Source organism: Centroberyx gerrardi, chromosome 10 (assembly GCF_048128805.1).
Source record: "Centroberyx gerrardi isolate f3 chromosome 10, fCenGer3.hap1.cur.20231027, whole genome shotgun sequence".
NCBI classification, from domain to species: Eukaryota; Metazoa; Chordata; class Actinopteri; order Beryciformes; family Berycidae; genus Centroberyx; species Centroberyx gerrardi.
The window spans coordinates 11,786,681-11,900,048 of NC_136006.1; the positions used below are offsets into that span (position 1 = coordinate 11,786,681).

At 40.6% G+C, this 113,368-nt stretch overlaps 1 protein-coding gene across 1 annotated transcript; it reads right to left on the reverse strand.

Annotated features, from left to right (window-relative positions):
* Window positions 1-33,923: 33,923 nt before the first annotated feature.
* pth2ra (parathyroid hormone 2 receptor a) lies at window positions 33,924-96,590 on the reverse strand. Its single transcript, XM_078285920.1, has 13 exons — window positions 96,579-96,590; window positions 95,566-95,671; window positions 93,828-93,938; window positions 92,499-92,620; window positions 85,408-85,505; window positions 81,572-81,755; window positions 67,329-67,482; window positions 60,453-60,513; window positions 51,552-51,618; window positions 46,241-46,335; window positions 43,032-43,170; window positions 36,093-36,134; window positions 33,924-34,325 (listed from the first exon to the last, which is right to left on the reverse strand). Exons 1-13 carry the CDS (start codon window positions 96,588-96,590, stop codon window positions 33,924-33,926), a joined length of 1,593 nt encoding a protein of 530 aa, XP_078142046.1.
* Window positions 96,591-113,368: the final 16,778 nt, after the last annotated feature.

Sequence of the window (113,368 nt, forward strand, 5' to 3'; positions counted from 1 at the left end):
ATATTTGCTGAAATTAGGGAAGTGCATGCATGTGTTTTTTGTTAGACCATACATATAAGATATGACTGAGTTTATTTCATTATATGCTAAACTTTATCATATCTAGGTTTTCTGAGAATTTTACAATTTCATGCACTTGGTCAATCAAAGAGTACTATGGCATTATGGCTCTTACCCTTACTTATATACACTCACCAGCCACTTCATTAGGTACATCTGTTCAACTGCTTGTTAACACAAATATCTAATCAGCCAATCACGTGGCAGCAACTCAGTTCATTTAGGCATGTAGACATGGTCAAGACGATCTGCTGAAGTTCAAACCAAGCATCAGAATGGGGAAGAAAGGTGATTTAAGTGACTTTGAACGTGGCATGGTTGTTGGTGCCAGACGGGCTGGTTTGAGTAATTCAGAAACTGCTGATCTACTGGGAGTTTCACACACAACCATCTCTAGGGTTTACAGAGAATGGTCCGAAAAAGAGAAAATATCCAGTGAGCGGCAGTTCTCTGGGCGAAAATGCCTTGTTGATGGCAGAGGTCAGAGGAGAATGGCCAGACTGGTTCGAGCTGATAGAAAGGCAACAGTAACTCAGATAACCTCTTTACAACTGTGGTGAGCAGAAAAGCATCTCAGAATGCAACACGTCGAACCTTGAGGCGGATGTCACTTTGGTAGCCGGTTGACACTGAGCTGAAAGTTGATACCTACCCAGTATTGGTAAGGTGTACCTAATGAAGTGGCCGGTGAGTGTATATAATAATGGTAATTTAAGAATCAAAGCTTATTAATATATTCACAAAGCACTGCTGCCACTCTGACCTCCCAGCAGGAAGCAAGCAAAAACTATATTTCCCTATTGGGAGAAATTATCGTAATTATATTATCTGTCTACTTTTGCACTCACTGAAAGTTGCTCTCTGATAAGAGTCAGCTGAGTACCTAAAAATATAGGTGTAAGTGACAGCTACAATTATATGCAATGATGTTGTGCTTTGTCTAGAATCCTATCTATTTTGAAAGCCATTTCAAAATAGTATCTCTCTATTTTTTTATAACCACAGTTGTCTGGTGAGAATCCACAGTGGAGAAGTGGCTTGTTTGTGTGTGTCTGAAAGATAGAAAGGTAAAATGACCATGAGAGAGCAAACTCTTAATGTGGGTGCATTGTGCATTAGATTTCTGTGTTCAATGCCTTCAGCCTACTCTGCTGTTACCAAATATTGTTGTATTGCAAACCAGTGATTAATTAATTCTTTCAGCATTTATTTTGATGGCAGGAGGTCGATTAATCAAGTTCAGTCAGGAACACTCTTGTCATGAAGATAAACCATAATTGCATAAATGGTTATACAGTTGTATTTGGCTCTCTAGGAGGCTCGCTGAATGAATCCAAGCAGCATGTTAAAAGATTCAGTGGGGAGGACAATCAAACCTCCCAGGGTAACACAACAGAGATATGCAATATGCATAATGCACGAGGCAAGAGATGTCATCGCAAGTGTATTGATTAATAAGAAACCAGGACAGGAGGAGGCTGGGTGGTGAAGGGAGAAAGCAGCAGAGTTTCACAGGTAGGAACTGCAGGGAAGATGAGGAGTTGGCAGCTTGAACAGACCGCCTTGTTTCAAGTGTCAAACATGATTGGTGTTTGTTTGGATCAGCTGTGTCAGATGTGACCTGCATAAAATAAAATATATTTCATTTTATAACATCAAAAGGCACAAGAGGGAATGGTTTGCTCGTTGTTTGTACTTAAGGAAGCTGAAATCCCCAAGAGAATATTCCAAGGCACACTTTGTTGCAAAAGTTAAAAAGTTTCATCAAGGCACACAGAAACAAACAGAAATTCTGGCTTAGAAACTAGCACTAGCCACCAGGTGATGACAAAATTGGCAACAGGTGTAGCATAATTAATAGCAGGAAGTGGGTGTGCATATATACTAACAGTACCAATCATCTGTTAAAATACACAGGAAAAAACTGCAGCTATGACTCACATAAAGCATCCAACCCCAGATGTTCAAAGCATCTGGAAATTACTCCAAAAAAAAACTAAATATAAAACTAAAATATATAACTTTACGTAGAGAAATTATAAATTGCCAAGAAATATTTCAATATAACAACAAAAAAAAAAATCAGGATACTACAGAGGCTGGTCACCTGTAGAGAGAGGGGGATACTTGATTTTGAATAACTTCAAAAACTTTATTTTTTTCCTCATTTCTTGGCATTGCTTTACTGTTTCTTGGAAAAGCTTTATTGTGGAGAGTCATATTGTGTTTTGGGGACTTCAATAGTATGAAAAAGCTCTACGACCAGCAGTCTGTTCACTGAATAGTCACTGATGGATCAAATGTCTTTGATTTCAGATGCATGTTCAAAAGAAATGGGAACTCATTTGACACGTGTACTGTATGGACTGAAATCTGTCCAAATATATTTTAAGTTCATAAAAAAAATGTAACATTTCATTCTTTTACATGAATGCAAGTCTGCAAGGATGATTAGATGTAACTTTGAGGATCCCTGGGGGAAAATCTGGTCATTGCAGCAGCAAATAAAGATCACTTGTCAATCATGAACATTACTCAGAAATAATTGAAATGCTTTTTGTAGAGTGATATGTATAGTATACTGTCACCTCCCTGACCAAGGTCCTTCTTGCCCGGTATTCAAGTGAGACGACCAGGTCCAGGAACAGTCTGGCTAGTTCCATATTTCTTTCCTATGGTGGAGATGGATTTCCTGCTTTGCTCTTGTGAACTCTCAACACTTCAGAAATGGTTTTAATACCCTTCCCCAGATCTATGCCCACTCTGTTTCTGAAGCCTACAGACAGTTCATTGAACTTCATGGTAAAGTTTCGGCTCTGTCATGCACTGTCATCTGCGGGACCTTGTACAAATATGTGTGTTTCGTTCTAAATAATGTCCAATTATTTGGATTTGAAAGGACATTTTAAGGAATTTGGATGCATCTTTCATTTTTAATTAATTTGTAAACATTTGTGAATGAAGAAAGTCACTTTTCCATTATGGGTTATTGTGTGTACATCAGTGACAAAAAAATCCTAATTTCATTTTTTTTTAATTCAGGCTGTAACACCAAAAAAATGCAAAAAAAGGTCAAGGGGGTTGAATATTTTCTGAAGGCACAGCATAATAGCTAGTGAGGATAGTGAAATTTGTTGTTTGCATTACAACACAGTCTTGGCCTGGTGGTTAGACAGACCATCAAAGACCGGAGGGTCTCAAGTTCAATCAGATGCCCTTGAGCAAGATACTGAACTCCTATCTGATCCAGGAGCAACTCTCCTGGCTGCGCCTGTTCCCTCTGTCTGTGAACTTATCTGGTGTTTCCAGCTGAAGTGTACTGATGGTGATCACAGGGATTAAAGTTCTCCGTCGCGCCGACGGATTTCCGTCAATTGGATTCCAGAGAGGCCATGTATGAGATCAGTGTAGATCCGAAGGGGGAAAAAAAGCGAGGGGAGGGGGGTGTTACGGGACTTAGGAATCGTGCTACCAGGTGATAGGTAGCTGATTTGTATAGGCATACAATCTACTTGGATGTCGGTAATTATACGTATATAGCCTATAGCCTATATTTCTCGTTAGGCCATAATATTCTCGAATGCCTAATCCGTCTTTTGACTAGAATGCTGATAACGTAGGCTTGGCTCCCCATGTCCATTTCAGATAGGCTATGGCTGTAGGCTATAATGTTATGATGTTCTTTTAATAATGTTATTTTATTTACATTAGCCTACTTATGAATTTTGCCATACGACTGTCTATTATCAGTTCCTTATGTTGTAATGGAGACGGATCGGGTAATGGAGCCCTATAGGCTAGCCTACTGACGCTGCTGGAGGGCCTTCTCTTAGGCTACTAATTAAAGCCACAAACTGAAAATCATACACTTCCTTTCTTGACAATATAACAATGATATGTATAATAACAAAACAATCGGAGACGATAATATAGCCCCACGGTGTATTGAAGTAGGCTAATCAATTAATCACGTCTCGGCGGACGCGCACACATTCAGTTTTAGTCTACACACAAGCCGATGTTAGATTAACACCAAAATATACATTTATAAACGTGACAAAATACCCCCAAACCCCCAAATTACGAGAGTCTTAATGTCCAGCAAGCAATAGAAATAGTTCAAATACGAATAAAGTTAATCAAGATTGCAATCAAAGTCAAGGTTTGTGACGAAGAAGGAGCGAGAAGCCGCGGTTCAAAAAGGAGCAACCTGCAATCTCACCACTCCGACGAACGAGAAGAAAGCAATCCTTTTGCAACCACCCACATCTTCCGACTGAGAATAATCCACAAGGAAAGTTTATTCCAGCAGCTAAGAATCGTGACAGTTTGCAGTTAGTTGAGCCCGAACGCCGTGTTCACCTGCATGCGCACACTAATTTCCCCTCATCCCTATAGCACTTTGCCTGTGAGGACGTCCTATCTGTCTTCATTATACAATATAATTAACTGATAGCACACACAATACATAGCATAATTCAAGAGTAATTGAAAGAGAATAACACGTTATTATTAAAAGAAAATAACATGCAGATACTTTTAATGGGTGTGTTAAGGGTGTGTTCAAGGAGAGCCAGGACCCAGATGCAGAATCGAACAAAAACAGTTTATTTTCAAAAGTTAACAGAAAATCACCTTGACGGGAAAAACGAGACCATGAACAGGCAAAATAACTTAAAGTGTCCAGGAGGGAAAAAACTCACTAGAAAACTGGGACTAGAGTATCTACAAGAGATACGCTGAGGAAACACTACGACAGGAGATCTTCACGAGAGCGAGGAGGCATGAGACACGAGCATGTGCGGGAATCATCTGGCACTGGGGAGAATTTGGAGCAGGCTTAAGAAGCCGGGCTGATTGCGGGATGAGAGACAGGTGTGCCTTGTGAGCCTCACTCCCGTGGAGATCGGCCCCGCCCCCCTGCATGTACCTGCTGAGGGAGAGGGAGAAAGGAAAAGGATTAGGTGGGCGGGCAAAACACAAAGAGCCAGATCATGACAGGGTGGCCATTATAGTGGGTTTATATAGTGGGTTATATAGTGGTATAGTTTTTTTTTGTCTTTTTCTGTTAAGTGATAAGAGGCTCACTTAAAACAAAAACATTGTTTTGTTTGGTGTTATAATAAGATAAATAAAAACATGCACTGAAAAGTTATGTAGATGGTTGATTATTTGTATGACTAAAAACTGAGTCAAGCCTTGCAAAAAGTATCAGTTTTATTTCATAGATTGAAAACAGCATTGAAATTACGTAAAAGCAAACTGGCAATAGAAAAGCTGTTCAAAAGCATCTTCTTCCCTTAAAACGCTATTGGTCTCGAGTATTTAAATAAAGTGTAGGTTAAAGCCTTTTTACAACTTGATGGCTGCATTAGAGAACAGCAGCAATGGTTATGCGTTGGGTGGTGCTGAAATCTCATAATTTGACTTGTTTAGCAGGTGTCGAGGGCTAAGGGTGTGTACACACTGTCTGCCTTTTCCTCAGCTGCCTCCACCTTTTTTTACATGAAAACCTATGGGAAGCGACCGCATGGCGGAAAAAAAAGCGGCCGCTCTAAAAAGGCAGCGCGGCACCCGCCTTTTCTAAAAACAAAAAAGCCGGACAGTGTGTACACGCCCTAATGTGGGGGCCTCCTCTGTAACTTGTTTTACAAATTGTAGATGGGGAATATGACTTGGCCTGAAAAAAAAATTTCAGTCAAGATTTTTTTTTGCTTTAATCCCTGTGATCATACCTAGTAGTTATATTTTATACAAATACTACAAATACAATGGATCAGGTGCATAAAGATGATAACATCCTTTATTGATGTAAATTGGTCTTCCCAGCCTGTCATACATGCATATCCAGCTTTATCTCCCAGACTGTCTAAGCAGGCAGGATCTGATGCTGATGATTTCATGTGTAAGGCTTTATGGTAGACTGGAGACTGATTTACACAAAAACAGGTATTTTGATTTGTGACACTCTGTGACTCAAATCTGAGGATTTGTCCATGTTAAGCCAGCAACAAAAAGATGAAATATGGGATTAGATCTGTTTTCTCCACAGCTCAGTCACTCTGTCAGGGTGAAAACAGACTCTGTTTCAGATTCAGTATGCCTCACCAGGGGTTTTAAACAAATCTGTTTTCACAGTCTCCACAGTGTCAGGGTCTTCAAGAGCAAGTCAGGTCAGTCAGAAAGAGGCAGGGCAGTATGAAACTTCATCACTGTCGGAAAAATCAGTTTGTACAAATCTAGTCTGTTCTTTATGCAGTATCTAATTAATTAAAGGAAATAAAACTTGTTTTATAGTGAAAACTAAACTTAAACTATAAATCTTCACATGTAAATGAGTTGATAACACTATGGGTACTTCTGGTTCATCTAGTTTGCATGGACTGCTGAATGATGTATGCCAATATATATAGCCTTTTTATGTTAGTAAGACAACACATACTCTGGCATTTTATAGTACAGTGCATTGTTGTATAAGCAATGCTTGTGTGTGTGTGTGTGTGTGTGTGTGTGTGTGTGTGTGTGTGTGTGTGTGTGTGTATACTAGGGATAGAGACATGAAAAAATGTTTTTTCATGGAACATGAAAAATGGTGGAACTTGAAGGCTACATCTGTATGAATATGCTTCATGAATATGACTACAGTAGGAAATGGCACTCAGTTCGCAAACTCCTCACAGCATCCAATGGACAGTCAATACACTGATATATTGCCTAGTTAATTCTTCAGGTTTACTTGTTCCCCCCCAAAACCCAAGTAGTTTAGCAGTAGAGCGCACACCCATAAAAAGGTGCAAACCAACGGTCCAAAGTCAGAGTAAGTAATCATGAAGGTTGCACACTTCTCTCCATACAAAAATATTTATTTTAGATCACCAACATGTTTCGGCATTAACCCAATCACCCCTACTGGGTTGGGTCCGGTATCTTTGACCTCAGAATATATTGAGCCTGCAGGACAGCATACAGCTTTGACCACAAGTGCATAAAACTGTCTTTGTATGATCTAGTGCAGGATGAGATCCTCTAAAAAGAGAATGGTGTATTGCTGAGAGTCATGTGCCACAATGGCAACTTTGTTTTAAACAGAAAAAAAATCCACCCTTAACAGAATTCAAAAATGTTTAAACAATTCCTATAGTAGATCCTAATGAGTAAAACATACATCAAAATGGTACGTAAGCAGCGTGTTTGTGTAAAAATAAAGATCATTTCCCCAGAAGTTTTCTGGTTGAGTCCCTGACACTGAAAGCAGGGTGAGCCAGCAAATGGAGGTTGGCTGATGTTAGATCTGCGGTAATCTTCTGATCTTCTTTTTCTAATCTTTATCTTCACCCATGCCTGTACGGCCAGTAACATGGATGCTGACAGATAGACTCAGATCAACACCTCAGATCAGCTCGGCTGTCAGCCAGAGCGGCAAGAAGGGTGTGAAGAAAAACATCCAACTTTTTATCTGATTGATACCTCAAAGATTCACATAGCTTGTGAATTTCCCCTGGCTGATTTGTATGAATTCTATGTTCCCCATAGAGTGAACTCTAGTTTTCAAACTTGCTCTCTTTCACACTCACTCACACACACACACACACACACGCACCATGCATTCCCTTTCTTTCTCTCACCCTGTGTTTATGACTCACATACAGTTTGAAAACTAAACACAGGGTGAGAGAAAGAAAGGGAATGCATGAAGTGTGTGTGTGTGTGTGTGTGTGAGTGAAAGAGAGCAAGAGGCAGAGACACAGACACATGGTATATAATTATGTTCAGTTGCCCAATTTCCATGCAATGATGGCCAATGGTTACACAAAATCATAGAGGATTATGAGACAGAGGGAGGCAGAGAGACAGAAAAGAGGAGAGATTATGAAATACAGAGGGATGAACACAGAGAGGGAGTAAGATGGAGAAAGACATTGCAACAGACAGACACACAGACAGGGGAGCAAGAATCCCACTCCATCCTTCAAGTCCCCAAGCTGCTTCTGAAGAGGATGTGAAACCCCAGTGGGTGTCGTTTGATGTGTCACCACAGTGACTGACACTAAGTCTAAGATTATGATCCACCTACAGTTTGCTTTCTTTGGTCTTAACCACAGTGGGAAAGTTTATTTATTTATTTATTTGTATTTGGTTTGAACGGAGCCCGCCTGGTGACATCTCATGTTAATAAAATAATGCATGGCCATGACTAGTAACCTTAGTAACAGACAACAGTGCATGTAAGAGCAGAAACTTTACGATGAAGTTCAAGGAACTGTCTGTAGACTTCAGATGCACAGCGCTGTCTCAGTCCCAATTATCTTGTTCCCACGCCTTACTAAGTCGTGGCCACACATTATTTTATTAACATGAGATGTCACCAGTGTCACCAGATGGGCTCCGTACGTCTGTTTAGGTTCACACTGCCCAATTACAAGTGACTCACAAGTAGCTTGTTCATTGGGCAGAGAGCAAGGTTAGAGATTTTGGCGATGTCAAAATGAATCCACCCCCTGTATCTTAAGCTAAGCTTGATGGATTGTCTATCAAGTTGCACTCTTTGCTGTAACTGACCATCTCTCTCAAGAAATAGCTGAATATGAACGTCAGTCCAGACTACGGTTCCACCTTGGTTCATTTTGTTATGCTAGGCTTTCCAAGCATGAGTAACTGCTGGCTACCAGACGTCAATGTCTGTCTTCTTACACCCATAAACTAACTGACTGTGTTTTGGAGTCGTTGCCTGTAGCTCACTCCTAATGAACTGCATTGCAGGTCACTTGGAAGAGGACAGAGACTCGCATTTTCAGGCAGTGTCTGACTGTCCGTACAGTTATTTGGTGTCACCAGAGTTCGAATGGCATTGTTCTCACCTGGCCAAAAGACCCGAACTAAAGGAGTAAACACTGCTAGAATAAACCGTTCTCATCCCTAGTCTCAGTTACAGTTAGTTGGCGTTGAAATCATGGATGATAGTTTCAGGGGGAATTTTCCTGTTTGCTGGTCTTTTCATCCCCATCTGTTGTTACAATAAAAACTTTGCCACCTTAGCAGGCTAACCACAGCCAGTTGCATTGCATTTGCCCATCGTTCAATTCTGGCTGCAGCATGCTCCAGTGACATGGACTTAAGCGACGTACTGATCCTGATCCTCACCACTTCAATTTTGCCTCTGTGATACTGGGTTAACAATGTTCTGCAAGATCCGCATATGGCAAAAAAAAAACAACTTTGTTGCTCTTAGGTCCAGTGAGCTCCGCTAGGGCCAACGTTTAGGAATGCTTAAATTTAGGGGCAACAATTATAAAATTGTTGCTTTTGCATTCCTTCAACACTCGCCTCTCACGTCCACATGTTCCACCGCCAAAACAGTCCCTTGAAACAACCCACTTGAATGAGTGACAGGACAACAATGTATGGGCAGCAACGGTTCCATTAAATGGAACTTTGGAAAAGGGGAAGAGTGATATGATGCAGGTCAGGAGACCAAGGCTGACCCGGTGGATATTAGGCTCGATGAGGCCGGTCGGCGTGGGAGTATCCATCCCCTGGGAGATCTGCATCGACCCTGAGAGCAGAGATAGGAGGGGAAGCAGAGGAGGAGAGGTGCAAAGCAATTGCTGTCGAATGAGGCATGTTGGTTAGGAGGGCTTTTTGGGTATGTGATCAAGCTAATTGAGCACAGGTGAGCTGGCAAGTGAGAGAGAGAGAGGCTCATTCTCATGTTGTCGTCTCCTGAACTTCAGCTAATAAATTATCTCCATTTAAAAGGGCATTGCTACAGCATCTTGGCCTTTTTCCCCCTAATCCCACAACAATAATGGGTTCTACCAAACCTTTCTCCTGCACTGGCACAGCACTATGGAGAAAGGTCTGGCCAAGCGAGACTACTCTAACTCTCTCTTATGTTGACAATCCAACAAATAATTCATTTCATCCCAACATAGGATCCTGTAGAGGAGGGGGAGAGGGTCTTCTACCATGACAGCGCTGTGTGTTTAACAGACAGAGCGTCACAGCAGCGTGATGCCGATGGCAGCGAGACACGCTCCCTCTGGTGCGGCTCGTCTGTCAGGCTTCAACGATAAGAATGTTTTCCACTCCCAGTAGGTCAGAGCTTTGGCCCAGCAGGCAAAAATGAAAACCACTTTTTTTTCCAAAATGAATCAAGTCTGCAAGGAAGTGTTGGTGCTGTGTTCTGTAAGTTGTGATAGATGACCACAGGGGATGGACAGGGTGGGGGGACAGAGGAAGGGCAGTGTGTTTTGATGTTTGTTTGTTTGTTTGATTTTCTTTATTAGGCTGTTGCTTTTCTTTTTGCTGTACTTTTTATATATATATATATATATATATATATAAAAGCAAAGCAAGCTGTTTGAATCAGTATGAATGTGAATTACGACGTGTATTGATGTCACAGTGAAAAAAAAAATCGGCTCAGTATCTCGTTATAACGAGATTTTTTTCTCTTAAAGAGAAAATGACATACCAACATATCCCGTTATAACAAGAAACTTTTCTCGTTATAACGAGATACCAAGAAACTTTCAAATGCTGTTATGAGAAAAAGATCTATATCCTAATGAGAAAACAGCCTATGGATATCGGAGAAATTTAGAATGGCTCGTTTACACGATTTAATCAAGTTGACTCGTTGAATCAAGTTTCTCATTATAACACGATATGGTATGTCATTATAACAAGAAACGTTTCTCGTTATAATACTGAGCCTATATTTTTTTCCCACTGTGACATCAAAACGCTGCCATACTGAATAAAGAGATTTAGAAGAAAAAAAGAGTCAAAATCAGTCCTTTAACATGTATAACATTGACATTTCAGTATATGCAGCAGCGAAATGACAACAAAAAAGTAGGTGATTGTGATTACATTTGAATTTTTTTTTAATTCTGTAAAATTCCAAAGTATAAATTTGCTCTTGATACAATTATTGCATTCACAGATGAGGCTCACAACTAACTGAACTATCTGTAAATGTAGCCAGCGATGGAATGGAAAAGAGAAAACATACCAGGGGGGAAGTGAGGCAGGTAAATCTCCATTCATCCGTCTTTTCAATACATTAATCAGACCTAATGAGGGCTTCTCAGCTACTTCTTTGGGTGCTGCCGGTTCTTATCTTGGGCTTTGAGTGTGTGCTTCAGTAATTGTCAGTGCCTTGAAAATGAGACAGCTCGATACGCTTCTAACAGAAAATGCCAAACAAAAGAACAGCATTGATTCATCATTTTCAGCCCAAGGAAACTGTTGTTTCCACAACAAAAGAAACAGACTTTTTTTTCCACTTTGTAATGTGAAGGAGCCACTGCCATGTCCGCTGCTCACAAATCTCTGAGTAGTGATCTGATCCACTCTGATCAATCCGGTCAGAAAAAGCACAACAGAGAGACGAGTGGACCACATCAGAGAGGCAAAAAAAACAAAACAGGCAAACAGGAGAAACAGTAATAGAAAGGTAGGGCACTGGCCCAATTAGGCCACTAACTAACCAATGAACTGGCCCAAGTACACATCTTTTTGGCCGTCTTTGTTGAACCCTGATTGTTTTCCTTCCTTTTCCTCCTGGGAGAGCAGAGCATGTTCATTGATGTTCTTTCACCTGCTACATCCTGACACCCTTTACACCTGGCATTACCTGAGATGCGTTTGGATGGATGGGTTGGAGCGCAGCTACCCACACACTGAGTCTATTTTCTCCATGCATGGATTTCACATAAATACACTGTGGAAATACACTGAAGACAATCATATTTGCATAATTGCATTTTTGTTTTAGCTCATGTGGCTTTAAATAACAAACCTCCCAAAGAGTTTTCAAATATTATGCTTATTTAAAATTTTGCCCAATTAAGGTACAAAACGCACTCTCTCTGGCTCAAACCGCTTCTTCTTCCAGCTGCAAATTAGTAGAATATGGTTGATAGTTATTAATAGAACATTAATGTAAGAAATTTGTATGTGTATGTTTTAATTAGCAGTTTCAACTTTGTTTCACTCTGCATCCCACATTGTGCCTTATGAGCATAATAATTACCACCTATATATATATATATATATATCAAGGCAACATGTGGTGCCATATATATATATATATATATATATATATATATATCAAGGCAACCTGTGGTGCCATATATATATATATATATATATATATAAGGCACCACAGGTTGCCTTGACGGTTTCTGACTAGGCTGACTAGACGATCATAGATAACTTGAACCAAGTCATGTGGCACAGATGCTCAAAACTAACCAAACTTTATTAAATGATAAGAGGATTGGGTCAACACACCGTGGGTGCTTTCCATTTGGCTCCATCCTCGCAGCCTCAACTCCTCACTGACTCGGCATCCAAAAATGAGCCGCCGTCATTAAGGATGTTCCAAATGGTTAAAAGATAATTCACATGCCTATAGGCTAAGCCCAGCTCCATACTGTCATGTGTAGAAAAAATCCACAGCTGTGAGTAGCCTTGATGTGTCTCTCATTCTTTATTAATCTTCATTATATGAATTGTGTGTGTGGGTTGCCATGGAATTTCACATTATGTTCTTACAGCTGCATCTATGGTCATTTAGGGGTATAAAAAGAATAAAACTTTGGTTCATTGCTTGTTAGATGTAAAATAACCTACATGATCATTGCCTAACCCAAGTCGCAAAAAGGTTAAAAGTTCAAAAGTAGACAAGGCTCATTAGGGGCTGATATAGTTTAGATGAATTACACATTAATCTTATTTTTGTGAAACGTTTCTATGTGGCTAAAACATGAGCCTAGAATAATTTAGACAGCTGTTATCCGTGGAGGGGAAGGGGATCGAGTGCAGGAGGAGCTTCAACGCCACGCTTCAAAGATCACTTCAGGACACGGTTCACTCGCTTCCTCTCCTCCTCGCACCTTCTCCTCATTTCCCCTGTGACCTTTCCTTGAGGAGTCGCAAGGCGAGGAGAAATCTTGGAATGAACCCGTTCACTCACACCTACATGTTGTCAAAGAGATTTTACGTTGCGGTGCGTATTGCCTGTTTAAGGGTGTAATGGTGTGGAGTGGCGAGAGTAAATGCAGTTCGTCGCTTCACTCTTGGTGTGGAGACAAGGAAGGTTATAGAGATGGGCTTGCCATTTCAAAGTTGCCCGTTCTCATCTCCACTCAAGCTGGGCAACTCTGGTTTTGAGTAAAAAGAAATTGTGTACCTTCAAATTACCTATATAAGAGTGATGGAGCTAATTATTGGCCAATGCTACCAAACGTATTGAACAGTTTCTATGTGTAACTGTGTTTTCCAGTGCAACACAGGGGTTTCAGGCCATTTCCATAAATAAGAATGCGCTCTGAGTCACTTAGTATAAAAGATGAAAAAACCCCAACTATATTTTAGTGACTGCAAAGCTCTCATCTGACCTTATGGTAACAAAGCTGAGAAAAAATTCATGTCAAGGCTCAGCACAACTTGTAGAATTCATCAATAGTGAATGGAACAGCATTGGACAAACAGTTTGAGAGGTGAAAAGAAGAGGTGGGATGGAATTGACTGGGCGTATTGAAAGAGAGGTTGACTGGCCTGTGAGCACAGTCGCTGGGTCACAGCTGTATTGACGCAGTATTGAACAGTGATGTCAGAGGGAAGAGGGGAAGACGCTGGCACACAGACGGACGTTCAGCTGATCTTTCCCCTTTTCTCAGTTGAAATGGACTCACTCCTCAAATCGCTTAATCTTATAAATAATAAGAAAAGTAAGATACTTCTGAAGATGAATGATGTGCTTTCCTCCTGCGTGTGTATGTATTTTTAAAATTTGGATTATATTTGTATTATTATTATTATTATAAGTTTTTTTGTTGTTGTTTACTTTTGATTTACAGTTGTAATTCAAATATAATGCTAATATAATGCTGCCTTGATTGCAAACTGAAAAATTTGTTTGCTATATAATCTGTCTATTTTTATTTTGTGTGTGTGTGTGTCAAAAACTTAACATTATACATGATGCACATTATACATTTTATAACCCTAATTATAAAATACACAGTTATGATAAAAGATAAACCCGCTTCAGAAGTGTGTATTCTCAGGAAAGAGCAAAATTACTGACTGTCATTTCAAATGATTCCAATAACTCTTTCTGTTAGCTATTATTTATTAAATTAAACCTGTATAAATCCACCATCTGTCACACCCACACAGCATCAGCAGTCCTGATCATCAGTGATTATGGTTCCCACCTGTTTCAGGCCATGTCCACACTTTTCGTGTCGTTTGCGTTTCCGTCCACACTAGCGTTTCTAAAAGCATTTTCTAAAAGTTTCCCATCCACACTAATATGCAAAAAATATAGGAAAACTGTGAAATCTACCCTATTGGGCATGCGCAAGCCTCCAACCCCTGGCAACAAGATGTCCAAATCACGACGAGACGGACAAAAGCAAGCCAGACTTCTTTGTCTGGATTTGAAAGGCTGGCTGCTTTTGAAAGTAACTAATGACTACAAGACCGCCAAAGCCACGGAGAATATAGACTGGGAGTCTTTTGGGAGTGTGACTACCGCCTGAGATCAAATGACAATCTCACGTCAGCGTTTTTGAAAGGCTTCGTTTTCGCCGTCCACACTACAACACGAAGCCGGCGTTTTCAGATCTATCCACGTTGGAGAGCTCCGTTTTCGGTGGTCAAAAACACCGCCTTAGTGTGGATGGAAGGCCAAAACGGAGAAATAAAGATGCGTTTTCAAATTTACCCAGCTTAGTGTGGACAAGGCATCAGGCTGGTCCTGATCATTACTGGTTATAGAGAGCCTAAGTCCCTCCCCTTCCGCTGTCCCCCATGGGACCTTATTTCGGAAAAAATATGTACGGTAGTCAACGGCGAGAGACAAATAATTGTTTGATCCCGTTTGAATTGTGCCATGAATTACACATATGATGTTTTGTCAATTTAAAAGATAATTTTGCAAGTCAAGAAAGTCGCAGTTTGTTGTAAAACAGTACAGTAACGTTTAGTTTTGTGTGAAACCGCTCAGTGAACTACATCTCTCGTCTCGCACAATATACGTCACCAACACCAACATGGAACGAAACATAGGAAACACACACAGGCATCGCGTTAACGTTAGCCCCCACTGTACTAAAACTATCCTAAACCAGTTTAAATCCATTCTTACTGTCTACCTTCCAGGTTGTGTATAATACTCCTGCTATCTGAGAGGGACTTAGCTTCAGCGGCTCTGGGTAGCTTGTGGAGAGAGGAAGTTACGTCACTTGCGCGACTTTTGGGTGTGTAGTCTTTCTAATTACGTATTTTTACAGTCTTATACTTCAACAGTTTTACGACAAACTGCGACTTTCTTGACTTGCAAAATTATCATTTAAATTGACAAAACATCATATGTGTAATTCATGGCACAATTCAAATGGGATCAAACAATTATTTGTCTCTCGCCGTTGACTACCGTACATATTTTTTCCGAAATAAGGTCCCATGGTGGTCCACCGGAAGGGGAGGGACTTAGGCTCTCTATTGCCTGCAGCTGGAGATGCGCCTATACAATTGTCTCTGCTCTTCATTGCAGTTGCTGAGTCTTGAGCAGTTCTTCACTCAGAAGTCTCACTGTCTAATCATCAAGCTGTGGTTCTGTGTTTTTCTAACTTGTTACTCTAGTTTGTTGGTTTTTGCCTCTTCAAGCTGTGTGAGATGCTGGTTTAGTTGTAGAAGCCTTGTTGGCTCTTTTTCCCCTGTTTATCTTTGCTTGGACAATAAAAGACCAAAGGGGTCGATCACACCGAGAAGCATCGCTACTTCAAAAACGCCTAGGCAGACCCTGTCGGGCAAAACGATCAAATGTAATAAATACAAAAAAAATAGATTCAAGCAGATGATGAGCTCTTGCTGTTTCTCTACTTTTGGATGAGGAGGAAATAATTACTACCAAAAATGTTTTGGATTCATGACATTGAAGAAACGCAAACAGTATGGTGAATACACCATCTCTTCCACGAATTGTGTCTGGATGACAAGCATTGCAAAGCAGGAGACCAATTGTAATGGGGTGACTTTGAGTCATATTCACTGTAGTTAAAGACCATTAATATCATCTTTTCATTCTGCTGTACCAACTGATATGTTTCTTCTCACTGATCACTACCACCAGTAAAAGCCTATACTCCTCAAGCCACCCATTTAGTCACAAAAATAATAGGTTTCCCCACTCCAAATGTACAAGACCTCCATAAAACCACAGTCACAAGAAAAGCCACCACCATCATCTCTGACCTGTCCCACCCCTTCCAATCAAAACAAGTTTTGTCCCATATGCCATCACCATGCTGGACTCATATTGTTTGACTATGTGCATTCTGTCTGTCATGGTGTGTTGGTCTGTGTCAAGTCATGTATCTGAGAAATAACTTGTCTTGTCTGGATGTATCTGTGTCTGACAGGCTGTAGAAATGAATTTTCTTCTTGAGGAGAAATAAAGCTCTAATCTGATCTAGAGGCCAAGGAGGCCATTTACAACACAACTCTATATATTTTATTAATTTAGTTTTTATTAGATCTGACTCAGCATGATTTAAAGTGATGTTGAACTTTGTGCAGCTTGCTGGCCATGATATAATCCCCAGAATCGGCGACTGTCTGTCATTGGTTGCTCCGGTGCTCCGTGAGAGGCGACTGAAAATGCAACCAGGCAAGCAAGACGCAAGTAGCTTTCAGAATCTGAATCAATCTGTATGATGGAAAATTATGCAAAAATAGGGTCCAGGTTGAAAATGGCAGGAGCCACACAGCTTTTGCATACTGAATGAGTTGGGCAGAGGCGCACAGCAGGCCATCTTGATTGGAACAGGACGAAAAATGATTTTGAGCTATCTGGTGCAAGAAAAAAAAAAAAACAGGCAAGTTAGAAGATATGCTTCAGTGAGCCCCATGCTGCGGTCACAGATTACACACACACACACACACGCATGCACGCATGCATGCACGCACAAAACACTCATAGGGCGCTGTTTCTAAAAATGCTTGATTTTCGGTTTAGAAATTGCAGGGTAATTTGTGCTGCTTTCTGTGTATGTTTGCAGGAAAAATGTAACTTTGTTTTGAAGATTGTAACGATTCTCCCAATGATCTGCTGTGTTTAGAGTGGCCTGTTGAATATTTTTCTTTCTTTTATTGTATTTTATGTTTTTTTTTAAGCAGCAGGATTTCCTTATGAAAGCAGGGTATTCAGAAACGAGAATCGCAGCATCATTGAACCCATCCTGCTGTACGGACTCACTGCTCACTACTGGCAGTAAAAGCCTATACTCCTCAAAACCCACCATTTACACATACGCACAAATGGTAAGTACATTTAAATTATGTGTGACCAAGTTTGGCAGTTTTGTGTAGGAGATTAATAAAATTTACTTGAAATATGATACAAAACAAACATGGTTTTGAACTACCAGGGAATACTTTAACTATTGGAAGGTGGAAAGCGACTTTTTGCTTTTTTTGCTGCAGATTGTTTGCATTCACTGTTTGCTTCTTCAACACTTCAACACGTCGTTTCAAGGTAGACAGCTCATTAGGATGACTGGCAAGTGATGAGGTGGGAACTTGATCAACTGACGGGAAGGCGAGACTAACAATCCGCTTCGCCTCCAATCAAAAAGTTGCATATTTTAGCATTAATTTGATCAAAACAACAAAATTGACTGGACTTCTTAACTGTGTGAAACAACAGCCTGTTATTCAGAAAGACCTCTGATGCGTTTATTGGCCAATCAGAATGAAGAATTCGACAAAGACGTATAATAAACCCCTTTACAGTCCATCATGTTCTTTTCTTGATTTTCAAGTGTTTTGAAATGCTCCAGGCTTGTAAATCCATATGATTCAGCCAGCAGTGTGCAGATTGATGATGAGGATGAAGGAAACACAGAAACGGCTATGAAACAGGTCTAACCAATGCTGAACTGTGCCACATTTACACCTGACCATCTGAACCACTTTGCTGTTTATTTGCATAGGCTACAACTCCTGAAACAAAGTGAAAAATTATTGAGGAATAGTATCCAGCGAACCAAACCAACAAGGACGTCTGTCTTTGTATTGAGTATCTTCGAGCTTCTACAAACGACAACAAAGGCTTTTGTAATTGACACTGAACTGAAATTAAAATGCCTTTATTATATCATGGCTAGAGCAAGATTAAAAAAAATAAAAACCAATGTGTTTCAGCTCAGTGAGCCTTCTCACTTATATGGTCAAACGGTGTGTGTACTCATGATGTTTGGCCTTCATAACATCAAAAACACAATAAATATAAAGAAACAAAAAGGAAGAAAGAGAAAAAAGAGAAAAACAGGTAACCAATAAAGAAAATAAGTTAAAACCAATAAGCACATGTTGTATCCTCCTTTTTGTATTTTTTGATTATCATTGATTATGACTTGGAGACAGAATATAAAAAGGGGAAAAAAAACATTAATGCTGAGCTCATGCATGCACACACACGCACATTTGTTTATTTGCCTGCACCGTTTCCCCCCTCTGCTGCCAACTGTTGCTTTTTGATCTGCTTCCAGTACTTTCACAGCAGAAACTCCACATCATCTAATTGCCCCGTCCCACATACACATATGTACACTTTCTCTCTCCCTCTGTCTCTTCATGTCGGTCTCTCCGGCCCCCCATCTCCATCCTTTCAATGATGAGCGGGATGTTTTCTTGCAGCTCTCCTGCTGTTTCTCCCTCCCCATCCCATCTCCATCTCAATCTTTCAGGCTTGTTTATCTGTTTCCCACGTACCTCTCAGAATTGATCTACATATCGTTTTACACAGTCTATATTAACCTCACAGGCTCCAATTAAGAAGCTGTCGTTGCCAGGAAGCATGTGGGACTCAAACCTAAAGTGACATTTTTATATAATGATCTTGACATTTAACATTGTTGTTTCTCAAAAGCCTTAACCAGTGATGTAGGTATCAAGGTAAAAGGACTGATCTTCTAAGCGTGGGCTCTGTTCCTTTTAACTGATAAAACCAACAGGATATACTTAGGATGCGGTTCCAGACTCCTGAATCACATCCCGCTGGTAGTGTTGTTATAGATATTAAACCCTCAGCTGCAAGGGATATAGAGAGCTCCTGCAGTTTTTGAACCAGGCTATATTGCCCCATCATACTCGATGCTGTGGAACACCATTGTACATTAGTGACACTCTGTGAGAGAAATTTGCCACTGAGATGAAAGGCAACAGCGTGTCACTTACAACTGATGTGTGGACATCTTCCACCATGGAGATCTACAGTATATCATGCTACCTGGAAATATACAGACACGTGGGAACTCAAAGATGCAACAAGTAGGATTTTTTATTCTTTATTTTTTTTTGCATGAACTATGTTTTGGGACAATGGAAGCCCTTCACAGTAGGGTTTGTGTAGCAGCCTCAAGATTGAGTCCAAATGTGACCCATGCCAAACCTTGGAAATCTGCACAAGCACCATTCTCAGTTGCCTACATGACGCATACCAGATTTCAAAATCGATGGCCAAACAAACACATCCTAATACACGAGACCACAGTGGTTTGTTGGGTTTGGTCTGAATTTGCCCTGCAGGTACTCTAGGCAGCGGTGGCATGCATCACATGGACACAGAGAATGACGCTTTCAAATTAGGACAATGGTGGACTTGGACATGAAGTGGTCTGTTTTCTGAAATGTTCTACTGTATTATCGATTTTAACAAGAAAATCTTGTTTTGAGTGATGTGTCTTTTTTCACATACTGAACACAAATATAAACACATATAAGCACTTCTCCTTTGCCAAGATAATCCATCCACCTGATAGGTGTGGCATATCAAGATGCTGATTAAACAGCATGATTATTGCACAGGTGTGCCTTGGGCTGGTCACAATAAAAGGCCACTCTAAAATGTGCAGGTGTATCTTGAAAAAAGACATTTATTAGGCACTGAACTATGGATCTCACATGACTAGGGCTACAGATTTGCATTTTTTGAAAACCAGTCAGTATCTGGTGTGACCAACATTTGCCTCATGCAGTGCGACACATCTCCTTCACATAGAGTCATAGAGTTGATCAGGTTGTTGATTGTGGGCTGTGGAGTGTCGGTCCACTCCTCTTCAATGGCTGTGAGAAGTTGCTGGATATTGGCAGGAATTGGAACACGCTGTCGTACACGCCGATCCAGAGCATCCCAAACATGCTCAATGGGTGACATGTCTGGTGAGTATGCAGGCCGTGCAAGAACTGGGATGTTTTCAGCTTCCAGGAATGTGTACAGATCCTTGCAACACGGGGCCGTGCATTATCATGCTGCAACATGAGGTGATGGCGGTGGATGAATGGAACGACAATGGGCCTCAGGATCTCGTCACGGTATCTCTGTGCATTCAAATTGCCATCAATAAAATGCACCTGTGTTCGTTGTCCATAGCTTATGCCTGCCCATACCATAACCCCACCGCCACCATGGGGCACTCTGTTCACAACGTTGACATCAGCAAACCGCTCGCCCACACGACGCCATACACGCTGTCTGCCATCTGCCCGGTGCAGTGAAAACCGGGATTCATCTGTGAAGAGAACACTTCTCCAAAGTGCCAGACGCCATCGAAGGTGAGCATTTGCCCACTCAAGTCGGTTACGACGACGAACTGCAGTCAGGTCAAGACCCTGGTGAGGACGACGAGCACGCAGATGAGCTTCCCTGAGACGGTTTCTGACAGTTTGTGCAGAAATTCTTTGGTTTTGCAAACCAACTGTTGCATCGCCTGTCCGGGTGGCTGGTCTCAGACGATCTCGCAGGTAAAGAAGCCGGATGTGGAGGTCCTGGGCTGGCGTGGTTAAACGTGGTCTGCGGTTGTGAGGCCGGTTGGATGTACTGCCAAATTCTCTGAAACAACATTGAAGACGGCTTATGGTAGTGAAAGAGTTGCGTTTATATTTTTGTTCAGTATATATCTTTTTTTTATATGCTCCCTGGACACTCAGTGGCCTTGTCTTGTAAACCAGGAGTGCAAGGCATGGACCAAAAATAATGATTTATAGAGCAAGTAAATGTTTCTACCTGGGCTGTTAAGATTAAGGTCAGCCTGTAATAGTGGCTTGAAAACCGCAACCTTGAATGAATCAGGAGCAATGCCTGAGAACTATTCACTACGCTTTTGAAATAGTGTTTAAAGCCAATGAAATGAAAGGTGAACCTCCAGCACTTGATGTTCAGGCATCAGCCAGGTTCAAGGAACAGGATTTATCACCATCTGTATCTACCACTGTCCTCACACCAACCGTCCACTTCTCAGTTTGTTTGTAAGAAAACACAAACATGTATTGACTCACACTACATAAGGCTCCCTTGTGAGAAGTGGAGCCGTTGTAAACATCTCTAGTAATCAATACTTTCCATGTCTTTTAAATGCAAAGCCAATAGAACTACGCATAGTAGTAACAGGCAAATTAAACCAATGTCAAGTGAGAGGGAGAGAAACAGTGTGTGTATTTGTAAGCAGTTCCCCAGTTCATGTAGAGAAATCAAGCCGACAACATTCCTACCTCATGCTCACTGCTCAACCCTTTAAATTACTGCCAGCTAGTTACATTTATGTTCTTTACATCTTTTCTGTAAGGGAGCAGGCAGGCTGTATATTTGTATATTGTTTTTAGCAGCTAGTATAAGTCAATCTGTCTGTCGTTCGGTCCCAAAAATTTAAAAAAACTTTGCTGCACATATGCTACTGCGCAACACAGCTATAAAGATATGAGCCTCATTGATGCATCAATTTGAGTTTAGTTAGTTAGGTAGAAACTTTATTGTCCACAATGTGGAAAATTGTCTTTGACCTCACCACAATCAAAATGGATGTACAAACAAGACAATTACAGAAAACATAAGACATGAAAAACACACAAAAAAAACCTTGTAATTTATAAACTTACAATAAACTTATAATAGCATGATTGGTAAAGGATCGGTTTGCCACGGCAGCAATCCTGCGTTCAAGTCCATTGTCCACCAGATGTGTTTTTGATCTGGCATTTAGACGTGTGTGTGTGTGTGTGTGTGTGTGTGTGTCAGAGCTGACACACAGCCATGACATACCGTGTGTTGCTGTGTGCGGTGCGGGAGCCGGACCCCAACTACACAGCATTTTCTGCTGTTCCATTCTTTTTACAACTCCTGTCTATTTTTGCTCTGTAGCCTAGTTTGTTATCTGTGTTGCCAGCTCCGTACCTATAAATTAATATATAGCCTAAAGCAACTTTTTTATTGTGGCAGGAGTTGAGTTTGCTGATTGAAGCCACAGACTGAAACAAAAAAAATGCAATGTGACCTCCTTGCCTTCTCAAAGCACCAAGCTGCTCGCAGCTTATCACAAATTGCATGCTTGTTTAATTCAAAGAGGGGGAAAACAGAATGGGTTACATCATGAATAAAAAGTAGAAAAGGTGGGAAACCGTAGCATCATGAATAAACCATATGGCAGAAGGTGCTACAGTCAGGAATCAATACATGAGGGGATTCACTTATGGGTCTAATGCCGTATTTACAGAGACAAGAAGACATATTTCTAACAATCACAAATCTTCTAATGGTCATTTGAGCTGGGAAACCAGATTCTTAGTGTTTGTCCCCTGTTTGTCCCCTGTGGCAGGATTGTGTGGCACAGAGTGTAACTCTGTGCCACACAATCCTGCCACACTGGTTTTCTTTTCTGGGTGGCAAGGTAGCCTGTTAATGAAGATATACATGTAGTATATTTCTACTAGCTTTTAGCCTTAAGTCTTAAGTGCCAACAACTGTCTTCACTATCCAAGGCTATCCAAGAGTGCCTGTAAGCACCTTTTAGGATGGTATTGATGGTGCTGGGTTATGTAAGTCTCTTAACAAAATGTTGTTTTTTTAAAATGGGTTAATGGTGGAGCTGAGCATAATATCATTCAGTCTGTCAGCTCGGCTCAAAGCCTTGCTGTCTTTAAGTTTTGCTTGTCATTGGTAGCAGCCAAAGTAGAAGTCCTTGAAATGCATCTACTTTATCAATGGTCATAAAGCAGAACTATCTCTCATTGATCTTGTTACCAAATCATTTCTTTCAACTCTGACAGTTTAAAGGAGAATAAAGGTGTAATTTAGAATTTTAGCCCATTTACTGTCTATTAGTGATGCGCGGATTGCAGTTATATCCGCAGGCACCGCGGTTAATCCGCGGATCGGGTGGGTCGGGTCATGAAAATTATTCTGATTAATAGCGGATGGGTTGCGGGTGGGTGAAATAATACATCATTAATGAGGAAAATATTGTTTATTTATTTAAAACCAGCCTACTTAAGTGTAATTGTTACCATATCATCACGCTTATATATATATCCCACTGAGAAATAATGGTAATGTGTGATCGGGTGCGAATAAAAAAAAAAAAAATATTTTTTGAGTTCATTAAATACCTGCAGCGATCCCACCGCAGCAGAAACGATAAGTGCGTCTCCCCATCAAGAGAGACGCTGTGTAGACACTAATAACAATTATTTCTATTATACAAGAGAGAAACGGGACTGCAGCATAAATATGAAACTGTATTGCAAAGGCACAGTTCACCATGGAAACGTTTAATTACTGAAAGCAGCCTCTCTAATCTTTAAAGTAAATCGTTAAAGAAAACACTCATACATCAATACAACGAACAAACAATAAAGAAATCACACAGAAAGCTCGCGCTGCTCGACATAATTTAAAAGGCAATATAGAGTTGGAGTGAAATGTCCATGCGGGTGCGGGACGTGTGCGGGTCTATAAATCGTAGAAAATAATTTGTTCGGGTGGGTGGCGGGTGGATGATTTATGCGTACATGCGGATTCGGATGGCGTCAGAGCCGATCCGCGCATCACTACTGTCTATATCTAGTTTATACTTCCCCCAATCATTTTGCAATTCATTTTTTAACATTAACTTGTTTTTTGTCGTTTTTAAAATATAAACATGAAACCTAGCTTGAAATTAACTGATGTCCCATCTAACAGAGACGCCAAAGACAATGGATGTGACAATAAAGTTTGTTTTTGAGGGATTATTTCCCGGCGAAGACTTCCATTTCTTCCTGATGGCATCAGCTGATTGACAGTAAGCAGAGTGTAGCCTAATCACAAAGGATGTTAGCGATTGATGGAAAGATTTGTCTACACCCTATGTTTACATTGTGACATGTACGCCCGCCCTCCGGCCTCGCTCATCCAATCAAACAGCCTGAAATATTCTCTGGTCCAATGAGAGGCCTCCGAATGTGCGCACTGGTATGAAAACAAACAATAATGACATAACGATAAAAGTCATGCTCTTACACAAGCAAATTAAGGCGAGCCCTGATATGTCCAACTATGCGGACTGTGTCCAGACACCAGCAGGAATAATGTGAAGGAGAGGGGTAAACTAGACGATTGGCCCAAACTTTAATGGGTTGGCTGTAATATCTTCATGACAATGTTCTCCCTTTGCCAGAACGTTGTCTTTGTCAGTAAACCATCTACTAACATGTTAATAAAGCATGCCCAATACTGGACCTGTGTTAACTAGGGCATTTATTATTTGCTTATGTAAATATATTTATTTCATTTCATTCCAACAGAAAGGTTGCTTCACTTTTCTTGCTACTGTCTTTAATATATGACCATATCACCCCTGCTTCACAATGTGGTAATTATAATCTGCTCATGTGAATTGGCCATTCCTTTCTTTTGCCATAAGTGTAAAAAATGCAGGAACAAGTCATTATCAGTTTTATTCATGCTAAACAAGTCATGATATAGTGTTTCACTGAGGCACACCCACCAGTCATCTATATTACATCTCACTTTAATGTTTATCCTTCACTAATGGTTTCTTTATATTTGTAGACATGAATTTTGTTTATTAATTCTTAAATAATTTTAAAGCGGTGGCTTTTCTTACATCAACGGCTTACTAGTCCATGTAAAGCTTTTCTTCAGGATTCTCTGGCAATATTACATCCATCTGGTCTACACAAAAGCATAATAGTATAATACTAATGGCTTAACTTTTAATTGGTATTATACTTTGACAGACTTATTATGCAGTGTATAAAAAGCTTGCCCCAGTCCCATTATGTCCAGTGGTGTAATGCTAGTTAATGGGCACACGCTGACCCAATTAGTCCTGCATATTATAATGGTAATTTAAACACACACACACACACACACAACCAGATGCGCACACAAAACACATTGCACCCTGTCAGTTTCTTATGCATGTATCTTCTTTGAAAGCCACAGCCATGGGTTGTTAATGCTTTGTTTTTGTGTGAAGTACTGCTATTTGCAGGATGCATCAGCACTGCTAACAAGCCTCACACATCATACCCTCCACTGGCTAATGTCTGACAAATATCCTTTTTGTATGATCATGTGGGTGTGCTCCTTTTCATACGGACAGGAAACAATTATCTATGTTGTAACAGGCATACAGCCCAACCGTCATCACCATAATGTGTACAAAAAAAAACATGGAACATGACAGGAAGCTGTCGTTTTCTGCACATAGATGCAGACCACGGCTAGTTAGACAAGTGCACATAGTTTTTTTTCCAGCATAAAAGTAGCTAGGCCTACTTTTTGCCACCTATGATGAATTTGGAGTGGTGTGCGGACCATGTCCACACACACCACCTGGCCTGCTGCAGGTGTATCTACAGTACTGTGCAAAAGTCTTAGGCACCCTAGATTTTTTATATACATTTCGTCTTAGATGTTTATTTATTAGTATGTCAGCAGACTGCTCTTTATAGTATTTTTTTTGCTATTTAGAAACTTTTCATTTAATTATTTTTGAAAGCATCTTCACTTTATGGATTTTTTTTTTACATGTGTCTTAAGACTTTTGCACAGTGAAAACAGTGGTGACCACTGTGCATTTGTGTCGAGGCAAGAGTAGCATATTGTCGCTGTCAAGTGAAAACATCGTACTGTATCTGTATCCAAATCTCAACTTTTCAAGAAAAACAGCCTTGTTTTCAGATTGCATTTTTGACTTCATCCAATTTGAAAGGGTTTCATCAGCCCAAGGGGTCGTAGATTTTTGTCAACCGATAGAGGAGCATGTAATCCTTCAATTGAAGTTAAAACTAAAAATCACCAAAATTGTTGTTACAAGGTTTTCACATGACAACAGCAACTACTTTGTGTCGTGGTCTGTACACTTTTGTGTTGTTGTGGGCTGTGTGTGTGTGTGTGTGTGTGTGTGTGTGTGTGTGTGTGTGTGTGTTTGCGTGGATGCCATAAATCTGAAACTCATGAGCAGGTGTCTCGTTAGCTTGTAAATTCATCATCAACATCTCACATCCATTTTATGTAATTCAGGTCTCTCTTGCAAATGAGATCTTTATCTCAATGGGATTTTACCAGAATAAATAAAGGTTGTACAGACCAAGATGTTCATTAAGCATCCTGCTCCTCTCGCGCTCTCTTTCTCTTCTTAATGAATTTCTTTTATCAAAGCCAGAGCGACCAGAACGGCCCTACCACAGCACTGATGGGTATGGGTGTGTTTTGTTTTTTTAAATGGTGAAAGTGAGTCAGAGCAGGGTCTAATTGGGAGGACAATCACAGTGCCCCCCCCCCCCCCCCCCCCCCCCCCACTTGTTTTTGTTAGGAAGTAGCAGTAGTCCATCACAAGCCGCTCAAACCTCAAGCCTTGTTGCCCTGCTGCTCATTAGAATGTGTTGGTTAATGTATTTATATTGTGTAGCATCTTTGATACTGAGCAATGCTGATTAGACGTGTGAAGACAAAGGATTTTACACATATTAAGAGGTATCCCGTTTTAGAACATGACATCTTCCCACCACCATTGTCCTTTATAATGTGCTTATAACTATCTCCTGCTTCTCAAAATATTGCAGAAAGTCTCTCTCTCTCTCTCTCTCTCTCTCTCTCTCTCTCTCTCTCTCTCTCTCTCTCTCTCTCTCTCTCTCTCTCTCTCTCTCTCTCTCTCTGAGATCTCTGAGAGAGAGAGAGAGTTAACCTCCAGAGAGGTAGTATTTCTTGTAGTGTCGTTCAGGTTTTCTAGGTTGCCACAACCCCAGCTGATTACAAGACTAGACTTACAAGACTAGGTGCAAAGACAAGTCTGATCTAAATTGTTTTCTCTCCTGTGTTTATGACTTAAGAACAGGTGAAAAAAAAGGTTTTGCCAGGATAATCTTTCTAAGTTCCTTAATTTTTTTTTTTCATCTGTGAAATAGGTGGAAAAAAAAAGTTTTGCCAGGTGAAAAAAAAAAAAGGTTTTGCCAGGATCGTTTTTTTCTAAGTTAATTTTTTTTTTTTTTTTCATCTGTGAAAACAGGTGGAAAAAAAAGTTTTGGCAGGTGAAGAAAAAAAAAGTTTTGCCAGGATCGTTTTTTTCTAAGTTAATTTTTTTTTTTTTTTCATCTGTCAAAACAGGTGGAAAAAAAAGTTTTGGCAGGTGAAAAAAAAAAAAGTTTTGCCAGGATCATTTTTTTCTAAGTTAACTTTTTTTTTTTTTTTTTCATCTGGGAAAACAGGTGAAAAAAAAAGGTTTTTTTTTGTCAGGCTCATTTTTCTAAGTGTTTGTTGTTGTAATACTCATTTCGGCCACAAGAGTGCACCACTACCCCATGTTCTAAATAGGACTAAGAGCATTCAATGTTTTCTTCCAATCTCGTAATAGACGGGGTGGTGCCCGGCAACTGAATGCGGAAGACCAAAACCCTGTTGTCTGTAGCTTAGCCTAGCACGGAAAAATGTCCAGAAAACAATCAACTGCACCTGAAAGATGGATCTATCCTAACTGGACGTGACTCAACAGCAAACGTGCAATCGGTAAGTGTCGCCACTTTGTGATTATATTTACAGTTTATTCCAAGTACAGTCAGCTGTTGAGAACATGTCAAGGTTTGCTAACGTGTAAAGTTATGTTCCATTTGCTTGTTTGCGACATTGTGTTCTTGTTTATTTTACACTATATGATGCTTTGTTGCTAAATCATTTGCCTTATGTGGAGAGATGTGTCCGCTAACATAACTTGAGAATGAGAAATGGATACGGTAGTTTATGGTATTTCAGTCCGATTAGCATCGGGTAGCGACTTAGCTCCAGTCCTGATGAGACAGATGCGGGCCTGTGAATACGAGGAAGCCTGTTGGCCACAACGACAACAGTTAGCAATAGGGACAAAAACATGTGTAGCTAGAGTCGGTTGTAGGCTACCTCAGCCGGCCAAAACGAGCACCTCGTCTCGTTAACCCGGTGCCGTTGGGACACACGTACTCAAGGTTAGGGACTAGTGCCACTTGCAGCAAGCTAATCTAGCGTTAGCCGCTAGCGCTAGCGGCTAGCTAAGGTTAGCTCCTCTGGCTCACTTTGCGGACACATCTCCTTACACGAGACAACCGCAACTGTAACGTGGCAAAACTCGAAAAGTACTTTGTCGATCAGGGACTCTTGTCACCATGAATATTTCACTTCTAACGCCAAATGAATGGAAGGGAGTTACTGGCTGATGAGATGTAACATTTCACGTTCTTTTTTTTCACCTGGCAAAACTTTTTTTCCCCACCTATTTCACAGATGAAAAAAAAAAATTAAGGAACTTAGAAAGATTATCCTGGCAAAACCTTTTTTTTCACCTGTTCTTAAGTCATAAACACAGGAGAGAAAACAATTTAGATCAGACTTGTCTTTGCACCTAGTCTTGTAAGTCTAGTCTTGTAATCAGCTGGGGTTGTGGCAACCTAGAAAACCTGAACAACGACACTACAAGAAATACTACCTCTCTGGAGGTTATAATGTACTATTTTCCTTGAGACTGTGTTGGAGACATTTAGAATCAACTACATAGTAATTATTGGGGCTGTAGTTTGTGGTAATGTAGTTTTGGATTGCAGAGATTTCAGAGTTGGATCTTCAGCTGTCCCCTTTGTTCCTCCACAACCTAGCCTGACCTCCCCACCTATCAAGAGACCATCCAGGAGACCCGTCTTGACCTAATGGAGGAGGAAGAAGATGAGGAGGACCCTGGGTCTGCTTAGCCAACCCCCTGAGCCAACTTTCAGTATGTTTACCAACACACATTTTTATTGCACACACAAAACTTTGTAAATATGAAAATTCAATAAATATACAAATGTCATAAAGTATAAACTATAGTATAAAGTAATCTATCTAGATGAAAAAAAAAAAAAATTTAACTTAGAAAAAAACGATCCTGGCAAAACCTTTTTTTTTTTTCACCTGGCAAAACTTTTTTTTTCCACCTATTTCACAGATGAAAAAAAAAAATTAAGGAACTTAGAAAGATTATCCTGGCAAAACCTTTTTTTTCACCTGTTCTTAAGTCATAAACACAGGAGAGAAAACAATTTAGATCAGACTTAGAAAATGGATCACCAGATTTTTTTTTTTTTCTCACTTGCCTCTCAGGGCTTCCGTAAGTACATCATTTTTTGCAGCACATTTCTTTTTCTTTTTCTTCAAAGTGGCACTCCAAAACAATTGGCAGGTCTGGGTTGTTGTAAGCTCACTCTGTTGAAATTGCTCCCACTTCAAACAGTTGGTGCCTTGTGGACTGAAAGAATCAGACTCTCTTTTGTTCTGGGCACCTCTAGGTGTAATAGGCTTTATTGAACCTACAGGTGCCCAGAACAAAAGACGCACAGCCGTCTAGCCTAAAACACCCACCCTAAAACAACATTTGCACGTTTTTCCCTTGATCATTATGAACAAGCCTCTCCTAATGCAAGAAAGAAAGAAAGACAAGACTGTTGTGTGCAATCAGCAAGAGAGATATACTGAAGGTGACAGTGAGTGTGAGACTAAGGCTGGGAACACACTAGAAGACACTGGAAAAATGTCGTACACCATACTGTGTGCAATAACAGCAATTTACTATGTGGAACATTGCCATTGAAAATTGCTTTTGTAGCATAGATTTTTAATAACGTCCCATGAAAGACAACTGTAATGTCAAAGAGTCACTCAACAGGAGGTTGAGTACATTCATCTTTTATCAACAGTAAACAACAGTGAGAGAAAGGAGGTGGGGAGAGAGAGAGTGAGAGACAGAGAAAGAAGAAGAGAGAGAGAGAGAGAGAGAGAGAGAGAGAGAGACCAACAATTATCACAGAGAAACACATCCAAATACAACTGACACAAAACCTGACAAGAGGAGACATTTTCAAGGTGTTCTTGTTTTAAAAATCTTCTGCCTGGCACAGAGAGGCACACGTACAATATAGTCTCCGTTTCTGTGACAAGCACTGCATCTTCTCCATCGACAACATATGTACATGCACAAAGCAGACAAAAACACATGAGCAGCCACCACTTGTAGCCCTTTTATAGTCAACACTTCAGTTCTGAGGCACGGCATCAGTATCTGATTGTCAACAATGGTAGAATCCTGGTTTTAGTGCCGTGTTCATGTCATATTGACTTTGCCATGAATACGCACTGCCAAAACTGGGAGAAAACATTCACGTCAGTCAGTGGGATATGTGGGCCTCTAATATCTCCCACTTTGCATCACGAATTGTGGAAGTGCGTTAACACAAGCGGTAAACATAGCGGGAATCCACCCATGTTGACAGTCCAAGGTAATAACAATCTGTTATATTCACACTAATACAGTCAACCATACTTACGACAAGGAAGCAACATCTGCTGCAGTTCATTTACGGTCGATTTTAAATATATAAGTAAAAATGATTTGGGTGTTGGCGTACCATTGAGTTAAACACGTGAACGCTTTCAAGTTGCGGCAACGAAATGTCGTCGCGTTCTCCCACTTCTTCCGATATGAACACGGCATAAAAGTTGCTTGCCTCGAGAGTTGAAGGGTTGTGTCAGAGGTTGTTTACAAAGTGCATGAATTTATACAAAGAGGTTTGATTACACAAGAAAGCGCATTAGTCTCTTAAGGGCAGTTTATAGTTTACAGCAATTTATGATCGTCACCACCGGCGATTCTATCGTAGGTCGCAATGACATGTTGTTTATACTTCCAGCGACAGGCGATCTGTCATCGTTGCGATGGTCGATGGTGACCCCATCGCTGGCTCAGTTGTCATGACAACATTATGGAACTCTCTTATCCTAACGTTGATTAATTCTCTGAGTTCAAATTAAACGGTAATCAACAGCTCTGGAAGACCATACTTTTGTAATAGACTGTAGAATAAAACGTACACTGAGGAGACAATTTATGCTATTTATCTAGACCTGGATAAAGACAATAGATTTACTTGAATGAAACTTCTTATTTAAAAAGAAAGAGTGAAAAATAACATTGCAAAAGCAGTTACATAACATGTAGGTACATTAGGCTATTCTGCAGACTGGTTTACAAACTGTATTATTATTATTTTCCTTTCAAATGGTTAAATTTTCAATCAGTGCAATTAAGAAAATATATTTGGTTACATGGCGTTATTAAAAGCAGACTGCAGCAGCTGGTTGGAGGCGGTGGAGTCTGTAGGCTCCGATTCGCTTTCAGAACAGACACAACAATAAACTTCACAACCTGGGAATATTTGCATTACTTTGAACTGATGGAAGAAAAGGGTAAAAACATTACTGTTACCTGTACATCTGAGAACTGAAAGCACTTGCCAGTGTGTTGTGAGCGCTATCCGCTGTTTATTTTTTAGACCAGACATGATTAATCAAGGCTGCCTCTGTGATCATACTAGTTTACCATAAAAACAATCAGACCCCGAATAAATGAAAGCTGCTTGTTAAGTAGATAACAGATAAGTAGATAACAGCAGTGTACTCGGTGATGATTTCTATAGCCTACTAGTGAGAACATCACCAGAGGACATAAAAGTTATTAAGTTTTTAAGTGGGTAACTTGAAAGCACTCGACTGAGTTACTTTTAATAAAGACTAACTTAGTAAAGTAACTAGTTGCTATTTAGAACTACAGTAACAAAGTTAAGTAACTAGATGAGAGCAAATGACTGAACCTCTGCAATGCGTTCTATAATCGCTCTAGTGTTTATACTTTTTATGAGCGACAGCGTCCAAAATCAAAGTTGAGCGATGATGGAATGTTGGTGACTTTGTCATAAATCGTTGTACTATAAACTGCCCTTTAGACATGATATGGGTTTGAATGTGTGTATTCACATGGACTTCTATGGATACACAAGTGTGTGCATATTTGTGAAAGTATGCCCCCCCACCCTGCATATGTATTTAAGTTATCCTTATATCAACTTCTTATGAAAATAGCTATTTTCACATTTGTTAGGATAATACAGAAATTTGTCCAGATAATGTAAACATTTGCATGGAGATGTTAGCCACAGTATTTATCCACAACATCAATTCATTTACGTCTATCAACGACAGCCCTCCACTGTACAACGTTTACTCTTGAACTGTATCTCACGGTTTATTTTCTGTCTGTGATCTAAATTTGAGACATTCATTCTCACCCTGGGACTCACCCAGACTCATTAAAACATTAGTTATTAGTCCATCCCACTCCATTGCCATCTTTAAGCTTGACCATGTATGTCCACAATCGCTATTGTCCGCCATGAGAGATTATTTACAGTCGATAAAACACTTTTTTAAAAGTCTGATAAACACAAGACAAGGGAGATTCCAATTTGCAGACTCTGTTTGACTGAAGTGTTTTCGAGTGCCGTCGAGGGTGTGTTCATCTGCCCATGCTTAATACAGGGAAATCAATGCCTGTCCATTTTATACACTTTGAGTGTCAAAGAGTCAAATTCATTACACAGAGGTTTGAACTCACTATGTGGAACCTTCCAAATTAACAAACTGGTCTCATACCACAGAGTAATTTCCCAGCCTATTTCCTCCACATTGCAACACAAGCTATTCATTTATACTCATCATGCCTTAAACATGATGTACTATGTAACATCCTGTGACACCGCATTGTCAATGTTGACAATCCACAATCACAGTCCATAGAAAACCATCTTTTCTGGAAGGTATCCTCCACTTCCGAAGCAGATACTGTCATCTTATGGTATTGTAATCAGACTGTCTAAACAGGGTGGTAATTAACAGGAGAGGTTGAACTCCCCTGTACATACCAGAAAATTACATACATCAACTTTTTTTTTTTTTTAGCTTTGGGATATGCGGACAAAATTACATACATTACACCCATGTTAGATCTCAGTGAATCTCATCAGTATGAACAATGCTTCATCAAGCCAGTTCTCCGCATTCCAGAAAACTATTTTTTATCACACTGTGAGGTTCATCTCATCTTGTTTGTAATGCAGTGTTTCTTTTACATTTTTGGCATTGAGCTGGCACGCATATCCAGTCGCTTGCTGCCCTGTTTCTTCATCTTCACAGTCACTTTTAGAAAAATATCAACCACTTTGTTGCCACCACTCTCCCAGTGTTTAATCTGTCTCTTTCTGCCCATTAAGTCCCCCACACCCCATAAAGGTCCTTCTTTTTTTGCTATGTATCAGCTGCTAAAATACAGGCTTTTCAACCTTTTTCAAAATAAGCAAGTGCCTTAGATTCATTGTTTTGTTTTGCTTTACTTCACAAGTTTTTTTCAGTCTTCTTTCATACTGTGGCTGATCATCATCCTCAGGTGAGGCACTGCTGTACAGCACAGTCAAAGTGAGGTGATCAGGGAGACGCCAACCAAGTTTATGAAGAGCTTCACAGTCAAACAGGTGGCAACTCAAAGGGAGACAGCAACGAAACTACACTTTACCAAGCTGCCATCCTTAAAAGAAATTTCCAAGTTCCAGCATCTTGTCCATAAACGCCTCTGAAGTCCAACCTTCTACCTCCTTCAACCTTCCACTATCTCCTACAGTGTCTCCTCTTCGTCCTCCGCGGTGGCACTGCTGTTGAGAACGGGCAGAGTTTCCTTCAGGGAGATATCGTCCACCTGCTTGGGCCCGCTGTCCTCCGGCTCCTCCGGTATGGACGGGTGGAGGCTGTCCGGGTCTGAGTTACTGATCACGTACCCCGGGAGGGAGGCGTGCGTGCTGACGGCGGGCGGGGCCGTGCTGCGGTACACGCGGCTGGAGACGAGCGTGGTGGAGCGGGTGGAGTGCCCGCCCCCGGCCAGGTGGGACTGGCTGCTGGTGCTGTTGTTGTTGAGGCCGGTGAGAACGGAGCCGTAGCGGTAGCGGCCGCAGACCACCGGGCCTTCCCAGTCGAAGGCCAGGTTCCAGCGCGTCCAGGTTTTCTTTATCTCCGTCTGGACCTGAGGGAAGGAGAAGAGGGAGGGGCGCTTACCATCAAGGGATAAGATGAATTTTTAAAAAGGCTAATTGATCATGAGCTAAGACTTTCAGCTCTTTCCTAAATTAATTTGCACCAGTTTGACCTGCAGAAGGGAGTATAATTAAAAGAAAAAAAAACTCTTCAAATGTTTTAAAAGTCTTTTTCACTGACAAAAACATCAGTGGGTTATTTAAACATAGGAGTCAAGTTAGATAGATTAAGTTAGATTTAGTTAGATTAATTTATATGGTCATAAAAGCCACCACAAGGTACAGATTAGGGTGTTATTCTCATTAGTTGTATGCATATGGGTCTTGGTCTTGGAGACATTTGCATACAATTACACATGGCACAATACAGTATATATATGCTGTATATACTGTAAATCAATAGGTTATTTAAACATAGGAGTATATTTAATGTATTGTGTCAGTCAATATCTTTAATCAACACCTTCAAAAATGAGAGATTCACTTTGCGTCTAGACCAGAGCTAAATGGTAATTGCAATTCTCTGGATTGTCCTGATGTGGTAAACCCCATCCATATCCAAGCAGGTTAAAACTGTAAGTATTAGTACAAATACGCTTTGATCCCGGTCTCTTTGGTACCAATTTAGAACTATGGTGGTTCTGGTATACAGTTCTGGTTGGGAGCTGTTTTTGGTTTTATTCCTTAAATTACAATACAGCTACTATTGCAACAGATATTCCCTGATTCAAGAGATAACAAAACCGCCAGAAATACAATTCTCCAAGTAATTTTGAGTTTGATGTACGATTGTCTCCCTCGCTCCGAAGGGTCTCGCCGGGTGAAAACAGTGTTCCAGTTTAAACAATGTGTGCAGTAATGAGGGTCAAAAAAGGGCAGGAGAGGAGGCATGAAGGACAGGTAGATAATAAAATGGGGTCAAGGGGAAGAGAGGGAGATTGAGAAGAACGAGTGCAGAGGTGATGAGGTGGTATAGAGAGAGGAGAACTGGGAGTGGGAGGCAGAGAGATAAAGTACAATATAATTTGGCCTGACAAGAGAAAAGTTCAAAGAGAAAGATAGAATTAGCATGTGGAAAAGGAAATTTAGGGAAAATGAAGACAAATGGGGCAGTAGAATATTCTGTGAATATTTTAGTGGCTATTTGACATTCATGTTTTCATTGTCACTTATCACCCTTTACACCCATCTAAAGAGTAGCCTATGATATCGTCTGTCTGATAGCTCTGTTTATGTGAAGCAAAACACTCGGCACATACCGAAATGTTCCAACGTTTTTCATCAGCATAATTAATGGATTCATTGACATTCATTGAGTGGCAGAGAGCTGAAATATGGCTTTTTGATGGGGAGGGGAGAGGATGAGCAGCATGAGAGTTGAATCACTTTTAATTTCATACTACATTATATATTCAAACCACCTACCAAGCGCTAGTGAAGCATACAGAGATGGAGTGATATCAACGCCCGAATCCAAACCTGCTGAAACAGCAGTACAGCCCTCGTTACCTTCATTTTGTTCATTTTAAACCCAAGCTATTTTTAAAGCTTTTTTAAAAGAACTTCCAACTTAAACCAAACAGGCTGTTTTGAACTGCTTCGAGCACTATATCCTCTTTATCTTTAATTTGAAACCAAAATTAAAACAAATAGTTTTCAATTGGTTTTAGTTTTAAACCTAGTTTTGGAACTTTTGTGCTTCTACCAAAATGTTCAGCGATATGTGGTGTGCTCCATTATGAAATCTATCCACTCACCTCTCCATTGCAGTAGCAATAGATGATGGACACAAAGAAACCCTGAAAAGAAAAGATTGATACAAAAGTTGTGAGCCGAGGACACAGTGGGAGTCAAGTCAATAACAGTCCAGTTAAGTCAAAGCAAATGTCATGAACAGCATTTATATGACGATCATAATCTTCTATCAAATGTCATTCTTCTCTCGGTACAATTCTAAAATCTAATATGAAATCAGAAGGGTCTTTTTATTTTACGGTCGTTCATAGTCACCCACTATCGTCACTTCTAATGTGCTTATCTAGAAAAAAATAATAATAATCATAATCTCTCTCAAGCTGCTTCCATTTTGACCTGCTTCACTGTCTGTTCCAGCATCCTGCTGGAGGACGACATACACTGTCTGTCTGTGAAAGGGGCTGATAATGGGAAGATGGGAAGGTGTGTGCTCATCCATGTCTGTCTGTGTGTGTTTGTGTGTGTGTGTGTGTATGTGTGTGTGCCTACTTACATGCCTGTGTCTGTGAGAGAGAACCAGACACTGAAAGTCTGACTAGCCTGCTGATTTTAACGCAGACTAAATCAGCACTGTGTACTCAGTAAAAATGACAAAAAAGTTCATCCTAACCCCTTCAGAAGAAAGCATTTACCAACCAGGGAAAAAAACACTAACATCTCAACTCCGAATCCTCTTTTTAAGACCCCGACTGATCTTTTATCATCACATTTGAATAGTTGTAAACAACCAAAAACTTTTATGAAAATACATAATGATGGAACAGAACTAGTTCAAGTCACTGATTAAAGAAGCAAAAACTTTAGATGGAAAAATGTCACTTATTAAAGAAGTAAAAACTTTAGATGGATAAATGTGAAGCAAAACAAAAGAAAGCACATGTCTCTAATGAAGAGTAAAATTCTGCATAGAATTACATTGCACTTGTTTCAGTGCAGTGTCACTGCAAAATGATTTGGTTAAAGTTAGCTGAAAAACATTACCATATGAATCATATTGTGTTAAACGCATGCCCATCATGTGTCAATTTCTCTTTTTTGTGTTGCTTTTATGAATTAAATACCCATTAAAAACCTTTCCACAATGCTTAAGCGAGAGACAGAAATTGTTTGATATTTAGCAAACAGAGACGTACACCCTTAATTAACCTCATCAACCCTGCCGGTCCCACCGGTGGGTCCATCAATACAAAAGCATGTTTCGTGGCCAAGCTTTGTACAGAAGTTTATTTTAAATTCTAGTCAAGATGCCAAAGTTTCCGAAGATACCAAATATGTCATGCGGAATTACAGCGAAATGTGAATGAAATGAAAAATGGCATCTTGGGTTTGAATATTTCACTTAATATAAGCGTGCTAAAGCTTCAATGAAGCATTGGAATGAAATACAGAACATGTATGTGATGTTGTACAGTATGGAAAAGAAAAATCTAACTTTGAAGCTAATTAAGGGGAAATTTGAGGGGAAAATCAGAGTTCTAGGGGTTAAATAAGTTAATGATCAAATATGACAGTGTCTGATGGTGGTATACTAGTTTGTCAATTAATTAATGGTCAGCATTTCTTAATGTTTAATCCTCTATGTGCTGAGTTTCATGAACATATGGATTATATACCACAGCAGTTTTTCCTCCTTGCGTCGACACTGAACGTACAAAATATTAGAGATACTCTTTTCACAAAGTACACTGATCAGGTGAAATGCGTCACCCCTTATTGATTTCCCCTTCTTAAATCTATACCAGCCACAAAGTAAGACATGGAGGTAAAGAGGAGCAGACGAGTTAGAGAAGGGTTTTTAAGCTTTGAGGCAGCTGAGATGTGGATTGTGCAAAAAGGGGGCTGCAACTCAATATCAGGAAGATGTTCCTGTCTTCTACGTTCATTGTGTTTCTAAATGTGTTTTTGAAAAAGGAGCGGTTACCTTCATTTTGTTCATTTTTGTCTGCTGCTTGTCTGTATTTCTGTCTGCCCACTGTCTGTTTGAAATCTAGCTATGCTGCCAAGTCCTTCCTTTCTGTGCTACAGACCTTCTTGTCTGCCTCCCTGCCTGTCCATCTGCTTTAAATCTCACTTTTACATGAGATTCAGTGTAGGAACATTTTATTTCACTGCTTGTAATGGGAAAAAAAAAGTGTTCAGTTATCCACAGAAAAGGGAGTTTCGAGAACTTTAAATTATAAAGCAACAATTGAAGAGTGAAACTTAAGAACACTGAGCAGATACAAGCAGATACAAATGTGTGTGTGCATGCAACATTGTGTGTGACTTTATGCTTGTGGTTGTATAGGTGTATACAGTATATACAGTGTGTGTGTGTGTGTGTGTGTGTGTGTGTGTGTGTGTGTGTGTGTGTGTGTGTGTGTGTATTTTTCTTTCTGTCAAGCCTAACTGTAGCAGTAGATGTTAGTGCAAGACATTCTCTTTGCTTGCTTTAAGCTCGTCTCCGCTGCTGCTACTACTGTCAAACCTACCAACGAATAAAAGCTGAGCAACACATTCACACACACACACACACACACTACACAATGTGCACACACTCTGCCCTCTGAATGTTATAAAACACCTTTCCTGACTTCAGCTCCATATCTGTTCCACACGGTGTAATCCATCTTTTCACTGGTGTGTGGCTGAACTGTGGCTTTCAGCCTGGTGTGTGAGACCGGGTTCAAGAAAAAGCATTCAGCAGAAATTGTTTTTCTTCTCAGCAGTTTTGTGCCAGTGTGTGCGCTGGAGCTCATTAATACTGAGGTGAGAGGAAAGCAATGTGTTTGAGGGTGCGTGGGTGTGTGTGTGTTTGTGCAATTACGTGCGAGAGTGTTTTTGTGTAGGTTTTATCTCTGAAAGGGGAGACCCAAGGCAATGGCAAATTTACTGTGATATTTCACTTTGGCAGAATGTTATGAACAGACAGCCTTTCCTGATCATCCCTGCTCACCCTTGGTATTAAGCCTTTCTCAGACTCTCTTCATTCAAGGCAATAATATTTCATGAAACCTTTGACACACCACACAGAAAAAAATATATATTGTGGTTGCAATGCCATGACTTCTTGGACTATAGTTTCCAAATGGAAGGAAGTGAGTGACATTTCTGTGATTGGTTAAGGAAGACTTGACCTGGACTCGACTTCTTGAGAGTATATACAGTACGTGCTGAAAAATAAAATGCTCTACTTGAAGTGAAACGTTGCTTCGGTGATCCAACTGAAACATCTGGCATGACACTCAGATATTCAGTCAATAGTCTTTTGACAGAAATCTGAATGTATACAATACTAGGGGCGTCTTCCTGATATTGAGCTGCAGCCCCTTTTTGCACAATACACATCTAAATTGTCTCACAGCTTCAAAATCCTTCTCTAACTCGTCTGCTTCTCTTCATCTACATCTCCTCCTTTGTGACTGGTATAGATTTAATAAGGGAAATCAACATGGGATAATGGCTTTTTCATCTCATCAGTGAACTTTGTGAAAAGAGTAAGTGTCCCTATATTTTGTACTTTCCGTGTATATATATCTATCAGTTCTATGTGCATCAGAAATGCTTACCAAACCAGATTAACAGCAGCATAATGTTTTTTACTGCAGCACCGAAAGAAGCAGGAATGCAAATTCATACATGTACACATGGATTACGAATCATGCACATAATGAAGAGAAGCCTGCGAAGTTCAGGCAGCCAATTAGAGTCACGCTGCAAGACACATGATACACACACTACTCATCGCAACTCGCATCAAACGCCCCCCTCGCATTAAGGCAGTCTATTTAAAGGGATAGTTCTCCCAAAAAATTAAAATTCAGTCATTATCTATTCATCCTCATGCCAGTGCAAAATCGGAGGAGTGTTTTTTCTTCATACAACTTTCCAGAAGTTCTGTGTTCCCAAAAACTCATGAGATCATGCAGCCATGGAAGTCGTTGAAGACTCGATTTACATTAATTAATCGATAAAATGTAGGTTTTTTTCCACTCACAGAGTGATCGCATGGCGTCAGAAGACTTGGATTATGCTGCATGCGCATAATCCCTTGCTATTTTTGAAGCCTAAAGGACCGGTCTTCATTTACTGCAATTGTTTGGAAGAGAGCTTCCATTGGTTTAGACTTTTGAATGATGCCTCGCTGCATTAAGGGATAAGGGTTTGTGCTCTGTGCTTTCTATTACTGCCTGTCTTTTGTGCTACTGTCTGTCTTCTGTATTGTTGTCTGTCTTTCTTTTTTGAGTTGTTTCTCATTTTCTGTAAAGCACTTTGTAAACTGTTTTTTGAAAGGTGCTATACAAATAAAGTTTATTGTTATTATTATTATTATCAGTATTATTATAAGCTCCAAATCGTCACTCCCTGCTCTCAGCAAGATCAGAAACCTAGACGCTATAATTATTTGCATTCATTCTCAATAATCTGTTTACTTGAGTTGTCTGACTGAACTGCATGAATAAAATGTAAAGAAACGTACAAAAGGCAGACACTAGTGGTTTATTGAGTGCTGTATATTTTCATGGTTTCTGTGCAATCACTGGATTATTATATGCACAAACACATGCGAAGACAAACAATCACACCGACATGTACACACATATATTATGTTTACACAGCATGATTCTGTGTTTGAGCGGGAAAGCAGGCTCATCTGCTGTTGTTGCCACTATAGACTGTCACAAAGTCATCACACACACACACACACACACACACACATACTACATACATACACACAAATACACCACCCCCATTTCAAGAGGTCCTCTTAAGGAGTTTCTGTGTAATCAGACAGGGAAGATGGGATATCTGCTCCCCAGTGAGAGAACTAGGGTTGTTGTGGGCGCAGTAAATGTAACAGTATAAGCCCACAAACACGTCTTACAGTTCTGCAGCAATAGGGTTTCTTCACTCATAGTCTTTATAAACCAGCGGGACTGGGGTGAGGACTTCAGCAGGGTTGAAAGAGAACACAATTATCCAAAGAAAAAAAGCTAAATCTTATAGGGGAAAACAATGCAACGACTTCCCTAAACATTATCACTCCTCTTGATAGCTTAAAGTGATGTTGAACTTTGGTGGTACCTTGGGTTGTGTAGCTCCCTGGCCATGATATAACCCCAAAATCGTCTATCTGTTCCTCCGGTGCTCCGGTAGAGGACATTATGTCTTGTTTGTAATACTTCAAAAATACAGATTATTCCATTCTCCATTCATGAATTTTGATTGATATCAGCAGTTATTTATAAAGTAGGTGTAACTTTGCTTTGGCGAACTCCTGTATTTTAATATGACTAACTCCGTCCCTTTCAATTTCCCCTTGGCAGGGCTCATTTCCTGATCCATTTATGAAACTGAAACGACAAGCTGATGGATTTTGGCAGAAGTATGTACTGGGCACACTGAAACATGTTATGTTCAGCAGGTGAAGTATGCCAAGCTTGAAATAAAGTGTGATGAGTTATGAAATGTACTTAATTTACAATTAATTGTTAATTTACAGGAAAAGCCGTGCCCGCATTTACACACGGTGTGAAATTGCTCATTCAGACTTAAGTACAGGCAACAATAATGATGCTGAATAAAAGTCATCAATAGAGCTTCTCTGAATAATGAAAAGCAGTCTTGACACTGACAGACACCCAGAATAATCCTTTCAGAACAGTTGGCACTATACTGTTAAATGAAAGTCATTTGGGTGTGAAAGCTTAAGCAAACATTTTGTCCACCGTGAGTCTTTCGTCAAACATTTTCTATAGAGCATAAACAGAAAAATGTCTTTGATCTATGGATTGAAGCTTTGTTGTTTGTATCATCGCAAATATTGATTAAAGTGGCTGAGTTAACATTGGAAGAACAAGTGTGCTAGGGCTCTCTCAGTGATTGGGTGGGGGTTACGCATGATTGATGAGTGAGTGAAACTACATTGACCTTAAAGTGATGTTGAACCTTGGGTTGTGTAGCTTCCTGGCCATGATATAACCCCAAAATCAGCGATTCTCTGTTATCTGTTGCTCCAGTAGAGATGAGAGAGAATTGTGTTTTTGTCTCTCTCCATTCACTGCCATTATATGGCGAAACATATCTCAACATCACACTTCTAGCACAACACTGACAATATATAATAAAACGAATCATTCTGCAGAATTTTTTTTAAGTGAATCGCTCTCTTAATGTTATTAAACCAACAAGTGTAACATCAAAATCCGGTCGGAAGAATTTCTGTGTTACTCAAACTGAATGGTTTAATAAACATAAAGAAAGCGATTCACACAAAAAATGTCAGCAGAATGACTTGTATATATTGTCAGATCTGCTTTGTTCGCGTTCGTTTATGTGCTAGAAGTGTGATTTTCAGACCTGTTTCGCCACACAATGACAGTGAATGGAGAGAGAAAAAACGCAATTCTCCACTCGTCTCTACCGGAGCACCAGATAACAGAGTCTCACTGATTTTGGGGTTATATCACAACCCAAGGTACTTCCAAAGTTCAACAACACTTTAAAAACTCCACCTGTTAACACCAAAGTGCTGTGGTAGCACAGTGTTGTCGTAACCAAGAGGATCACAGAACAAAATATTCAATTCAAACATTGACTACAGATGGAAAATCACAATTAGCTTCCTGGCAGTTGGTTGATGCTTCTGTGACTTCTACCGTCCTGCCTGGTGTACGAGCACACTCTGTATTTCCCTTATGCAGAGCTCTTGGGGCTCTGCATTGCCTAAAGAGCACATATTGTAATTCCCCTAAGCAGAGTGCATTGCAAAACGTTTTACACACAAACAAATGAACCAACGAACACACACACAGCGCTCCTCCTGAGCAGCTATCAACATGAGTGAATTCTGTTTGAGGATGTCCACTTAATGTACCAGGAACTGTAGCGCTCCCAAGATGTTATATTGAGTATGTAAGTATATGTAATTATGACATGACTGGAAAGAACTCGCCAAGTACCTGGAAAGAGTTGAAAAACAGCTCACAGTACATGCGGACCTCCCAGCTCGGACCCTTGAATGTATGCGGCATCCCCACAAAGATGATGTAGTGGATGCCAAACACCAGCACTAGCACCAGGGTGGACTTGGCCAGTTTCCTATGGAGACACACACACACACACACACACACACACACACACACACATATATAATTGTCAAGGAAACTTTGCAATATGATGCCAAATTGGTACAATATTGGTTCCACAATCAGATATCTTGCATGATACGATATATCATAGAAGTCCCATTTTATAATCTGTAAGAGAACAGGCTATATGCAATAGCCACAGTAGCTACTAATGTAGTATAGATGCTTCTATGATATCTAACATGGACATTGTAATAACACAAGCATGAACTTGGCCAGCTTCATATGTGCAAACAAAAAAAAAGAAAGTAAATTTTCTTTGTGGATTAAAAACTGAGATAACAGAGAAAATTAGGATGCACATCAAACAGACAGAAGGAATGCAGATGACTTTTCTGTGGGGAGATAAATAATCAGCATTAGGTTTGTGTGTGCCAGCTCAATGAACAGATTGACTCCTAACCATGACTCCGTATTCAGAATAGTAATGGATTCATTTTGGCAAGCTTACAGTACTTCCACAGATAGAGATGAATCACTCGGCCTGGATACAGACAAAGTTTCTGCAGGGAAATTTATTTGTGAAAGAATTATTCTTGTTCTCCAAACTGCTCTTGTGGGCACTGATCTGAAATGATTTACTATTTTCACAGCTCTATAACTACTAGGCTAAAGCATTTAATTCAGTCTTTGTTAAAGTCATCAGCTTTTTCTCTAGGCTAATTTGGGGGTGCTTACAGAAGCAATGAATCAGCCGGGGCAAAACTGGGGTATTTTCATGGAATTCACAAAGCATTTTTCATTTCAATTGCTTTGTAGCTTGAAATATGCAATATATCTGCATGACAGGAGTTTTAAATTGAAACTTAAATTGAAATTGAGTTGTTTTTTCTCATGTTTTTTTTCCTCCTTACTCTTCTTTGTTACCTCCAGAACATCTGTAGTAACATCTGTCATGTAGGAGGTTTGTGATTAAAACACATCAGCTGTTGTGGTGTTTGCATCACTTATCGCCCGCCAACGTGTTTGAAATATCAATCAGTATCAGTGGTACCCCCCCCCGCCCCCGCCCCCCAGAACTGCGATATTGGAAATGGTTTCAAATAGTTACACTCCCTTAAGTGATAAATTTTAAATTTAGTGGTGCCAATAAAAATTGGCACCACTGTTTTTGAGTGTGCTACATGCTGTTGAGTATTTTTTACTATAGTAGTGCAGTGAAAAGTACATTAAAGAGGCACAAACTAGCTGGATAACTCTGTATTTTTATGTAATTTTCTGCCTTTTCTTCGTTGGCCCCTGCAAGCTGCAAGAGTTGGTTGGTATTGTGTAGAGCTTGATATTGAGTGCAAGACAGCTTGGAGCTCTGAGGTCACTAGTTATTTTCTTACTTCTATAATCCTGTGAAATGGTGAGAAATTACATTTTTTTTCTTTTATTTTATTTTTACAGAGGGCATTTCTTGCACCATGCTTGATCTGAGTTTTAATTTCAAATTTAATTGAATTATGAAAGAGTTGCATTGCTTATTCGCAAATAAATACTCTATCTGTACCACTAAGATTGGTTTTAGTTTAAATCATAACGTATCACACGTCCCAAACTGCTGGAAACTCACAGCAAACCTTACAGAAGAGGATGGTGCCATTTTCCAGACTCTCTGTCCCCTACCAGTCCAGTTTTTCATGATAATGGTTGTTTTATTTTTTTGTTTTTTAGTTGATGCAGTGGTTTGTGTGTGGGGGGTCTGCATTCACTTCTACTGCTGGCTGCCTGGTGTGAACATTTTTTCCTGATTTAAAAAATACTCCATTTTTCTCGCCCAGAACACATTAAAATGAATCCCCCAGTGACAGGCTCCCACGAATCACCTACGGTGGCCTATGTGGGACGGTAACTGCATTCACATGTGAATATATGACAACTCAACGAAAACAAAATGCAAACATGGTGAAATGCAGAAAAACGCCCCCCATTAATTTTACAGGCCTTTTATGAAGGACTGAGTGGCTGTTGTCATGCTCCCTATGAATTCTGTCATCAATAGACAAATCCTGAAGCTGCCCCAATCACAGTTAATGGGACAGGAAATGTGGGGACACAGTGACAGCAAGGGGGACTTTATGGGGATATGGGCACATTTTCTGGTTCGCACAAACACTCACGTCGAAGTCGGCTCTCCAGCCACCTCACATGAAGAGTGTCCCTTTCAGCGCCGCGGCTGCCGGTTTCAAGAGCCTGATCACTATCATCTGTTCTGGCTAATTCTCATGTTTATCCCCACAAAGCAGCCGCGCTAGCAGCATTCAGAATAACCCCGCATGCTTCCAAGCACACACACACTGTAATTAAAATGGTTTTTATCTGCCACGATCCTGTCTACACCCACAATGAAAAATACTGCTGATAATTGGTATACAAACATTAGAGCACATTCTATCTGTGTGTATGCGTGTTTGTGTGTGTGTGCTTACACATTTACGCATGTGTTCTGCAGGTGTAAGTGTGTGAGAGAAAAAGAGAGAGAGTGAGAGAGAGAGAGAAATACAAAGATGGATTTGTTTTTATGTAAAACATGGCTGGGAATTACACATTTTATCAGTTAATTTGACAGGGGATGTAGCATAATGAAAATAGCCAAACGTATGTTAATTTGCACAAATAGAAGTCAAGTTTCTAGTTTCCCTGAGGCAAAACACATAATTTGCGACACAAACTGAGACAGTCTATGTTTAAAACAGCATGTTTCATCCTATGGTTTTCTGATCATTAGGCAGGCAAAACATCTCAAAAGAAAAAAGAACAGCGTAAAGGAAGGAGATGCTAAGAGGAAAGAAAATCAAACATGCAACTGTAAACAGCCTATGAACAAATTCGTATTTTTGGGCTTTTCTTTTGTGTGAAGTTTATTCCAAAACACAGTTTGCCTTCAAACAATAATTCAAGGTAACAGCATTGCCGAAGTGAGAGCAAGACCCCAAGTGAAGATTACTTTAAGTTTGGATTTGATTTGAACAAATGGGAAGTGTATTAAAGATTCAAATAAACAGCTGGTGTGATACAGTCAGTTCAGCACAAACCTGTATTGTTTCCTGGTGTCGTATCTCCCTGCATTTGTCTCGCGGATCTTGGTGGCCAACACTCGTACGATGTTCACAAACAAGACGAAGTTGAGCTAAAACAGAAACAAGAGAGGCGGAAAGCTGACTATTAATGTTGGCTAAAGATGGAGAATGTAAGTACTCTCACTACATATTCTCTTATTATAACTGACATGTTTGAAATACAAGAAGTGAGATAAATTTGAAGTGTTATTGCAACTACTTGTTTGTCGACCATGGATGGATTTCCCAATAGGAATAAGAATAAGTGTTTGTTTAAAAATCCTTCATAACATATCCTTGTACTTGTCATTTTCAATTTTCACGAGTAGCATAAACATTATGTTTGGACACGCTTTGTGTGAATGATAAAGATCCGTTTATGTTTGAGGCTTTTTCAATAGACTGATGTCTTGCGTGTGCTGTGCTGTGTGTTGTTGTGATGAAGTGCCATTGGGAACACTTGTGGGGCTTGTGTGTTGGCAATGGCACTAGTGATTCATTTAAGATGTTTTGGCTTAAATTTGTGCTGGGAGATTATATTTGCAACTGTGGCTGATAAAAAAAAAAAAAGTTTAACTGTATAGAATAGTTTATCATTGACACATATTCCCCTAATCGCATGATTTGATGGACCATCTGAGTTAAGAGCTGCTTAACAATTTACACTCTACACTGTTTTTAGGCTTTTTAAGACCATTTGCTATTCTGAAATTCCCCATTTCCTTCCAAGCTCCAATGGAACAGTGCAGCCTAGACAGTAATGGAAATCTAACTGCAAAAAATCCCCACTCTAATCCCCAAAACAAATCCCATATACTTAAACCAATTCTCTTAAATTCCTCTAGTTTTCTCCGAGGCTTCATTATGAAAAGCCTTGAAAGCAGAGTTTAAATAAGAGTAGCGCTAGAGAACAGGCTTAAACTGTAATACTGAGGCCAAGCGAGGAAGCATTGGCACAGCAGCGCTTAGAGCTTCCAACTCATTTGACAAGAGCAGTTCTCTTTGAAGCCTGGCTGGCACCCAGAGGTGGGTCATGTGAAGTGTGAAATGGATCCAATATATTGTTCGGAAAAAACTGGTGGCACAGATAGGATAAGGATTTTGACTTGACTTTTGATGTATTTGTAAGCCGCAGCAAAATCAAGCATTTTTGGCCGCAATAATCACAAAAAAACTCCTGGTGGGACTGGTCTAACAATGTCATCTAACAATGCATTGGATTTACAATGATTTTAGCCAAGTGTTGATGATAATTTCATTCATATGCAAATGCAAAGCACCTCTGCAGCCACCTGAGCCTGATGGAGCGTCATCTCCGTGCTTAAGGTTAGTTCAGTCAGACAACTCACATAAACAGATTATTGAGAATGAATGCAAATATGGACACAGACTTCAGTCTGGCGTCTAGGCTCTGATCCTGTCACTCCCTGCGAGCGTACACCTAAATCAGTCAAATGAGAGAGCAGGGAGTGACGATAGGGAACTTCCCCCCCCGGGTAAAACCTAGAATCCTAGATGATGAAATGATGTATGGTGAGCAGCAGCAGCAATAACCGAGCAGCAGTGATCGTCAGTCTGAGCAGCCGCAGCGTAGCAGCAGCATAGAGAGAGTGAGCAAAGTGCATTTGCATCTTAAATAGACCGCCTTATTGAGAGATATGATAGTTGAGTTGGTAGTTGGTAAATGAGATGAGTAGAGTGTGGATCACGCGTCTTGCAGCGTGACTCGAGTTGTCTGCCTGAAATAGCTTTGAGTAATTTATTTATTTGTTACTAGCAAATAACAAGAAATCACTAATTACTAAATGGCTTAACAAGAATCACAGAATTTCTTTTATTTTATTTTTTTTCGCCCTCTCCTTCTCTCCATTAACCCAGACATCCCAGGAAACATTCACACACAAAATCAAAAGTACATCTACACATACTGATATATACTTAATGTTGCCAATACAAGTGACTGTTGCCCGTATGCATGATAGAAACAGGGTTGGGAGGTAACCCTCGACCCGTAATGAGGAAGGAAAACATGTTATTGAGGAAAATGGTGAAGGTGATCCGCCACAAAGAAAATGAGAGAAAAACTGAGGTAATGGAACTCGCATTTTGATTGTGTACCCACAGGCAGCGCCATCATTTTACATAATAATAGTAATACATTGTATTCTTTCCTAAGCTCAAGGCGTTTACAATTACAATTACAACAGACAGAATTGAGAAAACATGGAGACACAAACACAATGGAAGATTGCTGAGAACAGAAAGCACATGGTCTGAATTACTGGCAGTCAAGGAGGGTGTTGATTAAAGTAACAATCCACAACTTTTTCATATACTCTCCATCACCAATTGATACCATACAATTGTGATTCAACCTATACCTAGGTTCATGAAGAGCTCTTTCACTTGCTGTTCTAAACACCTATAAGGAGGTTCCTCTTTTCTAGGAAAAATCCTAAGTGATGCAAGGAAGTGATGTGTTTATGTTTACAGAGGCAACAACAGCGGTTTGTTTAGAACTAATAAAAGGTAGGTAGAAGAAATATAAGAAGCCGCAGTCTATATTGAGTGGCTTTATTATTACAGTATGTTGGCCCAGTGACGACACTGAGTTGGTTGACATTGCATTGGTGAGAACACCAATGCAATGTCTTCTTCTAACCAGAAGAAGAAGAATCTTGCAGATTATCACTTTAATAATCTTTAAAATTTAAATTAAAGAAATGATCTGTGTCAGTGCAAGCCAGCAATGAGATTAATAAGGAACTAGAAGGGCACTCGGAGACCGCAGACCTCCGCCAAGGTTCGTGCTGTTATTGCTTGTTTGTGAGTCGGATCCGGATCCGCTCCAAAATTTAATGGGTTCTTCCTTGGCCCATGCTGCACCCTTCCACGAAGTTTCATGAAAATCGGGCCAGTAGTTTTTCCGTAATCCTGCTAACAGACAAACAAACAAACAAACGGCATCGAAAACATAACCTCCTTGGTGGAGGTAATAATCAAGTCTCTAGAAATTGGATTATAGAGAGTACAGACACTGAGATTATCATGACATGTCATTTCCAGCAATATTAATTAAAAGTGCATGTGTGTGTTTGTGTTTATTCTGAGGGTTAGCAAACTATATCAGAAATATAAACAGCACCCTTCTCTTTACCCAAAAGCCTATGATTATCTGAGTGTCACTTACTGTAAAACTGCACTAGAGATGACTTTTATGTAAAAAAAAAAAACAACAAAAAAAACACCGGCTTTATTATCATCCGAAATCACAAAGTGAGGCTGCAACAAAGAGGAACGTCTCATCCTCCCTAATTAAGATCCCGTAGATTCGCCCTATGTGCCCAAATGAAAAAGGAAATACAGAAACACATAGAGAGTGAGTGAGTGAGTGAGTGAGTGAGTGAGTGAGTGAGTGAGAGAGAGAGAGAGAGAGAGAGAGAGAGAGAGAGAGAGAGAGAGAGAGAGAGAGAGAGAGAGAGAGAGAGAGAGAGAGAGAGAGAGAGAGAGAGAGAGAGAGAGATGCATTATGCTAATCACGTCAACAAGTAACATAACAAATAAAGGTCCTTAACTCCAGCACAGAGTTTAAAGAGTGAACTAAACCCCAAACCCAAATCTTTGGTGAAGCCTGACACCTAATGGTGAAAAGTAGGGTACTGAACTGACCATCTGCAATTGGCTGGTCTTTGTGCCAGGTAATGTCACTACCTGTTGTACTCTATAGAAGGTGACATCACCTGGCTGAAAAACCAGCCAATAGCAGATGGCCATTACCCTACTTTTTACCATTAGGCGTCAGGCTTCACCACAGATTTTGGTGGGGTTTATAGTTACTCTTTAACAAGTCAAAGATCTGATGTTGAAAAATGCTGAAGAGGGTGCAAAAAAACTCATAACAAAACGCACAGGTAGTGATGTCATATGATTGATGAAGTTTGGGATTGGCTGAGCAGATTTAAGACAAACACTGCCCTTGTTGCGGCAAAATCAGGACGTGCTATTCCGGTCACTGTATATTTTGTATTTTAATAGTGGAACCATACCGTTTACACGACTATAACACGCTCTCATCTTCTGGAAGGAAAAGAATATTTTCATGCCGAGTTCCTCAAGTCTCTGAAAAAGTTTCGGCCTTTTAATGATGTGCCTTCATTGCTCCTATCTGTTGCTGTGTTTATACGCCCCTTCTCCCTATCTGTGCTTTTCTTCCCCTCCTGTTATAAACTGGAGATCATTAAAAACAAACACATTCACGCAGGTTTAGAGGTTACTCTCTGTCTTAGATGTTGGAGGGAGGGTTAATTATTGAGGTCAGTTGTTATTCGCTGTGGTTTGACTGTGCCTTGGTCTGGGACTGCTTTTCTTACAGGTGTTGATGGTTCAATAATTGGACTCCCCCCCCCCCCCCCCCCCCCCCCCCCCCCACCACCACCACCACCACCACCCCACCACCACCACACACACACACACACACACACACAAAGCAGGTTGCCTTGGGCCTTCTTGATTTTTGTCGTTTGTGTAACGCTGTTACTAGCTTAGCCTAGATTTTTTCATTTCAATGTTTATTTGAATAGGGACAGACACATAGACATAGAACATTTAAACTAAAATAGTCTGATGTCACATATCATAACATTTATAGCCTAAGCTATTTGCAAGATGTTGGGAATTATTGGAAATTGTGAATGTACAACTGATATACTTGGGTTTGATTTGTTATACTGGTCAGCTTCACAGACAAAACAGGTAGCGAGCTTGAAACTAGCACTAAGCTAGTTTTCACTTGTTTCATACTTATGACATTCTGCTGACATATTCATTCTTGAATCCCTCAAGCAAAACTTATTATAACCTTAAACTCAACCAGACCATTAAGATATCCCTGTACTTAATTAGGTCTGGAAAGCAGTCCTGACAATTTAATACTTTTCTTCTTTTTTTCATGTGAGGGCAGTTGGACTGCACAAGACAGTAAAATACACGCACACACACACACACGCACACACACACAGACACACTCACACACACACACACACACACACACACATACACACACACACACACACTATCCACCCAAACTGTGATAACTGTTCCAGTGTCACAGTGCAGGAGTTTATGCTCACTTCAGCCAACGAAAATGTCAAAAGAAGATTTAAGGGATGACAGTTGTTTGTTTTGGCCCCTCTCAAAGCCCCGTCCACATAGAAAACAGCAAACTCTGTCAAACACACACACACACACACACACACACACACACACACACATATATATATACACATACCCCAATGGCTGTCAGGATGGGTACCTGGTAGATCCACTTAATGTTACCTGCACTTAGCTCCCAACACCTGCAGTAAAGACAAACACAAGAGGAGAGGAGAGGAGAGGAGAGGAGAGGAGAGGAGAGGAGAGGAGAGGAGAGGAGAGGATGAAAGAAGTCAGAAAAATAGGAACAAGAAGCAGCTGAGCAAGAAGAAGGGGAGTGGAGTGTTGAAATAGTGGTCATTAAAAAGACAGAACTGGAGCTGCAGACAGAGGAGACACAAAGTCAATGTGGAAACTTGACACCATTTAAAAACAGAGGAGAAAGAGAGAGAGAATATGAAAAGGGGAGAAGGAAGAACAGAGTAGGGGGAGAAAAAGAGAAAGGGTACTTTCATATTACTTAAAGGGTTAGAAATTATTCAGAGGGTTAGAAATGTGTGCTTGTCATAAAAAGGAGCGAGAACAAGAGAGATGATATAGATAGAAGCTGAGATGGAAAGTCAGACAGAAGCAGAGGTAGAGGCAGAGAGGAAATGACAGGCAGGGGAAGAGAAAATGAAAAATTGGCAGAGATGTGAATGAGTCACAGGAGTCCAGTCCACACAGCTCCACTGTGACCTTTCCTGATATTGGCATCATCATCCAGACAGTCTGTGCCCATTAACTGATGAGGCTCATCTAAAGCATTGCGTACTGGATCTAAGATTAAAAGCATTTGTGTCAAACTGCCCTCTGTATAGGTAAACGTACGCCATCCACCCTTTTGTTGTATTTTGCAGGTACTTAGTTTACTTTCTAATCACGTGTTCGCAAGATGGTTGTCACGTGTATCCTGAGGTTATTCGGAGCGCTCTTTGTGCACGTCCTCAAAAATTAGCACTACGGGTCTGCAAGGTGCAATACCCACATCCACAATTTTATGCCCAGTGACGTGAGAGATGCTAGGACAGAAACTTGTCCGCAACTACCAATATCTCTTGTCTGGATTTGTCTGGACAAATATGCACGCCAGAATAGCTGGCGAGAAATTGACAACATTTTAGGGATAAACACTGAAACATGCAAGATTAAATGGAAGCAAATCCGTGACCGTTATGTCCTGCACGGCGGGGAAATACTGGAGAAACGGAGTGGAGATGGGGCTGATGGCGTGTTTTGCCCCCCAAATCATTCTCCGTCTGGGCTGGTTAAAGGCATTTATCAATGAGCGGTCCACCGAGACCAATTTCTCAGAAAATATGATGAGTATCTTATAACGTTTTCTCCCTTCACTGTGACTGTAGCCGTAATGTCTTCAGTACCTCCTTAGCGGATATCTGGTGGACATACCTTTTTAAACCGTGTGAACAATGCCATTCGCGACGTAACCACTTTGCGTAGGTGTAGGCGTAGCGTAATGAGATTGAAGTATGTGTCCAGCATAGGGGGCGATCACACCGAGAAGCATCTTCACACATTAAATGAATGAGTGGCACTACATTGAATACCTATGATTATAACCCCTTTGCTGTTTTTGAGGCATCATTTTCCAGCACAGTGGGAAGGAGTTCAGGTAGATGTGAGTTACAGATCTAGTTTTTGAAGGTGATGCATCCCTTTCTTCTGTGAAGTGTTGTCTCTTCAGTGTTGCTTGTGACAAGTTTTAAATATTAATACTAATCAGATAGTCCTGCATCTTATGCCAGTGTTGTTTATTGAGGTGATTACACAGTGAGCAGCTCTGAAAACACTAAAAAGAGAGAGAAGTGGGGGATTTTTGGACAGACATTTTGCAGTTCTGGATGTCACAAAACTTCCTCCGACTTAATGAGTCCAAATCTGAGGTCATTCTATTTGGCTCTCCTAACTCGATTTGTGACTGGCAAAAGAACCTAGGGAGCTTATCCTCCAATGTTAAACAGTCCGCCCGCAATTTGGGAGTAATCTTTGACTCCGAGCTCTGCTTTGACAAACAAATCACTAAGGTAGTTCAATCATGCTTTCTCCAACTTAGAAACATTGCAAAAATCAGAACTTTCCTGTCTCAAACGGACCTTGAAAAAGTCATCCATGCATTCATTTCATCGCGACTGGATTATTGTAATTCCCTGTATTCTGGGCTCAGCCTAAAGGCCATCTCCCGTCTCCAGCTCGTACAAAATGCAGCAGCCAGACTTTTAACAAATTCCAAGAGACAAGACCATATCACACCCATCCTCGCCTCTCTTCACTGGTTACCTGTTAGGTATAGATGTGATTTTAAGATTTTACTGATTACGTTTAAAGCCTTACATGGCCTTGCTCCTACTTACATTTTAGATTTATTAGCTCCATATGAGCCTAGTCGCTGCCTGCGTTCCTCAGGTTTGACCCTCCTGAATGTTCCAAAAGCCCGCCTTGTCACAAAAGGAGATCGGGCATTTGCTGTTCGAGCCCCGCAGCTGTGGAACTCCCTCCCTGAGGATCTTAGGCTAGCAAAGTCATTGCATTCTTTTAAATCGCTTCTTAAAACCCACTTTTACAGGAAGGCTTTTTCATAGTATTTACAGTATTTCTGTCTGTTTTTCATTTATTTTTATCACTTTTATCTTATTACTTTTATTATAAACTTTGTTTTATTTGGTGTCTATGCTTCATGTTTTATTTATTTTTATCTTATTTATGACAATGTTGGACTCCTGAGTATGTTGTACTCTTTTATCATGTTTTGTAAAGCACTTTGTAACTTTGTTTTGAAAAGCGCTATACAAATAAAATAAAGAAAAGTTAAGGAGTGATGGAGAGGTATTTTTAATTAATTTTGAGCGTGAGTAAAAAATATTAATCATATAAGGATCTGATAAGGCATAATTTTCGACACTGATTGATATAGGCCAGCTTCTCATAGGCCCCCACATACCAAGAGTACTAGCATGTTCTAATGAGCATGTTTTAAATAGCAAGGGCTTGGAAGATAACATTTTTAATTTTGGTCCGTATAGGTAGAAATGATTAAGAAACCCATGTGCTAAGGGCTTTGATGAAAAGATCAAAGGCTTAGACTGTAAAAAAAGATGGACGTAGTGAGTGTGACGTCACCCATTTCTGGTTTCTGAAGGGCCGTTTTGAAGCCTGGAGATTGGGTTTACGGTCGCCACCATGTTGACATTTATTGGAGCCAGTGCAGCCAAAGCGAGCCTGAGGGTTGACTGCAGCGCAACAATGCCACCTACTATTGGCTCGTAATCGCCGACCTGTCGATCACTGGACAGGCGACCTGTCAATCACTAGGAAAACACCCCCGTTTTATATCCGAACACACATTTTTGGTGGAAGATTGTGGGAATAACAGGTAAACCAAGTCTAAAAGTTTAAATTTTAGTGAAATAAGTGCTGCTTGGTGGATTATATCTATGTCGCATTGAGGAGTGTCTCCTAAAGATTCAGAAAATGTCTTGAGCCATATTTTAGGAATTATGTATCTTTGTTGATGAGCAAGTAGGAGTAAGGAGTTTAGCATGACATTCTCTACATATGAGAGAGAACCGAATGGAAAAGAGTGTTTCACGCTCACAACTGCACAAGTTTAGATTGTTTTTTTGCAGTGAAAACATGAAAGGAATACCGTTACATAAACATATGGTTTTCCATATTCCAGTTGTTTATGTTCCAGCAAACCGGATTATGCTATCGCTTGGAATGCACAAGTCGAGCAGGCAACAAGCCAAAGAGTGCACTTAGCATGCACCAGCACGCTCTACAGAAACACGCCCTCTTTGATGTAATCAGGACAAAATGGCATGAAAATAGGGAGTCCCGGTGCATTATAAGCAGGCATTTCCTAAACTTTCTGGGGACTCAAAAACACATTTGGTAAAGCTTGCTAGGTGCTCAGGTGGTGTTGGGGGTATATGAATGGTTGGAGTGAGTGAAACTATGTTGACTTTAAAAACTCCACCTGTTAACACCAAAATGCTGTGAACAGAACTGAACACAATATTTAATATTTAAGTAATGTGTTGACTACTACGAAAATAACAAAGCTACTTCCTGGTTCATGAGTGCGCTCTGTGTTTCCCTTACGCAGGACGCATTGCAAAAAGCGTTACACACAAACGAACCAAAGACACAGACCCCGGCTCTTAGAGAGGTGCATCTAATAAATAATATGGCTTTAAAAAAGAATGTCAAACTGCCGGAGATGCAGATGAAGACCTTGAGAGAATGCGTGAAAATAAAAGAGAGAGAGAATGGATGTGAGTGACATGATGAGAAAGAAAAAAGTAAAGCAAAGAAACAGCACAGAAAAAAGTTAATAAAAAAATCAAAATAAATACATCTCATTTACTGTTTTGAATGACAAATTCCTTAAACTACAGAAAAATAACACCCTTCACTAGATTGGTGATGTCGCCAATTTCCCTCACCCAGACTCCATGGAAAGTGTGAATGGAATACAGAAAAATAAATTAGCCTCCAGGACTGTCAGATGAGCTTGATTTGCACAAATAAGTATTCAGACTAATGCCTGCTTCCACTCTTTTGACAGGTGGCTTTATGATCCACTGACAGGGCACAGCCGATAAACATTAGCTGCGTAAGTGGAAATTAAATGAAGCCAGCTGCTACTAATGTACGCACAGATGAAATGTATAATTTACATTATAAATTGCATTTAGGCATTTAGCTGACACTCTTACTTACAATGATTTACAATGAGTGCATAAATAAAGTATGAAGTAAGGGAAGACTGGGGATAGGTTGCGTGTGTGTGTGTGTGTGTGTGTGTGTGTGTGTGTGTGTGTGTGTGTGTGTGTGGCTGTGTGTGTGTGTGTGCACTGCAAGAAATCTCCGTCTTAACAAGTCATTTACTAGTCCTAAAATTGTAATTTTCTTAAAATAAGTGGGTTGAGATAATTACACTTCTTTCCAATGCAAATCAACTTGTTAGAATCAACTGTCATTTGCATTGATCCGCCTTATTCTGACTTGTTTCAAGATACTGACACTCATTTCTAGAGAATTCCAGGAAGCAGTGAAACTGGAGGTGGAGTTATCTCACCTCATTAGCAGAATTTTGGTTCTCTTGCTTTAAGAAAAATAAGGTTTGAAGGCTGAATATGAGACTAAATCATATCCGGGGGGGGGGGGTGGAGTAAGCCATATTGTCCTTTGCTCTGCAGTGCACAGACAGGTCCTGGTACTCCTACACAGACACATAATGAAGCCTCCCACAATTTGGAGCCCAGCTAGCAGGCACATGCTTCACAAGAAGCAGCATTTCTCCCCTAGCCTTGTCATTGTAGATGGCTCCATGACTCCTTTTAGCACTTAAACACTCAGCTAATGAGCCGACACAAAGCAGTCTCCGAACTCCACCTACTCCCTTATGATTCTCAAAGCTAAGAGGACATTTGGCTGCACTCGCCGCTCTGAGGTCGTGTCATTTAGCATTCAGCATTTCCCTTTGAAGCACTCAGAAATACGTGTCAATGGCCTCAGTAGAGTTTCAATAAAAGAGGCTTTGTTGTTTGTGAGGCCCTTTGAACAAAAAGTGTGGACCAAATCTATGTTATCGGGGGCGACTGAGGTCGTGTTTGGCAGGGAATTCCATTTCATTTGACTCTGAAAACATTATGTCACCACTCAACACCGGGGTCACACAACCTCTGACGCTTTTCCTGCAAATGGATGATGGAAGTGGATCTTTGATATGAAATAGAAACGAATGGTACATTTTAGCACACTGCTGGTGTCCAGCAGAAATCTTGCACTGTATCTTAGGGCTGAACGATTTTGAAAAAAATATCTAATTGCGATTATTTTGACTGATATTGCAATTGCGATATGATTTGCGATATTAGAAGGAATGATAATTTTTACATCATTATTCTCATTTTCATTGAAAAATGTATTAAAATGATTATGGTGTGATTTTTGCGGGGATCTGTACCAAACAAAGATGTTTTCTTAAGTCTGTAGAATATGATGTGTAGGCCAGGACATCTCTGCAGCACGACAATATTTAATTTAAAATGGTATTTTGACACACATTTCGCCTTTAACAAATATTGCACCTCCTGCAATTTGAAAATTGCAGTAGGCCATATTAAGATTTCGATAAAATTTTGATTAATTGTTCAGCCCTACTGTATCTCCAATTTTGCCTTTTCTGTTTGTGGTGACTCAGAGATGATAGTGTGCAAAGGAGAAATATTCTTAATTTTATTTCAAATTATTTATCAAGTAAGTGTGCATGTTTAATTGGATTTAACTCATGAGATTTGAAATTTATTTGAGGTTTGATATTAGAGATTTGAGAGATGATGATTAGACATGACTGAATTATGGTGACATTTGAAGGCTTGTACAAGCTCAGTGGGTTATTTGAAGTGGATCTCCTTATCACATTGAGATGGAGCTTGATAAAAGTGGTCCACTTAAAATGATTATGCAATAACCTTCAAACGGAATGGAGATTCAGATGTTTCAGTTTCAATTTTCGTGACATTTTTCATATTTAACAGGAGGCATGGCAGACAGAAAAATTTTCCCATACCGCTTTCAAATATTGACTTTAATGGTGCGTTCACACCAAGCATGTTTGGAGCGGTTCAATCGAACTCTGGTGTGTTTCATCCTTTCGTTTGGGCAGGTGAGAACGATGCCATTTGAAACGACCCCAAAACATATGGTTTTATAAGTATGTTGTTCGTTGTTCGACCGTTGATCTATGTGGTTTAAAGGAGGGATGTTGACATCTGATAGCCAGCAGTTCCTCATGTTTTGAAAACCTAGCCTAACAAAATGAACTGAGGGCAAACCGCAGTCTGCACTGATGCTCATATTCAACTTTTTATATATGTGTTCTTACCTGGTATGAAGACCAGATAAGTCTGTAGTTAAAGATTCAGATTTGTTTTGACTCCCCTGCTGCCCGGCTGACAAAATCTTTAATCTTGCGGGATGACAGGTCACCAAAATTGTGTCCAACAAACAAGCTACTTGTGAATCCATGTGACTTTTGTTTACAAACCCTGGTTCGCTTGTATTTGGGCAGTGTGAACCTAAACAAACCAAACACAAAAATGTTACAAAGTAAACTTTTCAACTATGGTTCGGACCAAAGAAAACAAACTGTAGGTGTAATCGCACCCTATGTGAGGATTGCATCCCCTAATTTGAACAAACAAGATGGATGCCATTCCCCTTCGTCCTGCCACTATGGAGCACTGGACCCTCAAATGCAACATCAAATGACAGCAGGATCTATCTATAGGATGAGTTGCTCATTGAGGTAAGGGTGACGGTTCATGCCACAAAATGTGGCCACCTAATAATGAATATAGATGGTGGCTGGAGAAGATTCAATTTCAAGTTAATCTTTGAAATGTATCCAGCAAAGAGACAGCACAACCTCTAATGATCACAGGCTGCTGGAGAGACAGACCCGGTTGTCTTCCTAGAGAGACAGACAATGTATATATATATTTATCTATGTCCTAATTTTGGAACGACAAGAAGGGAGCACAGAAAAGTGCCATTTCAAGGTAATCTTTGAAATGTCACAAGCCAATTTGTTCGGACTTAACAACAGGGATGGCAGACAGATAAATTGTTAACTTTCTCCTTAAAATGTATAGTTAACAAGCTGTATGCGACCTATGATTTCTGCTGAAAAAGGACACCATGCCATTCCAAGTCCACTTTTAAAGGCGAAAAAGAAAAGTCATGGAAGGATGAGGTAATTGTATTTACTGTGTTGGAAAACGGTAAATTGCAGCACCAAGTAGCGTGGGTTCTTGACCTTTCTTGTGATAAATTGTACATGAGTGAGCAGACACAATCTACATACTGTGCAATTATGATATATCAGACAGTAAACAGCCAGGTAAATCGGGTATGAGAAGGAAAGCCTTTGTGGATGTGTTTGGAAGAGAACATAATTTTGATCCTGAAAAGGCATCACTGCAGGCGGAACATTGTGATACACACATGCAAAAACATGTTTTGATTTTGTAGGCATGTGTTTGCATCAGTGGCCACTGACAACTATACAAAAAACTGTTTGTGTTGCTTACGATGGCAGAAGTACAACATCCAACACAGTCTCATAAAATTTCATGTAATGAGCACAATCACTGAAACGCAAACTACATGTTGTGGACATAAATTATGTGAAGATTATGTTGGATTGTGTGGCAATACCACGATTTGGACACGCCATTTACACCTGCTCATTATGTGAAAAGGCTGGTTAATGGTTAGGTTTAGGCAAGTACAGCAGCGTTGGTTAAGGTTAGGGTAAGGTTCTGGTCATGGTTAAACAAGAAAAACTTTGGCTAAAAATTTAAATTTCACTCACAGTAGAAAACTTCTCTGCAGAAGTTGGAAATTGAATCCAGCTCACCGGAGCTGAAGCCAAATGTGTATCCACCAGCCCGACCACCAAAGTCTGTCAGTGTCAAACTAGAGGCTGTTTTCTGCACGGTGCACGTATTTGCATTTTCAGACATCGTGCTCATTTCACAAAATTTTGGAAGATCAGGCTCCCTACATCTCGCATCTCCTCTCCATTACTGCAAATGCTTGCTTAAAATGTAATAAAATAGAAGTGATCAGTGATCCATAACACCAAACTCATTTCTCTAAATCCGATGCTTGCTAGATCATTCCCAAAAGGAAAGACAATTTTAATTTAAACAATTCTTCTCAGCGGAGGAGTAATAGTGCAGCAGGTAACATACTATTAAGCAGCAGTGTGCTTTTTTTTCAGTTAAAACACATGTAGGCCTAAACTATTTGTACATATTTGGTTTTAGTATGTTTTTTCGCTATGTTTTCATGCTTATACTATTTCATGTAAAGTGTCTTGGAGTATCTTGAAAAGATACTCCAAGCTATACAAAGCTATACAAATAAAATATTATTATTATTATGGTGTGGCTCTCTGTCTCACCTTGCATCTGCCAGCATTGCCCTGACGACCGCCCACGCCGCCACAAACAGAGCTGGAACACCTGGAATCACACAAGACAAATGACAGGCAGTGTTAAAGCTGTGAGTACTGATGGAACCACCGGTGGAGGCACGTCATGTACTGGTGACTTTGTGTTCTCAAATTTGATTCATTCATGGCCTGTGTCACATGCCGCCCCCTCTCTCTCTCTCTCTCTCTCTCTCTCTCTCTCGCTCTCTCTCTCTCGCTCTCTCTCTCTCTCTCTCTCTCCCATAATATAAAACCTGCCAGACACGCACTGCTAGTGACAGACACAACAAATGACAAAGCTCTTACTACTTTCATAAAAAAACAAAAAACTGCTTGGAAGATTATTTCCGAGGCATTTCGGATTTATTAGATTGTATACAGGTGAGAGAGACAGAAAACGTGTGTGTGTGTGTGTGTGTGTGTGTGTGTGTGTGTGTGAAAACCCATAACATCCATAGTACAAAGCAGGGTTTTCCATATATTGATTTATTGATTATATTTGGGCCCCGGTAAATGAATAGCCGCTCAAGTAAATTTTCATGAAGCTGGCGTTCAAAGCTAGAACATTTTTCGTCAGTGTAGTTTTCAAAAAACTAAGATCAAGCACTGACTGTTGGAGAACTACACCAACCAGGATTTGTTGCACCTATGTGTTGGTCATAGTTCAACACAAACTGAATAGAGGTAAAGTTTGAAACGTAGCCATAATCAAATGAGAATACAACAGTCAGTTATTAGATTACAGTAAACAGCTGCTGCCGTATTTAAACTGCCAGCCTGTGGGAAACACTGCAGGTATACAAATTAGCCTGCTCACCTGCCTTGACACCCCACAGAGAGCAGGTTCTGCTGCATCAAACGCTATTCTAACATTTTGAAACACAACTTCCCAAGGAAGTGAAAAGTGTTATTGCACCATTAGTAATAACAGATGGGCTTTTTTGGCCTTTTTTGAAACTCTGTGGGCAGTTGCTAATTTGATTCCAGTTTATTCATGTGCTCGGATGGCTCTAATTGCAGGCAAAACGATGCACAAACAAGTTTTACAGCCAAGAAATCAGTGTGGATGCGATGGGTGGAATGATGCGCGTGTGTGGGACTATCTCCCTCTGTGTAATTGGACTCAGGTAAGGCAGACGGTCGTAAATGACAGCTGCATCTTTTTGGAACACCTTATCATGACAACTTGAGAGGAAAAGTTATTAGAAAATCTCAAACTAACCTGATGTATATGGAAAGCCTACTGAGGTGTCAAAGGCAATCCATGCCGCCATTCCACAGCAAAACTTTCATTTGAAGTGACAGTTGCATAAAACCAGTGCTGCCTTATGTAAAGATACACTCTGTGAAATAGCCCCCTGATCAACAGTGCCACTTCTGTGCTTTTTTTGAAAACACTGTGTTGGAGAGGGTGGTGGGGCGAAGTGCAACATAAGTAAGGGTGGGGGCAGGATGCTATGGTGGCAGTGGTTGGAGATGGATTGGAACCGGATAAGCTGAAGGTGACAACACACCATTTAAAAAGATAATGTTAGCAGTAATGATGTGTAACCCCGGACTGTCAGACTCTATATCTACTGATCCTCTACCTACAACTAAGGAGAGGCACAGAAAAGAAACTTGCGCATAACTGTTCCCGGCACCGGATCAATATTGGCTCAGCATTCAAACTTTATGTAGTAGAAACCAAAGAAAATAATAGCCTATAACACACTTGCTCAGAGAACAGTTTTTTCCAAATTCTCTAGCCGAAATGAAATGAAATGAATGAATGAAGCGCTGGAAATAAGTTGTCAGTGTATTACTTTGAAGAAAACTTTTCAAATAGTAAGTGCCTTGGTAAATATTGTAAAAACCTTAATATCCTTGAGGATGTTTTTACTGTTTTCAAAATGTGAGGTAGGGTGGTCGTAGTTCAGGTCAGACATTCAGTGTAAACTCCATTACTGTCCATTACTTTCAGGGTGCAGTTAGAGGGGCGGATGAACAGCAATAGCACCCCCCTTTGTTACAGTAACACTAAAATCATTGGATACATAAACTACAGATTTTCAAGTAAATCTGATGGAAGACAACTTTTTGCATTCCCACCAGTGATATACTGTAGTGGAGGGTATTTCAAGAAAATGAAACTAATTATTCTGAAAATATATTCATTTGTTGTTATAATGGTCCTTACCATCCACCTTGAAATCAAACATCAAAAATGACCAATTTCGTCACAGTTTCGTATAGTGAATTAATTACACTTTTAAGTTCCTCAGCTTATTGTAATAATATGTACTTGGGTAGCTAGACTGACAGATATTGTAATTATTCCTCTCTTCTGCATAGCTTAAAAGCAAGAAAAAAACTGCTGAAGAAGAGAGGGTTTGGGAGTCAGAGAGATGGAGAGACAGCGAGGGTGAGAGACTGAGAGAGCATGTGTGTGTGAGAGAGAGAACAAGAGAGCGAAGAGAGGAGAGATTTAAACACTGTCTTCTATTGCTATTATTATTTTCTGTTCTTGTTTTATTTGTTTTGTCTGCCTCACTGTGTAAAGCGTCCTTGGGTCTCTTGAAAGGCGAAGGCGAATATAAATCTAAGTTATTATTATTATTATTATTATTATTATTATTATTATTATAATTTTGGCCACTGAGCAGCTCCACTGGACCAGCTAGGGGTTTAATGTCTTGATTAAGGGCATCTTGACAGCAGATGTTGAGGGAGGGAAGGAGTGTTTCTTATTGGTTTTCCCCACAGAACTTGAACAGAACGGTCCTTCCACTGTTTGCCATGGTAATTTGGCTAGAACAACATAAAATGGCCATTATGGAATTTTAAGGGTTAGTTGCTATGGTGACAACACAAGTCTGGGCATTAAGGTCGTAAAGTCTGCCACACTTCCTGGAGAACTGTGCAGATCTGCAGATGTGTCCGTTAGCAAACTGCCAAAACTCAACTGAAAGCTGACGTTAGCGCCGAGGCTAACGTAGTTTTTATCAAAGACTGTACTTCTCTCTCTAGCTCTTCTAGTTAACATTAGCATGTTAGCAATCCATGGCAGCAAGGAGACAGAGAAGCTCCTTTGGTCCTTGCTGCAAAACCTCTCTCCTCAGCGACTTGCTGTAAGTCGGTTTATATTGAAGCTAGCCCAACGGTAGACATAAAAATGGCCGCCACTCCGACTGTCCTGGAACGTTGATTTGAATGGGAATTAACGTTTTCCCTATCCACTTTTCCCAGCCAGTCAGGGGATTCGACTTGGCCACCTTCCAGTCACTAGCCTGTTTCTTTAACCTCTAGGCTACTGCCGTCCAGGTTATGGTAAATGGATAAATAACTAATTTAGGCAAGAAAAAAAATACATTAAAAGAAACGTATTCATAGATCCACTTCATCACCTTTATAACATTACAAATTAGCACTTTGCAGCAATTTGTCCTATATACCCATCTGTCATGAGATGCAATGACGGGAAAAAATCTACCTGTCGGCCAAATGGGAACTGTCCCAGGCGGAGACATTTTGGCTTACCATCTATCAGGCAGGACAGCTCTGCTACACGGATGGTATTACACTAGGACGATACTCACATGCAAAGTAATGCATTTCCTGGACTGAAGCCCTGGGGCCCAACGACTCACTGGGCCACCAAATTGTTTGTTGTTTGTGTGCCATGAGCATATGCAAATGGGGCTGTGGATAGAGAATGGATATAGGCTACACTGTTGGTAGGTTGGTGTCATGTAGGCCTATTGGTAAGAGCTGCAGTAGGCAGAATTGTGTATCAGATGTTCTGTGATTGCTTATACTATTGAGTTGAATGTTAAGTGAAGTCAGTTATTCTAAGCACTGCTGTCTATCTTTGGTTGTTGAGATGTAACACAGGATTTTTCTATTCCGTTAAGATTCTCTGGAATTATTGTTCTTTTCTATTGCATTAGTATATTTGCCTGTGGTGGAAACAGTTGTGTGTATTCGGTAAGTTCCTGAGACAAGATGTGTTTCATGCCTGCTGAGCACTCATGCTATTGGTAATGAATGTGACAGTATGAATCTATTTTTATGGTAGAAAGTTGGGTAGATTAGGGGGGCATGACCACTATTAAATTCCACTGATGATAATCTAACTTTTTGCTGGTAACTGAATGTGACTGGCTAAGTAATGTATCTTCTCCCATTAAGACTTTGTTGAATGGAGCCTTTTTGATCAGTTCATGATTAGTTCATGACCCTGTTCTTTTCTCACAGCACTAGCACCACAGAGCCAGAGAGTTTTAAAATGGCTCCCAACCCGCCTGCCTTGAATCAGAGTGAAAACCAGCTGAAAACAAAACAGAATCCCCGGCAGGCGACATAAACTCTGATGAATATAAGTACGCTACCATTAAATTGCCACACAGCAAATTATACTGTGTTAATAAGGTTTTTTTTCAGTGATAATTATTTGACAAGTGTTCATCAAAAGTGTTCAATCAACTCTGATATGTGAACTCATTATAAACACTGGCATAGTGTTGATTTATACACCAGAGTTAAATTAACACTGACAATTTTGCTGCATCAAAATAAATGATCAAAGCCCAAGTACATTTCCTTATCTCTTGAGTTGCTGAGATTTGTGAATAGCTCATAAGAAAGCCATGTAGCTATTCACAATTGATGTTGTTTTATTGGGGTGCAGAACATGTTAATTAGGCGTGAACTCTTAGAGTGGGTTATAAGTTATAGTTATAAGCCACCTAAAGTAGATTAACTATGGCAGGCTAAATTAAACTACATTCAGTGGCTGTGATGCTCCTTCTCTCACTGGATCTTCAAGATTTAGGGGATTAGAGTTTGTTTTGTCACTGCTGACAGCTATTTATGCACTGGATTACCTTGCCAGTGTCCACCCATCACAAGATAACATTCAGCAACAAAAGCTGCATGGAAAAACAAAATAATTGAAGTTTATGTAACTTGGGGAAAGAACACTGTGGATACCTTTTTTTTTATGTCTCACTACCATGGTACGTGGTATGAAGGAAGTTGTGTTGTCATGGTGGCGTCTGTCTGTCTCTCTGTCTGTCTGTCTCTCTGTTTGTCTCTGTCTGTCTGCCTGTCTGTCTCTCTGTCTGTCTGTCTGTCTGTCTGTCAGTCTCTCTGTCTGTCTGTCTGTCTGTAGACACATTCTTGTGAACACAATAATAACACATCATAGAAACTTCATACATACACCACATACTAATGCCACCCATGTGTTATGTAAAGACAAGTATGTTGACTAATTAATGCAATAATTACCTTAATGAATGACCTCATTAGCATAACTATGTATACTTACAGTAATATATAGAGTGGTGATTATGGCGGGACATTAGGCAGCTCAAGTGCCTCTTGTGTTTGATTGAACAATATGAAAAAAACTGATAAGGGACAAAAACATGAACTGATAAGAACTGATAAGAACCGATAAAAACATGCTATCTCCAGTTTATACTGTGTTCAATATTTGAATTATGAAATGACACATAATACATTGACACACACGCATACGCATCTCTCACATGTCACACATGATTGGTACTAGTGAACCCCACTTCACAAAATGGATTGGTCTATTTGCAAACAGTAAATGCATATTTGTATTTGCACAGTGACTATTTGCAACAAGCTGCATGGTTAATATTTTGATGGTGTGTATGTATTCAGTCAATTGCTGGGGGCAACCTCGTGGCTAAAATAGATAGCACACTTCTGATTCATTAGTTAGAGCTACAAGCTGGACAATGAGTTTGTTACTAATTAATATGGACTCCAATGACTCATAACTGTGGGTACATACAGTACGAGCAGACACACACACACACACATTCACACACAGACACAAACAGTATTGATTGCACCACCACACCCGTTACTACAGTTCCCGACAGTGCAGGCAACATCATTCACATCAGACTTTCATCAGTTTAAAGACAGAACCCCCCCCTCCCATCTCCCTCTGTGTTTCACTCCAATTAAATATCAAATTAAATTGTAAACATGAATGCAAACCAAAAACCGACAAAGCAACCATTGGAATTCTTGCAGGATTGTGTGCAGGTGTATATATCATGGGAAAAAAAGTTAGAGGTATAATGTAGGTATACTGTAAATCTTTTTTGCCTGCACATTAACATGAGTTCAAAGAAATGGATCAAAAACGTACCTTTGAGCCACAAAACCTTTGATCTACCTGTCATAACCTTCTCACACATAAAAGTCACTCCATTTCCCTTCCAACACCACTATCGCTATTTCCTAATGAAGCGGCACAAGTGCATATGAAGAATTTCATTTCCTCATTTCCTCATTTTATAAATTACCCACACATTTAGCTGACTTGGACTTTACAAACTTTTACTTTACCTAGTTGCTTGCAAATAAATAGCCTAATATGTTAGATGAGATGGGATATAAAACAGTGAACATGGGGTCAAATTTTACTTGAATTAAGCATTTTGAAATGAAGCCTATCTAATTCCCCTTTCTCAACACACCAAAGATGACCAAACAATATCGCTGACCACTAGGCAATTTCATAAGAGGACAAAAAACGCTGTTGATACTCATACTACACAAAGTGGCACACCCCCGACTGCGCCTCTCCTCCCACTGAGATGCAGTCAAGTTCACAGCGAGTCACCAAAATACCAGGTGAGGAGAAAAAAGGTGAGAAAAAAACACACTAAGTGCCACTAATGCCACTTAGTTGGCACAAAGCCGCGCCACCCACCATCGACCGTCACGAAAATAGAGCCCTTGATGTCCACTTCTCTGTGGGAGAATGGAAAATGTATTGTGACATTATACCAGATCATTTTCTTCTCTGCTCACCCCATCCGATGAGTGTGAATCCCCACAGGTATTTGGAGTCTGATAGGAATGCCATGAAGATGAGGCTGTGCAGGTAGAGGCCCTCCACCAGGATCCAGTAGTAGTTGGTGGCCAGAAAATAGATGAAGAGCAGCACCGTCACCTTGCAGCCGATCTGGTGAAGAAACAGAAGAAACACATTCAACACGGCTTTTTATGCCCCGTCTCTGGTATCATGGTGTCTGTGTGTGTGTGTGTGTGTGTGTGTGTGTGTGTGTGTGTGTGTAGACACATTCCTGTGAACACAATAACTCAAGAATAATATATGATAGAAACTTCGTACTTAACACCACATTATAGTAGTAGAGATGATCTGATCACATTTTTTGTTAAAACTACTATAACTCCTTAATGCTTTAAAATAGGGTTCATATTACTGTAATACCACCTGTGTTATGTGAAGTATGTTGACATAGAAATATTTGCCAATTAATGCATTAATTAGCTTAATGGATGGCAGGATGACACAGCCATGCAAAAAACAGTGGGTGTGCCCTGTGCATGGCAGGACATACTGTAGGTTCCTAGGTCTTACTATACAGTAAATAATGGTAAACTACTGCCAACAGCAAGTAATCGTGTCAATAGACGGGAAATCCACCTCACACAGAGGAAGCACCATACGAGCCTGACAAAGCAAGTCAGACGCACAGTTAAAACGATGAAGGGTAATTGAGAATAATTAAGATAATCAGGCGAAGAGAGTAGAATAAACACACCATGATAATTGCTAAGTAGATTTTACATTATAATTCCTAGCAATTAAATCATAATAATCTCTGTAAATGACTGTTGTTGGATTCATCAAAGTGTCAGTTTGTCACAGAATAATGGCCTCATTACACATGATATTGTGTAAATATTAGGCCACACAAGGATAAGTTTGTGGAAAAAGGGATATTTTTGTCTCTGCTGATTAAGTCATGGCCACCGGCAACACACAGCCTATGGGGTTTTAAAAAACTGCCTTTTATTGTGCCTGTTTTGTGTTTTGGTACCAGTGGCGTGCACAGACTCTGAGCTGAGAGGGACAGGGGTGAAAACTTCTAAAAGGGCGTCCTGGTCGTTCAGTTGCCTAAGGTGCGCCCCATGTAACTGGGGCGCCCCCGGGAAAAACATTTTTAAAATGTGCTTTTCAAAAACAAAGGCTACCACACTATTTCCATTGCAAATTTCACATAATTTATTCACAAGAGTGCTAAGCTTTCAGTCAGTGACCTTCATCAGATTATGTGTTTTTGCCTGCAGCACCTTTCACAGCGTCCTGTACGCTCCTGGCGGTGTGCGGGCGTCCCTCCTCTCTACTTTAAGATCTTTTAAAATCTCACTTCTGGGTGAGTTTTGTACAGTGGCATGCACATATCGTTTCAAGGGAGAAAATAAAATATACTTTGAATTTCTTACTGAGTTTTAATATGTAATCAAATCTATAGGACAAAAGTAGTTTAGTGCAAATACAAGATAGTTTGCATTTCACCAGCAAATCAGAAAAAATATGTTTCTATAAAAGACAAGCAAGCACTCAATCAGTACTTAATTTCTTATTTCTTATTATAATAAAAGTACTTATTTCCACGTTTATCTGCAAGTTGCACTGTGAATAAGAGTCAAGGCACAACTTTAGGGTCTGCAGACCTTTAGGAATTCCAGGTGAAATTGCGCAAGACTGTTGAAAGTGAAGAGGCGTTTTGAGAATTACCTTATTGATAGATTGGCATGCCATTTTAAAAAGATCGATGATATTCGGATCAAAAGTAAAAAAGTAAAATCCCAGTGTCCCACATGATGATTCAACAACTGACAGAAAATCATTGAATGAGTCCACAACCGGCAGTGATTACCTATGTTGCCTACAGTAACTTTTATTTTTAATGCACGCAGTTTGTATTGTTTTTTCTAATGCTATTTGTGTAATATTGACAGGCAAAAACCATGAATTCATCTGGGCAGCACATCCTATGTTCTGTCAAAAGAAGACAGGCAATGCTCGAAACCTGATTAACGCTGTTGGAGCATCTTCAGAAGAAACAACATGAGAGTTTATGCAAATAGAGCAGCTTCGTAGCCAGCAAGAAAAAGGAAGACTTGACACATGGATTAAGGCTGTAATAGAGACTGAGGAGCGTTGAGTACAGTCACAGAGAGAAGAACAGCAAGAGCATATGAGATTGTTCATGCAAGTTATGAATTCATTGATTAATGTCATGGCTCCGGCACCTCAGAGGACTCAGCCGCCTTATTCTGCCTTGTACTAACACCCAGCAGCAGTACATGCATCCTTCTCAAGAAAATACAACCCCACATCCTCCCCCATTTCCAACGTTTATTAATCTTTAAATTGTTACGTATTGCTTAAATGCTGTTCAGTCTTTTCCTGTAGAACTGGAGAAAACTGTTCTTGCACTTTGATGTTTGAATGTTAGTGCAGGTTCACAGAAAAATTCAGCTGAAGAAGTGAGTAAGCTAAAGGGGCATAGTTGCAGTCTGACGGAAATAGCTGACCAAAATGTAGCAAACGTTTTCACAAAATAACATGACCAGCTCAAAGGTGCGGGTACGCAAAAAAAGATCACGTCTACTATTCTCGCCCTTGTTTTTCTTTTTGCCCTTTACTTTTTGCCCTTTTACTTACACATGTAGCAATTTAAAATGTGAACAGTTCACATAACATTGTCATAACATTGTTATTATCTTTATTTAACGGTACATTTGTGACTTGTTCTGTAGAGTTCAGCTGATTTGAAGTGCCTTGATTGAAGTACAACCTGAGGCCTACACCATTATTCAAGATGGTTTGCTCTCACATTTGAGTGAGAAAACAGTGAGAAATAATTGTTTGACAATAGTATCCTGCCCTGGAGAGTCTATAGTACAGCATTTAGGTAACTAACAGCACCCAAACACCCTGGCATCATGTACCTTTCCTGGCCAACCTACATTTAAGTCCCATAATTTCAACCTGTGGTTCACCACGCCTTGAAAAATAATTGAATCGAATTGAATCGAATTGTGGCCCCACCAGTCTCGGAAACCTTGGAGCTCTGAATTCATTTTCTGAAGGTGTTTTGATGTGCTGTGGGAGCAATTTCTCAATGATGACAGTGGCAGCATGATTTGTTATCATGCAGGAAATATCCCACTCCCAAGTAAATGGGAATTTTCATTCTTGTTCACATGGTCAGCAGGACTTCCCTATCGATTGCCTGTGTGTGTGTGTGTGTGTGTGTGTGTGTGTGTGTGTGTGTGTGTGTGTGTGTGTGTGCGGGTGTGTAAAGAGGGACATGGAAAGTACACAATGTTCAGAAGTTAAATCCCTTTCCTTTGCACCACTGAAATGCATTGAATCCTACTGAGTCAACTTTACAATATGCATATAACTGATTTATGCAGAGAAACCACCTGCATGTCTTTGGATGGTGTGTGTCTCTCTGTGTGTGTTGATCAATTGATTACATATTTAAGATATTCCAGTCGTTCTGTGTATTGACATACATCTGAATATTATAGAATATTTTTTCATAACAAAATGTTTGTAGGAGGTAGATGGGCAGGAGGTGGGGAATTTCTTATATTATGTTCACTTATTATTCCACAGTGCTTTAGGTTACAGTAAAGTTTTGTAGTGTTTTATATGTAGGCTAGCCCACTCAAATGATGGGTTGTGAGTGTGCCTGCTATCCTCATTATCGGCACTACAGTGTGTATCATATATTGAAATGAAAACATTTGGAGAGGAGATAACATATCTGGCTGGAGCAGCTCATTGTGATGAGCTCACCTTCACGGGCGAGTGGATACATTTATAGCACAGTACAAAACACACATTAGTCTGTGTTAGAAAACTTTGAGGAATACGTCTTCTTTGATGGAGCAGGATTGTATATGCACCGAGGGCAAGATTTGTGGCACCCAACAAACATAAACAGGACCTGGAGTGCTAAGCGTCTTCTTTCTTCCATGTTTACAAACGTAAGTGACTGACATTGATGGTGTAAAATCATATGCAAACACAGCGTGGTTCAGAAGTATTTTCATGTGTGTGAAAGCAAACCTGTGAGGGTGGAACCCCCTCCTGCACACTGTATCTCCCTTATGCAGGACTCTTAGGGCTCTGTGCCGCCTAAAGACCATATACTGCAATTCACCTAAGCACTGTGCATTGCAAAAAATGGTAAGCATATTTTAAACTTTAATGAAAATAGCATCTCTGCACATAAACTGACGCCATTTGACCCGTATTTGGGGTTGAAAAGGGTTTCTGCATAGGTGTCGCGTACCTCAACTACCTCAACTCGCACACCCTGATTGGTTGATCATAGGGGTGATCAACTCTTCAAACTCCAACTGCTCCAACACATCCCATCCCTCCAGCTGTATAGCTATAGTCACGTCCATGTTCGTTTTTACCGGTGACTGCCATCATATCTGCTTCCTCTTCCTCTCTTATTCTATGTTTTGTTTGGTGCGATATGATTTTTTTAAAACACTGCCACCCTGTGCATGGGAGAACGTGGAAGCCCCTATGTATGTACAGTATCTTTCCTGTACATCTGTCTACATTTTATGTCAAAATTTACATATTTAACTGTCTTCATCGTCAATAATCTAGTTAATAGTAAAAATGAATAACTGTGCTGTTAACAGGCTTAAAGAGATGCTGGTGTCATTGCTTGCAAGTTAGCTGCACACTGCAGGTACCAGAAGGCTTGTGTTTCAGCCATACTGATTCTAACCAAAAAATGACAAGTAAGAAAAGCTGAACAAAGTAAACAATTTTGTTCTCTCAGTAGGTTATTTGCAGTCTATAAAAGCCTAAAAAGGTCATTTACAGAAATGGGAGTGGGTTATATGCAAATACTCTTTCCACAGCAGGCACATAAAGGCAAAGCATCACTCGTAAAAGTATCTGCCATTGGTGTGTCATGTGGCTGCCACTTGAAGAGAAAGAAATGGTGGAGTGTAAAATAACAGCATCCAAATGTGAGCATGGCTGGCTGTACTGTGGGAGTTGTGAGCCCACTTTCACATGCAACACTTTTCCAAAGCCGCCTTGCCAGGCTTAGTCATTTCTAGCCGAAAGGAAGAAGGACCAGCAGAACCTGAGGCTTAAGAATACAACAGATAAAGTGTCAGTTCTATCTATCTAGGATGTAGGCAAATGTTTAAGAAGTTATGGGGATTGGTAAATGGTGCAAAAATGTGGAAAACATAATGGGACAAATGTATGATGTCAAATCATTGTCCTAATGGTTGATAAAATTGCCCTCCACATTGCCTGAGTCTTAAGAACTCACTACAGCTCTGGCAACTAATTTCCTGACCAGTGTGAGGGAATCACACCAGAGATGCATGAATACACAAACTGCAGTAGACACATTATTAAAGTGCATTATGTGCAATTTCAAATAGAATTTCAAAGCTGAAATATAGTGACTCATTTTGCTTTAGCTTCCATGGCTAAATGTGTGACATATTTTCAAAGGTTTGTGTTGCTCTTCAAATTTCACTCCTCCAAGTCAATCTAGACCTGTATGAAGGGTACGATCACACCTACAGTTTTCTTTGGTCTGAACCATAGTTGAAAAGTTTACTTTCTTGGATTTCTGTATATTTGGACGGTTTAGGTTTACAATTACCAAATACAAGCAAACCAAGGCTTGTAAACAGAAGTTACATGGACTAACAAGTAACTTCTGTGTAACTGTGTAACCTCTGTTTATTTGACAGAGTTTTGGCTACCTGTCTTCCCACCAGGTTAGAGATTTTTGCAGCCAGGGAGCGGGGGGAGTCAAAACAAATCCAATCACAGTCCCTGTAACTTATGATAAGGATGGACTTGCCATAATTTACCATCTCTGGTCTTCATACCAGGCAAGAATACATGAAGAAATAGCTGAATATGAGCATCAGTGTAGACTGCGGTTTGCAGGCCAGGCTTTCGAAGCATGAGTACCTTCTGGCTATCAGATGTCAACATCAGTCTCTTTATACCCATTAAACCACATGGAACAACAGTTGCACAATGAACAACCGTATGTTTTGGGGTCGATTCCTTTAGATGGTACAATTATGTTCTCACTCCTAACAAGCCGCACTACAGTTCTTTTTTTTTTGGTCAAATTTCAATACAAAAGACAAGAAAAGAAAAAGAAAATCACTAAAATCAGACATACAGGTTTTCCCATATGAGGGCACCTCAAGATAAACCTTGTACGAGACGTGTTCCTGACCTAAGAACACGCCTGATCAACACAACAGACTTGTGGACATAACACAGAATGGAGGACATGAAGTGTTTATTTTGTATTAGATATAATTTGGTTGTCTTAATGCATTAATGAATCAAGACAAAGTAGAATTTTCACCTCACTTTTCCAAAGTGTGACTTACAATAATAATGTGTGCCATATTTCCATTACCGCAACAGTTCTGCTACAGCTGCAAAATTGTAGAAACAGCACCTTTGACTGCTTGAGCAGACTCTGCCTCTGGTTAAACCCTCAGTATCATTCTTCTTTAAGAAGACCACTGTGCATTTCAGATGTACGTTCATGCAATAGCGTGAGTTTATCAAATCAATGAAATCAAATAATAAAATGGTCCATACGGATCTGTATAAACATGGTGAATTTAAATGCAAGTTGACAAGCCTTTGAAGTTTGTCACATGGACTCACTCCATGCTGCTGACCGCATATTATCATTGGGCTGCCCTTTAATAAGAATATTAGTCTCCCTTCATTGAGGAACAGCATGTTTAAAAGGATAGGATGAATGTGTTTTTAAGGTCCTTAACATACAGTGTTTAGAGCATCAAGGCCATGAGCTGTCTTCTTAATGGACATACTCACATTAGTCACAAAAGGTATGTAAATTATGACAGGTTGACTAATGTGTCTTGAAAGGTCTGTTTTCATTGTACCGTATTTCGCCTCCTGTTCAAGAAAGAATCATTAGAAAAGGAATAATTAGAAAAACCTCAGTGGTTGTTTTTCTAGTTGGGATGTTAATTGACGATGTGAGAACATACTCAGCCAAGGTTATTAAAATCTTTCACCCGTCTTCGAGGCCTTCTCGTGAAATATGTTTGATCCAAACCCTTGTCCTTGGATGAAGCTACCATGGTTCAATGGAAACCTCAATCGTTTCTCTTTTCCTCGTCTTGGATTTCAGTAGTTTCAGTACATATTCTATGAAATAACTCAAAATGCTTGCTTAAGATTCAAATCACACTTATCAAGAGAGCAAACCTGACCTTTGATGCCAATTTGATTTCAATTTGAAAATCCTGCTGAAACCATTGACAAGCGTCTTGTTGATTGCAAAGACATCTCTGTTATTTTGAAAGAGAGTGACCCTCGACTGTCAAAAGGCCTGACCCTAGCAAAGTTTAATGTAGCTTTCAGTGTTTTCAGAGACATCTTATGCAAAGTGTTTCCACAGAGACATGTAGAATTAGACACCTACTTGTCCATCATCTCTGATCTGACCCTATGCTACCAATCTGTGTCCAAAAACTGTGTTTCAAGCATGCACACCAATCCCACCTCCAAGTTGAAATTGTTCACCCGAGACGAACTTTCCCATATGTGCTAATTTAAATGAGTCTGTTTGTGCTTTTGCTAATTGTAAGTTTTTGCATGCTTGCCATTTTTGTGCCGACAGTCATTCCAGTGCAATAATATCAAAATTGGAGAGAGGCTGATGAAACACTCTTCTCCTCCAATCAACGTGCCTGAACTTTCTTGGAGCCTAAAGTTTTGCAGCTGGTCTTAGTTATCTTCCCAATGTAACTCATGTATGCAAAAATCTCCTCTCTGCTATTAGGGAACCCGATCTTGAGGACAAGTTGATAACAAAAGAGGTTAAGAAAGAATATACGATCGGCCTCTTCTCCAATTCCCCCTTTTCTACATGCTGAATTAGCGTGGAATCAAGACTCTGGCAAGAAAAGGCTCATTATCAATTTAACTGGTACTTTTCTGTGCGCTTAACTTTTGTCTGTCGCTGTAGCCCTTGCATATTTGATACATTGTCAGAGGGTCTGTGCTCGATTTCATTCAACATCTGTAGATTGCCTTTTGTGCAGCATTTGCTTGATGATTTTTTTTAGTCGTGGATTTTCCTTCTTCTCAACACACTACGGCCATCTCTGTTCTTATGAATACATTCAACAGGCTCAATGTTCCACTGCCTGACGAGAAAACGGTGGGTCCTGCTGCCTCTCTGGGATGTTTACGCATCAAACTAGATAGTGAGCTCATGCAAGCCTCCCTCCCTCCCCGACAAAACTTTCTCGTATCAGAGAGACTATGTCATCCTTTACCTCCGTAGCTTCCATCACCAAACAAGATCTGCTTTCATTATTAGGTCATTACAATTTCGCAATGCGTATTATTCCCCAAGGGCATGCGTTCATTTCTGAACGAAATCAATTCCCTGCCAGCTGAAATTAAATCTACCGTGCTGTTTGAAATTTGCGCAATCGTCGTCGCAGGAGTCTTGTGGGGCGGAAAGGGGTGTGTGAAACAGATTGTTTTGTTCTGTGACAATGAAGTCTTATTAACAAAGGTCGCTCCTCAGTACCATTCATTAACAGATTTGTAAGCTGAACATGCATTATGAATCATTTCATTTTACAGGCTACATACATTCTCAATAGTCTCAAAAGTCTCAATAATGATAAGACTGATACTCTATCACGTTTCTGTTTCATGCCCTATGCCCAGAAGCCAACCCCTCTAGATTAAACCCCACTCTATCTTTCTATTTGACTGCTGCAGCTCATTGCAGTAGGTCAAAGATAGCACATTCTGCACATGCTGCTTTCTCAGTTAATATGCATCATTATAGTCCACTTGTTTAATTCACATAAATTGCAGCCCTCCTCCACCAAAGCAGTAATTGCAGGTATTCAGCTTTATCTTCACTTCCAGGATTTCTCAGCGAGCAGCCCACTCCGCAATCCATCTATACGTCTTCTTCTCAATAGTATACTCAAGGAAAATCCAGAAAGAATTGATAAGGATCTGCCCCTCACCTTGCCACTAATTCATAAACTGGAGCTCTGTTTAAGACAGGCATTCTTCGGTTCATATACAGACACTTTGTTGGAATCAGTTTTCTTTACAGCTTTTTACAGGGTTTATGATGTTATGGTGGATTCACTTCTCTTTCAATAACATGCATGATCTCACCATGTCTGATTTTGTTCACACCAATAATAATAATACTTAAACATTCAAAATCTGACAGATTAAGTAAAGGAAATATAATTGCTCAAGCTAACACAGACTTTTGCGCCCTGTCTTCAATGTCCCGCTCCCTGCAGTTTCATCAATCTGAGTCTCTAATTGATCTCCTTTTCCTCGCTGATGCTGACAATGTTATGACAAGCTCCTGGTTCTCCACCAAACTCAAGCTGCTCTGTACTGACTGCAGGCCGACTCCTGATCGCTACACTCCTCACGCCTTCAGGATCGGTGCTGCTACCTGCTGGTTGAGAGCTGTGAAGAGGGCAGAGGGCATCTTAATGGACCACACACATCCCCTCAGCATGGAGTTCAGTCTCCTTCCATCTGGGAACATGTTCTGCGTTCCCCTATGCAAGACCAACTGCTACATGAACTCACTAGTCCCTAGAGCCATAACGCTACTGAATAGTCTGTAATCTGCACCCAGCGTTTTAATCTATGCATTAGACTTCCAGCAGCTTCTCATTACTGCATCTATCTAATTTCATTTCGTTGTCTCTTGTGGTGTTGTTGTATTGTGTGTCCTACAGTTGGGCAATTTCTATTTACCCATACTATCTGTGCATCATGTTGTATTGTTTTTATTGTGGTTTCTTAAAGCCACATAATGTTAGAATGGCCAGTGTCTGATCCAGAACACATGCGTGTTCATCTCTGTGCTGGAGGGAAATCAGTATGGTCATCCTGAGTATCAGGAAACGGCAAGGAGATGCTGTACATAGTTTATGCTTTGGGGGTCCAGTATGCACCGGAGCTGCATAAAAGCAAATCTATTCTCCGCCAAAGCCAAAAGTGTATTGCCATGTTATTCTCATTCAATAAAATGTTTATACCAAATACATGAGTTCTCCTGACTGAACTAGCTGTTAGCAACCTTCTCGTGTAATTAGTCCTGACAACTTGCGAGTTCATCGAGGGAAAGTTGCTGTGGAGGTGTGCTGCCAAACACAAGTTGTTGCCTGTAGGTTTTAGAAGATGAAAGAGTGTTTGCAAAAGAATAGCTGCAGTCTCTACTCAAGACGATCTGATTGTGTTGTTTTAACTTTCTCCAGGGAAACTCTCTATCAAACACCCCGTCTCTCTCTTTCTCTCCCTCTCCATATACATACTTCATTAGAAACCCTAGCCCTCTTTTCAGCTTCATCTGATTCTCAGCGCACAGATGAAATTAAGAAAACTGATCCTTAATGGGAAAATCTGCCTTAAAAGAAAATCTATATATTGTTATTCCTAATGGACAGTTTTATTTTAGGTTTATGCACCTAAACAATTCTCTCACAAAGCTAGAAACAAAACAACCAAGATGATGTGATGTGATGCCAAAGTGTCCAACTATTTTTTGCGTATTAGGATGGTATTGAATTAGAAAAACTAAATAACTAATTCAATAAAAAAATGTCCTAAATTCTTCAAAAAAGTTTTTACGCTCACTTTTTTTTTGTCAATAAAGAAATTATACAATAAATAATGACAGAAACACATTTGTTAAGTAAATAATAATATAGTCTTAGCATGATCGGCCCAACAAATTATTCTGTTTCATTGCACAACACTTCAAAAGTGGCTTTGGATGTTCTGAAATGCTTGGAAAATATAAAATATTCACCACAATCACCCGAAAATGTCATACACGCTGTCGCTCCATTACTTGGTGCAGTAGAATATTATAATATAACAGCATTTGTTTGTTTGTGTCTTCAGATGAAAATCAGCTGACACTAAAGAAGAATAACAACTTCTCCAGTACTAATCAATTCTTGAAAGAGTTTAGTGGATGTGTTTTTTCTGACACTCGTATTCACTTCAACCCAGCTAATGAAAACACATCTCATTTGTATTTTATTTTTTGCGACATTTCAAAAGTTCGCATAAAATTCACTTGACAATCATATGGAAACACAGCTATTGAAAGTGAGACACGGCTTTTTTGGCTGAATAACACCATTCAATTCTGTTTAAGGTGTAGTTTTTCTTTAATACTCTAGCCTGGTGGTGTCACGATCCCAGCCGGCTTACCATCCTGACCAGCTCTGCTCCAGTCCTGGTTTTCGCCCTTGCCAGTTCATGTCACTGCACACCTGTGTGCAGTCAGCCCCGCCTGCTGCCGGCTGCACCAGCTGCAGCTCATCTGCCCATTTAGCCTTCCCCATATTCTCCCTTCAGTCTTTGCCAGATCGTTTTAGCTTTCTACCTTGTTCGTTCCCGCCATTACTTAATGAATATTTTTCTGTCTGCCTGGTTCTGACCCTGCTTGCCTACCACTACTGTTGTTGTTGCCTTATGACCATCTGTGTTTGACCTGTGCCTGTCTATAACCCTGTACCTGCCTAACTACTCCAGTAAAGACGTTTCTGTACAGTATTCTCAGCCTCAGTCTGCGTTTTGAGTCCTTGTTCTGATCCTGACAGGTGGGTTAAAGAGTTTATCTCAAGACAAATGTCCAATGACGTTTTAATACAAGTGACCTAAAGATGAGGGCAAGTGCCGACACAACGCTGCAACTACACTTGTAAAACAATGTAATTCACTTAATAGTGAACAGTAGAGAGAGAAAAGAAAATGGGACAGAGAGCAAATGGGATGCAACACAGATCGAGAGCTGGATCCAGGCTCTCAGTGGCGCCCAGCAGCTTGCAGGAATCTGTACAATTGCTTTATGAATGGTTATTAGCATAGACCTTTTGGTGGTTTCAGTGTCTGGATTAATCAGCCCACAGCATCATGGACTGCCCTAGTAGTCACCCCTTTGCAGGAAAAAATTCAGCCTCTCCTGTCAGATCACGGGTTCAGGCAGCCACAAGCTACATCAATCAGACTGAAGCTCTCATTTATTCCACCTGCTGTAAACCTGCTGAACTATAACAGATGGACTTTCCTCGGTTGCTTTTCTGCACTTTACATTGTGCATTTGATGCCTTAGCGTGTCTCTGTGTCTCATATGTTTTCTCTATATTTTATTCTATTCTGAGTATGTCTTGGCTTTGTATACCTTGCTACAAAGTCTTGACTCTGATCTTTTGGTTTGGTCTCTACTGACTCCAATGGACCTTATACAATTCTGTGCAATTGTAACCATCATATCCTACGTCATGCAGTTGTCCTGCATCGATGCAGCATTAGTGCTGTAGTGGCTACTGCTGGCATTCTCTTAAAAAATATATAATATACTGTAGATAAGTATCATAATTGTTATATAAAAATTGTGTCTCTGAAATGTCTAGTTACAGTATCCGTGTCTAGTTACTGTCATTCTTTGCACTTTTCTGACAGTTGAGAAAATGTTCCATGCAGTGCGTCAGAGATCTGATCATAAATTTTGATTCGGGCACATTTAGTCCTCTGGGATCAAATGAAGTGTGCAGCTCTGTGAATATGAGAAGCCACTGACAAGCATTTCTCTGCAGCTGTGTGTGTCTTTCCTTGGAGTTCCATGTTAATGTGAGGCTTTTGGTGCTGGCAAATATGAGAAAATGTTCTCTATCATATGTCCAATTTAAGAGCCTATCAAATCACATTCATTAATCAAAAAGTCCTTTTATTCGTTAAGAAGAGCAGTTTTAATTGCTGGGTTCTTAGGTTGTAATGAGTTCAAAGCAGCATAAAATCACAGCTAAAAACACCCTCTTTGAATACTGTGAGTAGTTTTGATAATTTACAAGGCAAGACAAAAGGTTTAGGTTTTCAAGGCATAAGAATGCAGATCACAGATTTGGTGTGCGGCAAGACCAATAAATATTCAGAGGAGGCAGAAAAAGAACATTAAAATTGAAAGAAAACTGTTTCAATATTAGTTTCTGTAGTCAGACTTTTTTTATGTGCTGGCAACAAGAGGAGAAACGAAGAGGCTGTTTGCAACAAAATAAAAAGGATTAGACTTTTTTTTTTTTTTCAATTTCAGGAACCACTAGTCTCCAAATCCAATGCTGTTTCCCTGTTAACTGTCCTTCCTCACAAGCTAGTTCAAGTTGGCCAACACAACAGTTAGCAACAATTACCTGGGATTTTCTGAAACTGGGCACACATGCACACATGTACATGCCCACACACACACACACGGAAACTTTGGCCAAGCCTGAGGGTATCTATGCTGGCTTGTTACCTTCTATAGCTCTTTAACATGCATGGCTCCTGGTTTCTCTGGGCAAAGTCAACCACATCGAACTGTCCAAGACCAAAGGACCAGGCTCATGTTTGACCTTGCCACCTGTTTGACAAGAAAGTCATTGCTGAGCAGCATTGAATTAAAATTGTTCAATTAAAAGAGAGATTGTTCATCTCATTTAGTTGCTCTCTCTGTGTTGCTCTCTTCCAGTGATTAACCAAGCTGATATATTGTCTGGTGTTGCCCATTGTCTTTAGAACTGATGATGGTCTTTTGACCAAAACGTTTTCTGTTTGTGCACTTTTGTTTTTTGCACTTTTTTTCACTTCATCACCATGTAAATAAATTGTGGCATTTTTTGCATCAGTTGGCCTCTTTTTGGTCTTTGACCTTTATAGTATGCGATTTCTTTTTGATCTTCCATCTGTTGCTCTCTCTGTGAAATTGAAATTATTGGCAAGCCAACAAAAGTGACATTAAACTGCCATACCAAATATGTGCAAATCCACAAATGAGCCAGAACACAACTCACTTTCAATGACAGCTAACAAGCCAAGTATCCCCGGTGATGAAATGGCAGGTAACTGATGAGGAGGCGGATCATATAGGAAAGCTTATCACGGCTTTACTTAGAGGGAACAGCACCACTCGACAGTCAATCATTTTAAAATACTGAAGCACATTTCTATTGCTACAATACAGCAGCTTGGGTTAGGGTTAGATGAAGATGATTCGATGATTCCACTTTTCACTCTAACTCTCACTTAACAGGGGTCTAATGACATACCAGGCCCTTTGTAGCCAAAGGTTTAGAAGCAGAGAGAGCAGATCAAATCGAGCTGTACTCACGTATTGAGATTTGTCCAGCGGTGCCATGGTAACAGTTTTAAAGTTGTCCAGCAGGGCAGAATCAAAGTCCTGCAGGCCGGCGCTGGCATGAACGACTTTGTCCTTCACAAAGATGCTGACCGCCCGCAACATGAAGGAAACAAACAGGTGCATGTGGATGTAGTTCCTGGTGCAGTGAAGACGCCTGGAGTGAAAACAAATGATCTTACTTTTAACAAATAAATAATTAAATACACAATAAAATGCAACATAATGATCAAACCTTGTACTTGGGCTGTGGGGGGGATTTGAGGGGATATGAAGGGTAATGGCCTTCCTTTTATATGCAGTATGCTTTGCACCTCTCTTGTTAACTGATTTTTAAGGGGAACAGAGGAAAACAGTGCTTTTCTTTTCATCAAGGCTTTTATTTCCTACTTAACAACTCAACAATCTAAGTTGACTTTGATCAAAATGTGCTCTGTCTACACTTTTCTTACACAAAGTGGATGCAAATTGATCTACCAGTGATTTATCTACCCTTTAATTAAATTTAAATTGATCTAATAGAGATTACATTTTATATTAGTCAGATTGGAGGTGAGGTTGTCTAGCAGCTGGCAAGCTCAGGACCTTGGAAGAAACGCCTACATAGAGGAAACTCTGAGGTACTTCAATAATTAAAAAGCCTTCTCTCTCATCATTCAGGCTTTATCTCCCTCTGCAGCCCAATGCAGTGAGAACTATACTGTTATAGTGAATACTTAGTTTGAAGTAGAGTATTGATGGATGTCAGGAAAGAGTCACGAAAGTTACACGTGAAAGGTTTTCACAGCTTTTTGTTAAGGAGAGCTGAATCCAACTAATAGATCGATTCCATGTCTCCATTCTAAAAGCCTGTCTGCGCAGTCTTACGTCTTTCTCCATTCACACACAGTCGTTATATCTCTCTAGGCTGTCCACTTCTGACTCAGCCATTCCCCATTGATTTTGACAACCCAAAAGTGCCTCCAGTGCTCCGAATGCCCCTTGATGTTATCGGTGTATTGTGTTGCTTGACAGCCCCAGGGCTCATACAGGAAAGCAGCCTACTGAAATTGGATTCTAAAAGAGCTTTCTTACTAAAAGCTATATTGTAGATGAAAATATTTCATTTATTTGTCATTCATTACATTTATTCAGCGCTCTTATTCAATGCCCCTCTGACGAAAAATAATCCAACCCAGGATCAAGTAAGATTTTCAAGTATCTGTACTTTACTTGAGTTTTTCTTTCACTTAAGACTTTTTGCTTATACTCACTACATTTCAAAAGAAAAATCTATACTTTCTACTCTACTTTTAAGACAACTGCAACTGATCAAGAGCCAAATGTGATTGGCTGCTTGTTCACCAAAGCGACACCAAAAAGGAAGGAAAGGGACGGAGAGAGAAGCAACAAGAAGAAGAGAGAAGCAACAAGAGAGCAGAGAATTAGAAATTAGAAATTAGAAATAGCGTTAGTTATTTGAGGTGCAGACTCTTTCTCAACTGTGATTCAGAGGAACGCTCAGAGAACCGTTTAGTACGTTAGAAATACCTTTTTTAGGGGATTCCTTTTACTTCCATACTTTCAGTAGATTTAAGATGTACTTTTATACTTTGACTTGAGTGAAGAATTTGAATTGGTACTTCAGCTTTTACCAGAGTACATTTTTAGATGAGTATTTGCACTTTTACTTGAGTAAGGAATTTGTATACTTCTACCACCTCAGCCCAGGATCTTAACTGGCACTTCTTACACCAGCATGGCTGTCGTACCTCGTAAGTACTTATTGGGTATTACAGTATGTTTCTAGCTGTGCAACTGGCACTCAACGATCATTTCATGTAATGCTCTTGGTTGCTTCCCTGTTGCTTGTCTGTCTCTCTGTCTTGCTCCCCCTGTCTTCTGTCTGTCTCTGAAGTTGAGTGCACTTCAGCTGAATGTGCACCTGTGTTCCTCAGAGCTTAAAGTGGGAACAGCAGTGGGGGATCCAAAGGGGTTTTGAAGTGCCACTGTAATGAATATACCTACACTACAATCTCATAGCAAACCTGGATATCCTTGCCAGTGGAGTCATCACATTAAATACAGAATAAAATGCAACAATATGATCAAAACTATAACCAAGGAGGCATATTTGAGGGGGGATGAAGGGGAATGGCCTTCCGTTTATTTACACAATATGTCTTGCACCGCTCTCCTTAATAATACATTTTAAGGGGAAAAGTAGGGGAAAATATTGCTTTTCTTTTCCTTTAAATTAATCTAATAGATATACACTTTTATAAAGGTCGGATTGGAAGCAAGGTTGTCTGGCAGCTGGCAAGCTCAGGACCTTGGAAGAAACACGTCATGAGGGGAAAGTAGGAAAGTCTAAGGCACTTCAAAAAACAAAAAGCCTTATCTCCCTCTGCAGCCCAATATAGTGAGAAGTGTACTCAGTGAATATTTTGAATAGCTTGAAGTAGAATACTGATGAATGCAGGAAAGAGTCAAAAAAGGTAATTTTCAAAAGGTTTTCACACGCTCTTTGAAGTCACATCATAAATCAAAGTAAACACAGCAAAAAGTGGTTAACTAGAGAAAAAGAAAAACTCAAATTCTTCTCTAAAGCAAAAAGCACTTTTTTTTGTGCGCTTGCATATCAGTTCCCACCATCAATGACAGCTCTGAAACTACAGCAGCGTCCTCTCACTGTGCTTGGCTATTCATTAAATCTCACTTACTGCCTCTGTCTCGTCACCCATAGGACAAAGACCCTCACATATATTCTTATTCTCACATGACAGCAGCTTCCTGCTCCTCACTGTCTACTTGAATGAAATCCTTCATCAGCTATCTCAAATATTAAATCTTAAATGTCAAAAATAATGTTTTGTACGTGTTGAGTATTATGTTATTGTGTGTCATATTTTTCTTGTGATATCTTGTCAAAATAAAAAAAGGAAGAAAATCTGCCAACAAATAAAACAAAATGTCAAAAATAAGTCATCTGTTGATACTGCATGCCAAATAAATGACAACTAATTACTTTAATTAGTTAAAAACTAAAGGCTTTTCATATATTGAGTTTCAGTAAGGGCTCTGTTGGGAATTACTGATGGCAGATTGTTTTGAGCTTTAGGCTTTGTTCACTCTGTAAACTCTTGACTCTTGTTTTGTTCTATTTATCATGGTTTCTTTGTGATCTCTTTGTGAATCTTTACATACATAACTGTATTTCTCAATATTTCAGTGAACTGCTCTATTTTAGACTTGTTTTGTATTTCTTTGCAAAGTCCCGTTTTATTAACTCCTGTTTCTGCTTCATTTGAAGAGAGAGAGAGAGAGAGAGAGAGAGAGAGAGAGAGAGAGAGAGAGAGAGAGAGAGAGAGAGAGAGAGAGAGAGAGAGAGAGAGAGAGAGAGAGAGAGAGAGAGAGAGAGAGGCAGAATAAAATGCAAATGCAGAATAAACCATTTATAATTAGTGAGCATTAAAACACAAAATGCATTTTCAATCATAAATTTCCCTTTCCCGTTTCTCCAAATAAATCATTTGTCTGTCTCTTCTGCTCTCATTTGCTATTTCATCTCTTCTTGAGCCCCAGCTTCAGGTTTGTTTGCAAATGGATTGACAGCCTTTAGTCGTTCTTTACACTTATTTCAGGTTATTTGTTCAACAAAAAATGATAAAAGGTAAGAACGATCTCAGGTAAGAATTTGATCTCAGATGTGATAAAGGAAAACTTTCTGGAGCTGCTGCAATGACAATAGATGTGTGGCTGTCTAAATAGACTCATCTCAACTCTTTTCACAGTAGGAATAACAGTTCAATATCAGTAACTCGTCTTACCTGAAGTACCCAATGATGAAGATGGCCACGAGCAGAGAACTGAAGGACACAGCATAGCCAATGGTATACATGACATACAGCCGCTCAAAGAAGTCCTGCTGTGTACACAGAGAGAGGCAGTGTTACAACTACTGCACTTAATGAAGAGACAGGTTTAGAGTCCAGTCCGCTCATTAAGGGAAAAGACACAGATACAGAGGATGAACGAACATGACTCATAGCTGCTTGGTTTAAAAGAGGATGTCAGAACAAGACCATCCTCACCACTGACATTTTAGTAGTGTTTTGTTTTAGTATTTTGCTGGAAAAAAAGACAAAGGAATAACATGTGAACCAGTTATTAAAGTTGAAGTGTTATTCAGACAAATGCTGCCTTGTGGATTGTAGGTAGTATGGCAAATGAACGAGTGAACCTGTCATGATCTGGCTCTTGTGTTCTGCCCGCCCACCTAATCCTCTTCCTTTTCTCCCTCTGCCTCAGCAGGTCCATGCAGAGGGGCGGGCCCGATCTCCACGGGAGCGAGGCTCACAGGCACACCTGTTTCTCATCCTGTCATCAGCCCGGCTACTTAAGCCTACTCCTAGTTTCCCCCAGTGCCAGTTGATTCCCGCTCATGCTCAAGTCTCCTGCCGCCTCGCTCTCGTGGAGACCTCCCGTCATAGTGTATTCACTGCGTATCTCTTGTCGAAACTGTAGTTCCAGTTTTCTAGAGTTTTTTCCCTCCGGGGCACTCTCAGTTATATTTTGCCTGCTCGTGGTCTCATTTTTTCCCGCAAGGAGTTTCTCTGTTATTTTTGGAAATAAAACCGTTTTTTTGTTCGATTCTGCATCTGGGTCCTGTCTCCTCGTGAACACACCCCTAACAGAATCAACTGGCCAAGATGGACCCAGCAGAATCTGAGAGTTTTAAGCGGGCGCTCTCCAGCCAGGCAGCAGTGGTGAATCAGCACGAGTCTTCCCTGCTTCAGGTGATGGAACACCTGCAGCAGCTCACCGCCAGCGTGTCTCAACTGGGCGGCCAACTGGAGGCCATCAAAGACCAAGTGATTCCACCTTCCGGCTCTTCCCCTCAACTCCAAGCACCTGACCAGGCCGCCAGTCCAGCGCAGCAAACCAGAGAGCCCTACATCCCTATACCGGCCAGGTACTCCGGTGATTTAGGGACATGTGCTCAGTTTCTCCATCAGTGTTCACTAGTGTTTAGCCAACAGCCCAATACATATGCTTCTCAGTCAGCTAAAATCTCATTTGTCATGAGTCTTCTCACAGGACAGGCAGCCGCCTGGTCCTTAGCTATCTCCGGTCAGCAATCAGACCTCCTCACTGACTACAAACTATTCTCAGATGAGATGAAGCGGGTTTTCGACCACCCAGTCAAGGGTAGACAGGCAGTGGGTCAATTGCTGGATCTTCAGCAGGGAAACCAGCCAGTGTCACAGTTTGCTGTAAGTTTCCGCATTCTAGCCGCGGAGAGCAGGTGGGGGGACGCAGCTCTTCAGGCTGTTTTTTGTAAAGGGCTCTCCAGTGAAATTAAAGATGAGCTGGCAGTGCGTGAAGAATGCTCCTCACTTAACCAACTCATAGATTTAGCCATCAGACTAGATAACAGACTGAGGGAGAGGAATAGGGAAAGGCTGGAAACCAGGAGAAGACGACCTGCAGCCGGTTCCTCGCCTCCCGTCCAGGACCCCGCACCACCCACTCAAGGCTCCACCCTCCTCGCCCACGAGTCCCGCCAACCCCCAGCGGAGGAACCCATGCAGCTCGGACGGGCGCGCCTGACCCCAGCAGAACGACAGAGACGGATGACAGGGAGACTCTGCCTCTACTGCGGCCAAGAGGGACATTACGTCAGCCGCTGCCCGGAGGCGCCAAAAGGCCAGGCTCACCGGGGAACAGGAGGTTCCTGGTGAGCCGAATCTCGTCAGCCTCCGCTTCACGCCTCCGGGTAGCAGGTACGATTCACGCCACACAACACTCCCTCTCGGTCGAGGTCTTGGTCGACTCGGGGGCAGATGACAATTTCATTGACGTTGGTTTCGTTAAAGCCCATGGCCTACCTGTGTATAAGCTAACCTCACCCAAGGAGATCCACTCCATAGATGGTAAATTGTTGGAAATTGTTACTCACAAGACTGAGCCCCTTAGGCTACTTCTCTCCAGCAATCATCACGAGCATATAGAATTGTTTGTCATCACCTCTCCCCTTAACAACGTCATCTTGGGCATTCCCTGGCTCAAGCTGCATAACCCCCACATTGACTGGGTCACGGGCACCATCCGCAAGTGGAGCCTGCACTGCCATGCTCACTGCCTGCAATCTGCAGTCCCGGCCCGGATCTCCAGCTCCTGCCAGCAACCCGAGGTAATTGACCTGACTAATGTTCCCTCCGAGTATCATGACTTAAAGGAGGTGTTCAGTAAGACTTCTGCCAGCACCCTTCCCCCGCATAGACCTTACGACTGCGCAATCGAGTTGCTCCCCGGGACACCCCTCCCTACCAAACGGTTGTATAACCTCTCCAAGCCTGAAAGGGAAGCTATGGAGAGTTATATCACTGACTCGGTAGCGGCGGGGCTGATCCGGCCCTCTTCCTCACCTGTAGGGGCGGGTTTTTTCTTCGTTGAGAAAAAGGACAAAACGCTCCGCCCCTGTATTGATTACACAGGACTTAACGACATCACAGTCAAGAACAAGTACCCTCTTCCACTCATAGACTCTGCGTTCAGCCCCCTACACGACGCCTGCGTTTTCTCAAAATTAGATTTGAGAAACGCCTACCATCTCGTCAGGATCCGTGAGGGGGATGAATGGAAGACTGCGTTTAACACGCACCTGGGACACTTTGAGTATCGGGTGATGCCTTTTGGACTGACTAATGCTCCTGCAGTTTTTCAATGTTTGGTAAATGATGTGTTACGAGACTTACTAAACAAGGTTGTCTTCGTTTACCTCGATGACATTTTGATTTTCTCCCGGTCCCAAGAGGAACATGTTAGTCACGTCCGGGATGTCTTACAAAGACTCCTAGAAAACAAGCTCTATGTCAAGGCTGAGAAATGTGAGTTTCATGTGTCTTCTGTCAGTTTCTTAGGATACGTGGTGGAGAAGGGGCAGCTGCGGGCCGACCCCTCAAAGGTGGAGGCAGTCCGGGAGTGGCCTGTTCCCACCACTCGCAAGCAACTACAACGCTTCCTAGGGTTTGCTAATTTTTACAGACGGTTCATAAGAAACTATAGCCGGATAGCGGCCCCTCTCTCTTTCCTCACCTCGAGTAAAGTAAACTTTGCCTGGTCACCTACTGCTGATGCTGCTTTTGGCACACTGAAAGACATGTTTATCAATGCGCCTGTCCTTACTCACCCAGATCCTGAGCAGCAGTTTGTGGTCGAGGTTGATGCCTCGGATTCAGGGGTCGGGGCCGTCCTCTCCCAGCGCCAGCCTGCTGACGGCAAGCTCCACCCCTGCGCTTTCTTCTCTCGTCGCCTCAGTCCTGCGGAGCGCAACTACGACGTGGGAAACCGAGAGCTATTGGCAGTGGTTCTGGCTCTTCAGGAGTGGCGGCACTGGTTGGAGGGGTCGGCGCAGCCATTCATCGTATGGACAGACCACAAGAACCTGTCATACCTGCGCACGGCGCGGCGCCTCAACTCCCGTCAGGCCCGTTGGGCTCTCTTCCTGGGCCGGTTCTCCTACACCCTCACCTATCGCCCCGGTTCGAGGAACGTCAAGCCAGATGCACTCTCCCGACAGTTTTCCGAGGAAGAGAGAGAGCCCAGCAGTGAGACCATCCTTCCTCCCGCCTGTGTGGTGGGGGGGCTCCGGTGGCGGGTCGAGAAGGAGGTCCAGGAAGCCCTCCAGGGACAAACTGTGCCGGACGGGTGCCCTCCCGGACGGCTTTTCGTTCCCATGGTCACGAGATCTTCAGTGCTCTCTTGGGGACACGCCTCCCGGATAGCTTGCCACCCGGGAGTCCATCGCACCCTCACATTGGTTCAGCAGCGTTTTTGGTGGCCGTCCATGGCTGCTGATGTTCGAGCCTTCATTGCCGCCTGCACGGTGTGTGCTCGCAACAAGGCCTCACACCGTCCCCCGGCGGGTCTCCTCCAGCCCCTACCCATTCCTCCACGCCCTTGGTCTCACATAGCAGTGGATTTTGTTACGGGCCTACCTCCCTCAGAAGGAAACGACACCATTTTGACTATTGTGGATCGGTTCTCCAAGGCGGTTCATTTTGTTCCCCTTCCCAAGCTCCCCTCCGCCTTGGAGACCGCTAATCTGCTAGTTCAGCATGTGTTCAGGCTCCATGGTATCCCCCAGGACATCGTATCGGACCGAGGTCCACAATTCACCTCCCAGGTATGGAAGGCTTTCTGTCGGGCTCTGGGGGCCGCCACCAGTCTCACCTCCGGCTACCATCCCCAATCTAACGGGCAAACGGAACGGGCCAATCAGGACCTGGAGACTGCTCTCCGCTGCGTCGCCTCCCGGCTCCCCTCCTCCTGGGCGACACACCTTCCCTGGGTGGAGTATGCGCACAACTCCTTGATCAGCTCGGCCACGGGTATGTCCCCGTTCATGATCAACACGGGGTTCCAACCCCCTCTATTCCCCAGCCAGGAGTCCGATGCGGCGGTGCCCTCGGTTCGGGCCCAGTTCCGCCGGGTCAGACAGGTGTGGCGTGAGACCAGGGCAGCGTTGGGTAGGACCGCTGAACGGAATCGGCGGTTGGCGGACCGCCACCGGATCCCTGCTCCCAACTACAAGGTGGGTCAAGAGGTATGGCTGTCATCACGAGATCTTCCCCTCCAGACCGAGTCCAGGAAAATGGCCCCCAGGTACGTCGGTCCCTACACGGTGGAGAGAGTGATCAACCCTAGTGCCGTCCGGCTCCGCCTCCCTGCCTCACTGAACGTCCACCCGGTGTTCCACGTCTCCCTCCTGAAACCTGTCTCGGTCAGCCCTCTCCAACCACCAGTGCCACCGCCTCCTCCCCCCCGTCTCATCGAGGGTCACCCAGCATACACTGTCACCCGCATTCTGGACGTCCGCAGGCGGGGCCGAGGATATCAGTACCTGGTGGATTGGGAGGGGTACGGTCCCGAGGAGCGCTCCTGGATCTCGCGCTCCCTCATCCTCGACCCACAACTGCTGCGAGAGTTCTACACTAGGTACCCGGGTAAGCCAGGTAGGACGCCTGGAGGCGTCCATTAGGGGGGGGTACTGTCATGATCTGGCTCTTGTGTTCTGCCCGCCCACCTAATCCTCTTCCTTTTCTCCCTCTGCCTCAGCAGGTCCATGCAGAGGGGCGGGCCCGATCTCCACGGGAGCGAGGCTCACAGGCACACCTGTTTCTCATCCTGTCATCAGCCCGGCTACTTAAGCCTACTCCTAGTTTCCCCCAGTGCCAGTTGATTCCCGCTCATGCTCAAGTCTCCTGCCGCCTCGCTCTCGTGGAGACCTCCCGTCATAGTGTATTCACTGCGTATCTCTTGTCGAAACTGTAGTTCCAGTTTTCTAGAGTTTTTTCCCTCCGGGGCACTCTCAGTTATATTTTGCCTGCTCGTGGTCTCATTTTTTCCCGCAAGGAGTTTCTCTGTTATTTTTGGAAATAAAACCGTTTTTTTGTTCGATTCTGCATCTGGGTCCTGTCTCCTCGTGAACACACCCCTAACAGAACCCAAACAAAGACCAAACCATCTGACAGACAATCAATTTAAACAGAAAGAGGGAGAAGAGATTTAGCTGAGACAACCATACACAGGTTTCCAACAAGACTTTCTGGCTGATATCTGAGAAGTCTCTTGCAGTCTAGGCAGGTGTGGGGCAGCCTGAGACCCTTAATCCCCAGACAGATGAAGGGCTTCACAAAAGCAGACCGGGTTGAGACAACAAAGCACCTGTTCATCTGATATCTAAGAAATCTTCACTTGCGTTTGTCAGACAGCAAAAAGAACCAATAAAAACAAAATCAAAAAGGACCAACATGGCAATTTTATATTAGCTGTTTAAAGTTAGCTGTTAAAGTGCTATCTCATCTCATCTCATCTCATCTCATCTCATCCCATCTCAACTCATCTCAAAAGACGTTGAAATGGTTTATTGACTCTGGTGCATATTTTTGATATTTACACCATTTTATGCATTGTTTAAATATGTAATAATGTATTTAAAAAACTGGGCTATACATAGCCAAAAAGATCCTGGGCTTTATGAGAGCTAAAGCACAGATGCAACGTTGAAATGATGTCTAGTGCGCAGTGGGGAGGTTACAGTTCACTCATAATATCCTTTGATTTTCATAGAGCAGAGTACAAAAATCATCATGGGTCCACAACTAATTAGGCATTAATGAGTGTTCAGTTTGCTTGACAGGCATTCGCTCCAATCAGTCAGTGAAGAACGATTCTTTTCCTTCCACTTTTTAGTTGGTTGGTTGGAACGGGTAGCAAAGTTTTCAGTTATGTGACTTCAAGTAAAACAAATGAAGGAGAGAAGGCAGGAATTGAGAAAAGCCTTGAACAACAAACACAGCAGACAGCTAATGAAGAGTGTCCTGCCTGTAGTTTGTTGCCAGAAGTTTCTTTTGTTTTTTTGCTCTCCCACCTGCTTTGACATTTAAGAACAAAACGTTGAACCAAGAAGCACATTTCTTCAGAGGATGAGAAGAAATTGCTTGCTGGAGGAGCATCACATTTTAAGCTGTGTATTCTCACCCCTCTACCACCAACCAGCTGTTGCTCTGCACCTTGTAGTCTCCCACTAGCTTACACACACCTTTAATTACTGGAGAGACAGCGTTGGAAGTTTACCGCCAGCAGACATCCATGTCATAGATCTTCATAACAACCACCCACATTAGATTGCCTGATGGATCCATTTTTAAATTTTGACTGTTAATGTATGTCCTCATGTGTGTATTTACACATTTATCCGTGTGTGGGCTTGTCAAGTGTATGTGTGCATGTGCACTTACACACACGCAAGCATGTACTGTGTGTGAAAGAGCTTGGATTAGCTCGCTCGTGTGGGTGTGTGCAGCCACTGAACAAGGCGGCTGCTGCTCAAATGTTTTAAAGCTTTACTTACTTTCCCTTCCTCATTAGTGGGCTGGAGGAAGCGCAGGCACTCGGAGTAGTTGGCCCACGTCTTGTTCCAGCTGTCCACAAACACCCATGAACCGTTGACATCACACTTTCTGTAGGCATGGCCTGCAAACACAGATATCATCTCACCTAGTATACTGTTATCGTCGTCAAATATGTTCTCAAAAGTCGATATTTTCTATTATTACAAGGCTAAGTCGAATATTCAATTCTGATTGGCCATTGAACGCATTCTGAGGTCTGTTATTTCTGGATAACAGACATCTAATCATATTACTCTGCACAGCTGCTGCAGAGGTTATCAAAAGTGGCAATTATTCAAATGCAATTAACTCGCAGCACTTTGAGCCAGTTCCTGAACTGCCAACATTAGCGCTACTCTCTGGTCTGACTAACGTGGCTCCAGACAAACACTCCACAAGCCTAACAACATGAAAGATTTTTCCAATATTACTTTTAATTTATTCGGAGAGCATGAAACTTTTGATACCTGGCTAGAAGCTGAACAGTCCTCAGTAAAAGAGAGAAAACAAAACAAAAGTGCAGAAGAAGCAAATAAACATAAAAGGCACAAAGAAGAGACTTAGATAAAGTGCAACAAATTGATGCTGCAGAAGCGCTAAGAAGTAGCCAATGTTATGTTGGTCACGTTGCTATGGTTACAGTTCTGCTGGGACTATTTTTTTTTTTTGGCAGAAGCTTGTCAGTTACTTTGACTCCCTATAAAATCATTTTAAATCAACATTTTGTGTCAAATGCCAGCCGGTCATTATGGCTGGCTGAACATTACTCCTTACTTCACACACATTCATTGTGGACATCTATAATGTATTTCAAGTTGGGCTTGGTCCCAGGGTCAGGAAGCAGTTCATAAACAGACTATTCACACAGGGTTCAATTAGTAAGGTTCTATTGTAAATTAATATGCTGAGGAGCAGGGGTGGAACTTAGGGATTTTGTACATGAGCCCTCCAGTCTTGTAGAGTCAAATTATTACTCGCCCAGTATAGATAATGTAATGTTCAAGTTTAATGAGGCAGATCGTGCTGTAAATTTATATACATGCATACAAATAACAAGTTTGCGTACTTTTGTATAATTTACATTTACATTATTTTTTTTTTTTCAGAGAAAATGGTGGAAAAGACTGCAGGAGCTGTTACATCTGGCGTTACAATAATATGCAGCCATTTCAAGAGAGTTTTGCCTGTTTTGCTGGGAAAAATCAAATTACCAGCCTCACCTGGTAAAGGTCATGCCATGCGGAGAGGGCTGTAATGTAAAGTTGAACAGCATTCAGTCAACCACGTACCTTTGTGATTGAAGTCGTAGATGTAGGAAGGACAGGAAACCTTGGTGACGGCCCCGGTGAAGCCTTGGGGCCAACAGATGAGACCATCCCAGCCTGGAGGGCACACCTCATCTGGAGGGAGGCGGAGGACAGGAAGGCAAACACACTGTCATCCATAACTCCTTTTGCATTGAATTGTGACTTGCTTTCAGATAATGAACCCATCAGCCTGTTGCGGTCTCCACAGCACTGTGGTCTTCAAGTTCTTCAGTTTGAGGCACTTCACTCCTCTGTACCAGGGTGCTATCTTCTATCTGACTTCATCACAGTGTGTAAAGTCACCCACATATTCTTACTGTGTTTATTTTTGTTTGTGCTCCATTTTGTTATCAACATTTCCTCTTTGTTTGCCCACCCTCGACACTCGGGGGTCCCTCTCTGAGCAGCCGCACCAAGGTTTCTTCCATTTTGTTTTTTCCTAATGATTTCCATAATTTCCATACTTTTTGTGGGAGTTTTTCCTTGTGCTCTGTTGAGGGTCTGAGGTTGGAGGGTGTTGTTTTCATTTATTGTTTTCATAATGTGGGCGTCATGAAGCCCTTTGAGATGTAACCGTGATTAAGGGATTTACAAATAAACTTGACTAAAGACGTGAAGTGAGAAGTTTTTACAAAGTTCTACTGCAGTGAACTGTAAGTTACAGTTTCTAATCATATCTTGTAAAATGACGTTTATACAGTTAATTATTCGAGGTAAATTGTGTATTTGTCAATGGGAAAATTTGTACTTTTTGCCGTAATTTTTTCTTAATATATTTTGTCATATTTGAAACAGTTGAAACAACAATTACTCTAAGTTTACATATGGAAGAAATGTTTTAATGTTGAACAGATACAGATACAAATCGTGCCACCTCCGCACACCCCTAATTGACATAATCTGACATTGTGTGGAGCCACTAGACCTTTGGGCAACTCAATAAAATGACATCCAGAAAGTACTGAGGTTGTACGCTTCCTTTCAGCCTCTGCTGACTCATCTCCACTCTGCCCACAAAATGACAGATCTCATGCGTGTACAAGGGGAACAGTGTAAAGTGCAAATTTAAAAAGCTCAAGTATAGTGTTTTGGTTTTTTTGCAATCTTCATTTTGAAACTCACAGTGTAATTTATCCTGCATCATCCTCAAGCAGAATGCTTTCAAAGTGAATACATGATGAATAAAATAATAGTTCGTAAAGGCATCTTGGGAGAAAAGTAATTGGTCCATCTCTGGCTGCCACTCTGATAAGTTCATGGCCTTCATGTAATTGAAAAAAAGCCAAGTGACAATGTTTTGCTGCAATGGTGCCGAAGTGCATCATTGTACACTAAACCTTATAGTTTTTCTTATTTGTTAACACACATGTTCTGAAATACCAAATTTTCTCCTTTCATTTTTGTGTTTGTGTAACAATACAGAAAAATGTTATAACCATGACCATTTGACCAGGCAAGTGTGTGTAGATAGATAGATAGATAGATAGATAGATTGATAGATAGACAGACAGACAGACAGACAGACAGACAGACAAAAGGGCAATTTCATCTATTCGCACTGAAGGCCTGTCTCCACTGTTGATCTCGGAAATTATTTTATTTTAAATATTTTTAGCATTAAGACTTCAGAAAAGCCAGTTATTTGTTGTTCTACACATTCAGTTGTTCTAATAATCAATTTAGTATAACAAACAAAATGTTTTGTGTGCAAGTTTTGTACCTGTGGTCTCCAGGTTTCTGTTGGAAAGGTTCTGGTGGCACTGCAGTTTGATTTCATAAAGGATGTACATCTGCTCCTCAGCTGACAGAGCCCCATCAGTCCCCATCTGTAGAGCACAGAACAACATCAGATCCACTGACGCACTCCAATCAGTCTCAAACACTCTACATGTTGCCTCATGTCGTAACCCAAGATGACGAGAGACCAGATTTGCAACTTCAAAGCTACAGTATACTATTTTGACATTACAATAACAGTATCAGTCTGTGTCTGTCTGAGACCCTGTGTGTACATGCCTCAGTTCTCCATTGCCTGAAACTGGCTTTTCAGTGATGTTTTGGGCTTTTTCCCACGGCGCAGCCGAGGGCATCACGAGCCAAATTCAGGTCAGGCAGAGAGTCACTCAGTCAGTCAGGTAACGCTTAGTGAGATGATGCGCTTCGTCAGATGGCCTCTAAATATTTTGACTGTGAGATGCAGTGTTTCCCATACAGAGGCACAAAATCAAAATTTGGTCAGTGTAGAGAAATGGATCTAAATCGATCTCTGACGTATAATCACGTCATGTCTGTAATTTGGAGATGTGCAGACAGCAGACCAGCAGCATTGAACTCAATCCACAGAGTCTCCTGGTGTGAAAACAAAAGTGCAACTTAACATTCCACAGTCAGTAACGGGGATTTGTAGACAGTAACTCGTCTTCGCTGCCCTACTTAACTTAAAGGATAAGGCTGGTGTTTTTTAATGCATTGCTTACCGTCAACAAATCCTATGAAAATAACAAAATCAGCAATGATTTTGTCAGGTGCCTGACAGAAGATAAAATAATACTTGAACCTGAAAAACACTATCATGAACACCTCTACTTATCAGCTTACACTTTCTTCATGTTCTATGTTACACAGATATGTACAGTAGCCTGTTGTAAAAGATCATCATGTAATTAGCCAAACACAATCAAAATATGGGAGGGAGCTGCCAGTAATGCAAACATATCAATATTTATTGGGTACCTCAAAACACATGTGGAGTCCCAATTTTACAAAAGAACAAAATAATGAGATGGCTGTGAAGGTTGTGTTATAGCTATCTTATATGTACTGAAGAAGCCATTGTCAGCTAAACACATTGTGTCTGTATCCATGTAGCCCTACACAGCCATCTCATTCGTGGTTTTGTAAAATTGTTTTGTGGTACCCAATAAATATGAATACTTTTGCAATACTGGCGGATCCATTCCCTATGTTGATTCTTTTTTTGCCTCCTGAACACTATTGTTTCCAAGCTATTGCTGTATTAGCCAAACACAAATATAATGACAAAATACTGTATACATTTCAGCAAATACAGTGGGGTACATAAAGTGTACATACAGAACACACAGTGGAAGAAAGTATAAGAAATAGGACTACTGTCTAAAAAAACGAAACAAAAAATAGATTGCATCTTGTCTTAGGTTTCTGTCTGGCCACAGGATCTCGTCCACAAGGCAGACTAAGCAGCGGGGGAAGGGACATTGTTATCATAGGGTTTGATCTCATTTTGGTATGATTTGTTTGTGTCTGGTTCTCATGAATCTTCTGAGTCTAGATTGAATGCATGGAGGGAAGATATAGATGAGGACAGTCACCACAAGCTTGAAGCTAATACAATATAAATGGCTGATGCATATATATATAACCCCTGTTAAATTGCATAAGTTCAATGATATAATTCCTGATACATGTATTAAATGTGATGAGGCAAGAGGAACACTGTTTCACTGTATTCGGGAATGTGTGAAACTTAAGACCTTTTGGGAGGATGTAATTCATATGATGGATCTCGTTTTTATCTAAGAAATTACCTCTGGACCCTAAACTGTTTATTCTAGGTCTGTATCCTGACAATCCTCACTTGCATAGAAGAGAGTATAAATTCATAGACATGTGTATCCTACAAGCAAAACGTATAATTGCTCTAAACTGGAAAAATGTTACTGGACCACGAATTGGAATGTGGCTTAAAGAAATGGCCTCAACCATGTCGATGGAAAAGATAACTTATATTGTTAGAGGTAAACTCAATGTTTTTGAGGATGTCTGGGGACCTTTTTGTTATTTTTTGAGACATGATATCAATGTTGGTAACCTGTTGCAGCAGGAGGAAGATGTCGGGGAGTAGCGTCACACCTTGTGTCTAGTAAATTGGCTTGTGCATTGAGCTTGAGATACACTGTCCCCTTTTTTTTTTTTTTCACAATCTACATTCTATAATATAACATTTATTTACTGATATTATTGTTTATATGTTTGTTTCTTCTTGTGAATGTCTAACCTTTTGTGTCCTTGTCGGTGGGAGGGGGTGGTGGTAAGGGGTTGTAAGTGTTTGCAGATGTATGTCATTGTTACTGTATTGTACAACTTGATTGGCAAACTGAAAATGAATAAATATATTGTTAAAAAAAAAAAAAAAAAAAAAAAAAGCAGCAGGTTTTAACATCTGCTTAAGGTACCTGACTGTTAGTTTTGGGAGGGAGGATCATTACTCATTCACATCTCCCACCCCGATGTTCTCATCTGATCCATGGGAAACCTTCTGGCCACTTCCATTTTTTATAATTCAGAATTGAAAAGCCTGGTTGGGAGCTGTTCCTGCCCAAGGAGCCTAAAGGAATACGGGTAAGTAATGTTTAATTGCATTTGTGCCCTTGGTTGATTGTACATTTGAATCATGGCTACCCTGTTTTTTTTTGCATGGACTTGAATCTCAGCCAGCATTGATGAACCGCACAGCTTTGATTCACTGTTCCACAGGCTTTCCTTGCTTTGAATCACAGGCAGTGCCTCTCTGCATGGGTATGAAGCCCGACCCATGCATTCCTACATTGGTTTGAATCCCAGCCAGTTGAATCCTGGAGATTTTTTCAGTGGGATGCCTTAATCTCTCCTACTCCCACTCTATTGTCTCAGTGTAATCTGAGGAGACACGGTCGGTTAGCAGCCCACTGTCCTTAATGTTCTTCTTTTTTGGAACAGCCATTGTTTAAACTAGAAGGATTAAGTCAGCAGGCCAACAAACTCACACCAATTATTTATATCAAAATCTACAAAGAAAGCTAAAGAGTTGATTTTCTACTAAGAGCCCTTTTTAGTTCAGAGTTGCTGGATTGCTGAAATTCATTTTGCCAATGCCTGAAGTCAGTTCGAGCTGTAACAGGCCTTGTCTCCCCTATGGCCATAAATGAGAGAGAAGAACTTGTTCTACCCCCAAATCTGCAATTTCACTTCAATGAACAGCTCTATAGAAATGTTAATCTCCCCCCAAAACAAGTCTTTCATGTTTTCAATGCATAATTTTGCACTTAGCCCCACATTCTCACACAGTAACACAGTTGACAGCTTTGCCACAAAGTTTTCACTTCACTCACAAATGAGAAATCGGGCAGTTGGGACATGAAGTGGATAGATAAGGCCCAGGCAAATCACTCAAAAAAAAAACGGCATGCTGTTGAATCGTAAATCAATTTGAGTGACAATCACAAGTACTGAAGCAGTCGCACCTTGATATTCACCTTGCCACCTCTGCAAAAGTATTCCGATGCTCTGTTCAGTCTAAAAAGGCTGCACTCTTGCAACAAATGGGCACAGCAAAAATTTATAACTGGCCAGAAGAAAGGTCTGCTTTGTGTAGGAATAGCCTATTGATGAGAGAAGCAAACTTGTGACCCTTCCTCAACCACTACAGTTGATGTGCCCTTGAGTTGGGCGCTGAATCCCTATGTATATGTATATGTATATATATATATATATATATATATATATATATATATATATATATATATATATATATATATATATATACTGTATACATTCAATTGTCCTTCACTCTGCAAATACTCGCTAATACATTGTTGTAAAAAATGTGTTTCTGGTTACTTTACTACATATCTACTGTATGTGCAGAGTTCAGGACAACACATCTTGTATTACTTTGAACATAACATTATGAAAATGTATTAATAATACAGTATGTTGACTTATGTGTAGCTGGTAATATATTTTGTGTTTAAAAGTTTAAAAGTACAGTAACATAGTCAAAAATGTGGACACACATTTTTCTTTATTTTTACGGTTTTCCACATTTTAGCATAATGGTAAAGACATCAAAACTATGAAATAACACAAATGGATTTATACAGTGACCAAAAAAGTGAAATACCCTACAGAGAAATGAAACATTTTTCTTTACCTTTCGCTTGATCCGGTCTGTGTCTAACTTCCTGCAACAACTCAACTCTCGCGAGACTTGAGCGAGACTTGGTTACACACAGACCGGATCAAGCGAAAGGTAAAGAAAAACGTTTCATTTCTCTGTAGGGTCCTTTCCATAATGTTGTCAGACACTTATAATAACAATCTGAGCCTGTCAGTGCCAAAAACAAGCACTTTTAGTGGACGTACATTGACGGTGCGATTTGCCCCGTCGGATTACATTGCAGTGATCTCGCTCAATACTGGACCAATTTCAAAAATTGTTGTCCCATTTAGTCACTTAGACACAAAAAGATGGGAAAATAGGGTCCAGGTTGAAAAATACCGAAGTTACCCTTTAACATAAAGAAAAACATAGTACATTCAGTCAGGTGTGTCCAGGTGTGAGCCCTTACAATACACACACAGTGCATCCTTTAGTGTACAATGGGAGGTCTAGATAAGCAAATTCTGCACTTCTAACATTCATGTGGAGTGGCCACTTAGGCCAGCACAGAATGCACTTATGTCGGTTGGGTTTGACTCAATATGTGAAAAGACTTGAATGGGTTTGTGACTTCTTGACCGTAGTATTTTTTTCCCTTCTGTTTTCCCTGTTCTTTTCCTCTCCGGGATAAAAGTAAAAGTCACTTTGCCATGTCAATTGACTTCCCTTTGAATCTAGCCTGAATGGTAGACTAAATTTTAAATTGCGTATAGAGCTTCAATGGGTCTAAACACTCAGCTCTCAGAATAGACACTGTACAGTCTGTCTGAACATTTGTTTATTCTTGAGTATTGGCACAGTTAGGAATAGATCATTAATCAACATCTTCATGCCTGTTTCTGTATTGCTGTGCACTGTGTCTCCTTGTGTGACGTGCATGGTTGTGGGGTTTGTGTGTGTGTGTGTGTGTGTGTGTGTGTGTGTGCTTGTATGTTCATGTTTGTTTGTGTCAGTAATTAATTTGTAAAACCTTTTGTTATCCATTCATGTACCCAAGCAACAGCTGTAAAGCTGAAAAGACTTAAATGAGATCGATTCTGAAAAGGGTGTACAGCCTGCATCATTAGCCTTACTGCTGCCATCAAGCTTTAGTGTGAACAGACTCTGAAGGGGAAGGGGCAAAAATCTCTGCAAGGGAAACTTCTGGACTGTCCTGGTGTCTTTGGTTTGAAATCAGCCTTTGTTGCGTTGTTACATCCCCTCTCTCCCACCTTTTCTGTCTCTTTTCCCTCTGAACTGTCTGATAAAGCAGAAATGCCATGAAACTAATCTTTAAAAGGGCACCTCCCCAAAAATGCTAGGGGGCGTCCAGAGGCGTGATGGGAGGAGTTTTCGAAAATCTGGTTTGAAAAACTAATTTCTGGTGAGTTATGTATGGTGTACATATCCTTTTCAAGGGAGAAAATGCAATATACTTACATTTCTGACCTCTCACTGAGATTAATATGTAATCCAATATTAAAAAAAAAGTACAGGTAGCCTATAAAATGAAATGCAATATGAAATTGAACAACTGTGAAATATCAAATAGGAACCTACCTAAGAAGTTTCTTTGTTTACCAAGATAGTTTACATTTACATTTTCCAGAAACTAAGAAAAATGTTTCCATAAAAGATAAGAAAGCACTACACACAGGTAGGCTAGTAGTATTTCTAGATACCACGATCCAACTGTCTGTCATAGAGAATGGGCTGTTACGATTGGCTGGCTAGGCTTTGGGGGTGGGCATAATTTACATAAATGTCTGTGTCAGTTTGTGTTTAGTTGTTAGTGCGTCATCCAAGGGCGGATATTTCATTTCACTGTTGGGGGGGACAATAAACAGAAAAATTTCTCAAGAGCAATTCCTGAAGGGGACACCAAAGGTGCCGCCAAAAGTACTGTTGTATTAAATGTATATAGAGGTCCATTATGAAACATTTCCATAAGCACTTCATTCCTTTCTTATAAAGATTTTATCAAATTGCCTTTGATATTACTGGGGTCTTTCTACTTGGCGTTTCGGTGCACTGAAAAATGATCGGATGTCTGTTTTTCTTTTCTCTGCCATTTTAACTGACCTGGCTGGCTGACAAATAGACACACACACACACACACACACACACACACAGTATGCAGGTTATTTACAGTAGTAGGTGAGATGCAACACCCATTAACTGAACTAAAGCTAATATATGCCTAATTAGATTTAGTTTTCCCGAAAAAGCAGATCTCTAATGTTTTGCTGTCAGTGTGTAAAAGTCCAGAACGCTATGAAGCCTGCCAGAAACTTACTTCAGGGTCTTTTTTAAGAATTAAGTCTTCATTTATTTCCAAAATTATAAACAAAATTACATAGTGGCAGCCATTTTACATGCAGTAAGAAAAAAATAATATACTTAGAACCTAATTACGTAGGATAAGTTAATCTTAAATAGCCTATTATATTATAGAAATATTACTGTTACCATCTACAAAAGATAATTTTGGTATGAAAACCCGCATTTTAATTTAACCAAGTATCCTGTATCATAAATACATGTCTGGCATTTGTAACAAACCAAGGGGGGGGGGGGGGGCGCAATCTTTAGAAACTTAAAAACGCATTGTTTTGTGTCTATAATTAGCACAAGTGCTTTCAATGCATATTATTATATTATTTAAAATTATATAGTTATGTTTACAATGATATATTGAGGGGGACAACTCTCTGTTTTTCCCAGGAAGGGGGGATCCGGACCCCCCTGTCCCCCCCGTAATTTCCGCCCATGGCGTCATCGTGTCTTATTTTAACTATAATGAACGCAGAGACCAGACCTAAGAATAGCAGGTGAAACTGCACTAGGCTGGAAGTGAAGAGACATTTAGAGAATCACTTTATTGATCGTTTGGTATGATATTTTCAAAATATGACCCGAATTCAGACCAAAAGTAATCATACAGTTAATGGTGTAAAAAAAAAATAGACAAGTGAAATATATAGGCCTAGGTTTAAAATTGTGTTTACAGGTTGCTTCTCAATGCAGTTTGGCATCTCTCACTTAATTTTGCCAGTTTTCTCGTCTGATGGAGCTACAGACATTTTTTTTCTGCACAGACTGGATAAGGGAAGGAGCCAAGTGTCTAATGATTTTATGCAGAGGGTGAAAAACATTCATGTGGCCTTAAATGATCACTCCTGACATTTACAGTATATTCCTGTAAACAAAGACAAGGCTTTGTACAGCATGTACTGTAGGTCAAGAGGCGGTCATTAAAGCTAAAGTGAAAAACTCCACTTATAAGCACTCAAGGACCAGGACTATGGATTCACTGCAAAAAAAGCATCTTTATTGAAGACTGTCATGAGCTATGCGTATGCATGTTTATGTATCTCTGTATTTTATTTTTTTCCTAATTATTAATTTCTGTATTTATTTAGTTCCCAATTTAAATATTTATTCTTTTCTGTATTTATTTATGTATTTCCTTGTCTATGTGATAATGAGGCTGTCAATCAAAGTATGTCACTGTCACCTAACTCCCATTGGTTGAGCCATATCAGAGTGCATCTGTACTTGTGTAAAAACACTGTAAAAAGTACAGTGGGCATTTTTTCCTGTATTAGATAGTGTATAGTGAAGAGAGACAGGAGAGACTGGGGACAGAGAGAGAGAGAGAGAGAGAGAGAGAGAGAGAGACAGGAAAGACTGGGGAAAGAGAGAGAGAGAGAGAGAGAGAGAGAGAGGTGGATGACATGCGACAAAGGTCACAAGCCAGATTCGAACCCAGGCCTTAGAACTCTGAGCCTCCAGGACGCCCCAGATCTTTTTTGGCAGTTTTTGCCTTTATTACACAGATCAAAGTGGAGAGAGACAGGAAAGGTTGGGGTGGAGAGAGGGAGATTACATGCTGCAAAGCTCCAAGGATTCAAACTCAGGATGTTGCATTTACATGGTACGCACCTTAGACCACTGAGCCAACAGGTCGTCTGAAGCCGCAGATTTATTAACACTGGTTTTGATTTCTATGTCTGAATGTAATAAATAAATAAATACAGAAAATAATGAAAAATGAATGAATAAAGGCGTCGTACCACATAGGTGCAATGTCCTGGGTTTGGGTCCCCCTCTCTCTCCTTGCCTTTCCTGTCTATTTCTACTGTAAAACTATAACAATAATAGGCAAAAAGCCCCAAAAATAATCAATAAAAACAGAATACAGAATACAGAAAAAAAATACAGAAATAATAAAATACAAAAATTGAAAAAATAAATTGAAGGTCAATTATGTATTTACTCATATATTTATTAATTTATGTAAGATTTTATTTTTAAATATGTTTTATATATTATATTTTATATATTTATTTATTTCTGTGCACATTTAGTTATTTTTTAAAAACTACTTGCATGTATATTCATTTATTTATGTATTTATTTTATTTATCCATTTATTCTTGATTTTGGCAGATCCGGTCCTCCATACTAATTAGGTCTAGCTCTGCATAAAAGAACTAAACTACAGGTCTCTGGTCTCTGTAATATGCAAGTTGTCTGTGAAGGTGGTAATTATTCAGGCTACCTTAGGCTCAAAATCTGGATTTATGAGACTTTATTATGGATATCGTGCTGTTTCACATCCTGCCAGCCTTTACAGGAGACCCATCTTTTATATAAAGTACCTTTCAAAATCAGATTTTCTTCATCATGATTTGTTCACTAGATCTTCCCAGACTGTCCAAGGAGTCAAATCAGCAGCCCTGCCATTACAATTTGACCACCATCACTATCAAGCTACATTCATCAGCCCTGAAGGTTATAGCATGGGACTTTCCTCTATTAATCATGCAGACCTTGGAATAAATAAATCTTCATTTACATGATTTCTAGCTACATTGACTCAGACATTTAACTGCGGTTTAATCAAACAATGTCAATGTCACAAGCAATTAAGCGATCAGGTCACAGGTGGAGAAAGATATAGTGCCTGCAGTGTGAATGAAGTCATATGTATAAATTGTTACATGTAGTTTCTGCTGATCTGTCAAGCAACAATTGGTGAAAACAGGCTCTTTCCTTAGACTGCCACTGTGTGCTCCCTGCATCACTCCCAGGTCAATGACTAATAATTATTAGTCGGTTGATACACTTGTCAAGTTGTATTGAGTCCTGGCTCATGTTACACTGTTTCAGACATCTTTCCTTTTTCTGTTCCTCCTCTCCACTGCCAACCTTCAAAAAATGAAGACCAAAGGAGGGTGGACCGCTGTACTACCTTTGCTATATGCATATTTTAAGTGATAATTTGGAATTTAATAATAGATTCGCAGTGCATATTTTATCAATCCCCGTAGCGGTATTCTCTTTTGGCTTGCACCCCTCCACAGTAAAGTTGGAGTGCAGAGTCTAATACAGATTCAGGCTCAAGCACTTCAGCAGGACGGATGCCAACATCGGGCTTGAACCGAGGTCTACCGGTTGGGGGCCGGTCTCCCAGTTTGAAGAAGTCTGAACATATGTAGCATAGTGTGCCCAATTACTGGAATTTGATACATGTACTCTTAGCAACATCTCAAAGGCAATTTGGACTGTGCAGATATGTCAGAATACTTGTGAAAATAGGTTTCATATTTTATATTGCTGGAGAGTTCCAATACACTTCGGTGGTCTGAAGATTTGCTTTTTCATATTATATTTATTTTTCAAGAAAATGGGGTCAGAGATTTCACAGGTACAAATGGGGCCATTGTAGAGGTTCAGCTTGTTATTGCATGCTTGCTGAAGTGCTGCTGCAGTCTGGCTCCATACCCAGAGGAAATGTCTGGACAAATTAAGTTTTGCTCTCTTTTCAGTGGTTGGAAGGAATGGTCTGGTAACTAAAAGACAAGACACTTGTATTACAATAAACGAATTTGTTTTTATTGTTGAACATTCAAGGGAAAATGCCTTGCTATCTTGGTAAGACAAACTCTGTGTTGTGTTGTGTTTTGTTTACCTGTAATGGAGCAAATCGAACAATGAACTTGACTGGCATCCTGAGCATGAGTCATACCTCTAATGGAGCTATTGTGCAATAAAAAAGCACTTTAGTAGTTCCATTAATCTTGATGCTATACATTCTCATGTATCAACCAAAATAGAAGAAGACAATCTAATGAACCAGTTATTATTTGTAGATTTAAAAGTTTTCAACACTGAACTTGTGTGTTAATGTTGTTATTGTCATTATCACTATCATCGTGTTTTTCTTTACCATAATTTCTAAAAGCATGACTTTTCATCTAGGATATGAGACAAGTTCATTTAAAGTCCAATGAGCCACCACACATCTCAGTGTGGGTTTCAGAATCAATAGATATAGATATAGATTATCAAAAAATAGCCAATCAGGGCTGGAGGGGCTTAAATTAAATCACCAATGGAAAGGAAATTCTCTCCTGAGTTCAACACCATCACACATCTCAATGTGCTTTTGGGATGAAAAACAAATCACAACAGTTACAGAGAATCACACATAGGATCAATGAAGCCAATCAGGAAAGGGGGAAAGGCATAAATGACATAACCAATCGATGGAAAACTCTCTCCCAAGTCCAACAAACGCTGCAACAAATCACTCATCTCAATGCCAGTTTGGGATCAATAATAGATGAAACCCAGCACAAAGTTTTTTGACATTTTTGGGACAGACTGACGGAGAGACGTACCAACAGACCGGCCTATAGTAGTAGCTGCTGGTCTCAGCCAAAATATAAAATCCCAGGCTAGAAAAACAGATACCTTGAAAGAAATGTGGTGGTGTGAGTGTAGGTCAGTTCAGTGATTTTAGTTACTGTTAGTTAAGTAAATGGTGCGATTGGGTAGAGTTTCCAAATTTAGGTTACTGACACAGCTAGCAACTATCTTGTCTTTAACCTTTGACCTCTGGTCCTAGTCTCTACTCCGAAACACTCTGAATCAAAGCTTGAGAAGAGTCAGCTCAGTTAACCTGAACAAACAGCTGGTTTTTGGTATTGTTAGCTAGCTAACAGCAGGCTAATTTAAGTCAGATGTGTTTACAAGACAGTGATAGTTGTTAGCTAACAAACATTAAACACAGAATCGATCAAATGTATCAGTAAGGAAATGATCAGTTCCCCATCTAAAACAACAGAGAAATGAACCCTGTCTTTTCAGTTCTTTTCATGCAGCCAAGTTGTCAGCTGTTCACAGCCACTGTGTTGGCCAACAGCTGAAGACCTCCATGATGGCCGCCAGAGGGTGCGTTACATCACATGAAAGTCCTGCTCTTTAGTCTACAATACAGAGACAGTTGAACCAGCTGGGATAAATGAACACCTGTGCATCTAAACTGATTGTGTGATGTCAAGCACACAGCCCATCTCAAACTGTAAAGATGTTCTCTGTGCTCGTGCTCTTGATAAGTTTGTTCTCCCCGAGACAACTTGGGAAGAACGTTCTCCACAACAACACAAGTATCGACTTCTACCTGAGAGGCTGAAAAAGCAGAGAGTCAAAACCTACTTACGGGTACCGCAGATGTCATCATGAGACCATTCATAGTCTGCTGTCAGTGTGTTGGTGTTAATGGAAAAGTTGCAGTTGCAGAAATTTTCCGTTAAAAATATCTAAAGTTTATTTCGAGCAAATTATAAACAAAAGTATTCTTACTATCCAGAGCTAAAATATGTTTTTGTGACAACAATTTTTTGAGAAAGCATCTATATTTCAGGCCCATAACAATCAGTTGCTATGGTAACAGTGTTATACATGACTATGCTTATTGCCTTTCTTTCTGAGGCAAAATAAGTAAGGAATGATGTACAGCAAGTCAGTTGCCAGGGTCTTGATTCACATTGTCGGGGCTTAATTTACAATAATGAATGGCTTCCTGTACTTTCTCCTGCTTATTACAAAGCTGCTTACCAAAGATATGAGGTATTCATTTAAAATCAATTTATGCTGAACTGCATCTGCCAAACATTAGTTCAGCAGGACTGCAAACATCTGTGGTTAGGATCCCTGGGCTAAACTGTCTGTAGCAGAACTACACTCCCCACTTTATTAGGCACACCTGCTTGTTTACATACTAAGTAGCCGGCTCCTCCAAACAGTGAATCATGTGGCTGCAACTCAATATATAAAGCATGCTGACATGGTTAAGTGGTTTAGTTTTTTGTTCGACCAAACATTAGAATGGAAAAGATGCGTGATTTAAGTGTGATATTTGACTGTGGTCTGATTGTTGGTGCCAAACGTGGCGCTTACAGCATCTCAGAAGCTGCTGCCCTCGTGGGATTTTCACACACAGAGGCGGCTGTGGCTCAGGAGGTAGAGCGGGTCGTCCACTAATAAGAAGGTCGGTGGTTCGATCCCCGGCTCCTCCAGTCCGCATGTCGAAGTGTCCTTGGGCAAGATACTGAATCCCAAATTGCTCCCGATGGTTGCGCCAGCACCCTGCGTGGTAGCTTGCCGCCATCGGTGTATGAATGTGTGTGTGTGAATGTAGGCATTGTTGTAAAGCGCTTTGAGTGGTCGGTAGACTAGAAAAGCGCTATATAAATGCAGTCCATTTACACACTACAGTCTCTAGAATTTTCAGAGAATGGTGCGAAAAAAGGAGAATGGGCAGACTTGTTGAAGCTAACAGAAAGAACGCAAATGTTCAAGTAACAGCTCTTTACAACAGTGGTGTGGAGAGGGGAACTTGAGGGAAGGGAAGGGAATCTCAGAGCACACAATTGTTGGCTGTTATGATGAATGGGCAACAGCAACAGTCTATGATCAGCCGGCACTAGATAGGTGTACATGTAGTAAAGGGGCTGGTGAGTGTATATTCAATTGAATGAAAGATAAACTAGTGAGGTGCTGGAAGTGGCACAATGAAAAGGAAAAACTACCGCATCACTCAAAGAAATAGCTCCATAAAGAAAACGATTTAATGCGTTTCAGCCATATTGCCTACTTTTTTCCTTTTGCAGAACTATAATCATAGAAATGTAGACAAATCCAGTTTCATGCTCTCTGAATAAATGATACATAATGTTGATAAAATCTTCCATGTTTCGAAATCAACTTCAACCAAAGTCCAGCACAAGAGTAACTTTAAGACTAAGCATTTTCACAGGAATGAGTTCCCATTCTTCTCTTTCTCTTCATGGTGAGGGAAGCATGAAAACAACACTAAACTTCATTTCCATTCAAGACTTTAAAGAAAATCCGTGGTTGTTGTCGGCCTCACCCTTCATAGGTTCACATTGTTTGAAAGGTAAAATATGCCAAACGTCAGACTTTCTCCCCCTCTCAAACATGCCTGACAAGTTGTAGTAGTCCAAAACTGAAGGACAGCGTTAAAGGATAAGACTGGTGTTTTTTAATGCATTGCTTACCGTCAACAAATCCTATGAAAATAATAAAATCAGCAATGATTTTGTTTTGCCAGCAAATCTCGTCCATGTAGCCGGTGCCCAATGCAGCCATGTCCCAGCAGCCATAGAACTCCACTGTATTAAAAAAATGATTAAAAACACGTCAAAGAGCCATGCCGTTGCCCTGGGCAACATATTTCATCATCGCGATGCACCGGGCCAGCCGACTTTTTCCTCAAACAACTTAATAAGCCGGCTGTAAACACTTTGCGATCTCAGGAAAGTAGTTCCGTAGCACCGAAAATAGTCCCCGGCGTAATGAAGAATTTGTTCCCATTTGAATTTGATTTGGTAATAACTACAACAGCCTGACTTTTCATGGTAACAGTTAGCAATTTTTAAAATTGAAACTATGTCTTTGTGAGCTGTATTTCAAGGTTTTTAGCTTACAATTGGAGCCAATGACTTCCGGGTTGACAGATAAAACGGTGGGATGTCAGAAAGTAACGGGAATAGAGCAAACGCAAATGTTGATTTTGTTATTTTCATAGGATTTGTTGACGGTAAGCAATGCATTAAAAAACACCGGCCTTATCCTTTAAGCGCAGTGGGAGGGAAGCTACAGTAGACTTCATTAAATCACAAATTGGGCAATTGAGTATTCAACAAAGCTGTGTGATAAAGAGGAGAGTGAATGCCTGAAGGTTAACGCCCACATTTTGGGACCATATGGTGGGCCACTTTTTTTTTCTTTTGTTTTTTTTTTTACTTTTGAGTGAGTCATTCAATTAAACATAGACGTCTTTAGTTCTGTCCAATTTCCAACAGCTTCTGTACTGTATGCTGCTCTCTAGCGATGGTTACATGACACATTAACTCACTTACTGAAGAGTCAAATCTCGAACGAATCGCTGGGGCAACATTGTTTTACCAGATTCACGTAAAAGTTGAGTTCAAAATGAATGTAACCTAGATATACGCTCACATTCTTCTATGCATTGTCGATGATAATCTGTCTCTACTTTTTCTTTTTTTATTTTGGAAGGCAATTTTCTATTTTTATTTTGGAAGGCAATCCCTATTAGGACAACACACGATTGTAATGTTATATGAAACAAATCTTTACAAATCTCACATCACGAAACTATTAAATTTCTATAGGAATATTATAGTGATGCTATATGAGATGAAAAAGACACACTACAAGTCCTAGCAATAATATAGTTTTTTTTAGCTCCTATGGTATTTCTGTAATAGTATTATTTGTCTGTGGTACTCAGTCGTGAAATTATAGTGACCATGGTTCACTGTCAAATTCCTATAATTTTACTATAGGAACTCCCAGGGATAGTTTTCCTGTGATGTTCGTATAGTAGGCTAGGCTATTCTTCTAAAATGTATTTTAAAGTCATTGTAGTTCTTTTTCGTAAGTGTTATTTTAATCATGAGAGAGACACACACAGAGAGAGAGAGAGAGAGAGAGAGAGAGAGAGAGAGAGAGAGAGAGAACAAACATAAACGCTGTAAAAAAAAAAAAAAACAACTAAAAAAACAAACAAACAGGAGCATCTGCTGCTACAATGTCAAAAATGGCATTTTATGGTTCGTGTGTTTAATTAAGTTTGCTGTAAACAACATAGTGGACAAACAATGTTCCCTTACCTGTGCCTCAACCAAAGTCCAGCACATGAATAACTTTAAGACGAGTTTCCACAAGAACGAGTTCCCCGTTCCTCTGTTTCTCTTCATCTCTGGCAGCGGTGAGGGAAGCATGACAACAACACTAAACTTCATTTCCATTCAAGACTTGAAAGAAAATCCATCCTTCATAGTTTCACACTGAGAGGTAAAAGATGCCAAACGTCAGACTTTCCCCCTCCTCAAACATGCCTGACAAGTTGTAGTCCAAAACTGAACGACGGCGTCACTTGTTACTATCCAATTCATAACATCCTCTTAGATGCTACGGAAGGTACTTCGCGAGAACAAGTTTATCCTCTCATTGCTGCTGCCGCGTCCAAACCGTCTCCGTGCCGGCGGGAAAGGACGCACGGTGGCTCTGGAGATGTTTTATTGGTGCGAGATCCCGCCTGGTGACGCGCAAAGACACGAGCAGGCAGCGCAAGGCAGACTTGGAGGAGAAGAAAGAGAAGGAAACGTTTTACTCTCATAAAGTGAAACAACCTCAGCCTGTGCGCACTTTCTATCACTGTCGTCGGCGGTGCGTAAAGGCTGCTTTTCCCTCCCGTGTTCCCTTTAAGTGCCCTTTTCTATAGAGGTGGCGTATTCAGTTGTATTCCAGCTCCATGAGAGTGATTTTTTCTCTCCCCTCACAGTTATGGCACGCTGTTTGTGATACTTTAAAGGGCGCCCTGCAACGGTTTTCAATACACCCATTTTTCAGGATTTTTGTGGACAATTGTGTGTCTCGGTTCAGGTCACATCGGGCGACGAGGAGAGATCTCTTTTGAACCAAAATGTGCACTGCATCCCGAGAGATACCCAGAGTTTTTATCAGGACAAATGAGTGCGTCCAACCCAATCACTGTAAAAACTGTGTAACATAAACTGACTTAATCGTTAACTTCATGTACAAACAGTAGATGTTTGTCAATTTCAACTTACAATTGCTAGTTATCAGCTTTCTAACTCACAGTCATGAGTTCATTATTTGTGATTTCAAAGATCATCTTACCAAGCATTCACTAAATTGATAGAACAGTTGAAGAAACATGGTTAGCTTATTAGCAGACTTCCCAGCATGCATTTTATTCGAGTTAACCCTCCAGAAACCCCTCCTTCTCTTTGTTTGAATAAAGTTGCAAGATAGAGACTTTTATGTATTTATCTTAGGTGAATTGACTAATTGATTAAATATTCTATTAGGTGACGTAGCAGGTATCATCCACCTCTTCTCAGCATACAGTAAAATCGTTAACTGACACTCAAAACCTCCTTGTGAAAGAATAAATAACACTGGAATGCAGTTCATGAGTTACTGGATTCAGCTGATAAAGAGTTGTCAACGTGATTCGACATTTGTTGTTTGAACTTGAGTTAACTCAGAGAGTTTTACAACATTAGAACAACTAATGAACTTTGACCAAACTATTCAGTACCATTTCAGTCAATTTGCATGTTGTTAATTTGAGGTGCCTTGATATGTTTTTTTACTGTGTATCCCCCTCATTCCGTTTTCTAGTGGTTCGGGAAGTGTTATATTATCTGGGTTCTGGTGCTGAAGCGCTGTCCATGGTGCTGAGGAATCACTCTGAGCCTAAAACGTTTCTGGCACGCTGTTGTTGATAGGCTTCTCTAAAGAAGGACACTCCACATCACTTTTTGAGCGCAGCAGTGTTTTCAATATACACTCATTTTCCAGGATTTAAATTCAATGTGTGTCTCGGTTCAGCCAGAATTATGGTCACGTCGGGCGGCGAGGAGAGATGGCATCTCTTTTGAATCAAAATATGCATTGCAACCCTAGAAACCCAGAGTTTTTATCAGGAAAAAGCGAGAGCAAACCCTCAGACATTCAACCTTAACTGCCTCATTCAGTTTTAGTGGCTCCTATACTGAAGAGCTCTCCACAGTGTTTCCCATCTCAAGGAGCCCCTGTCCTGCAAGGTTTTGTGCCAGCTCTACTCTTGCACACCTGATCCAATTACAGGCTTAATGCTGATTGGTTGAGCAGTAGAAACAGATCTACCTCAACAGCGCTAACATGAAGATGTGAAGCCGTTAACTGAATCAGGTGTGCAAGAGTAAAGATGTAACAGAAACTTGCAGGACAGGAGGTACTTGAGGACTGGATTGGGAAATAAAAGCACTTCCCTGCCACCATCCAAAACAGTTATACAGTGAGAACCATTTGCACAGAGAAGCCTGCCAGCTTCATTTATCTCATTTGTGCTGAAATCAGGGTGTGATTTAAGAAGACAAGAGAGTGGATGGCACACTGCTTGTAAGCACAAATCACTTCTAATCACTTTGGCTCGAGTTGTTCCACTAAATAAAAGGGCTGTAGAGGAATGCACACACAGGCACATAGCCTTCCTGGTGACTCATTAAAGAGCTAATGCATTTAGCACAAACATCCAGGAAAAACAATGAGTGGAGAGCATCCTGTTCTGGTGGCAACTGTTGATGGCATGCAGCTGTCAAATTGAGTCAGCATGAACCCAGCATGTACTATGGGAGTGAATAAACCTTTTTTTTTTTTTTTACAACCTTAT

What these genes read in the sequence shown, in the direction of transcription:
- pth2ra (XM_078285920.1), bottom strand. An exon ending in CAGAAACCTGGAGACCACAG is followed by an intron (nt 93,939 to 95,565) that starts GTACAAAACTTG and finishes GCCTCCCTCCAG; the next exon opens with ATGAGGTGTGCCCTCCAGGC. An exon ending in TTCATCATTGGGTACTTCAG is followed by an intron (nt 81,756 to 85,407) that starts GTAAGACGAGTT and finishes TTTTCACTCCAG; the next exon opens with GCGTCTTCACTGCACCAGGA.